Source organism: Echiichthys vipera (genome assembly GCF_963691815.1).
Source record: "Echiichthys vipera genome assembly, chromosome: 13".
Taxonomy (NCBI): Eukaryota; Metazoa; Chordata; class Actinopteri; order Perciformes; family Trachinidae; genus Echiichthys; species Echiichthys vipera.
This window is the reverse complement of record NC_139838.1, coordinates 10,611,560-10,755,738: the sequence shown is the minus strand read 5'-3', so window position 1 is coordinate 10,755,738 and position 144,179 is coordinate 10,611,560. Positions and strand designations below refer to the sequence as shown.

Here is a 144,179-nt window from a genome sequence, read left to right as displayed (position 1 = left end):
GGTATCAGAATGTTTTAAATGCGCAGTAGCTATGAGCAACATACTTGAGGTATTCAGGAGTTGAGATATACGAGAAAGGAGCTAAAGCGATTGTTGAGGTAAATCCTGGACATGTGCAGACGAGCCCTCTCCTCAGAGGTGAGAGCCGGTCGGTGAATCCTTTTATAGGTCCCAATATGTGTTGCTAGGCTAAGGAAGTGGCTAACAGAACCATAATTGTCTAGTGCTTCCAGCGGGACACAGATTGAACAAAGGACAGGGGGCATCAAAAACCCACAATGCTTTCACCACAAAGAGGTTAGTATCCATTCGTTTCTATGGTAATTAGATTGGGATGCGAAGGCTAATTTGAGATGCGACTGTGGGCCTATGGGCCGTCTAATGATGACTGAACTGGGGCATCGTTTGATAGGCTGAGGCGATAAATGTGAGGGGGAGAAAGGGGGTTCTCTTTGGTGCGTGTATCTTCCGTTTTCTACACAAACATCTCTGACTAAAAGGATCTTCTTTCAAAACCTGCCTCACGCAGCAACAGGCCGTAGCACGGAGTGAAAGAACTTGCGCACAATAAATCCAAGCAAACTTTATCATTTAAGCAGAACATGGACAGTGCTATGAACTCAACTCCACGCATTTTATGAACTTCCCAGTAAGAGTTCCCAGCAACAATGATTAATTGTAAAATGATTTTTTTTAATTGTCTTTTCCTCACCATATCTACAGTTGGCCATTGTGCAGATATTCTAACTTTGGTTGACTCAAGGAATTGGTCTATAGACCTCCATCTTTAGAGGAATCGGTCTACTAGCGCTTAATCTGGAGATGTCTTCTCAACTCCCAAGCATCAATAAATAGGGCGGGGCTTTGTGATCTTGCCCTCTCATTGGACTAAATCCCTGGCTCCAGGAGCCAAGGGGGTTGGCTGTTTGGCCTTTAATTTGATGTCCTTAACGTCCTCTGGACAGCCAAATTAGATGTATACTTGTGAGGCTTTTGTCTCACAGCATGCCTCATCAAAAAGGTGTCTTTCAATTTCATGATTATATCTCTTTTAAGATCGCGAATAGATCCAGATCTGAAAAATTCATCACCAAAATCCTTTGGTGGGTTCTCCCTTTTAGAGGAGACGCATGAGGCTCTCCTTGCATACTTATCTTTGCATCTTAGTTGTTCATGCAACTGGATAATCAACGACGCAGGTGGTCTTATTTTATCAAAAACACTAGTTCATCCAGTCTTATAAGACCTGATTGGGGGCAGGGGTGTATGGGTGTTCAAACACTTTGGATTATTTTTCTACTAGGGTTACTTAATCAAGGGATCTTTTGTATTTTTATTTGTCAATAAGTTCATTAACTCAGCATTAGCCAGTAAAGCTAGAGGGAGAGGCTGAAAAGTACTGATCATTTTAATCAGTCCTACCGTAACCTGAGCTAATTTTGATTCTATCTAGTTTGGCATCGCTTCGCACACTCTGACACCATGACACTACAAACTCCACAGAGCCTAAGGAGAGAAGCGAAAAACTAACTTGCCTAAAAACATGAATAGGAAACTACTACTGTACCCTAGTTTCCTCTCCGAGCGAAGCACATTAATGAGAATAAATCATGCAGCCTCTACAGCGGACTGAGTATTGTCTCAGCAACAACATTCAGGAGGTTCACTTTAACTCATAGTTCAAATGCACAGCAAGAATTCATTTAATCCTGTGCAAATATCTACTGAACAGTCTATTCTTTTTTTTTTGTCTCTCTTAAATAACAAAGTATAGAGGTAGGCTTTTCTTCTATGTAAAACTTCACGGACTAAAACCTCTGCTCAGTGACTATGAGTACATTCATAAAGAGCTAAATGAGGTAGGTATGGAGCAGAGGGTACAAGATTTCAAGAAGAGTGAAAAAATCCCTGAGATGGATACTTAAGGAGAGCTTACAGAGAGAAGTGAGAGCAGCTGAGACAGAGAAAGGGAAATATGGCTTTTTCTACTGATTATCAATTTGTAGAGGTCCCCTTTGTCATACATACCACAGATATCTTATTGGTTATATAGCAATGTAAATGAAAAAAAAGAGTCTATTGTTTAATTTCCCTTCACTTCAGCTTGCTCTCAATCCTCTCTGAGCTTGCCTCCTCTGTTGTGTCTGTTGATTCATTCTCTCACCTCCATTTCCTTTATCAAGAAAACTGCAAAAGGGCAAACAGAGGGAGAGAATGCAAAAATAAACTCTTTTTTAGAACTTGAGGATGCGATTATTTCCAAAGTCAATGACCACAATGACTCCCTCGGGCGTCACAGCCACACCGGAGGGGCGATCCATTTGTCCGAAACCGCTCCCCTGTGTGCCAAATTTGCATAAGAAGTTTCCATTGGGCTCGAACACTTGGACTCGGTGGTTGCGGGAGTCTGCCACGACGATGCGGTTCTCCTGGTCCACCGCGACGCCCTGGGGCCGCAGAAACTGCCCGTTCCCGGTTCCCTCAGATCCCAGAAAGCGAGCCGACTGGCAGTCTGGCCGGATGACTAGGAGCCTGTGGTTGTTGAAGTCGGTCACCACCAGGTGGTCTTCGTGGTTAAAGGCCACTCCTCTGGGAGAGTCAAAGTGTTTCCACAGGGCCCCCTCAAAGCCGTACTTGTTGAGGAAAGAGCCGTCGGGGGCGAAGAGCTGCACACGATGGTTCCTGGTGTCTGAGACCAGGATCTTACCCTCAGAGTTGACAGCCACATCCCAGGGATAGTTGAACTGCCCATTCTTGGTACCCTTTTCCCCAAACTTCAGCAGGAACTGGCCCTCAAAAGTAAACACCTGTCAAACAAAGCAAATGTCTTAGGGCCCAACATGTTTACATCTGCAGTAGAGAGAGCAAGCGAGAGGACCTGTGTTTAAGTATGTTTATGGGTTTACAGGTTTTCAGAAGTGAACATGCTTTTGTAACAAAATATTCTACATCTACATATTTGAGGGGGACTTTTCAATTGGTTTTCATACCTGCACACGGTGATTGTCCTTATCAGCCACAATAATTCGTCTTTGACTGTCACATGCAACCCCCGCTGGACGATCAAACTGACCAGGCCGAGAGCCCAGAGAGCCAAACTTATGGTGGAAGGCACCGCAAGGCTTGAATATCTGGAGAGGGAAGGAGCAAAAACACTGCTTATTTATTCCATTTCAAATGTTCTAATAGTGGAGCTCTCACTATGTACCTACTCTTCTGTAAATATCTTAACATTAACCTGCATGTTAAATGAAATAGTCAAACTTAGTGTAGCTTTTACAGAATGAATACTCTCCGCTTGGTTTTCTGCAGGCATTCTAATGTACATGCAGCTGATGTCTTCACCACGCAAAGCAATACATATGTGAAAACCACTCAAGCACATGAGTGTGTGTGAGAGTGTGTGTGTGTGGTAAGTTTAAGGCCAATTGTTCAATACAGTGCCATTTTTAGCTGTTGTATTGTCAGTGTACTTTTCAACATTTGAACACAGTTTGGCGAGCAGACTCGCGGCTATGTAAACATTCTGGCACAAAAATTAACAGTGTGATGTTAGCATCAACTGGTGAGTGAATGATGAGAATGATAAATGACATAAGACCACTCTAAACACAATTTAAGTTCAGATATCTGTGGTGTTTAGCAGAGACGGATTGAAACTGAGGGTAGAATACAGATGAGGTTCCATGTGCTGTGAAAGCCCTTTATGGAGAAAATAAAGATTCTTTCCATTTGTTTTACACACATTTAATGGCTTATTTATTGTATAATTCTCTTGAACGCTGTATATAAAACTGATGTATGAAAATAGCCAGGTATAGAATAAGTTTAATGTTCTTTATTTGTCATGCGCACAACAATAACAGAAGTATTCGTTGGCAATGAAAAGCACCCTACAACAATGCTCATTAAATTACTATGAAAAGAAAATAACAAAAGTAAAAGTAAAATCTAAATATAAGACAAAAAAGCAAGTAAAGACATAGAGGTTAAATATATATAAAAGTGATGTTTATAACATCCAAGCTGACCATACTTGTGACAGTGTGACTGCAGAAAAGAGATTGAAGATTGTGCTCTACCTGTATGCGGTTGTTGCTGCGATCGGCCACCACCACATATCCCTCCTTGTCCACGCTGATGCCCCAGGGACGACACAGCTGACCATCTCCCTCCCCCTCGCACCCGAAGGACGACACTTGGGAGCCCAGGGAGCCGTAGCTTCGCCCTGACTTCACGATCACCTTGAAGGGGCTGCCGTGGATGTGCTGGTTACACACCAACACTGACACCAGGTGCTCCCCCTCACATTTAGGCAAGTAGCTGACAGTGTACGAGCCATTCTGGTGGTCTGTTACCTCCGCCGCAGACAGGTTACCATCTGTGACCGACATGACTATTGCAGACACTGTGTCCCCACCGGAAAGACGTGGCTCGCCATCATGGTCATATCCAATCACAGTGAAGGAGGCGGGCTTGCCACGAAGCGCACTTTTTAGACCCTCCCCATGGGCTTTGGTGACTGGGGCAAAGGCTCCGCTGCTGATGAGGCCCATGGACTGGATGGCTATGTACAGCGCCTGTGGGAAACATGATGGAACATATTTAAATGTGTTTTAAAGGTTTACTTGTAAACTCAGAATACATTAAAATGATCTCCAAGGTTTTTATATCAGGCTCCGTAACATAACAATGTATGGAAGCCCATAGGAGACTTTATAAAATGATATATGATAAATCTTGAAAATATAAATGTTCTATCACAATAGCATTATAATTTCCCCACTATATATATGTTATTTGAGCAAAAATAAAAATGTTCACATACTCTTATGGGCCACTTCTATGACCATATTGGAACAACGTTGACTAAGAACTTTTCCATTTTAATTCTAAGTTCGACTTTTCAAAGATTTCCATAGTAATGCTGTTATAATGTTAAAAGTCATCCAAACTTTAGGTGCTGATCACTTGTGTAGGATCCTTGATCTACTGGGTCCCGTTGCCTACCTGGTCTGGAGGAGTGAACATGAAGCGGTCATCCTCTTGCGCCTGCAGCAGGCCCCTCAAAGCCTTGAGTTCATGGATCTGGGTGAGCATTCGCTCCCTGGCCAGCAGCACATCAAGGTGGCGGCCCTCATCCAGCACCTGGCTGACGGCAGCGATGGTGCTGTCCAACTTGGTCAGGCTCTGGTGCAGTTTCTCCACCTGCAGGTATAGAGACTTGGCCTTCACCTGACGGATCTTCTCCACCTGAAAGGAGACAGAATCAGAATAGCGAATGTTTACCATCACCAAAGGGCATTTTATTCTTCAAACAGCCTAAAAAGCACATGACAGGGGCACTTGATCCATTGTTGATCCATAAAATGATTATTTTTTCATGTTGTAAAATATGTTGTGAATCAGAAACGCTAATGTTGGCAGCCAGAACACAGACATATTTGTATTTTATGAGATTTTCCTGTTCCTCCCTCACTCTGGTATGGATTTTTAAGGGCTCAGCAATAATGGTTATCCAGATTTAGATCACTACCTCTGTAACCAAATTACTTCATTTAATATAATTGCATGTGCTATTTAATTGAATTAAATTAAACAAAGTCTCCCGGTACCTCCATACCACAGACTGTTACCAGCAAAGTCTGCCCACAGGATGGCAGCAATGTGCTGAGTATGCCAAGTCTGTCAGATATTCAGGAAGAAGATGACGTCGAAATCATGTAGATAGTTGCTTGCATACCATTTTGATTGGTGTGATAACTATTAAGGACTAAATATGGATATTATTGGGGAGTTTTACAACTGAAAAACACACTAATGAAATTTTTGCTCTTGCTCCAGGTTATTTATGTGTCTTTCTTTGAGCTGACATTCAACCTTACAACATTAACCACTATTACTATAGATAAAGACATCTTACATATTTTAATTGTAATACGATATCATCACTCCAGTAAGAGTGATTTGTGTGAAAAAGAGAACATGACACATTTCTGTTACACTGAGAAGCCAGATAACGTTGCAGTACAGTCAGTGAGAATAAAGCATTAAAGAGGGTGGTAGAACCTGAGAAGCATGGATGTGGCTCTTCACCTAACAAAAAAAGTATAACACAATAGCCTGACTGCCTGATAGTAGGGAGGGACTCTGAAAGAAACAAAGAGCCCAAAAGAGAGGGGTCTTTTGTTAATCCTATGCAAAAGTGGAACTCCAATTTGCATCTGTTAGACTCAAATTACACTTTATAGTCAGTGAGGACAAAGACTCAAGTTAGGCTTTCTAACGGACAAACATCTAGTTTTAGCTTCTCAGTTGAACACTCATTGGCAGAGTTGGTATATATTTCACAGAGTGCAAAAACCTGAGTGACAGAGAGAGGGAGACCTTGGAAATAACAACTACGTATAAGTTACAACTTCACATGCTAGCACAACTTCTGTGCTACACACTCACAACATATACAATATTTAAGGCGCATTTACATTTAGGTAAAATGTGGCCGGAAAGTTGCAGGGCATGCCCTCTCACCCCATTTTTCTCCAAAGGACCCCGTAGGGATTTACAAGACTCCGGAGCTGACGTATCAAACTGAATGGGTTTCAATTGTCGGGTAATCATTGATACACTGGAGCGGTGCTGCAGCACTTCCTTCTCCAAGTGAGAAATACAGAATAGTTACAGTTTGAATAATGTAGATGACATTCAAACCATTTTATGAGCACATTTCGAGATCTGACCATTATTAAAATGTATGTTGTTAAAGAAAGACGATGAAAACAAAGAGTTTGTTATCACTTTGATATTTAAGGTGGCTTGTTTGATTCATGCCATCATCTCATGCACCAAAGTAACATGAGAGAAAACACTAAAATTATTGATAGTTGTCAAAAAGTGTGTGTAAGTGACAGACAGACTGGCCCTGGTGCAGAGGCAAAGGACCGCAGGTCGGAATCGAACCCAGGATGCTACAGCACTCATTTTTTCAAGCCTGTGCAAAGATGCGTGTGCACAGATCATTTTCTGGTAGCAAAAAAAATAAATAATAAATAGCACTGTACCACTGGATAAAAGTGTCTACTCTCTACTTCGCCGGCTTTTAAAAATGTTGTGTTGTGGCGTCCAGTACTACCTTCGTCACATCCCGCTTAGAATTAGATCTAAACAGCAGCCAGGCTTTTGTCAGGGGAGAAAAGGGCCCTGCACTTTGTCAGGGCCAACAAAAGCCCGGTGAAACGACTGCTAGGGGCAGCTCATATTTAAATTGGGGGCTATTCAGCGAGGGAGACCCGCTTTATACTGGGTATTCGACTGTAATGGAAAACGCTGCTCAAGACCCACACACTGAGCTTTCAAGTCAAATGTTTCACCTCTGAGTCACATTATAGAGCATTTGCTGTCATCTTAAAGCCATGGATCTCTGAGTCACTGAACAGCACTTTCCTGGATTCAGTTTCCTGACACAAGAGCGCAGGAGGCAACCACACCAGCTTGCGGTACAGGAAATACAAGCTGAGTAATTTCCTATATCTGGTATGATTCAAGCTCATAAGCCTCCTGCACCTGAGGACGGCAGAGGAGCAGTGCGGCATGCAAAAGGTGGCAGGTAAAGAGAGCACAGCATACTGTTGTAGCATGACACCAGTTGTCACTTGGACTGGGCTGAAGGGACCATTTATAATGGAGAAGGGGCCTGACAGATTACACTAGTCTCTACAGAATGTCCAATATTTTAATGCTAAGTTGAGGGGTATAGGGTGGGATAGCAATTCATTTTCCATTACTTGTTATTATATTGATTGATTATATTTTTCTTTTTTGATGATTCATCACTTCAGGCAACTACAAGCTCGAAACACACAATTCCTCAGAGCCAAAGGTGCCATTTTCAAATCACTTTTTCAAATGATTAGAGATGATTTCATTTATGACTTCAGCCCCATGTATACAACCTTACACCATACAAATAAACGATACAGAAATTATAAAATAAGTAGCTAGCCAGCAGCAAGACAGCCTCCTAGCAGCTCTACAAGCACCAAACGACATTTATTTACAATATAGCAGCACCTTCCTACTTTACATGGAGCCTTCATTTGCCCCAAGGTATTCCTGAAATTCTCAACATTTCTCAAACAATAGTAAGCTTACTAGACCAAAACTGAACATTGCAAAACTGTCTCACAATGCTCCACTTAGTCATCCACTTACACAGAACAGGCAAAGCATTGGCATTCATAAAACATGTGCGACAGTCGGCCAGTAATGGCTTTATCAGGTCAGGGATAAAGGGCGAGTCCTGTGGTGGTGTAAAAAGGATTAAAGAGAGAACACGGGTAAGGAAAAACCTTCTTTGTGACACTTTGACCCGCACACACACAACAGCTGTAAGATCTGAAGGAGTAAGACATGGGTCAGTTTTTACAGTGTCACTGAGCCTGCTCTCAGGAGAAGAGGAGAAGTAAGAGTTTGGTAGACCGGTGGGTGTTACTGTAAATCATCGGTTATGTTCTGTCAGACCCAAAGAAACACATCTGCACGTGTACAGAACTGCACAAATGCACATTTTACTATCTGGTTTCAATTGTAATTGGTTTAATGCAGATTGTGTGTGTTTCTATGTGTATGTGTTAGAGATTTGATTGGTAAAATGGCATGTTGTAGTGACGTTTCCTTTTTATGCAATTATCCATTTATTACTAAAGTTTTAGGGATTTTGTGCGGGTTCTCAGGGATCGGGGTTCTTTCTTTCACCCTAAACCCCATTCGTTCACTGGGTAACCTTCAACCTGGGAAGGCCTTGCAGAGGGTTCTTGCAGCACTGTGTTAGTGTTAAACTGCCAGGTTAACAGCTGGATTCCTGGTTTGGTTGAGCTTAAACAAGTTTAAATTAACCAAACTGACAGACACTATATGCTTCTTTTAAAGCACACATGATTATTCTCCCTGCCAACAATAGTTTTGCTCTGTGCCAATTAAATAGCTAAAAGCTAAAAAATTTATGCCATATGGATGTGAATGTGGGGATAAGGATGTAAAGTCGTTTGTATGGACTAGAAAAACAAAAAAACAGATAAAAATACATTTCTTCTCATTGGAGAGGGAGTTATAAGTTTGCATTAAAGCCTGTCCACTTCTTAGATTGTGTATATATAATATCAAAATACAGAAGCTCTCTAAATAAAGCAACAAAATCGGTTTGCTCTTTTAATGTGTCCGTCACAAGCATTTAGCGAAGTAACCATCATTGTAATAGTCACAGCACATGTGAAAAGTGGAGAAAACGCTGTGTCTCATTTTTATTGGTCACTTGTGCCAAATTAGCCTGAATGCAAGAGGCCTCAAACTAAAACATAACTGTCCGGGTTAGGACTTCACACTAATGAACATGAAGGTAGCAGCTCACCTTCCACAGTAGTTCACACTCCCTCTCCTCCAGAGCTTTCTTGTGTTTGAGCACAAGGGCCTTCACTTCAGTCTGCACCACCTTGGCTTTGATCTCCACCTGCTCTGCCATGGCCTGGACCTTCTCCATGCTTAGCTGGGGAAATAAAACACAATCATGTGAATCAAGCAAAGACACACGATTGCCTCCCACTAGGCAGCGTGACAAAAGGGCTGAACAGGAATGTCTAAATGCCCAAACACACCACCACCCTGTCCGTTTTATTACTCAGATGGGATACAGATGACCCCCAGCAACAGGATGCATAGGACCAGGAAACATTAAAAGAGAGGACACTGTATGTGACATCTTCCTGGCAAGCGAATGCACAAACACCTGCTCAGTTTTTGTGATCTATTCCTTTCCCACGTTTGGGGGCTCCATTAAAGAGGAAAGGAAACAGGGTCAGGAATAGGAAGTCACCTCACACTGCACAAACGATGGAACTTCCTGAACCCCTACAACATCCTGATATTCAAAGTTGGCATCATACAAAATATAAGGACTACATTTGAAAAATGTTCCCCCTCATAGTGCAGAATTCAACCTCCTGAAAAGTAGCCATAGAAATGAAAAGTTTCAAGTATTGAGAGTTGGCATTGCACACTTAGATTCTTAGGCTTGGTTACTTTTACTTACTCTTTGATTAGATATTTTATTATTTATATCTTTATTGGAATCATCTCTCCCATTATTTCACAGGGCAAAAACATAAATAACTTTGTAATTTGTCGTAAACATGACACAACATAGGGCCTTTGGCTTGAGGAAGGTTAAATTTAATTCTAACTTTAAGCTATATTTTTTTGGGGGGAAGTTCTTTATTCAACACAGCACAGTTCTGCATGTTTATTATGTGAAAAAAAGGTTAAACATGTTAATATTGCTTATACTAAGTTTTCTTTTTAAATATATTGTTTCATTATCAAACCTCAGGCATAGTGATCAAAGAAATTCAAACGATAACCCAGCCCTATAGAGTAACATTCAAAGATGTTACTTTCTGTAAGCTGAGTAAAACTGTACGTACTGAACAAGAAGCTCTGCATCTGGTGCTTCTCACTACACAGGATGGAATTAAATAATCAGGTCTTCTTTACAAAAAAATGAGGACACTACCTTAAACAGAAAAAATACAGGCACTGAAAAGCAACTGTATCGCTTAAACCAATGGTTTTAGCTTTTACAACCCACAATTTGGGCTAAATGCGCATTTCCCTCTTTGTCTCCTTCCCTTCCCCCGCAGTGTTTTATCTGTCTTTTCCTCTGGCGTTTTCTGGGAGGTCACAGGTTGAACTGGACCTCACAGAGACGAAGGGGAGGTGGGATAAGGCCTCCTTTGTGATTTCGGCCACAAGGATCAAAGGTCACCTAAACCTCTACAGGCCATGATCTGCAACCCCTGTCTTGAGACACATACCACCCACCCCCACTGCACTCCTACAAGAACAAAGCCTGGCAGCAGGGCCCTTTTCTCTTTTGCCTTGCCATTTGAGGTGGGCAGCTAAAGGGTCACATAAATCAGGCCGCCAGAGAGGGAACAGCAGGGAGGGAATCCTGGAAGAATCGGGGGTGGGTGATCAATGCGTAATGAGGAAGGCAGGGTGAAATATAAAGCTACCACCTTTCTGCACTTCTGTGTATTCCTGTATTTTCCTTATCTAATTGTCAATCTATTAATCTATTTTTCTCTGTTGTTTGTTGTTGACTTTTAAAATCTTTCTCTCTTTGTCACGCATTATTTTCCTCTGCTTGTTCTCTGCTTCTTGGTCTCATAATCGCCCTCTACGTCTCTGTCTTCATCTTCTCTATTTACGGCTTTCCCTCAACATTCCCAGAAGAGCACAGCTTGGAACACAAAGACAGTCAACATGACCAATCAAGCCGCAGCGCAAAGGAGCTCTGGCCAACCAGGAGGTCACAAGCCCAGGGTCGGAGGTCAGGGAAGATAATGTGTGTGGAGTGGGCGGAAATTTCCTACCTCATGGGACAGGGGCGCGTGTGGCATGTGTGTGTTTACATATTATCTGGCGTCAGCATTTACTCCCATGGTGACCTGGGACAAAAAGGACAAACACACACCAAACACTCCAATGTATTGCCAGATGGTAGGCATGTTACTTATGACTCAGCTGCAAAGAGCCAGGTGCTTTTCATTAAATTAATTCTTGGAGTTAGTCATTTGACTCTTATTGGTCAAGAATAAGTATGTGCTGTTGTACCTGGTTAACCTGACACGTCAGATGATTTGTTTCACAGAATCATCTGAGAAGACGTCATTGGAAGACGGCTAGCCCTTTCAAAAAATACCAGGTGATTGGATGAACCATCTTTCTATCACCGTGTATCAAGGGCTGCTTAGATCCTTCGGGAGAAGAGCGAAAACATCTTTTCAATGAGAAAAGCCTCCAGTGACGTTCTTTACACTACTTTCAAAAATGAAATAATCTCCAGTTCTGATATAAGTGATGCTATTGCAGCATCTACGCTAACCTCTTTAGGTTAACCATCGTTGTTTTGAAAAAACAGTTGCCTCTCTTCGTCGTCACACACCTATGCCCACAGCTGCCAGTAGCTCCTCACAGGGCACTGATTGGCTCGATCACAACACATAAATTGAAGCCTGACAAAATCGATTTGTGTGAACTCTGGATCTTGTGATTCTTGCGTGATCTTGTGGTAATCTAGATGTCATGCAAGATAAGTACCTGATATTAGTTTTAAACTTTACTACAGGTGGCATTTTATTGAGCAGATCTCTGCTGTGATATATTGGAACACCCAGAATGACATAAGTACCCATCCATTAAGGTACAGGTTTGACCTAGTCGCTCAAAGATCAAGCTCTGCTTAGGAGATGGTACATGTCAGTGTGTCAAAGGACCTTAGTGGAACAGTTTTTCATGTTTAGTGAGAGGTTTCAACCATTTTACCATAATGAATTATGGAAAATGTCAAGAAATCCAGGTCCAGATATTGTTTGAACTGGCACTTCCCCACTTGTATCACAAAACAGAAGATTGTCTGTGTCAGACGCGTTCTCACTTGCTTGAAATACACCGATTTAGATGACGGGTGGCGCCTGGGTAGAGCGGCAGGAGGCAGGACATGACGTCGACTGATGAAGCCAGTTCACATTTTGGTCAAATGAATAATTAATTATTTCAGTATAATTTAAAACAATTTCCTTCAGCAGATGCAAGTAAGCAACCCATATGGTGCTTTTGAACACAACTGGCCTGTTTGGGCAGTTATCAAACTGTGAAATGGCTCATCTTTTCTTTGCTTGAGCATGTGTCACTGTAGAAACTGGATTCTAAGGGGGATTAAGGAAGCTGACAATCTATAATTATGTAATTGAAGACAGGCAGTGTGTTTGTTTGTGTGGGGGTGAGAGTAAGAGGGGGTGAGTGAGTGAATAGGGGGAGGGAAAAGTGTTCCACATCTTTAAAAGAGCAGGCGAGGTTTCCTTTCTGTGAAATCCTTTAAATACCTCATCTACCCTCCCCCATCTTCCTCTCCACTCCTCCTCCCCTTTGACCTTCAGCCCTGCCCCCGCTAGACCCCACCCCATGTAACCCATCCCCTTTCAGGGCCAGCTGGACACCTCTAACCTCAGGCTTCCCAGCAGCCCAGGACTGGTCACTCTCAAACATATTAAAGCTGATCATCTCTCGGCTGCCCTGTGCTGAGGGGTGCTGCAAAGACACAGCTGCTCTCCTCTAGGAGATAAATGAGCGTGGTCTTGTGTGGTATGACCTCCATAAGGATTGTCTTTTTGTCAGAGCATGAAGAATCATGCAGAAGAGCTCTTGGCATTGTTCAGTTAAGACTTAAATCAGGATGACCTATTAGAATCCTGTGGAGTGACACAAGACCATTTTCTTTTGATGCAGTTCTAAGAAAAGCTTTCCATGCTCTCTTAAATTGATTATATTCTGATTTATCACATTTTACAACAAAATACAAGAATAAGAATAATTTTATGCAGTTTATGCAGCTTGCCTCAGTACTGCTGCCTTACGGCAAACTCACACTGTCCATTCATACCGTGCCCAAGTACACTTCACAGCTAAAGTTTAGTTCACCTGACCAGTGTGAGTGCAACCATACCACGCCCAGGCACGGCATGCTTACCCGCCACGGCCTGGTTGAGAGAGGTGGACTTAAGTAAAGTACGGATGCACATGTATGTGCATGAGCGGGCATACGTGAACGAGCATGAATGCCAGCACGTGTACGAGCACGATCATTGTCGGCGGTCCCGATGTCTGTTTATATGCGTCTGTTCCTCACGACGGACATTTAAAAAGATGCTGCCGAACGGTTCGCTGCGGTTTGATGCAGAGGTGAAGTGTTTGCTGCAGATTTGGACAGATGAAACGCTCAAAAACAGTCAGTGAGTACAAAAGGGCCTGGGTCGCAGGGGAAGAGGGAGGGGGGGACAAACAAGAAGCTTTTCACCTTGCATTACTCATGCAAGTTTGAGAATCATTTGTGTACCAAGAATAGATACCGATAACCTTTATTTTCATCATTAACCAGCTAGCTACAATTTCTCGCTTAAGTAATTCGCATTGCCTGCATTCGGGATGACCACCACACTTTGCTTTTCATCTCCTGACCATATGTTTGTCTGAGTTCCTGTCTCACCTGCACAGCCTGACGTCCCTGCTGTGCATCTGACAGCAGCTGGATGGTGATAGCCCTGCAGTCCTGTACAGCGTCTTGTAGATAAACGAAGGTGTGACCCAGATGGCGGCCAACACTGCACTCCCTACAGATAGGCACCGAGCAGGATTCACAGAAGAACAGAAATACCTGGAAAAACAGGGAGATAGATGGACAAATCAGTTTTGTGTTCACTGAAACAGTACCTGCTGTCATGGCAGTACAACCAACAGGTGCAGAGCACAAATCTGATTGGACTTCATATAGGACTAAGCTGTATTCACAAATTGATAAACTTATTAATTTGAGATGTTGGGATGTCCATTCATTTTAGGCCACTCTCAATGGTCCTTTGAGTATGCACAATCACTCACTCACTGACTCACACACAGCTGAGAAAAGACCATGAATGATAAACAAGTCATCCATATGCATGTGTTTGCAGGGAGGCTCACATAAGCCTCAACACCCCAGAGACTTTCTCTTTTCCAAAACCACAGGAAGCACAGAGGGACTAAAGGCCACCAAAACAAGATCAATACTCATTCTGAGCCATCTTTTGACATCCGTGGATGAGGGCTATAAAGGGGCCTCATGTTTTTCAAAACATTTATTATTATAACTACGTTGGCAGGCACCAGTCTCATGCATGAAGTTTTATAGTTTTGCCTTGGAAATTAACCATTTTCTTTATAAATAATAAGAAAATGTCTGCTTTCCTAAATATAAAAACACCTATATATGTCACATTACACTATCATTTTAGCAGAGATGCTTGGTATACACTTTACAAAGTGTAGGACATTCTTAAAATATTCTGTGGCCCACATTTCGCCTCAACTGTTTAAAAAAAAAATCAGGGCATATAAAAACTTCGGGGGGCACTGTGAGTGTATGTTTGAGATGGAAATGGAAATGAAATGAATTTCATCTCATGAAAATAATATGATGGCTTAATGTAGCATTAGGATATTGGCCAAAACTATAAAAAAAAACACAGTACATGACAGATGGAGTTAAAGCAACACTGATTATGGTTGACAAACAAGTAATTTGGTATAAGAAGGGAAATGTAATTTAACATTTGTTGCTAAAACCTAATGCCCTTGTCTAAATGCTGATTGTTTGTAATGGAAGGCTAATTAAATATGCACTAGCCATCATATCCCAAAGAGACACCAGATTAATGGCCTCCAATAGTAGGAGACCTGAGTGGATGGGGAGGGGCCTGCAATCAATCCATCAATAATAGCTGTTCCCCCAGGGAGCGGCATAATCTAATGAGACACAAACACCTCCCCTTTTATCTGACTTCCTCCTCCTTTCTGACTTCTCCTTGAGCTCCTCTTGGATCCTTTTCTTCTTGTCCTTTTCTTGCGGTCTCTTTCTGCTGAGCCCTGTCCTCTACTACAGTCTCTGCACCGCTCTGTCTCTCAATGCTCTTCCCTCCTGTCCCACCCCCATCATCTCCTAAATTCCAAGGGGACAGGACACACAAAAGCAAGGAATGCAGTGGGGGGGAGAACAGTGGGGATAGACAATGATGGACGCAGGGCTCGGGCTGTTGGGGGTGAGGGACAGGCAGATTGATGGCACAGGGACAGGATGGATCCTGGAGAGTGATTGACCCATAGTACATATAAATGGCAATAAGAAAGCAGATCTAGACATGAAAATGCTTACTTGCCTCCTTGCCCTTTGTGATGTTTATAGGCCTAGCACCTACTGTTCAGGATAGGAGGCAGATAAAGAAAGTCTTACAAAACTACATCCACACTACTACAGTCTAATTCTATAATGGTGTTTCAAATATATACATTTATACATGAGTATAAGTTAAAATACAGAAAATACTTTGGAGGAAGAAGAGCAATGGCTAAAGTAAGACCAGAGAATTATTTGTTTGGACAGACGATGAGGTGCCACTGTTACTGAAAATAAAACACAAGTCAAATAAGGCGGTAACGTCATTGGAAAACGAATAATTTGTTGCAAATCACAGCGACATATAATAGTGTTGCCGGGAGCTTTATCCATAGGAAAAAGCCATGGCAATGGTACAGGAGTACCAATACAAGAAGCATGAAATTACAAAAGGTGTGACTGACAGATGTGATGTCTCCGTTTCTGCCCCTCCAGACCAAAATGGAACGCTGGACCCAATCTTCAAACATCTCCATTTAAGGGGCTCAGAAACACCAGAGGAATGTGGACGCTAGCCGTAAACATAGCAAAAGATATGCATTTTTAAACAAAAACATAGTAGTGTGGATGTAGCTTAATTATCTAAGGTAATTACAATTATATTCCCGCACTGTTGCGTGCACAGTCCACCAAAATGTTCTACTGATCATTAAAAGGTATCGTTTCCCAATTAATACGTCATCTAGGAGGCCTACAGATTGGCATTTTACTCCAAGCTGCAGCCTCTACACAACCTACAAAGGTGGTTTTATAACTTACCGATAAATTATGTTATTCTTCAACAAAGTCTGGATATAACTGGTCTATGTGAAACACAGCTTAAACCATATGTGTTGATACAATTAAATTAAGACTCCCCACCGGATTTCACCAATGAACACAAGGTGGGCTCTTAAAACCATCTCCATCACAAAATCTATTGCATTTCTGTCCATTCTGGAGGAGGGACCCAATTCATTCAATCAATGTTTTTCTCTACATTAATTTGTTTTTGTGGGTGCGTTTTCCCCTTATCCAATCCAAGGATCTGAGGACACAGGGTGCCGCATGCTGTACTGATTGTAAAGCCCCTTTAGGCAAATTTGTGATATCGGGTGATAAAAATGAAATTGACATGACCCTCAGCCAATGCTAATGATAAATGCTAATCAGTTTTATTACACATACCTGACACACAACATGGGGGCTGGTTGCGTGTAATAAAACTGCTAATTTACTTAGAACTCTGCAGTAACAGTTGCAACCACTTTGGATAGCAGTCAACCATTCCATCCAATCTGGTTGACCCTATTGACATATACTTTTTTGGATATTGAAAAGTCTACTATATCTGCCTTATAGGGTACATCTCCCACCCTCGCAAATGATTATTCTTTGAAATAGTTCCTGGAAAAAAAATTTTTTACATTCTCAAAAACCAATAACCCTGATCCCCGTTTCCCGGTGTGTGAACTAGATAATACTACAATTAATGGTTTCCCAAAGGTGAATCGAATGGTGATCTATCTAAGAAGCAACAAAGTGCTTTGATCATCTAGTGTTGGTCCATCTATTTCTGACGGGTGATCACATGCAAGCCTCTTGCTAGCCTACTATTTACTTGGTCCTCCTGACTACACACTAAACCACAAAACCATACATATGACATATTAAACATTAAAGCTGCAGTCGGCAAGTCTGGCAGATCGAGTTGACTCAAAAAAATAGTCAAATTCTGAATGGATTCCTGTGAACGCATACCAGATTTTGTGAACATGCCTGTCTCTTCTCTCATCAATAAACGGCATGGAGTACATATTAGACAGAGGTAGGCTGGCTAACTTACTCATAGATAGCAACTATTAACGTCATTTAGCATATGCCAAGCTTGAGGCGTGTGCCTGTGATATTGCAGCATGCGCAAGGGGGGAGGGGGGATCTGTGGCATGTGCACAAACTGTGAACTGGGCTGAGTGGACAGGATGATACAGGCACGGTAGAGGCATGTTTTTTCTAAAACCAGATCATTTATGTTTTTCTGTCGGAGCATAGTGTCAGCTTCAGTGAATATGATCAAAACAATGTATCTGACATAAATAAACCAACTGACCAGTAAAGAACATCTCAATTAGTTTGAACATCCTAATAAACAATTACGTTCTAGATGGACCGTTCAGAAATCAGTGATTTTCTGATTGTATCCTAAGACAAATAGCTGCAATAGGCTTTGGGTATCTTAAATGCTATCTGATGCTTATGTGCCATCAACAGCTCAACAGTCCTCGATGAGTAACACTCACTCGTACACACAAGGTTGTAGATTACATAACACATCAGCCTCTTGGAACGCCAGTCAATATTATTGACTCACACAGGATACTGGCTCTTCCCAGAGGTCTTCCTGGAAGGATGCTGTTCCCTCTCCGCTTGCCTCTGTCTTTAGCTGTCTCTCTCTAAAACCCATTATTCACAAGCTTTTAGTAATTTGACGCAAATTTGTATATAATCATAATAGACAAAAATGTACAACACACAGGCCAAATTCTTTGCAAGCAAAGGAATACAGCTGCACCGTTACACATGTGGCACTAGAGCAGACCAGGAATTTCACAGCCATACCATGCACTGGACACGCCGGATACCCTCACACATGCAAGAACTCACCAGCAACTTCCAGTGTGCATGGGACACAGAAATGTGAAAAACAACTTAAAAAGGCGTGGTGTCATGCTACCAAAGTTGTAAATTCTGAAAAAGGGAACACCCTGGAGGGGGGGCATTCAGGAGGAGGTGACTCACCCACAGAATTACATATTGGCATGTCGCATGTGCTAACAAAGTATACAAACAGGAGTTGAATAAAACACATACACAGTCACACAACGTGAAAAGTAACCTTAATGTGTGCTGTGTGTTTTTGCTGTTAGGGAGGGCCTGGAACAAACATGCCATCACCAGCTATAAAGCGCTAAGCAGCAGGGCTCAGCTACCTTGAGAGGAAGTGAGTTATTGAATTTCATAAGTGTACCGGATGCTTCCCATTCCCTCTCTGCCCATTACGCACCTCCATGAATTTGCACTCAAACACACACACACACGCATATGTTGGGGTGTTTATGTTTGAAAATGTTTTGTCATAAACCAAAGAGATATCTCCAAAAGACTTTAAGGACTGTTTTGTTTTTGTCATGTATGTTTTTGCTGTCACCTTATTACCATTGAAAACCATTCAAACAAAAAGGTGCAACAATTAGTTAATCAAGATCGAAAACAATTTTTCGATTAAAATTGCTAATATCCGTTTTTTTCATATCTTTGGGTTTTAAGAGTGTTAATTCAAAGCAACTTAAAGGCATCACTGTTCGCAGTGGTAAATAATGATGGGCATTTACAACATTTTCAGACATTTTATAGACTAAACATATAACAGATATATCCTAAAATATTGAAAAATGAGTGGCTGGTCCTACAGTCGACCTTAACTTCACCAATCGAGGGACTAAGAACAGTGCTTAACATGTGCTTCTGCTTGTCACGACATTGAGGATTGCTGGTCCACAGTGACACCCAACACAAGATGTTGTTGACATTGGGGCTAACATCCTTCACTTTAATCAGTAGGTAGCAAGCTAAGACACAAGGACTGGGCCTGGGTCTTGAGGAGTTGAAGCAAACTGTACACACACTGCCATGCTACATTCACAACATTACCACAAAGTAAATTTCTACTCTCCTGTCACACACGCACTCGGTCTCACCTTCGCTGACACAAATACACTGCAAATCTGAAATTTTCTAGACAAAAATGTCAGACAAATTCGAGGGATGGCGAGCGTTAAAGACCAAAAAACAAAAAACACCAGGTTTGACGTGGTGTAATCTGTGTTATGTCCTGCCACCTGCACCCAGGCGCCACCCCTCGCCTAAACCAGAGGATATACAGTAAGTTAGAGCGCATCAGGGCAATCTCCTGTTGTATGCTGCATGTAAGAAAAGGACACTTCGGACAATGTCCAGACCTGATTCTTGGACACAGCCAGAGTTGATATGAGAAAATGACTGAATACTGCTAGTGCATCAGCGAACCAAGAAGTGAGAAATACAAGTAATGACTCATGGAATAGTAATTCTGGAAATGCAAGTAATTTATCTCTGCTTAACGCCGCGGTAAAATTACTAATGAATGAAGGAAATTGCCCTTAAGTATAATAATTGGAAATGATAAACTACAACTTGGCAGACACACACAGGAACATTAGAAATGTGTTCTATAGTATTCGTAACATACTAATACACATTCACTTTCTTAACTGCCAGTTATATCTATAACAGTAATGACAGCATTACACCCCTCTCCAGCTTCACAAGAGCAAAACATTGAAATTGTGTGGAAAACAACCTTAGAATAATGCATGGTGGCTGCGACTCTGGCCTTCTGCTCACACTGTGTGCAGGCAGCAGTAGGACCAGCCCCCCCCCCCCCCCCCCCCCCTTATAGCCACTGGGAACTGGGGGAGAGGGCACGAGCTCCACTAGCCAGTAAAATCTCTCCATGCAGCACTCGTTGCCTGCATGCAGAGCCGAGAGGGGGGAAGGGACAAGAGCCATGTAATGTCACACTGTAGTGCCAGAAAAACCAGGTCTGCTCTTGAACTGTGAAAGCACGTTCGCTTAAAGAAGTTCCCCACTTTTCACTGACAGTGAGATGCTCAGATCATCTGCAGTGGTCATGTTCAAATGCCATTCCTAAACAGTTTCCATCGTCTCTATGCCTGCTCTGTTGCACGCATGAAAAATGCATTCCACATGTACTTCCGAATATGTTTTGGAGTGCTTTTCAAAGTAACGGCTTGCATGACTAGAAACCTGATATACAACTGGAAATTAATGGATTTTCTTTTTGCAGGAAGTACAATGATAGCTATTGGGGTTACAAGAGGCGTCCACCATGTTATGATGAATTTCACACTAATTATAATGTCACACACATGCGCAAGCAACTGATATTAACTGTGCCATTTTAGAAAGATATATCTGTTAGTGACCCCTTCTGAAGTAAGTAGGAAATACGTGGGCTTATTTTTAGAGATGAGATCAGAGTCCGTGTTCCCTCAGGGGTTTTATTTTTCCAGCAGCAGTGTGCAGGGCCTCAGGTTAGCGGGATCTGATCTGTAAAGAAAATACTAAACTATTATTTTAACCCAGAGAAGCTAAATACATTTCTGTTCAAAGGGGCTAACTGATAAGCAATTCCCTCAGAAAAGATAGAAGATTTTATTTATGGAGATTAGTATAGGCCTTTTAAGTATGTTTTTGTTCTGTTTCTTCTTTTTTGTAAGTTATGGTGATTAACTGTGTGGACATAAAACGGTTTGTTCATAATCCTTAGTGTTTCAGGCCTTTGTGTTCTGTCTGTTACCACTGAAAGGTGTGGACACAAACAAACACACCCTAAACCGACATTTCTAGAAGCTGATGACAGATGTCAGTGTGTTCAGCAGCTTAAGACAAACGCATGAAGGTGTCTTCCTATTGAGAAAGACAAATACTGCACTAACACTAAAATGACTTACTAAGGGTAAGCTTTATTTTAAACATTTATCCATCTGTATGTTCAAGGAGCCTAACTGCACTTGTTACAAACGCCCTTTTTTGCACTCCATTTTCCTTCTGTGCATCCGTAACTAAGATTTGATTGCATTTAGATGATAACTACGCACACAAAATATTGAGTAAAAAAACATATTCACATGCAGCCAAAAAAGGATAAAAATGTGGTCTATAATTGTATAATTCATCATTCAATTTTCAGACCTGTAAATGCTGTTTTTAAATAATTTTATTATCGTTTAAGCCCTCTACAAGACAACTCGTCAAAGATTTATGTCATATATTGTGCATTCATTTTGGGGATTCTTAACATTATGAGTTATGGCCATGTCAGTTAAAACTGCCAAGAATATGAGAGATTGGACGATGAACGCATAACTCGTCACACCTCATTCCAACACATTAGGCAGAAGCGGGATGGCTTAAACACCAACACAACATTTCTTTCTGTGTAAAGAAAATATTACAGTGATCATATTGTGGAGCGTTTCCTGCACAGGCAGATTGAGCGTGTTACACAACATACTTTTCTCTCTGAATCATCTGATCTGTGAGGAAACCTGCTTCAGCATTCTGCATCTGTTATAGTTTGGGATGAAAACTAGGGAAAGAGAAAGATTAGCTAAATGACTTCAGTTATGAAGGACCAGACAGAACCTAAGACAGTCTGGTATGTCCAGGCTGGATAATCTGGGGAATACCCAATCCCAGCATTCCCAGCCATCCCAGAACGCCATCTGCCATACAAAGCTCCTTTTACGGGACTCACAGACACCTACTCTAATCTTTTCCAAACAGCCTCCATATATTGCTCACATATAGTTTTTCCCTTCCCTCTCTGTTCCCTCTTTCAGCCTTCTCTCATTGCTATTTTCTTTCCTCCTCCACCGCTGCCACGCCCTCTCGTGGCAACCCCTGTTGGCTTGTTGCCACGGACACAACACCCACACAGACACGCCTGCCGATGTTTTGAAACTCTGCCAGATACGACAGGGGGGCGGTGGCCGTAAGCCGGCAATCTGATTGGACGGCTCAGAAGGAAAACAAACCACAGTCAGCTGGCCTCCTTAGCCAGCGAACATGTGACTGTCCTGTGCTTACTACTTAAGCAGTAAAAGAAGGAAGCAAAGGAAGAGAACGGGTGGGAGAGATGGAGCTAGATAAAAATCAAGGGAAAGAGAAACAGGAGTTGAACAACAACAATAAGAAAGCTAAGAAGAGAAAGGGGGATAAACATGGGGTGGTGGTGGGGGGGGGGGGGGGTCATAGCTTTGAGGAAACAAGGGGTGAAAGGGAGAAGCAAATGTGGAGCAGCAGAGATGTAACAAATGTGGACTGTATACAATCACAAACCAGCTGTTCTTGGTTCCTGTGACATTAGAGAACCCACATGCTTAACGACCATGCATTTGCAAGAGAGATAAACGGTCAGTGTTCTGTGCGCCACTCTGTCCCATCATATACAGCCTTGAGCTAAAAAGCATGACCTTTACAGGAAATGGCCTGGTTACACAAAACAGCTGATATGTCAACATGAGCAAATGCCTGTCACAGGTAGCATTAAAATTAAAAATTCCAAAAACGCTAATTCCTTAAGTGAACACTTTAATAGATCATCATCCTGAGGTAATCCAGTGTACATCGTTTAATAATCTGCTGTTAAATTGCCTTGCAATTTAATTCAGAAATGATTAGAGTTGTCACAATTCTCCATATCCACATTTTGATTTGACATTCGATTTTAAGGTCACAATTTGATTTGATTTAAATAATAATAATAACACATTGTCACCTAAGTTTTAGGCTATCAAGCTTTGATTTGTAGAGATCAGTAGACCATTAGTTATATGCCATGACAACTGTCCTTGACGTTTTCAAATTCTTCTTTAAAAAGAAAGGTTAAATGCTATCAAGTGTGATATAAATGCCAGAAGAAAGAGAATCATTGTTCTGGCTTTTGATTGAGATGATCGAAAATTGAAAGCTCACTTTGATCCATCTGTGATTCAGAATCATGACACCCTTAGAAGTGATTTTTTTTTCGGGGCTAGCAGAAACAACATTTATAGGGGACGTTTTGGGTACCAGTGGGACAATGAAATATGATCCAGGCCGGCCCATTTGAGTGATAGATTCATGAGTCTGAAGGCTTATGAACACCAAAACACAGTGGTTTCTAAGACAATTAGGAAAGAAGGCCGCAATCTTTTTATCCTACATCCATGTGATTAAGAGGTAAAAAGCAGAAATATGACGCAACCCAATACAGAACTTGGACTGACGGCATTGTGTTGCATTGAAGTCATGTTCAACCGTTTTGCTGGACGGCGTTGGGATGTTTTGTTTTGTTTTTTTTGGTTGACAGTTTTGCATAAGCACCCACATTGTCAATACTGGTTCCAATCAAATCAATGAAGGTGGCTGCATGTTTTCATACAGTGCTGTTGACTGTCAAGGTGACGCCTTACTGCAATGTTTCACACAAATCAACTAAGCTTTAAGCGATAGTAGATTTTCATCCTAATGGCAACCGATGGCTGCCTAGAACTATAATACAATACAATTACAGAGTAAAATGTTCAAAAACACACTGTCTCCTTTACCTACAGTGACTGTGCTAACAGTTTATTGCAACTGCTAAAAAACAAGCAGAGTCTTCTTGGCCTAATATTTAAAAAAAAAACGTAATGTGGATAAAACATGGCTGGAAGCTGTGCAATGTCCCCCAAACAGGGTTGAACGTCAAATGTGTTAACAGCGCAATCCCGTCGAGTGAGGTCAAATAATGACCAATTAAAATCCCATTTGTGCCCAACCACTGAGTAGGAAGTGGCAGGTTCCAGCTTTTGAGCGGGGCTTAAATCCTGTTGTCAAAGAGAATGTGATAAATGCCTAGCTTTCTATCTATTAAATTTATACGGCCCAAAGTCCTCAAATGGACATCAAAGCTAGGACACACACACGTACACGCTCCCCCTAAGCCTACATGAAACACATTCACAACACACAGGAAACAGGGAATGCTCTCTAATTACTGGGCACATGTTGTGCATTAAAACCCTGGAAGTACGACTTCATATAATCTAACTCTGCTGGCTGTATGGAAACACACACACACTAAAATCCTCTTCTGAGGATAACTACCTACAGATGGGAGATGCTCTTAGAAAGGAAAACGCTGCTGCCGCACACTCACACGGATATTTCCAGGAGTGATGAAATGTAATCACTTGCCCCTCAACAGCAACAGCTGCTAAATCATGTTGAGGAGACTTTCTGCATCCATAATGTCCATCGTCTCTGACATAGAGCAGACAGAGAGTGCTGATGAGAAAGGCAGGAGTTGTCAGAGGAAATACCCAGTGTGTGTGCGAGAGAAAGAAAGAGAGAGAGAAGAGGAAAAGAGAACCCAGGAGGTATAAACTCAAGTTACAGGAATTCCTCTGGCCTTGTATCAGCGGCAGTGTTGGGTTAGGTTTCCTTACAAACATTCTCTGCTAGTAGTGAGCTCCAGAATGGGGGAGTAAAACTGGGGATCACAAAGCAGACCCAACATATGTTTAAGTGACTGTCCTCCTCTACAGAACTAGATAATAGAGCAGAAAAGTAGAATGTGGAAATGTGTGACAAACAACAGTAACATCCCTAGACCTCCCACTGTCTTCCTTACTTTAACGCTGGACAAAAATGGTCCTTGAGGAGATACAACAGCATTGGTAGGCTGTCAAACTGATTAGTTCAACTTCTTATAAACACTTTGTATTGTAGGCGCTCATTGCTGAGCAACCACTTTCTGCTCTCAATCTGCTTCAGTAGCCCACCCAAGCCTACTTTATAAAGACCATTTGTGGGTGTGCGTCTTGCCGAGAAGCCACGCATGTGCACAGCGAGGCGCGTGGTCATAGTGACAACAATTTAATCTAAAGCACATAGTGACATTTTGTAGGATTATCATATCATTAGCCGTCTCTCAGATGGAGCTGTGTATGTTTTTGTATGTTGGAGGGCTGACATCGCAGCAAGCAGAGGGCACCCTTTTGATGTAATCCAATTTTCCATTTCCACTTCACACTCACAACGTGGGACCCTCTCTAACTGCCAGTGCTTCAGATGACAACCGACATTTATGCCGTTTAAGTAGGCCAACATATTCGCTCATGTGTGCACAAACCCTATATATTCTTATCAGTGTGTCGCCGACTCCCTTTGCTGCCTAAGGAGTCTTATCTTCCAACTGAATTCAATTTACAGACAATCTTTCTGTTTCGATCATTAGAGAATCTATTTCTGATTAACAATGGGTTAACTCAATATTACTGATGCATCCCTGTGCACAGAATTGGGCGAAGACTCAAGTCAAACCTCTCTCTACATTGGTGAAGTAAAAAATGAAGCAATAGGCTAGATTGTGCATGTCCCTCCCAGTTTCCAAATTCAGTGCCTTACCAGATATCCTTCCATGTACATGGAACTGAATCAAGGACTGTGTATGTACTTACAGAGGCCTACTTTTACTCAGTAACTGCCAATGTTGCCAGTTGAAATTAAAACTGTTGTTGGTCAATTGTATAAGCTGTAGCTTGTTAATTAATGCTGAACATTCTTTCGTTATTCAGACCTAGGGTCTAAAGCTGGAGAGTTGTACATCTAGAGAAATGTAATGAAACATGTTCCTCCAAACCAGACCATCCAAATAAAACAATGATATACACACAAAATAAAACAAAACCTATATATATATATATTAAGTAGGCCAACATATTCACACATGTGTGCAAAAACCCTATATATTCTTATCAGTATGTGTGTATATATATATATATATATATATATATATATATATATATATATATAAACACCATGTAAACACCGTACCCTGGGTAAATTCTGAGTTTTCATACCCCGGTTTACAGACCTAGAGAACTCCTTTAGTAAACGGGGTATTCATGCATGTAAACAGCTTAAATGTTATGGGGTTATGGAGTAGTGTGGGGTTTTGCGACTGAACATGCTCCGTATTATAATTCCCCCTCACTACTACACGGCAGTGGCTTTTGGCCCCGACATAGAATAAACCAGGAAGCAACGGCACCGAAAACAACACAAGCTTTACCTTTAAACCAAGTGAGGACTTTGCCATGGCAAGTAACAGCATTACCAAGAAGACTCGTTTCTGTCATAGTTCTGACCAGCTTTATGTTGGCGGAGTGCCACCTACTGTACAGGAGGTCAAGCTACTCCCGTAATTTTTCCATTCACCCCCGCTCATGTATACAGGGTAAACCTCAATAATCTGATTACTCCCTTAACCAGAGTAAGACCATTTTAGGGTTACTGCTGCGGAATGACAAACTGGCGCTTGCTCTCAATTATAGTATGAATGGGACCACGTGCAAGTCCGGTGCAAGTCTGCAGCATATTGGTATGAGGGCCCTGACACCACTGCAACTTCAAAGAAGTAGCCCAACAAAGGTATGCCTTGTGTCTTTGGTTAGGAGTTGCACTTTAATAAACAAAGGCCACAGCTGATGGCCAGCTGACTGCAGATATGCATATCTGTTTTGGGCTTGCGTGAGAGGAAATGACCGGTCAGTATTTTGTATTCCAAAGGCCAAAAAAAACAGAACAAACTGATGTCTACTGGAAATCTGATTAAAAGGATGACAGGATAGCAAAAACAGTAATTACTATTAGAAATGACATACTGCACTGCAACAACTGATTAGATCCCTTGCAGCAAAGGTTTCTGTTGTCCTCTTGAGTAACCAGCTCCCACCACCCATAAAGCTAGATGATATAAATATCTGGTTAGAGCTTTTATGGACAACGGCATTCAAACATTGTATCTAAATCTCCCCCTTTCAACACACACACCTTTAGGACATGACAATTTTCTGAATGACCCAGCAGGCTCTAAGGATTGGGGAATCCTCCATTAGAACTAAGTGGTAGGAGGTGTTGTCCAACCACATCAGAAATCGATGACAGTGACAAGCCATTGGTCATAGAGAAAGGGAACACACAATTTTGTTTAACGCAATTATTGTACCTTGTTACATGACGCACAGCACGTAGTAAAAATTTGAACATTAACAACTGTGCCTCCCTCCAAAGTCCCACCCTCTTCCCCCTGCCTGACCTCTGACGCTCGCTCCTACTCCCCACTGCGACGATGACAGGCAGGAAGCTCAGCAAATTATTTAATCCCAGCGAATAAAATTATTAGTCAGACTTTCATCAGAAACATACGAGAATTTAATACTGATGAGTTTTAATGCTGATTTATTTTACATTTTAGTGCCATACGCTTAGGAGAAGCATTTTAAGACTACAAAAGTGTAAAAATGCCAGAAAGGTAAGAATTGCGTTAAATATGGGGATAATGGTGCACATTTTCTCTCCTGAATTCAATAAACTGAGATTGGGAGATGTTCCGCTTGACACGTTATCACACAAAATATGAACATCCTAAAACGTGCAAACGTGCCAGAATCGATCTTTCCAACAGAATGACTGGGTATATGGGGAACCTTCTTAACATATGATGGATGTGGAGCAGGGGGACAATGACTGCATGCTCAGTGCTCAAAGGTAAGGAAAGACTAGCCTTCTCCTGTGTCATTCCCTCCCCCAGGGCTGAATGAGTGAGTGAGGCACTACTGGGAAATGAAGCTCTTACTGGAAAATCCTGGTCGTCTGTTTACTGGCAATGTGGGGTAGGGGGGGGGCGCAAAAACTGTAATTGGAAATGTGAACTGGGCTTTTGTGACTGGGCGCTGAAAGTTTTTAAAACTACACACACAATTACTCATTTATTGCTGTCGATTCATTTACATTCAGCACATTTTAATAGGCACTACTAAAAGTTGAACCCTACATTGCACGTATTCCTTTTCTTATTCAAAATTATATTTAAAATATAATATAGAGAGTTATATAGTTGAGCCATAAAACAGAATAGTAGAAAAAAAAAATTGCTTCAGTTTTCTACAGGGAATCAAAATTTGTATGTACGACAGGTTTTCACCAGGTCGTGCAACAGATATTTTCTTTTAAAAGCCGAACAACTCAACTTTGCTTCGTTACACCACTGTCTGGGTGTATTTCAAGTCTTTACGTTGCAGCACCAGCATATATTTCAAGGTTCAGTTAACAATGAATGGCATCCTGCCGTGTCTCAAGTGTCTGGCCGTAAGGCAGTATAGTGTACACATGCTACTGTTAATTGAAAGATTGATGTGTAACCCAAGTCTGCTAATTGGTTATGTGAGAAAGTTAACATGGCTTTAAATCTCGCAGTAGTACTGCCTGAATTTCCCCGCTGGTGATCATTAAAGGCCTATCTGATACGACTTGATTAATAGAGTTATAAGGGAGCTCATAAATATACTGAGTGATTTCTGCACTCAATTTGCTGACCTACCTGACCAAACTTACAGACCTTTTGATCATCTACTTGACAAAAGGACTGCCTCCTCGTAGTTTGCTTGCTTACATGCTTTTTTTATGAGCACATCTCTGGTAAACAGAAGATTTGAAGTGGTGGTTTTGAATGATTCTTTGTGAAGGAACTCAGTTTTACAGATCTGTTGGATATATGCACTAATTGACGGGTCTAAGAATGTCTTCAATCGAGGACAGCCCTACTTTCTCATTCATGCTATCGTGGGTGAGAAGTGTATTCTCCAGCAGCAGAGCAAACTTCCTCGAGCTCCTCAACAGAAACCAGAAGTAGTACAAAAATGACATTCCGAGACCCCCTATCAATGCCATTTGTTTTTCTTCCTGACCATATGACTAAACCAAGAAGAGGCTAGGTTCCTGTTTGACAGGCCTTTGTAGTTTACTTTGCCTAGATCACATGGTCCAAAAAAGGCCTTTGGGGCCTGAGTTGCTACTTGTCTTTCCCATTATCTGAGAAAACCATCAACCATAGTATGTCCATGGGTAGGACTTCTAACAGTCATAGAAACATGTGTGCAGTTACTACAGGGGCCTCTCTCTGCCCCGAATGGATGGTGTGGTACAGATTAACCAGACTCTGCATGTGTCTATGTATATAAGTGTGTGTGTGCACGCAGGGTTAGTGTGTGCATGTAAATCCAGCTCAGTACACGTGCCTGTTCGTCTCCAGGGAACTAGGTGAAGAGCCACTCAGCTCCCTTTGAACCTAAGGCCATATGGCCCCAAGTATGGTTCTGTACTACACACACAACACTATTACATTATAGGGGTGGGGATGTGTGTGTGTGTGTGTGTGTGTGTGCAATGATTACACTTTCAACACCACAGTGCCAAGACATCCCAAAATGTGTCACGAATGGAGTATAAGATAAAACAAATATATGTATTTTTGCATGTCATGAAAATATATCCCATCCATTTCTAAAATGTGTCTGTCTTCTGTCTTCCCAGGTGCAGTAGATTTTTTCTTGTTCTCTACTAACCTCATTGTCATGGTGTTGACAGAAGCTCATGTGGTCCTGGAAGAGGGACAGCAGGGCAAAGTTGTTCTGCAGGGACTGGGCGAGGGACACAGACACCCCTGGCTGGCCCGGGTTGCTGTTGACATTGATCCGGCCCAGGTGGAGGTTCTCTCCCAGGCGCTCGATGAAGTGGTCCTTGGTCAGTCGCACCCTCTGGTGTGCCCGCACACAGTTGTCACACAGATACTCCTGGCAGTCAAGGCAGTGGGAGGTGGCTGGGTTCTCCTCATCGCAGGAACTGCACTGAGGCTCTCCCAGGTGGTTAGGGTGCAGGAGGCCTCCATGAGGGTGATGGAAACCAGAGGAACCTCCACCTAAGCCCCGATGGAGGTGGTGGCCATTCTTGTTATGAATCTGCTCCTCAGAGCTCACCACCACGTCCAGTAGGTTGCTGAAGAGGAAGTTAGAAGAAGGCAGAGAGTCCACTCCAGCCTCAGAGATACACACCTTCTGGTCGCAGGTGGGACACCGCAGCTTCAGCGGGTCCCCGGGACTGCGCTGGCCCTCTAGGCACTGCCTGCAGAAGGCATGGAGGCAGGGCAGGACATGGAGCCGCCTTGTGGTCTGGCTGGAGGAAGACGAGGTATGTGAGGAAGATGAAGAGGTAGAAGAGCTGGAGGAAATAGGAGCAGAGGAGCCGCACAGCTCTTTGCAGAGCGGACAGGTCTGCAAGTCCGTGTCTGGAAACGAAGCCATCTGCAGCGTTACCGAAACACAAGCTCAGTTTACAACATACGCAGCAATGAAGTTGAGGTATTTTTTTGCGGACACATCGGCCCGTTGTGTAGAAAATAAAGTTGAATTTGAGGTAGATTCATGAGGTATTAATGTCAGTTCAACAGTGAAAACGGTGATCATAGACGTACAGATTCTTCTCTGTATTATATAACTCTGACCTGATGCAAAACAAGGAGGTAGGTTCTTCAAAGATTGTTTCTGAGGTAACAAAATAAAAAGACTTATGAGGTCATATCAATTCAGTTTTGTAAGGCGTGGGTGAAGCATCCGCGTCACTCTTTCGAATAAGACCAGATTACAGTGGGCGAGAATGGTGCTTCGTTGAGGCTCATAAAATAAACCCGAAACTGGAGGGACACTGGATCGGCGTCGAAGTACTGGGGGCTCCGTCTCTCCTCCCCCACCGACTCGGCAACATGACTAGGGGGCTCTGCGCTACGGAACAGCACCCAGGCGACGGTCAAATAATTTCTGCTTTTATTCTATGTTCTGCTCTCCAGTGTAGGTCCGTGTCGACGCTGTGGCTTCTCTCTCTTCAGTCCACCATCGGGGCCCATTCGGGCGGCGCTGGGAGTCGCAGCGCGAGCCTCGGACCGTGAGACGGTAAATTATTCATCAAAGCAACCGTCTCATAGTGTGCTTCGGGGTCGTCAAACACAAACACAGTTAGTCTCCGAGATAGCCAAAACACCAGAAAGGACGTTTTTCACGAGCTCCCGTGGGTGAATTCACGGGTCCACCTTGTGAAGAAGAGGCCGCTTCCAGCTCCCCTCGCCCGTTCAGTCCGTCGGCTGCTCGCCCTCCCTGGTTCTGCGTGGAGGAATGCGCAGGCTCTTCCTCTGGCAGCGCAGACCACGGTGCCCGACAACCGGGGAAATGTCGGTCCAACGACCGTATGCGCCTGAATTACGTCCCTTACTTCGTTGTTGTTGCCGTCGTTCACTCCCGGGTGAATTAACATAAACATACGGCGTGCGCTCTCATATGTGCGTGCTGCTCGTGCTGCAGCTCTTCCAGCCGCTCTTATTCTATTGAGAAAAAATGGACCCACTTCCGCCCTCGGGAGAGAGGGGTGTGCGTCAAATGCTCGTTCCCGATAGGGAGGGGAGTGTAGGTGTGTGCGTGCGCATGCACGCGTGCTGTCCGGCTCCGTGGCGTCAGTGAGGTCTGGCGGACAGTTTCGCCTCCAGCTAAAATCTGACCCAACACTTTCAACAGTCCAATAAGAATTCACTTCAGTAACCAGCCTCCGGATATTCAGGATGTATCATTTGGAAGCCGCGGTCTGAAATGAAGGATATAAATATTATTTTCTACATACATGTGTACATCAGAAACAAGATTTTTCAACATTTAAACGCTTGTTCGATAATAGTAATACACTGCATTTGCATAGCACCTTTCATACAAGAAACAAAGCATGAAGTGCTATACTATAAGGAACATGACAGAATGAACATAAAACAAGGATAATAAAACACACTTGATAATAATCAAAAATAACGTCAAAAATAGGAAAATAGAATATACAAAATGCATGAAACCCACTGAATAATAATTATGAAATAAAGTTTACACTCTCTACCAATCAGTTGAACAGATTTGGCTAATTCATTAATACATCACCTTGTCTTCTGTGTATTCATCTGATTTCCTGAACTCTAAATGAAGAGACAGCTCATTTTTGGCTGTTGGAAACACATATACTGTAGTCTAATGGGAATATATCATTCCTCCGATGCACTACTCAGACAACGTGCAGTGTGGTGGAGTAGACAGTGGTTTGTGAAGCACAGAGTGGGCTAGTTAGAGTCCTGGGATATGCAAGGGCACTGATGGGCTGTCTTTCCTGTCTCTCCCCCTCCTTCTGAAATAGTTGGGAGCAGAAACACCAGAGTGGACTGTAAAACTGGTAGAAGTCATCTCAAATCCTATTAATGAAGTTATTATTCAGCAGAAGTCATGAGAACTTGAGTGAAAACATTATCAAAACACCATTCCACCATGTCACTATACAGGTTGCCTCCTCCATATTTATCGTCCACACTTTAGAAGCATTTGATTTGGCTGCACCATTTGTACATCCTGGAGAGGAAAATACTGACAAATGTAGTGCACAAAGTCTAAACTTAGGTTCAAGATTCAAGATTCAAGATTCAAGATTAAAGAAGCTTTATTTATCCCGAGGGAAATTATTGTGCAACAGTTTCAATACAAAGATGGGAAAGGGTCAGAGTAAAAATAAGCTTGACATAAATCAAATCAAAATAAAGCTAACATCAAATAAATCAAACAATAACTAATGTGACAGAGTGCAAAGGACATTGTGGTTAAGCGTAGGTATATACAATATACAACAATACGCACCGTGCAGTGTAGCAGCATACTGAAATAAGGTAAGTACAAACTAAATAAGTGATAAGGAGCGATAAGTGTCAAAGTGTAGCAGCATTTCTTACTGAACTAATTTACAGTACAACTAAATAAAGTGATGCAGTGATGATATAAAGTGATATAAAGTGACATTTGCTCAGGACACAGTGTCTCCATGGTTCCTTACCTGACCTGACCTGAACCTGAGGTTGTTATCTAACTGGGGCCCTTAACTAACTTAATGTGACATAGGTCACAAATGTTACTCCATTTATGTCGGGGTTAAAAAGAAAAAGAAAAAACAGTGAAAATGAAAGGTGGTGAGTTGATTTACAGCAACTTCGCAAGGTGATCAAAGTAAGCAAGGGCAGATAAAAGGATGAATCATTTGAAAACGTGCCAGAGGTTATGATGATACATCAAAGTGAGAAAACATTCCTCCCCAAGGAATAATCCATAATACGGTGTTACACACAGGCCCCTCATAAAGCCACTGCAGGCAACCGATGAGTCTGAAAGAAAACACACACACACAAACAACAAAAAGGTGTAAGGATTATTTCTATCTCTGGATGACACACACACCTGAACACAGTTCTATTACAGCATCTCATCTGACTGAATGGTGTTGGGATAGCACTTTCCTTATTCAGAATTTACAAGCTCTATATATACATTTGCAGGGCCGTGTAGCGTCACTTTCTACCTATATATCCTTGTGACATCCCAACATAGAGAAGTCTTGACGGCTCGTTTCTCTGTGGATTGAGCGTTTTGATACTTTCACCGTATTTATGCAGCACCTCAAGGTGCTTTATAATACAAAAAGTCATGTAAATGTCTCTTTTTACAATATGGGACCTTTAACGTATGTGAAGAAACAGGGGCCTACAGTGTCTTGCTGAACACTGCATATTGGTCCAACTTGCTGCGTGGTCCAGGGTTAATCTCTATAAAGAGATCAACGTCAGACCGATAGCCGATGGGTTCCCAGATTTGTAAAAAGCTGCCATGGTTGAAATAATACAATGTCAGTGTTACTCGTGTTATCTTCCCCTTCTCATAATCTTTAGCAAAAGTGGTTGCCTGTGAGACCTCTCACTCGCCAGTGATCTTCTAAGCCATGTAGTTGTTGCTGTAGAATTTAATATTCAGCACCTGGGCAATTGTTTTTTCAATCCTCTTTTTGGAGTTTTAAGGTGGAAAGTGATTTTTACCCTCAGTTAAAAAACATCTTCAGTGAAAAGAATCTAGTCTGATCACATGTCACCAGCCACCTCTTTTTAAACTTAACATGTCTTTATCGGCTGCACATCTTTAGACGATCATGTTACTGTTCACCTAACAACGCAGTACTTCCCCCTGGTGGTTCAGTTGCACGGTAACACCGTTGCACTAGGCTTTAATGATCTCTAAATAAATGCATACACAGAGATCAGAGGTGCAAGAAGTGGCAGCTGATGCCAGCCACGTGGTTCTTTGAATTCAATAACCCACCGTTTGAAATGACAAAATGCATTTGATTTGCATTCCAAATAAGGCATTTGGATTTTTTTTCCTTAATGTGAAAATAAAAAATGTAATATAGACCATGATCCTGATTAAGCTGCTGGTAGATCAAACCGACATCTGCTTCTATCCTCATTGACATCGCAGTCATGCACCTGAGGTGTAACCTGTGCCTTGAATCTAATCAGAAACCGTAGACAATAGACATGCAAAAATATTTAGGTGATAGTGCCATTTGGTTATTTTATGGTGCAGAAAAAAGCTATATGTAAATTCAGCCCCCATCATTTGTTATAAAGGCGTGGTGAGGCTACTTATGCGTCATCTGGACATTGAGCAAATGGTTTTGTTCTTCAATTACAGCATCATTGGTCCAAGCACCAAAGTGTCGGCAGATATGTGCAAATGTCAAATCACAATCAACTGTTAGCCCTTTGGAATTTTGCATCATCAGACCATCAGAAGAAAGAAAGACTAGAGTCATACTTTTGGAGCAGAACTATTTTTTATATATATATAAAAACGCCATACAAAGAAAATGTAAATCACAGCTCTTGAACAAGCAACAATTGAGGTTTTGGCAATCAGTAAGAGAATACAGCAACATAATACTGTCAAAGACTAAACACCATTATAAAAATATACACATATGTACGTATATACACACACTCAGATGGTATTTACATTGTTGTTTTAAACTAAATCTAATACTTGTAACAACAACATGCTGCTGGACTGTTTCCCAAGAGACTATGTTTTTTCTAATAGTTAATCACACAAACACTGAGTGACATAAATCAAAGACAAATGAGCTAAAAGAACTCCTCCAGTAACAATAAACAAAAAATATCCTTTAACATATTTAAAACATATTTGAACAAAAATAAAGTTATTTTCTTTGTAAAAAAAACAAAAACAAACAAACATTACAAAGTTCTGGTGTTAAGTCTTTGGTTGTGATTTTCTGCTTCTTAGTCAAAGGCTTAATTGAAATTTGACCATTAGTTTTACAAACATACAGCCAACAGGAATGTATACGCATTCGTTTTCCTGATTTCATTGGTTGTTTTCCCCAGAGTCAACAGATTTCTCTGGAACATATGCAGTTTGCCGGGAAAGGAAAGTTAAGTACCTCCAGGTACTGCAGGGGAATAACCGCTTGGTTCAGTGCGTCCACACCTCATTGGCCCACAGATGATTGTGACGGAGCCAGCATCGAGCAGAGGAAATGTCAAGTGTGAACACTTGATCCTGTGACGAGTTCACTGCTGTGTAGTGAACAATTAGTTTGGGCTGAGGGATGCAAGCTGCAGAGAGGATGCGGCTACCCGCGGAGAGATACTCACTCTCACAGCTTTGAGTCCTGGAAGAGGAGGAAGCAGGACCATCATGTACATCATCATGTACATACAGATCACAAAATACGTCCAGTGTTCTCACACAAACACAAGTTACCTTTTGAGAGTGATAGTGAGGCAGGATGTGTTGGTCTCTGAAAGGTGACAAATGCCCGTTGCGTTGACAGTGATAAACATCTCCAAGCTGAGAGCAAGCTCCACCTCCCCCAATCGACAGGGGACGGTCAGCGCCATGAAACCAGGAGGAGCTGACACACCAGGGTAGTAACCCATACTCAGAGAGTCTGATGAATATACACATTGCCGCAAACAGTGAATTCAAAGACATTTATTTGTCTCATCTTTTTTGCTTTTCCTAAATTTGGTTTATGATACAAGTGGAGCAGCCAATAAACCAGAGGGCTATACTTACGTTTGAAGACTTCCCGTGCCCGGAGCCAGAGGTTTTGCTTGCCCAGTTTGTGCAAAAGCGTCTGTAGCAAAGCATCGTTTACTGCCAGGTTTTTAAAGAGCATGAAGTCCATTGTGTCTGAAGCTACAGGAAGTATCTGTCTGTCCACACACACTTGCAGGTGTGTGTTAAAGAGAGGACCATACTTGGAGATGTCAATCAAGTCTGAGACAAACAAAACACATAAAGAATTACATTTGATCATATTGAGGACTGGAGCCAGAAACACATAGCTTTGCCTATCTAAAGAACAACTACTGCACTAAATCAAGTCAGTGATCTATAGAATCTATATCTATCCACTTAGCTAAGAAACTGTGTACTAAAAAAGGTCAGCACAACATTTAAAATGCTGTAAAGATTTTTCATACATATCATTGGGCTTTACTTAACAAATAACTACATCTAACTGTCCTGGTTTTCCCAATGTAGGAAAAAACAGGACCAATTGATGTAGTTATTTTAGGGTTAAAGAAAAGACTGTCTCTTCGCTCTGAGGACATTTCTGCTCAGATGATGATTTGTTTTGCTTTTCTAACAATGTTGAATTGCTAGGTTGAACATTTGTTCGAAGGTAGTTAATATTGAAACTGCAATGGCCTGTTAAAATTCACAATAACGATCTGTATGCGCAACAGACCGTTTGAAGTAGTTTGCCATGTGATCCTGCAGAGGGTGCTCTAAATATTCATTATCAGTTTGACCTATTCATGCCCTGTGACCTACCAGTAACACTGTATGCTGCAAAAATGACAGACATTAAAAAAAAAGGCTGATGACTTTGTATAAAGCTGCTGTCTCACTTCACAATGATGACAAATCTGCAGTTTATGTCCTGATCGGAGTGGAATAACGGTAACATTACTCATTTGCTTTTGGGAAGGGGCAAAAATACTGGTTGCTGATTGGATAAATCTAGACTAGACTAATAAGATCTAGACTAATAAGATCAACAAAGTGTATAACATACCAACAGCGTCGAGGCAACGCTCAGAAAGTAAACATATCGGTAAAGGATATTTGCCGTTAGTGTGGTTTTAATCTGTAGATTTGCATTACACAATCAGTGTGCCCGGTCCATATTCAACAGCAGGATCAAAGAGAAAAAAAGAGTGAGCGAGCGGCTAACAGAACTAGGGCTACCGCTGTCTGAAAATGTGTCTAGATCAGGTCGGATTTGTATGCGTTGCATCACACATAAACCCACCTCAAAACGTACGCTGATTGGACGTTCGCTTGGCAAACGGCCCCACCTTTTCTCCGTTGCACGTTGCCAGACTTATCTGTGAGTAAAATACCATGCAGTTCGCGAGATCAGGATGGTCTCACGGGGCTAGTCAATCAGTGCGACGGGTATAATTTAAATGCATTAAGTGAGCGGCAAGTGACGCTATGCCAATAACTACCCAGGATTAAAGTAAAATGCTGGTTTATTTTGCTGAACGGCGGGTCATTCAGATGCTTATGAAATGTTTGGAAAGTGTGGTGGGCTCATAGGTTTGACTTCTGTCATTCACAACTGAGTGGTGGCAGGTTCGGACCCAACCCATTGAAGTTCCAGCTTATCTGGGTCTTGGTACTGTCTCTACATGTTTCACTGAACCTCAACAAAGAGGTCTATAACAAAATATTTGATTGAAAGCCTATTTGACTAAAAATGATCAAATTTGGATTCTTAACATTAAAAAGGCATGCGGTTTGTCTCTCACCGTTTGGCTCTTTGAGTCCAGGGAGATTACAGAGGACCTCCAGCGTGTCTCTGTGGGAGGTTTTCTCAGCCAGACGGATCAACACACGAGTCCTGCTCTCCAGATCAGCAGGCTCACACGGCCACGAGCACGAACTCAAGAACCATTTGTTTTCTGAATGAACAGACACATAAACAAAAGGCAAACACAATTTGCCAAGGCACCATGTTTTATAACAGATTTCCAAAGTATAATCTACAACACACCCTTGTATACAGTACTGTAAGTATACAGCAGCGGTATAGTACAGGGCTATTGTATGTCATTAAATGGTATTCAAGCCAGTAAGATCTTGAGGTTTCTAATGTTTGTGATGGATTAAGCTACATCAGTGTCCAGCTCCATTTCAGAATCTGATTCCTGTTCAGTGAGAACAAAGTAGTGCTTTTCTGCCCCTGGTAAAACTGGGTGCAGACCTTCAGTAGAAACACAGGTTGCATTGCGAGGTGTCAGAGCAGTTACCTCGGAGTGTGTTTAGAGCCCCCTCCAAGCTGCCGCTCAGGAGGAAGAGCTCAGTAGCCACAGTGACCAGGTAGCAGCGTGAGGCTCCATCTTCATTCCCAAACAAACCCTTCAGTGTTGAGTAGTTGACCTTTGACATGGACAGTACTTCTACCACCCTCCGACCCTACATGCGCGCGCACACACACACAAATTACAAGGCAATACTCACTTAAATGATCTTTTTCACTCAAAAATGTGATCTTTGATTACAAAGATAACCAAATCTTTTTGAACCTGTTGTATTTATGTTACTGTCGTACCAAAAATTTCCCACATGATGTCAAAACATAACAAGAACATCGGGCTGATTTGATTATTTCAAATGTTAGTGTAATATTATACGAAAATCAAATCATGTTAAAAACAGCGGGGTGGGGGGGTGGGGGATGCATATATACCTCTGGGGCGAAGTGAGGGCCAGCGGTTAGCTGTCATTTAAGAGGCTGAGCCCCTAATTATTAATAAACTTTAACCTCCAACAAAATAAAAACTAGCCGGGTACAAATTCCCCCCCTCATGGTGATATGACCTAAACATACAGACTAGAATGTTTTTTGTACCAGGCCTTAAATAGGTATCATTATACTGTAAAAAAACAGCCTATTTAACTTGGGGGTCGATAAGAAACTGCTCTACAATGAAACCTGCCTCTAGTGGCCACTTGGAAAACAGCATTTTTTTGCACTTCCGTATTGGATCAACCAGGAAGTCGATGTGTTGGGGCTTGGTCTAAAAATTGTTTTTTCTACTCGTGTATTTAAAATGCAACATGACATTGCCATGCCATTTTCATTTAAACACAGATTATAGCTGGTTACACAGCCCCTGCAACATGAATGTTGCACACCATTTCCAGGACTGCGCCGACTGAAGACGGCTGGCAGATCACGACAGAGATCAGATGTAAATGAGAGACATCAAGACGGATTATTTACCTTGGCCCATTGATGCGTTTTGTGGTATCTTAACATGAGAGAGACTCCAATTCTGCCTAAAAAACTCCTGCTCAGGCTCTCCTCAACTTCATTCTGACACACTGAAAAGCAGAATAATCGAATGATCAGGATTGGTTATGTATTATTGTGGGGGATTAGTGATGAAACATAAGCATGGATTGCAAACAAATGCATTTAAAAAACAACAGCTTTTACCTGTCTCAGCAAAGGCAGCAAAGGGCAGTGACAGCTTGTCTTTGCTCTCAGACAGGAGCGCTATCGCAATGCGCCCGCTGATTCGGCCTACTTGGTTGGGGTGTTTCCTGGATTGGCAGATGGACCTGAAAACCTCCCCCATCCGCCTCCAGTCCTCTTGCTTTGTACAAAGCTGACAGACAGAAAACATAAAGGCAGGCCTGAATACAATGACAGAAAACACAAAAACCATTTCAACCCTGGATAAGTTGACTAACGTAATCTTCTGAATAGAAGCACAAACCTCTATTTCCACAATGGAATGGGCCAGATTCAGGTACTCTGGAGAGGGGGCACCGGCGGAGAACCTTTTATAATAAATATAAAAGAAAGATGGAGTTATTAAGTTACTTTCACTAATTGTCAAAAATAAATCACACATCATTTCAGAAATAAGAGTCCTGAATACAGTAAGTATGGATGATATTAAACTACTTGAGAAACAATGATGTGAGTTGAAGTTCCACTCACTTGTAGTTACCAGCCACTGAAGCAATTGGGTTTGGAGAATGCACCGCTTGCCTGAACTCAGGAGTGTTTTTGACACTGTCTAGGCAGTCCAAACTCAGCACTAGGCCTGCATTGGCCATCTGTCAGCATATATGCACAATCAATTCTTCACAGTACACACACACAAAAACAAAATATAGATCCTACTGCCTTAGGGTAAGTGAAAAGTGTGTAGGAGTCGAGATACCTTGAATGTGAGCTGCATTAATTCAGGTACAACACCCATGAGACCCTTTTCTCTCACAATGTTGAAGAGGGCCAACAGGAACTCATGGCCAGGCTAGCAAGAGACGAAGAGGAAAGAATAAGTGTATTTTACATACTTATAAGTCTATTTGTATGCCCATTAATGGTACTTTGATTCTCTCCCCATGCCAAATTCAACCTGTCGCCTACTGGACTCCACGGTGGACAGCAGCGTGACTTAAAAAATGGATGGAAACAGAACTGACCACAATCTTGTGGATCAAGCTGACGCGGAGGACTGAGAAGATATCGGACACCATGCCGGCTTTGAGCAGAGCCCAGAGGAGTGACAGAAGCACGTGCATGGAGAAGAACACGCCTGGTGGGTTGTTCCGGTAGTAGCCTGTAAAAACAGCTCCTGGAGACAAAAGGAGAAGACACAGAGGGAGAGAGACGGGGGAGATGACGCAAAATGTTAAACTAGAATTTCTGGCTTGGTTGTGTGCCTCCACCAACCAATCAAGTTGCAGTTTACATCCATGCCTGTCCAGATTTACAATATATGTAGTGAAGACTTTGAAGAAAACTAATAAGAGGTATTAAGGGTATACAATTAGAATAGATAGAACTGAAAGTAGCGAAGCTATAAAAAAAAGCAGATCTACAATCAGATTAGGGACAGACGGATTGACAGAGACCACAAAAAAAATCAATTGATACATTGAAAACTTACCTGCTTTTTGAAGACACATCGGATTTTTGGAGAACCGCGTCACTGTTTCAACGCACAACTGAAAGAGGAAAAAAGTGAAGTGACTCCCCAATTCTGAAATTAAGTGTGGGATGACAGCTACGGCACAGCAGAGGGGGATGTTGCCTCTGTGATCAACACCTGTATGAGAGCTTTAGCGTGACGAATCGATCGGTGGCTTTACACAACTATGACTTATAGCTTTATACCTAGAAATCAAATGTTCATTGTCTATTTAATCTACTTTCCTAATGAAGGCAAAAGTGCATTACAGATATGCACAGTGCTCCAGTGTGTTCAGGGTTCGGCAAGATAAGAAAATATTATTTTCACTTGGAGCGTACCTTCTCGTCCCCCTCCACAGGTACATGGTGGAAGCGACACGTCTTGAACCCACAGGAGAGCGACTCACTGAAGTACTGCCTGCAGTACTGAGGGTTTAAAGGAGGAGAAGTTGTTACATTACTCAAATTAAAAAATTGAAAACATCACATCTGTGGAAGGAGAATATAAATCTGGATTAAATATCATTAACAGGAGGAGCATCTTTGTAACACACAGCTCCAGGCACTCATTTTCTGCCTCCATCTATGCACATTACTTAGATGAAACTACCCGACTGTTGAAAAAAAGCTCATCCATTTTATTCCTATGCTACATCATTTATTCTAAAGCACACTTGAATGCCATCCTGTCCGATAGTTATGTTAAATATGGAGTTACACTTGAAAATCAGCAGCCAGCGTTAACGCATCATCGCATACAACCTACAATAAGAAAATACTTTTCGGTTAATTATGTCTAGCTCTGATTCATTTTGGCAGCGTTATAAAATAAAACAACTGATGCCTTTTTGTGACTGTTCTTTTTTTTTTTTTCACGGAACACTTACAGCCTTAAATTTCCAGCACTTTGTCGCTGTCGTGTTTCCTGGGTTTGTGATCTGTGGCACTGTGGGGCGAGCAGAGGAGCAAAAAGCAAAGTCACACACAGCAGCTCAAGTTTCACCCTGCACTGAACATTTGCGTTGGCAATTAAATGACAAAACGAGGAGGTATCCAAGCAAACAATATGCAAGTGACAGCAGTTACAACTTCAGTCTATTGTCATGGGCTGTTTCCATTTCCCCTCACCGTTTCTTGCAGTCATAAGTGGAGGGGTGTGATTGAGCATGGAGTTCGAAGTGTGGATGGACCGGCTCCTATTATAGGGTATGAACACAGTGATCGGCAAAACAATGACAGATTAAGTGGGCCGAATGTGACGTGTGCAAAGAGCTACCTGTCCAGGAGCCCATTTACTCGGTTGTTGTTGGCATCAGGCTGACCCTGTTCAAAAACACAAAACAGACTTGTCATGAAGTTTACTTCTTATTGAAGTAACTCAACCTCTTTTGCCAACATTCTAGCGCCCATTACTTCATTCAGACAGCAAACAAAATGTTTTTGTAGTTGTTATAGCTGGATATCAGAATGGCAAGCTCTCTTGGTATTTTTTCAAAAGATCATTTTATACCTATCTTCTTAATTTGGCTTTAGTTTTTGAAGTTTTAATCATAGTTAACATTGACATTAATTAGATCCCTGTTTTTTGTTATCGATTTATAAGATTTTATAGTTTTATTGTTGTTGTAATTTTTAGTCTTGCGAAACCTGCTTTATTGCTGTTAATTTTTCATTTGTGTTTGGCATGTGCAGCTCTTTGGGCTGCATGTTTGTATAGAATATAGGTTAAATTGTAGTAGTACAGGATATTATAACTTCCTCTAAAATCCTATGAGACTATTCCTTTGAAAAGGTACCCAACACTCTGGGTTATTTATTTATTTTTAGTGAGAATTGTATCAATCTTTTTTGTAATGTCAGTAAGCATTGTGCTCTCTTTCTGTCTTTCCACTCTGGGTTTTTTCTTTGGGGAGGGCAGAGCACTTATGCAGGAGGACAGACCCTGTTAATGTTTTGCTTGCTGCCGCGTTGTCTGGTGCCTTCCGGTAACGTGTTGAAAGACAGTCCCGGGAAATGTGATACGTGTCCAATGCAAGACACAATAATAAACCCGCTACATTACCATGTTTTGGGTGTGCTTTTCTGTGGCAGGCCACGTGTTGCATCGGGGGTTGCTGCTACGCTGAGGTCTCCATGACCTGTTGTCGTACTCCTCTGTAAAATACACATAAAACCATATTAAACACTGGACGATCTTCGAACAAAATTGATCACATTACACTTAACAAAAATCCCCATTTTTAAAAAGAGATGGATGTTTTTGTACTTTTTTTTGACATAAAGGTTACACATCAGCTGTGAATGTGATGCATGGACATTAGCAGAGTCTGCCATCAGAATTTAGCATCATAAATAACCACAAAATATGCCGCCTTCTCTCTCATAATCACCACTCTGTGTTTTCTGACCGGTTCGACTGGTCATACCTGTGATATCAGGACTGTCGCAGTGAAAATCGACCTTAACTGGGCTCAAGCTGAAACACAAATGAGATAGTCATTTAATTTCTAATGGATTACACTACTAGGTTGTTACTATAAGGAGACGCTGTCAAATATTAGAGCTTACTTTTGTTCCAACTCCAGTGACGCTCCATCGATCCTTGGTAACAGAGTTTTCACCACTCTGATGGGTCTGGTTTTAGGGGCCTCAGTTACCCTGACAGGACCCAGTTTCAGTAAACTTTCCTGTGGCATGTTTTCAAACAGCTCTGGGTCATCCTGGATCACATCTACCAGCAGGATATCCTGTTCATAAGCTGTGAACTCATCCAGACGGCTGTACTGAGCATCACCAGCCGCCTCTGCAATAGTTTTATCCCTTTTACTGCGTGATATGTCAGGTGGACTTAATCCCTCTTCTCCAGTAGAATGCGGCTGTCCCTCGTCACGGAAAGCCCCGCCATCATCTTCATGGCTGCTGCGAGAAGAGCAGGGTTCTGTCAGAGCACCTAAGGGAAGGTCTGCCTTTAATTTAGGGTGGGGTGAAACTGATTTGTTGCTCCTCTCCATGTCATCTTCGTCGTTGCTTGGCGGAGACTTATAGTCCCTTAAAATAGTTTTTAAATTTGATGAGACTCCTTCCACTGCATCACTACTTTGTTTTAGATAATCCTTTGAGTTTTCATTATTACTAATAACATTCTGCGGCTTGTGACACCCAGGTGAGATTGTGTGTTCTCTGGTGTCTTCATCTGAACAGCTTTGGGTCAGGAAGCTTGTTTGTGAGCACGCCCATGGTGAAGTGACAGGAGAGAGCACTGGCGGAAGCATGAACCCATTTGAGTCCGTTTCTACATCTGCAAGGACGCTGTGCAATGAGCTCGCTTTTACAACCGCTCGATCGTGTTTAACGGGGCTTGTGTTATAATACGGCTCCAGTTTTGGCAGGCTCCTGTCTGTGAGACGTCCTTCATCACTAGCTTGCTCATCTTGGGGGAGGAGAAGGGAGGATTCACACGAACCAAAGGAGTCAGAGCTGTGAGGAGGGGCAGAGGATGAAGCCCATGGAGTCATCTGGGTGTCTTCACAGTAAAAAATGTGTTTTTCCACAGATGTTACAGCACTTGCAGAATGACCGCCAGCCAACTCAACACCTACAACTTTCTCAAGTAGGATTAGTGAGGGTGGGAGAGGGGATGGTGTGGCGGAGAGGCAGCTCAAACCACCAGGTGTGAACGGAGATGACATGGCAGACGAAGTAGTAGCAGTTTCACAGTCACTCGGGCCAAGTGCTGAGAGGGAAGCGGTAGACATGGAGCTGTCAGTTGCACGTCCATTAACTGGCAAGGATGAGGCGGAGATCGTGTCAGTGCCAGACTTTCTTCCACGCTGGCTTGCGTTGGAAAGCGTAGCAGTGTCTGAGGAAAGACCAGCTAACGATTCTTCTGCCTCCATAAAGCGTGGCACAAACTCCATAGAGTATGAAGACTTATTACCATGCGTTTGCCCATTTCTCCCTGCTATAATGCTTTCTTCATCCTCATCTCGCTTTTCTTCATTTTGATGAGAAAACTGCTGGGCTGTGCTTGAAGATGCGTCTATAGGTGCATCTGGGAGCCTGTCATTGGTCCCGTTGCTAGATGAACCTGGCTGGTTTTGATCTGATTGAGAGTCACGGTTGTCTCTTGCTGATGGATAAATAGGCTCTGATTGACAGCCTGTGGCACCAGAATGTGCTGTAAGTGTGCATCCGCTGTTAGAGAAGGGCCAAGACATGTATGTGCGTGCACAAGAGAATTTTATTTTTCTGAAATAGACCCTCACTCTCTGGCACGTGAATGACTCATCCGTGTCCACCTCATTCCTCTGAGAGCACAGTTTCGACGACATTTGTGCTACATCACTTTCTGTGGGGTTGTCCATCTCACCACAGGGTTTCTGGTGGACAATGTTTTCTGTCATAGTTGAGCTAAAAGGGCTGCAGCCCCTGTCTGCATGCTCTAAACATGACTGACCAGACATCCAAAGGCATGTTTTCTTGTTGTCTCTAGAGTCAGGTTTTGCTTGGTCTTTGCAACTGATGCTTTCTAAATTTGAAGTGGACGGCAACATCCTGTCTTTCACATTATCCGCAAGCTTGATTCTTTTGTCTCTGTGAATATCCGCTCCAATCGGGCGAGATCCTGGCCCAGGATTGTCCTCAGCATCTTTGTCCAACATGCCAGTCCTGTACACTCCCTTTTTTGTACGTTCACCTAGCAAGAAAGAAGCAGAACAGGTTGCAGAGCCTTCACTTGTCCAACTGTTGAGGAAACTACATTCGGAATGACTGGATAGCATCTGCACATCTGTGCGTTCTTTCAGGGGTCTTTGGTGTTCAGTCAGACTCTGAGGCCGACAGCCGTTCTTCTTATACTGAACTCTGGGACAAACTCTATTTTTAGCCAGAGCATTTTCCTCACTTTCGTGTGGGTTACGCCCTAAACGACCAGGCCCAAACTGAAATCCAGTTCTCATGTCCTGTTTGAAGCAATGCACAACCTTGGTTTTGAGAAACTCTGGTAACACGTAGCCACAGTTGTGACTAAAAGCCTCACATTTCTGAGCTATGTCACAAAGCGTCACCTTTGGGTACTGGTTTATCCATATGACAATCTTCTTGGAGGTCTCAGCGTTTTGTTTCGCATTCTTAACATCAACCTTAGGGAGCTCTGGCCCTGGGCCACTGCCCATCTGCCTCTGCTCACACACTGTCTTCTTTTGGAGGGAAATGCATGTACAGTCACCAATGAGACCGCAGCCGGAGGCTCTCACAGCTCTTCTCAAAGACCCTTCTGAACCACCAAGTCCAGTGGGGCTCGGGTGAGTATTTCTATCAATGTCTGCAAGTGGAAACAGAAACTTGTCACATAGTGCATAAGTGAATGTATCAGTCACAGTGGTTTTGTAAAGACCCCTAAGGGTTCAAGCTAGTAGCGTGCAGGGGATGTTCTAAGCAGAACATGGTAGTTGATGTGAGTTGACCTGAATGGCCACCGATATTAGCTGCAAGTTCTTAAATGATACTTCAGTTTAGTTCAACTAAGTTTGGCGCAAACCTGATATGCCATAATAAAACGGAGAAAATCACACAATATAGAAACACTGTGTTCACAAATATCTACAGTAAATATCAAAAAATATAAAAAGTGCATGCATAGGAGAGCATGTGTTCAAGGGAAAGAGTGCACCGAGGGATGCATTGCACCATCACTGTATTATGTAATGTAAGTTCAGTATAAACACACTCTGAGTCTTCAGTTGTCATTTAATGGTGTAAGTTCAGTTTACTTCGCAGAAATTATCCCACTGACAGGGAGGGTCGGTGAGGTTAGCCGCGCCATTAGCTTAGCATCGGACACGTTTCAATACACTTCGCAAAACAAACAAAAACACAATTAGCCAAAAGTTAGCTAAAAGCTTTAATCTACCAAAACATCCTGAATTTAAAACTTCAGCGGGGGTTCAATGCCAGTACCTTTACTTACAGGCTTACTGGCTAACCAAATGTCACGTTAAGCAAACAACACAGCTAGGAACTGTAGCCTAAGTGCACCTTACTTGACAGCCTGGTGGGTACGGGCCGTGTGTCCGTGTGCACTTGTCGTGTCTTTGCAGCAGCAGCAGTGGACCTGGCCTTCCCCTTTCTCTGACCCTCTCCACCTCTGTCCCCGCCACCTGCAGCAACGCGGGTCACACGAGTTTTACCAATAATATTGTCCCCTCGGCTGGATTTACATCTACCAGAAGACTTGCCCACAGCGCACTTGAGCTCGAGCGTGGTCTCGCTCTCTGCAGCCTCGCTACTCAACTCCACTGGACGAGACAGCCTGGAGGTCGTGCCCCTCGGTTTAACCCGGCGGCGGCGGGCCTCCATCGGTTTAAACAATGCACCGTCGCAAAACCAGCAAGTAACCCTGAGCGGCCCGCCTCTGCTCCTGAAGTTCGGCTGACTCTTTTGATACCGGCCTCTAGTGCACGGCCCCGCTTGTCTGTCACTCACACCGTGGTCCCCTTTGCCGGACTCATAACCACGTCTCCTCTTAGCTTTCTGCGTACCTACGCGCTTCTCCTCCGGCTCTCCCTCAGCGACAGCATCGGTCACATTTTCTGGGCCCATTGTGTCTGCCATAGGAGTCTGAACGCGTTCATTGGCACTAGGGACGGGGGTCGTGTCTTTCACCGACACTAGTTGGTTTTCTTCTTGTTTTTTGAAGTCAGCTGTGACATTATTCTGCAACTTGGCGAGGCGTCTCCGCCGCGGCCCGACGACGTCTTTAAACGCGCCTCGGTTTAGTTTTATCCTGCTAGAAGATGGAAACATGATGGGGATTGAAAACAATGGCTGCCGAACGTTTGAAACAACTCTTTCAGCCTGGTTACTATATAAGAGTACTTTCCGTGTAAAGTGTAAACCTGCGCCCCGACGCTAGCGCCATATTTGTGTGCTACTCACGTCCATTAGCTTCAAGGTGACATGGGGACGTGGGCTGGACACTGAGCATGCGCAGGTTGTAATATTTTACCAGTATTTTGTGTAGAAACATGGATGCAGATTGCAAGAGTGGTGGAAGTGACTGGAGGTGGTTAGTTATGGCTACAGAGCATTCATTTGGTCTGAGCATTAGAGATACACTATTATGCTATTGTCTTACCACTGCCACACTGAGCACAAAGGCACTAGCACAGCTGTTCATGCAGGGGGCTAGAAACGGTACAAGTGTTTGATGTAACATATGGAGCATTGCCTTTACATACAAATACTCAAATATAGTAGATAAAGCAAGCTATGTTATATTGTGCCCTGTGTTCATAGACAACACTTATACAATCGTGTATGTTTTAAGGAGGTATAGTCTGCACCGCTGTAGCCTGTAAGACCAGGCTCTAAGGAACTTGAACATTATACTGTATGCTCTGGTAATTCAATATAAAGTTGGCACAGGCTCCATCAGAGGCCTGGCTTTATTCAGGTTATTTTCTGAGACATTAAGAACAAAGCCACAAACAGATTTTTTTAAATGTATTTTAATATATTCTCTGGAGAAAAAGACCTAGAATCGTAAATGCCCTTGTTTTATGTGTTATATGTGGTGTGGTGTCGTTTTAAATCTTTATTTGGGATATTTTTGTCCTTTCTTTCTGATTCATAATATGAGAGGATATGATGCAAAGGACATATACTCAACACAGATTGGGAAAAAAAGTCCACACATCACATATTCACCACCATAACATCAGACATAAAAAAGCATAAAGCACAAACACAAACTGAGTAGTCCTGTGAAGATGTGAGGGGTGAGGGGTGAGGGTGGGACCCTGGTGTTGGGAAGTAGCCGGTCCCTGGATTTCGGCGGCCTGATTCACAACACCAGCTGTCCCGCCCCACCGAGCCAGCAGATGGCGCTCTGATGGTGGAGGAGGTTTTCCATTGGAAAGCAGAGAAGTGGTTCCATCTCATTGCCTCCTCCCCGGGGGGGTTACAGTCAGCTCTCCCTCTTCTTCCCTCTCCTAATCTCCGCTACATCTGTGACAACTGCGAAAAGAGAACATGCAAATTAGATTGGGAGGAAACCACTGGAGGTGAGGAGTGTGACGCTGAGACATGAGGGAACTTTCACTGGGTTCCTCTCCTCTTGTTGAGTTCTTATCATACATTTCAGACATGAGGGATTCTGGGAGTCTGTGCCCCACCTCTCTACACCTGACAGGCATTAGACCACCCACAGCCCCCTGCTTCAGCTCTGGTGTTTCTGCACTCCGACAACATCCTCTATGCAAATTTTATAATCACACCATAGCAATGAGGGATGTGTGTGTGTGTGTGTGTGTACAGTGAAGAGGGATATACACTTTTACTTAGCATATGAAATGAGTTGGGATTAGAATGAGATAAAGAGCAGAGTGAAGAGCAGAGGGAGTGTTACGAGAGAGGTCACTCATCATTTTTGCTCCTATGAAGCACTTTAAATCTTTCTGACTGCTCTCACAGGCGCTGGAATAGCACGCTGGGCTCAACTGAGTGATAAGAGAACAGCGGCAGTTTCACTAGTAATTGTGCACTTCAAATTAAAATGTTGTAGAATATCAGTGTGATAAAATGACATGAAATTCAGGAGCATTTATTTATAGGACGGGAAGAAACCCCTATCAGCCATGTGAGCCCAGACCAGTCAGGTCTAGTCCTAGAATCATTAGGTCTTTTCATATCAGGCACTTAGCTGATGCTCATTTCTAGAACATGTAAGGTTGTTAATGTCTGCAACTAACGCCTATTATCATTCTCTGTTATTCTAATTATTTTCTCAATGAATCCACTAAATATATAGTCCATACAGTGTCAGAGAATGGAGAAAATATCACAAAAGACAAAGAAAAGCATCAAATTTGAGCTACAATTGTGTCATGTGTGGCTTTTGTTTGAACAGTTACTCAAACGATGAGTCAGTTACTAACAGAATAGAAAGGAAGCACTGTGTCATCGTTAACAGAGGGTTAAGTTCAAATACAGAAATTCTCTCACTAGGTGATGGGAAATAAATGTCAATGTCGTGCAGGTGTAAATCTGACAGAGAATTATGAGTATTAAAGATGTATTTAAGAAACTACGTTTTCCTTTGTTTGCTCTGCCTCCATCTCTCCGTTTGGCATGAAACGCACTGTAGGTGCACAGTAGTTATTGTTTGGCTGTCCACTGAGAAATACCTCCCTAAGTTTTTTTTACTATGAATAGTTGGAGACATTAAATTACAGTGGCCCCTTCTGCAGATAATCCAAGCATATGCACATCACTGTAAAAGAAAATCCACTATTGTGCCAGCAAGCTTTGGCTACATTGTACAATTCACATTAGCATATATGTGTGTGTGTGTGTGTGTGTGTGTGTATATATAGCAGGGAAAAAATGTGCATCCATTTTGGCAGTAAATGTGTGTGAATGCATGTCCCTTTCATGAGAGTGTTTTTAAAATGTGTGCAGCAACTTGTCACAAAAATGACAGGATGGTGTATGTTCATGTTTATCTGTGCTGTTCAATGGAAATGCTGCATTTTAATCTGATTTGGTTATGTCCCTGGCACAAAGAATGAACACTGAGGGGTGGTGGACAAAATGCCATACATGAATTCCATGGGGAGGAGATTGTAAATGAGGAGGCAATTAAATAAATGTTCACGTGACTCCTAACAGAGCATACAGCATGAACCGTGTGAGCAGTCTTAATACCAGGCATTAAAATGTAGGAGTGGAACTATACGGATCTGTATTTTCTCTACATCTACTTCTTTGTCTTTCCCTGGACCGGTGTGAAGCTGATGGGAACGCGAGCAGCAGCTGAATTCCTTTAAATAGCCCTGCCTGCCTCATCATATGGTTGCTATGGCAGCCAGCCCCTCGTTTCAAGATCCACGTCCACATGCTTCGAGAGACCTCCTCCTCCTCCACCTCAACGCTATAGATCCAGCGGCGGCGTAAAAAAAGAGATTCGACAAAGCGATGCAGCCACTGAACGGCACATATGAATAATGTTTTGTGTGTCTCCATGTCCACGGTGTGGGAAATAATCAATCATTTGAGCTATGTGTTCAGATGTGCTGTCGTCGCAGCTTCCCTTAGTGGGTGATTGACAAAAGAAAAAAATATATATCGTATGAATGGTATGAAGGAGGAAGAAGAAAATGTTAAGCATGTAGAGATGATGGGAAAAAAAATGAAACAAGATCAAAAGTGAAACAGATGAGTGAACAGCTGGTCCAAGAAATGGAGTTGTACAGAGAGAAATGAGGGGTGAAAAAGAGGATGAATGGTCCATGACATGTTTGAGGGAATGAAGGCATGAAAGATACATAGGAGGCGCGTAATAATAAATGCCATCTTTTCAAAAAACCTCTTTCTTTTCATAGTAACTCCATCATCTCCCTGACTTCCTGTTTTTACCTTTCCTTTCCATCTCCTCTTCTTATTTCTGCCATTCCCAGCCCCCCCATCCTTTGTCCTGCTGCTTCTCTTTCGTCAGTTTTTACCCAAGCTCTCAATTAGTCATATGTTAAGCTGAGGGTCAAACAGGACATTAACAGTGCAGGATTGTAGGCAGCTGGTGTGTGTGTGTGTGTGTGTGTGTGTGTGTGTGCGAGGAGATGTACATGGATGTACCTCTCGGGCTGACTTTGTCCTGAATCTCTCCCCTAAGTGCACTCAGGAAACTATTGTGAGGCTCAAAGGTGTGAAATCAATTACAGGGAGCGAAAGGGAGAGGCGGACTCTGTGGTTATCAGCAGGTTCCACAAAGCCACATTTAAAGAGCTTTTAAAAGCTACCCAGAACTGAATTGAAGATCAGTTTAACAACCAAAATATAGAACAAAACCCTGTCAAACATGGGTTATTTCGGACTGAAAAAATAATAATATCTAAATGCAAGTTATTAAATGTAAAAAGAAAGTAATGTGTCAATCCTGTTGCATAAAGCCCGCATTAAAATCACTGTGATCATTTGGAAACACATATTCAACAGAAGAAAATATCACATACACTCCTGCCATCTGGTAACAATGTGTGAAAATGAACAAATAGTGGCATTATCATTATTTCATATTTTCATTTGTGTCAAATAATGTCATTTATTCATTTCAAAACCTATAACTTTGATAGATAAAGCAGGAATCATCCGTAAATGTAGGTGCTTTAAAATAAAACGTCACAAATAAATACATTGTGGGTTGAAAATATAAGACATGAGGCCTAACATTTAAATAATCAAAACATCTCAAGACATTGGAGAACATGCCAATTTTGCAATATAGTGCAGGGCGTTTAACCAGGTGGGCATAGAGCATAAAATTGGTAACATTGTATATTTTGAACTCACCTTGGGAAATCTGAATCTATCTAAATCTTTATGACTTTACAGCCCTCACAAGCATCCACTGTCTCTTTTTCACGTTAGCCTAAAAGGGAGACAAATCAGTACAGGGTTGTCATGAAAGAAAAAAAAGCCCATGTTGGTTTTTTTTTGTAATTATTTTAGTGAGAAGACGAGTGTAAAAAAGAAAGAAAGAGAGAAGTCAAAAAGAAGTCGATAAAGACGACACCCTCCATTTCCTCCTTAGAACACACAGGCAGGCTGATTGCATTTGAGAGAGTTGGGCGCGCCTCAGCATCTACTAATGCGTCTGTAAATTGAGTTGCAAAATGACGACGTCGGTTGTCTGCACTTGGGATGGAAGCCAGGGAGGCAAAAAGCATCTGTGTTTTAGACCTCCACTTGTGTCGAACACTATTCTCTTTTATTCCATATCACATCACGCTGAGAAAGATAAAAACGTACGACACTTTTTCCTTTGGTTTAACCTTTTCCTTATTAATGTGTGATGAAATGAATGGAATGAACAGTCTCCTGGATTAGGATACATTATTCCGTGCATTAGTATGATCTGTTGTAACACACTGGGAGGCTGACAGGTGTTAGTGAGTGCATTAATAGAAATGACTCTGTGTTTTGTGTCCATTATTAAGGAGCCATGGTGGTCAGCTCTGAGAGCAGCGATGATAAGGAGGCTGGCTGAGCGTTTGCCAAGCATCCATTTCCTCTTTGCTCGGGTCTAAAAGGCCATTTGCCAAACACACACACACACATACACGGACTGCTGTTCTTATGAGCTCTTTACTCAAAGGTAGACATCGATATCATTCCAATTAAATAGGTTAACAAAACAAGATTGTTTCTTTACCCTGGTTTTTCTAACCACATCTCTTTTATGGTGTTATCCTGAAATTGTCTTAAGCCTATCGGTGAATACCAGCAGCTTTTTTAAAATGGGTCCCAATAACTAAATGGGCCTCTGGTTGCTCTGCTTATTGTAGCTTTCTAATAATTAGCAGATAATATAACTAATATAATATGTTTAAATGTGCTTTGTGTTGATTGTTGTCTAGTAGTATATGAAATAGTTTTATAAAATAACCCCAACAATGAATGCAATTGAATCAAATCACATGCTGTAGTTTCTTTATTTCTGGAGCTAGTAAATTGTTCTTTTTCTAATTTATTACAGAAAAAAAGTCTATTGTATTTATAGACATCAAACTAATGGCTCCATTAAGTATTAGTTGAAAAAGAGAGAAGAAAAGAAAAAGGGAGAGATAATTAGCATATAGAGCCTTGTTTTCTCCAAACAATAGCAAATAGCTGACATTCACATACGTGCCCTCTCTCTCTCACACGGTGTGACCACACTACTATTGGCGAATGCATTAGAAACAGCGGCGTAGAATTTAATGTGTAAGACACACACACACACGCACACACGCACACACGCACGCACGCAGTTGAGATAAAGCCGGGTAGTCATTTAGTTCAGCTTTGTCTTTTTACAGCGTCTCCCTGATGAACTGCAGAAAATGCTAGCGCTTGCAGTATTTGAATTATTAGCAAAATGACACAGCTTTAACTTAATCCAGTGATGCTTATAATCTGTACTCTTTACATGTGTGTGTGTGTGTGTGTGTGTGTGTGTGTGTGCGTGGGGTCTAATAAGAATGGGAGAAAAAGTGGGTATGAAAATGAGAGAATGCTGCTTATCTTGGTACAAAAGTGTGTGGCTGCATTTGTGTTTGCGTGTTTCAGAAGGTACTTACCTCTGAAAGCTGCAGAGCTATTATACTGGACTAGTGACCTTAGAGGAGTCATTGCTCTTTTTGTGTCAAAGCATAAAGAAATACTAAATCAAACTAACTAAATTGCCATCCCCTGATATCTCTTCTAATGAAACACTGCTTTTGCGCTATAATAAAACCTCCACATGTCTCTTGACTTTACCTATTGACTGTTATAAATCAGGAGGAGTAGCAGTGTTTTATCGAGTCAGGACCCCCCCCAACCCCTTTTCTCTCTCTTTCTCTAATGTAAGTATATTATTTGATTGTCTGGCCTTTGCTTTAAGTGCAGATCTATAAATTTACAAGTTCCTGCCTGAGGCTTGCAGAAGATTTTGGCAAAGAGGCATGCCAAAGGCGCACTAACCCTGATGACTCCTGCAGGTTGCCAGTTCTGGGCAGGGTAGGGCCGGCCTGTCTGGTTAGCTGGCTGGATGGATGGATGGATGGATGGGTACATAGCTTGCTGGCCGGACGGCTGGGTGCTGGGCTGGCGAGGCAGAGAGCTGTAAAGAAACAACAAGGTCAGCTCTTTGGTAAAACACATGCAGCACCTTAATGCTGGTCTGTGAGAATGCCGATGTTCTGAAGATGGTGGACACGAAGGTGTAAGGACGACTCCCAGTGCCGTCAATTTTTCTTTTCAAAGCTAAATGTAGGATCTTTTAACGGGTTTAAGGAAACGCAATCGTCAACTGTTACAGTCAGGCAGTTTGACATAATGGCTCCTACAGTCTAGGTATACCGAGGTTGGTAATTATGGATTAGTAGAGATCTCCAGTGAGCGGAGACTTCCCCTGACACAAAGCAGTCGGTAAAAAGCAAAAACAGGATTACTCTCATATAGAGTTAGCACAAACACACAGGCAGAACACACACATAGACAAACAGGCGTACAAACAGACACATAGACAAGCGCAGCTATACACGCACACACCTAAGACCTACACTCTTGTCGGCCATCACAGACAGCGTGCCAGCTCGGCAGCCATTTTGCAGGGCTGCTCTGGAATGTTCAATTAGGGTAATTGTTGCTTACGCCATCATTTCTCAGACATCATATACGCAAAAAGTACCAATTCTGTCCCCCTGCGACTATACTCACCTCATAGTATCCGAATTATGGAAAAATAATCCTGATTCTGCGTCTCTGATGTCTTTTCTCAGCGCAGAGGCCCCATAGCATGATGATATGATGGCCAGCATGTCAGTTTTTGTGCAGCCATGTGTGAACTCCACATGGTCGTGAATGGTTATGTATACTGCACGGCTCGTTGTAACGTATGTGTGTGTGTGTGTGGGGGGGGGGGGGCACGCCCTACAGCTTGTCAGTGCTCACATATGGAGGAGGGGATGAGTGTGTGCATTTGAGCACAGAGAAAAGAGAGAGGAAATGGGATGGGTGAGAAATGGAATAAAATGAAAGAGGAGGGAGACCGAGAGGGAGAGGAGAGAAGGGCACTGGAAGAGAAATGTACAGCTTGTTCTCGTCGCCACCATTTTTACACACAGACTATGCAGTTTGGTCACTGCTAATTTGGTTTCAGAGATGCCATAGGCTAAGGAAAAAGATTACTACTCTCTCATGATATTTGCAATACTCAGACAATAAAAGGAGAACGACAGCCCACACCTGTCACGCACCATCTCCTTCATAATGTAAAACATTTCTGTTTAAGACCAAGGGACACTGTCTCCGCCAAATATTGAATTCTGCCTTTCCAGGTTATTGCACACTGAATGGCTCAGTGTCACTGTATGTGAATGTGTGAACCGTGCGCCTGCATGCCCAGAGTTCAAGCCCAGCTGCCCACCCATGTAGACTGTCTCTAACCTAACTATCCCGTCTCACCCACACGGTACTCACCAATAAATGCCACAAAAAGGATCCGAAAAAAGATGGAATCTGCACTTCTTACATACCTATTTTAGTCTAAAGAAAATAGCTCTTTTTGAATGCAGAATATTGTCTTCTTTGAATACAGAATAATGCCATTCAAGAGTTTACCTATCTGGGACGGCATTTGTTAAGTCAAAGAAGCTTTCACTAGTGCTAAAATGCAAATGTACATACATAGACTGCACCCACGCTACAAAGATCTGCAATCACATGGGCAGGACTCAACAAAGGCCACATAAGGATAAGAGCACATCTATCACAGTAGTTGACACAAAGAGGGGACTGGTCATTTACTGTCATATGGACAGGGTTGAACCGGTCTACAGCCTTGTGAGATGAAGAACGAACAAGACTCCGTTAGTGCTGAACGATGGTGGAGAATCGAGGTGGGATGACGGCTGGCTGTCAAAACGGGACGGGTTGAATAAGGGCGTCAGGGAGTGAGAGAAGACAGAGAACACAGCAGCGCAATGCGCCCGTGATCTTATGGATACCACTTGTCACTTTACAGACATGATGATCAGACATACTGTACGCACATGCTTACGGAGTTGCCCTGCGTATACGTGACCGTTAAACATATGAACCCTCCCCCCTACTTCCCCACCCACCCACATACACACTTGCTCAGAGCATGACACCAGACTGCACATATGATCCGCCGCCCTTTGTCTGGGTTTATCGGTCAGCAATGGCCGGCAGTTCGGCACATTATGCTCCTGCTCCCGTTCTATCGCTCTTCACCAACACACACACACACACACACACACACACACACACACACACACACACACACACACACACACACACACACACACACACACACACACACACACACACACACACACACACACACACACACACACACACACACACACACACACACACACACACACAGGCAGTCATGTGAATGGCAGATGACCCCTCTTAAGACGCATGTGTTTTAACCTCATTCTTTATGGTATGTCTATCACACATTACAGTAATGTCATGACCACCCCCCCCCCCCAACCTCCCCCTCCTCTCAGCCTCCGTGTCCTCAGAACACACAACACCCCCTGCCCCCCGCACCCCCACCACAACCACCACCCACCGGGTGATCATCTGCTGTGACTGTGTCCTCCTATCACCGTGAGTCAGGAGGGTTCGACAGCGATGGATGGGGTGGGGGGCAACCTATTTGACTTCATATCTTTTTCCGATCAGACATGATTGCTGACGGAGAGAACTTTCCCACCCACCAGCGGCGGTGTGAGTGGTGCTACAGCGCCAGACAGAGGGGACCCTTTGTCTCCCACCATCACACTGGGAGGGACGGCGTATGTACACACACATATACTGTACACTCTGTGGCATAGCTACAAAACATACATGTGCGTGCACACACATGCACGCGCGCTGACAGCAGCTACACACACGGTCAACCACTACTATCAGTGTTGAAAAATGAAACGCAGTGACAATGCCCACATCCTGGAGCACATTAGCAGCTGCACACCTGTGTAAGTAATGCAACACATCCCTATTTGAAATCACTCTGAATCCCCTCATTCTGCACATGTATATGTATGCTATCAAAGTGTGAGAGTATGTGCGTGTCCTCAGACTCACCTGGCAGCACCCCTGGAGCTGGTTGTCGTGGTAATGCAGCCTCAACTGGGGTTGCAGAGCTTTGACACCTGATGTCCCCCCTCCCTCTCACTCTCAATCTCTCTGCTGTAGTATAGGATCAGTAGCTACACCCTAGCACTGACAGAAGAAGGGGAGACAGAGAGGAGGGGTTCTTATCGAGCCTGGCAGATCGTACCACCAGCCGCCCGCAGACAAGGGGACGCCGGGGGCCAGAGCTGGTAGGGACGACCCTGATAACACTCTGTCGTACTGCCTCTGAACCACCCTGCTGTCTGCGGCGAGATGGTCTCTCCCTGCTCCCGCTGCTCTGATTGGGTGAAGTGCTTCCTCCTTCATCAAAATGTAAAATTCCAAGACAGAGAGTAGTGCAGTGTTCGTGTGTGTGTGTGTGTGTGTGTGTGTGTGTGTGTGAGACAGACAATGCAAAAGAAAAAAATGTGCGTACCTTCTGTGTGTATTTGAGAAATATTTGTCATGCAGACTAGTATGACTATATGCATGAATGGGAGTGTATGTATGCGAGTTAGTGTGTGTGTGTGTGTGTGTGTGTGTGTGTGTGTGTGTATGTGTGTATTCGCCTGACTGTTCATCTAAATGTGTGTGTTTGTGCCTTTGTGTCAGGGAGACGATATACAGGATGCCATTGTCTGTGTGGGCGTGTGATAGAGGAAGAGGTAGCCGAGGGAGAGACACAAGACAAAGAAAGCGAGAGATAGGAAGACATGGTGAGTGTGAGTCAGTGTGTGTGTGTGTGTGTGTGTGTGTGTGTGTGTGTGTGTGTGTGTGTGTGTGTGTGTGTGTGAGATAAAGAAAAAAGGAGAGCAGTGTGTACGGCCTGAAAGCTGTCATCATTAGTCTCTCTGCAGTGGCTGGTGTTGGGCTGCGAAGGGGCTTGTCAGTCAGTTTCTGTCACAACATGTCACACTGAACGGAGACACACACACACACACACACACACACACACACACACACACACACACACACACACACACACACACACACACACACACACACACACACACACACACACACACACACACACACACACACACACACACACACACACACACACACTCTCTTTCCCCGAGGAGATCATGTCAAGATTGGAGCCTGTGCTCTGACAAGCTGATCCAACCCCACACAACCTTTCACCCCACTCACTCCTGACTCTGCGACGGTGTCACACGCAGGATCAATCCCTGATTCGTCGGCTACTCTATGTACTGAAAACATCTGATAAAAAGGTAGAATAAGACGAAGTGAGGGAGGAGCACGACACGCGGGAAGGCAGTAAAAAGGGCGAGAGAATGGCAAGAGGCAGATGGTAGCGAGAGCTCGCACGCGGCCGAGTCTCCTGAGAACTAACCACTGAAATACTGCTGACTCACTGCACTCTGGCAGGCCCTTAAACACACACAGATCGACCTCAATATCCCGTATATTCACTAAAAAACTATTACAAACAAGCAAAATAGATTACTGATATCAATGTAGGGGTGTGGGAAAAAAGGCCGTACAACAAACTGCGTTTCATTCCAATCCAATGGATCCCCTGTAGTTTGCTGCGGAGGGGAGTTTTATCCTCACACATAAAACAGACCGTCCCTTTTTTCCTGGCTTTTCTCTGTCTCTCTCCTGCTGCCGATTTAATTACCTTCTATATTTATCGGAGCTCAAGATGCTATTTTGGTTTCGAGACTCTTGTCACTGATATCGGGAGGCTACATTATTCAGAGTGAGAGCACCGGGGGCCGTCAGACAGAGAAGAAGAGTATGGTGTTAACCGTATGGAGAAGATACGTGAGAATACGGCTGATCGTGTGTATTGTCTAACATCCTTATTTCATGCACTGTGAAGCTGTACAGGCAGGCTGGTCTAAGGTGTGGTCTGTCTTTCTCGTGTCTCCATTTTCTGACGGCTCCATCTCAAATCTCAGCTCAGCGCATTAGGAGAAAGAAATATTTCACAGACACAAACAGATACCCACATATCCGAACCGAAAAAACGTTGAGGTGCAGCATGCCCGCGTGCACACACACACACACACAAAGCACACACAGCTTGTATAGATCGGTGTCCTCCATATTTGGTTGTGATTTATGATTGCTCTTCAGTAGAGGCCACAGTCATCTGGGACATGATGGCCATATCGATCTGATAAACAGTTTCATTTACTGCCAAAGCCAGCCATTCATACTCATACGTGTGCACATTCGCACACACAAACGCACGCACAGCAAAGACACATAGATTCACAGCAGGAATAACCCAGCTTTCTGCTCCATCAATTCCCCACCTCCTCCACGTCTGCTTTTCTGTTTCTCTGCTCTTTCTCTTCTCCTCCCCCCAGGCCACCTCACCCTCTCCTCCGCTCTCAACGCTTTAACCCGTTCCTCTTTTGCCCTCGTTCTTTCTCCCAGCACCCTCTGCCAGTCACCTGGTTTTCCACCAATATTACCCCCCACGCACCCTGGCCTCTTTTGTTTCTCCGTTTGGCTCCACAAGGTTATATCTCAGCTGTGCCAATTTTTCCCAGCATGCGTTTGAAAGCAACATGCAGGAGGCTGAGTATAACATGTACAATATCTCACAAAACATCCCGTCTGGTTCAAAAGATTGTTATATTCCTGAAGCAATACTCACATGCTATATGTACGTTAAAAAGGAGTTGCTTTGATCTTTAATCCTGCAGCATCGGAACTTTTATCGATGTAAAATATTCAAGTTTCAATTTCATTTGTCCTCAAAGGGCTATTGGTTTTGCAGCATTGAGTGGAACATAAAACAAACAAGCAGCACTGTGAGAATAAACAAACATAATCATCCAAACAGTAATAAGAATAGTAAATGATGACTATCCTCCTGACAACACTGGTGATACATAAAAGAATCACCAGTGTTGCATTATAATATAAAGTAAGGCAGAAAAACAACACAATCGTCTAGCGGCAATAACATAATCCAAGATCAACAGAACTATAAAGTATGAACAGTATAACATTACAATCAAAATGCATCAACAAAATAATCAAAAGATCAACATGAACATCATCCTACCTAATCTCTACAAACAGATATCTTCATATAAATGCAGAATCTCTAGGCAACGGGACAATATTTTGGTACCGTAAGAGTTATACTAGGATCAGAAATGCCTCCAATACTGCCTATAATGCTGGTAAGTCTGTGATCGTAAACCACAAAATTACGTCAATCTACTTCAAAATATTTTATTATTGTTCTTTTTCTGTCATAAAAGACTGATAATAAAAAAGCACATTCTGTGGCATTCATATGTATTTTCTAATGATTATGAAGGGTTTTAACTTTAGCCAGGCCATCTTATCACATCAATACAGGGTGAGTGGTATACAGATATCAAACAAATATCAAATAACAAATATATATATATAACATATCTACAAAGCTGATCTGTAGATATCCATCCATGGATTTACAAATAGTTCTTTCACCATGGGAAAAAGTATTTTTTGGGCCAGAGGGCACCATGTGACGGACCTGCTAGGTGCAATGCCACCATTTGGCAACTATGTCAAATGGACTTCAAAGTCTGCCGCACTTCCTGGAGGCCTGAGTTATGCGCTTTTCAGATCAGATGTGGTTTGAGCTGGGTTCAGCCCAAGTCTACAAGGAAGATCATGAAGCTGCAATGGACAGAGCAATAATTTCCAAATCTTCTAGAGGGACTATCCTTGCTAGTCTGGGTCTGAGGTCACTATACGACTGTAAACTTGTGTTGTACAGTTCAGGGAACGCAGATACGCACATTATTAGCTTTTCCTCAATGTTCGCGGACTTCATCTGGGCCTTGGATGTAAACAAATGGTCTTGGCTAGCTGCCCTGATTCTATCAGCTGGCTAACCTAGTTGAAATTTGGGCGCAGTAGCAGAGCGAGCTCGACGAAGGGCATGCAGCATTGTGCTCATTCTGTGTTTGGAGCTGCTAATAGCCATTGTGGCACGGCGCAAGCCATTGGAAAAAAATTGTTTCAGAGTGCAGCAATTTGATGAGTTTAGTCTAAAAGGCCCATTAGGCACAGACCTGGGGGTGAAGTTACACTTGAAATATTACACACTGTCAGTCAGTGTCATCCAGTGCAGCATTGATTGACCACAGTCACATTAAAACAGCCTTTATTTCATTAGTCTTAGTCTTTAATCTTTTATTAATGATGTCAAGAATAAAGCCGGCATTAGAAAGACAAATGTTTTCCAGAGTTTCACAACTGTTTAATTGGTGTGATGGGTCAAACTGCCTTAATTAGCCCTGCTGTTAAAATCAGTGTTCATTTAAAAGCTTTTCTGGTCTGAAAGGAATAACATTTTGCAATGAGACCCTGCGCTGTTTTGGAATAAAAAATGTCCACATGCAAAGATATATTCAGTATCAATTGTCAAAATTGGTTGACCCTCCTTCATATGTGTGTGTGTGTGTGTGTGTGCCTCATTTGTGAGTAAACAGATAATGTTAGAGTGGAAAAACACACCAGTGAGTGCACAACATATTCAGACACACACACACACACACGTACACACACGCACACAGGAATGCGTACGCACTTTGACTAATAGGCCTAATGCTTCCTGAAGAGGGCCCAGCACTGCATTAGCTACGGATGTGGGATTGATTTAGAAACTGAAAGCCTTCTAGTGTGTGTGTGTGTGTGTGTTCCAGTGTGTGTAGAAGCCGCACACTCAGCAGTAGCCGATCTCAGTGGATCCTATGGGGTCAGCAGGTGCAACAGGGAATGAGGGACGATCTTATTGTATATGTGTGTGTGCGTGTGTGCGTGTGTGTGTGTGTGTGTGTGTGTGTGAGTGAGTGTGTGTGCATGTGTGTGTGTGTTCCCTTCCCTCGATATCCTCTGGGCTTTTTATCGCTCTAAAATTATCCTCCATTTACTGGAAGACACTGGACGGACTGAGAGGGAAAGAGAAATGTGGACACTCTAGTTTGAATGCCTTCCTGGATCACTTATGGATGCAGAACTAAGAGACAAACAGACTTCTTACTTCGCCAAATAATCCAATTTAATAAGTGCGGCTAAGTTAAGAAGTCTGAGAGATAGTAAGTCTGATAGTGCGTCAGCTAACCAGAGGAGACATTTTAGCTATGTAGAACAACACAAAACATCTGGGATGCTCATTTAGGATTGATTTTTAAGTCCTCTTACTTATTTACAAAGCTTTACATAACCAAGCCTCTTCTTATGTTCTGTAGAACAGCGACTGGCTTTCATCTTCAGTCCCAACAAGAGCTCTCAGGTGTCAGGTCAGAAATGAGGTGATGCTGATTTCTCTTTTTATGACGGTAAACCCCTTGGATCTTAGAATAGCAACTTTGATGAATTTCTAAAAAAGAAAATAAGACCTATCTTTTTAGTCTGGCTTTAATTTTGTGTCACTCGCCACAATGTCACTTTACTGACATTAACTGAATTTACTGTTATTGTCTTGTATTGTTCTCTTGCAATTACGGCCATTTCTTTTTTTGAACTTTATTTTTATTGTTCATTTTCATTTAATCTTGTTTTGTTAAAGCTGAAGTTGGCAACTTTCTGTGAAAAATACAGTTTGTTTTTCATATTTGCTGAAATTGTCGCTATATCCTGACAGCTTAATGAGACAATCTTTGAAAAGCTCCCCGTCGGCTCCTAATGGAATCTACCCACCACTGAGAGCAGAGCAGTCTCTGACGCAGTGTCAATGACTGCTTGTGAACTCCAAACTGTGAAACTGGCAGTACTGACTCAATATGCATCAAGATTCTGCTACTGTATTGCATATTTCTGAAATAAGCTGTTTTCTGAAACATATTTTAATGTACCGTTTAGCTGTAAAATGAGAACGTTTTGATTCATACTTAATCAGCGCTGCATAGTTTGACTGGAGTTTATGAGCAGCTTGTGACACTGCGTCAGGGAATCCTCGGCTCCGATTGGTTGTTGGTCAGACACGGTGGAATCTTGCAGGTGCCATCAGGAGCAGACAGGGATCAGCAGCTCCATGCAGAGGTACATGGCTTTACACAGATTGTCTGTCTCATTGTGAAGTCTGCACGTGGTGACAATTTTAACAAATATGAAAAACATATTTTGCATAGAAAGTTACTGACTTCAGCTTAAAGCACTTTGAGCTGCATCTTTGCATGAAATGTGCAATACAAATTAAGTTTTTATTATTTATTACTATTATAACACCCCCACTGCAACTCAGTAAGTTGTCTGTCACTGTCTGGCCTGTGGTTTTCGTCCCCCATCTCTTATATTGGAATTGCTTTATAAAATGGACAGGAAGAATGATTACATTGGCCTGTTGGCATGTGAGTTTTGTTTAAAGATAAGACTTGTGAATGTGAACCTGTCCTTTAAAGAAGTCGAAGAAAGACTCAGCAGTCTTTTCAGTAGCACTAACAAAGCCATCTCTACTGCAAACATACTGCTCACTGTGGTCTGTCACAGTGAATGACATAAAGTAAATAGGGTCATTGCACAGCAGTATTTTATATTCAGTAATGAGACATGTTGAAATAGAAGGTACTAGGGTGTAACTTCAGTTATGTAAGTACATGAAATCCACCGTTGACCTATAAATCAAAACCTACGCTGTAGGTGTCTAGAGCGGGACTCCCATTAACCCCTTGTGTCAACTATAAATCCAGTTTAGGTGCTCCAACATAAACCATTATTGACTTGCAGATACAGAGGACTCTCTCTGCCCTTGTATGATTAAGGGGTCAGTTCGACCAAATTCACACAGAACATATTTTCTCTCTGTCCTTTAGTGGCATCTTGCTGTGCAAATAGTTTTGCTAGACTATGAGATATTTGCGGATAATCCACAGAGGGACTGTATATTACCTCAGTAGAAAGTAGTTCTGTTGAAAACGGTTCTCAGTGAGAATATTTGATTAACCGGGGCGCTGTTTCCAGGAAAGCATGTTGCGGGTGAATGTTAGAAAAAGAAATGTAATGGCAGAATCTCAATCTTCTCAATCTTCGCAGATAAATCCAAAACTATCTGCATGGAAATCACATAGCAGTCAGTCAGTGTCATCTGCGTCTCATAAAAAAATAAACAGTCACTATAACAAACGCAATTGTATCAGTCTGTCTTGAAGTGGAAAGTTTCATGTTCTCATGATTGTGAACTTTTGGCACAAAAAATTGTTTTAAGAGCTGGCATCAGCCTTCAACTAGAATTATCGCTTTATGGTTGTATTCTTCTGCAGGGTTGTTCAGTTAGCATAATAATATTATTTTTCCCAGTAAAAAGTAGTGTAATGACTTACTGATAATAAAATCAGTAATGTTATTACAGTTACCACTCCAAAAAACATCCTGTTACGTTACTTTTCCTCAGTGATTTAAATTGACCAATGTAAGAACATTGTGGTCAATTGTAAATTGTGTGTGGGTGACAAGACTCTTTCCACTGCGGAAAACACAACCTCAAACCTCCTGAAACACCTGCTGCGACAGCACAGTAATGTGAAGCTGGTGTAAAAACTCTCCTCGAAAATGAGCCCTTTGCGGCCGCGGAGGATGGCTGTAGCCAAATTTGGATTTTAATGGATGTGAATTGTGGGTGTGAGCATCAGGCTATGAGGAACGAAAAACCAATAAAGTAACGGAAAAGTAATATAACGAGTAGTGTAACTCATTACTTTTCTCACTGAGTAATAATTAAAGTAATGATATTACCTTTGAAATGAGTAACAAGTGATGAGTAATGTATTACATTTCTTGAGTAACGAGCCCAACACTGTTCCTCTGCCACCTAGTCAAGTTACAGTTTACATCCTTGTTTATCCAGACTTACATTATGTACGTAGTGAAGACTCATTTTTATTAAACAAAATTTAATAAGTGTATTTTCTGACCAAAGGTGGATGCTTCACACACATCTTCAACCCAGTAGCATTAAGGATCTAAACAATCACCACAATTTCAAGATTAGTGTCACCAATTCTAGTACTCGACTAAATGTCTCCCCTTCTGTTTCTGAGTTATGCTGTTGAATAATGGCCAGAAAAGTGTTTTTGCAGACAATAATTATGTCACAGTGTGACAGTTGACCTTTGACGATGGATGCACTGGTTTGCCTCACTGACTGTGAGTTCACTGATGGCAGCGGCCGATGTTTATTGTTTTCAACAGTCCGCTAGCATTCGCTGCTGCTGCAGCTGCAGAGAAGAAGCAACTGACAGACACGCTCAGTTTCGAAGCCTGCACTCTGCCTACCTTAAATCTACAGCATTGTGACCATACACATTTATGAGCTAACATTTCTGGATATATGTGTATGGAGTCTGGATGCTAGCCCTGTGAGTATGCTTAGCCTCATGGTCACAGTGACCTTTGACCACGAAAATTGAATCAGTTCATCCTTAAGTTCAAATTTGAAGACATTCCCTCGAGGCATTTCTGAGATATCGCATTCACAAAAATGGGGCGGACGTGAGGTCACAGTGACCTTGATCTTTGACCCCAAAAATCTAACCAGTTCCTCCTTAAGTGCAATTTGATGTTTGATTGGAAGAAGGGGTTCCCGATATATCGTACGGACAACACGAAAACATAATACCTCTGGTCACAGCTGTCACTGGAGCGGAGGCATAAAAACCCATCTTTGATCAAAAACTACATTGTGTATCACTTCCTTGTATGATACCCTTTCATCATAATACATACTGTATGGTCCTCCATCTGCTCTTTTATCTCCTTCCCTCACATGGCCTTGGCTTCCCTCACACTGTATTTGTTCCTGAGGATGTTTAAATCCCGAGGTGGATCAAGTCTCTGCAAATGAATATTCTCCATTCATGTGCGTGCAGCCAATGCAAGATCATGTGAACATGAACACTATACATACACGCATGGAAGTCACTGCACTGATTAAACGCTGTACGTATGTACGACCAACAACACTGAAATGAGTCCTTATTGCTAAATATTTTGAAGTTGCTGAGAATATGCAGCAGAGAATATGAGGAACACCCATATAAATGATAGCCTTTACTAATGCCAGCAGTAAGTACTCGGCCCAATCAGACAGGGCCCGTTAATAGACCCGTAGAGATGCTGAAGATAGAAATGAGGGTAGAGGATGGAGAGAGTCAGTGGAAAAGTGAGAGGGAGGAGAGAAAGGAGGAAACTCGCGGAGAAAGGGAGACAGTGAGACTGGCCATTATAAATCATATCCGCTGTTGGCGCCGGGCACGTATCCTAGCAACCAGGCAGACCCTCCGCCTCTCCTCCATCCCCTTCCCATCTTCCGCTAACAGCTCGGTCACTCTTATTACCCATACTGCACTGGGCCATGCCCCTAAAACTCATGGCAGAGTACAGTTTGTGCTTACAGCTAACTGACTAATCTACAGTCGGTCTGTAAGGACCTTGCGCTTATCCGACTTAATAGCAGCTGACCCCAGAGCAGTGCACTGTGAGCAGAAAATGGACATACTGCAGACCAGACACACATGCACACACACGTGCACACACAAAACAATAGAAAATACAACAGTATTCTGTTTTAATTTAATTCTGTCCTATTCGTAGATTCCCTCATTGACCGACTCACATACTAGTCCAAATCCAAAATTCCCTCTGCTATGGTGGGCTTATTAAGACAAATTACAACCACTACATGAAGCAAACCTCAGTGTCACTCACATGCCAGAGGAGAACATCCGTGTTGTCCTGAGCTCCAGAACAACAATACAAGTACTGTACCATATATTACTAACTTGATTCCTGTTCAGGTCTAATAAGCCTGGTTGAAATTGGGTGTATCTAAGCTGGAAACCAAGTGAGGTCACCAAACATGTACCACTAAGAACGATGAAGGTTTAAATTGCCCCACCTTAAAAAGTGCAACTTAACAAATAGGAGTCTGTTAATGCACACAGACTTTGGTGCCATTTCTATTGAAATTAATGGGGCAGGCATGGCAAGTCCCGCTATGACCGATGATATCTGTTTGACCCCTGACTGAAAAATGCTTCCGCAAAATAAAATCAATGACATTACGTGATGTTGACTGATGTTTTTTTATTTAAATCTAAATGTCTGCGTTTGTACACAGGTCGTGGCTCATCTGGAGCAGGTCCAACCCAGAGCTGTCTAACGTTAGCCCTCCTGAATAATAGTTAATAGCATTAACAGTTTGATGCTTGGTTAGTTATTGATAACAAAGATGTGCAATACAAATAAAATGCATTATTATTATTATTATTATGGCATTGTGGTACAGTAGTGTACATCAACAGCACACACAGAGGCTGAATTTAAATGTCCTGACTTGCGAACTGAGTCCTATATACTGTGACGTGTTCAGTGTAATGAAGTCAGGTCTACTGTATGAGGGTCGGAGACTGCAAATCCGCTGACAAACTGGCCTCAAGTCTGTTTCACTTGTTGCTGTGGAAACATTTGAGCAACAACTACAATCATGTACACGTGATTGCTGCAGAACTTGTCTGTTATTTTTCAGCGATATATATTTGGCATTACACTAAACAGATTTCATAGGGCGGGCTGCAATAATAAAATGCATTTTGATGACCTCAATAGCCATTCTTCTACACCATGGGTGTCAAACTGATCCAGTAAAGGGCCGTGTGGCTGCAGGTTTTCATTCCAACCAATCAAAAACACACCTGGTCCAACAAATCAACTGTGTGAAGACAGCTCAGGTGATTGAGTAAGTCGAGTCAGGTGTGTTCTTGCTTGGTTGGAATGAAAACCTGCAGCCACACGGCCCTTTACTGGATCAGTTTGACACCCATGTTCTACACTGTTCCATGACGTAGCTGGATATCATTTTTGGTCCACATGATTCAAGAAACGTTTTAATGCAGTGATTGTTTTTACACATTCATAATAATAATTGTCTGGAGTTTTTTTCAGTCGGCAATTTGAAAAACCACAACGTCACGTCTGTATTGCAGTGAAATTTGGGTAATTAAATCAGTGAAGTCTGGTGAAGTGTGCAGCCCGAGCGGACTCTTTGGAGGTCTGCAGAAAGTCAGGCCCCTTGTGGAGTGGATGAATTGTGGATTTGGACAGCCCTCAGCACTTGAGGTTTCCCGTAAGCGCCCCCAATGCAGAATATGCGAGTCTGCAAGAGTGTCAGTCCAGACCAATGGATTCAGTCCAACCTGAACCTTTTTAGTATGCATACTGCCTTTTGAGAGTACACTTAATTGTGTCACATTTCTACTCAAAGGCTGCTTAAAGCTAGTCCGTCATATGGAATTGAGACACGCTTTTAAAATTATGCCAGTAATCACTTGAAATACAAGTTTTTTCCCACCCACCTATGTTTTGTTCATTTTAATATCATTTATCATTTCTAAAGACTTCTCTGCGAGACCTTCGCAGGATGTCTGCCCCCAATAAAGTAAAATACTTCCTTTGCTGACACTATACACACTTCCAAGAACAATCAGTTAGATAACAAAATCAGACAATTTAGACCAAATAGTAATGGCTTTGCCTGTTTTTTTGAAATGTCCTCCTGATTGTCCCAGGACTGATGAGACTGAACAGGCTCTTTGTTAAGTCAATTTACTGCCAGACCATGGGTTACTGATTTTGAGCCTCTGATAAAACAAGAGGAAGGGGAAAAACAGTCAGTGTAACCTCTAGCTAGCATGACTAGCATTTAGTTGTGAGACTCACGGAGCAGGCCGGCTCCATGCTGCAGCTTTATGCTGTCGCCTCACCCAGTGACTGGTCTCCAGACAGCTACAGCCTTATACTACCGCTGCTCCTACATCTATGGGCTTGACTACAGCCTCATTGTCGACTGGCTTATGAAATTTTGAGTGCTCAGCAGAGTGAACGGACGGTAACTTACAGGGAGGAAGAGAGTGTGCATCTATGAGAGTGAAGGAAATTAACCACTCAGGAACCACTCAGTCAACCCATAGTCCGAGAGCCACCAGAAGTGGGCGGTATGAGAGGAAAATTGTGTTTGAGGAATCAAGGACAAAGTAGCCAGAGAGAGAGAGAGAGAGAGAGAGAGAGAGAGAGTGTGTGTGTATGTGTGTGTGTGTGTGTGTGTGTGTGTGTGTGTGTGTGTGTGTGTGTGTGTGTGTGTACTAACAGAACACAAGTACGCCACCTTGTGGACCAGGATTGGTTGGGCTCTCTTCAAATTGTCCTTGACCTGAGAGAGATAGAGAGAGAGAGAGAGAGAGAGAGAGAGAGAGAAAGAAAGAGAGAATCACAAATGAGTAAGAGTGGTTGTTCTGCAACTCATCAAAAGTGATTATATAAACAGTAGCTGTGATTACAAGGACAAAAGTACAATAATTGATCCAAAAACATTTAATTAGAACAAAACTTTTTGGACTTTCGCAGAGTGGCCAATCTGACTGACATAACAGAAGAATGCGTGTGTCCCCCCCCCCCCAACTTTATTGAGATTGGATCTGTGTATTCTGGCTTTGTTCATCTTGTCAGTCAATTGTTGTAAGAACTGACTGTTTCATGCCTTTTCACCACTGAGGCGTTCAACAATCCTTAAACCTTTTAAAGTCTTCAACACAACAGTTGTATGAGCCACGGACCATTTGTTTTTGCTACCACCATGTTTCTGTCCATCTCTCAGAAGCAACGTCTCCAAGTGTTACCCCCACATATGGCAAACGTCATTTCTTTTCTGATCGGGTTATTATTCTGATCATTGGAGGAATATAAGCGTCCATCTTACCATAGTTTACAGAATTGAATACCTGTGTAAACATTGTCCAGTGTTGACTTTTTTTCTTTCTAATATCAATCATGGATATAAGATATGTTGTTTGTAGACTAATTACATCTTCATTAGATTTGACTAAACACACAAAGTTATTTCTTTAAGTGTGCTTCTGGCATTTCAAAGGGTAATGGATCAACCTATTTCTAAGATTTAACGAGATTCAAAGTGTAAAAATTGAGATAGAAAAAGTGCTATTCCTGCAGCAGCAGGACCATACTGTACCACTCAAATCCTTGAGGATAATAATTTTAAATTACCTTTGACACTAATCTCTAACCTTATCTTAAGTAACAGTATGAAATGTATGCAGATAAGCAAAGGTTTAACCTCTATGCCAGCCATTGTGTTTCCTATCTATTATTAGCCTAGATATTAGTTTGAGGCGAGCCTAAGACGTCTCCCTTGGTTTGTCGTTGCAAAAACCCCCTAGACCAGGGGTGTCAAACTCCAATGCACAGTGGGCCAAAGTTAAAAAACTGGGACAAAGTTGCGGGCCAAACTCATCTACAATAAAAAGAAAAAAAGAGTGCAAATGTGCATGTTTTTCCCTTCTCTCCAGATGTGTAACGTTGAACCTTTTCAGTGCAGGTCCTTGTTCTTGTCATGGTGTTTCTTCTGTTTGATTCTTTGGTTACAGCCACGGTGGCTCTGCAGACGAGACAAACAGCTCTTTACCTTCACACACAGATCATCTGCCTCCCACCGCTGCTGAAAGCTCCTGTTTTCCATCTTTCTTTTGACATTTTATGGGAGGGATGGATTAAGTTTGTCCGAAGAGACTGTTAGCACGGATGCTCATGTTTGTCAACAGAAAAGTAGACGTGGATGTGCTTTGGCCCACGGGCCTGAGTTTGACAGCCCTGCCCTAGACCATGAGTGTCAAAGTCAAGGCCCGGGGGCCGGATCTGGCCCTCGAATGAATGATCTTGGCCCCCGGGATGATATTTGATTAGTATTAGAACCGGCCTGCACGCCACAGCCACCTGCTGGCCCCGAATAATGGCTAAACGGAATGTGGACGATGAGCACAGGGTGTTTGAAGCTTGGTGGGAGGCAGAGCACATGTTCACAAAGCTGTGTGTCTTTATCTTGATATTAAGGAACATGTTTTATTTTTGAAGGACATTTTCTTTTTTGCTGTTTGCCTGTTGATAATGTTTTCACCTGAAATTACTGACAGACCCAAAATTATTGGATTATTCATTTAATTATTAAATAAAATACGGCACACTGTGTTAGGTCTTGGTTCAAGAGGTTATATGCAATCATTTTAATATGTTTTAATAAACATTGGACCAGTCCGGCCCTCAGCTTGTAGCAAATTTGTTTTTTTGGCCCTCTGATGTATTTGACTTTGACATCCCTGCCCTAGACCCACCTTCCAGGCAGTGTTAGGAATATGTCTGTTGGTGTGTTTTCATTCTAATTTACTTTTTCACAGCAGCCTGACAACAAGCAAAAGCTTTAGTGAAAAAGGAATATTGTAAAAAGTAAAATACAGTATTTCACTATATAACATGCGTCAAGATAAATAAATAACAAAGAAAAAAAAAAAAAAAAAAAGCAGCCAAACTTAGCTGGTGTGTAAAAATGGCATTTATTTCATTCATGCCAAAGATATTTGAAAATGTGACCTTACAGCATAAACAGCTCATGCTAACTAACGCTACCATTAAAGGTATATTCCGTTTAATTTGACAGGGGGAGTGACTGAAACATGCTAATATGCTAACCCCCCTTCTGCTTGTGTTTTACACTCGTGTTTTAAATGTAAAATTGTTGAATTGGTGTTTTTTAGTCTTAGGGGGTCGACTATTTGTGTAATTGTAGTTATGAACGTTACCTGTGGAGAGACGAGAGACACCAACGGCTCTGCCTCGGTTGTATCACGGAGCCCTTGGAGCTCACATGTGTAACTGACGCTTTTTGTATCAGACACAAACTCAAGAAGTTAGCGGTTCAGACCACGCTGCTGCCTTCAAGTGCAGTTGGACATACAAACACTAAGACCTCTGAAAACCCCCCAACTCCACAAAGAATAAACTAAATGCTAACCTGTCGGGAGAAGTTGAGCTTTTTTATTAACATACAAGTCATATTCATCCTCAAAGCAATTTCAGTCAAAAACAACTGGACTGGTTGTTTGTCTAGCATCTGATCAGTCCCAGTCTGGTCAGATGCGTACATGAACTGATGAAGCCTCTTGGATGAGAGGTGAAACGTCTTCCTAGACAAATAACCAGTCCAGTTGCTTTTGACTGAAATTGCTTTGAGGATAACGATGACCTGGACGAATGAGAACATTCACAGGGCTTAAGTCATATTCACATTACTATAGATATTATTATAGTTACTGTTACGCTTTGGCTGCTTGCATCTCTGGAAGTGTGTCTGTCTCTCTGTCTTTTGTCTGTCTTTGTCTTTCTATCTCTTTCTCTCTCCTTTTCTTCCTCCCCAACCGGTGCAGACAGATGTCCGTCCTCCACAGAGCTGGGTCTGTCTGACGTTCCTGCCTGTTATAGTGAAGGTTTTCGTTGCCACCGTACTCTACGGGGGAATTGTTGGGTCTATGTTTATCATAAATAAGTCATAAAGTGTGGTCTCTACCTACTATGTAAAGTGTCCTGATATAACTTTTGTTATGATTTGGCACTATAAATAAAATTGAATTGAATTGAATTGAATGAATCACATGCTGCACAGACTGATCGACAAAATGGTATTTTGTTATGAGTTGGCTTTTGTTTTTGCAAAATGTCATTACATTTCAGAAATAATAATTTACGGAATGTACGTGAACACATCGCAATAAATTCTGACAGCGCCTCCTCCTCACTTGGTCTCCAGACCATCACGAACACCATGCGCAGGATGGCGGAGGAGATAGAGCCGACCAAAGAGCACAGGTGAGCTTTCCTCCTTCAAACGCTTTGATTTTCGGTTGTCTTCATGTCGTGGAAAGTTGTGTAAGTTCGCCTGTTGTTTCCGCTTATCAATGCCCTCCGTTTTTGCGATGACCCAGCTGCATTGTTCTTGAACTCGTAGCCTGCCGTAGCTTTCTTTAAAACACAACCGAACACAATACATACATAACTTCTGTTAAAGTGGTGTTTTCACATTTCTGCCAAATATCAAAATGACGTTGCATGCCATCTAAAATGTATCAGTATCTTCTGGTGTGCACAGTGTCCAAGGCTAAACTGTACTTAACTCATCCATTCAATCTGAATTTGATTGGTGTAATTGCATGTTGATGCATTTGATGTACACTGTAAGTCTGTGAATTTCCGAAATCACCTTTTTAACAAGTCAACACGTCTATTGAGAAACAATTCAACTTTAAATGTACATGTTTTTTAATGACATTTGGCATAAAGTCTAAATGCAAAGTGCAAACAGAGTAAGTATCAGAGATTCACTCTAAATATTGTTTGTGTGATATCACGTTTTTCTTGAAGGGGGTTTCGGGGAGGCACTTTATACCAGTGCATACCAGCAGCATTGATGACATAAACATGTGGTCAAAGTTCAGTTTATAGTTTGCCTTTGTCTGTGTTTGCATGCACTTCACATGTTCTGTCTGCCTGCTTGTGCATGTCTGAATCTTAGCTCCTGGATATTAAGTTGGCTTCCCTCTTGGTGCCCCACCTCTCCCTCTCAGCTGAAAGATGCAGAGGAGAAAATGCTCAAGAGTAAGTGTTGCCTTCAAGAGCTGAGTGGATTTTTCACACATGTTTTGGTGTTGCGTCGTCTAAATGTTTAGTGGATTTTGTGTCTGCAATTTCTTCAGTATTTTTTTCTTTATGGACGGCTCAAAAATATCAAAACTGGTTATTAAACTAACACAAATCAACCGAATGAATCTGAGTCCCATTCCCCTACCTTCCCTCCCTCTACCCTTGCCCCATAATTCTCCCCTGTGCTGCAGGTGTGAAGCGGCCTTTCTCCAGGCAGCACGTTCGGCTATCCAACAGCAACTTTCTGTGGACCTTAGCTTTTTCCACTCAGCCGCAGCCATGCTCTCTCCCCCAGCCCCCTGCCCAGCCTGGGTCTCCTCTGGTTCTGCTGCATGGCTTTGGAGGTGGAGTTGCCCTTTGGGCCCAAAACCTGGACTCTCTCTCTGGCAGCGGCCCGGTCTACACTCTAGATCTGCTGGGCTTCGGCAGGAGCAGCCGTCCCCAGTTCAGCACCGACCCAGAGGGGGCTGAGGAGCAGTTTGTGGCTGCCCTGGAGGAGTGGAGGGAGAATGTGGCACTGGAGGATATGGTGCTGCTGGGACACAACCTCGGAGGATACCTGTCTGCTGCCTACACACTCAAATACCCACACAGGTGCTTTGGTGTGTTTTTATTTCATGAGGAACTAGTCACACAGTATCTTCAGAACTACTTTCTATTATGTTCAGAATACCTTTTTTTTTAACGGTCATGCTAGTGTGAACTTCCTCAAAAGTCTGTGAAATCATTGTGTGCTGTCTTTTAATGTATTTTGTTGTGTGTGTGTGTGCGTGCGTGTGTGTGTGTGCGTGCGTGCGTGTGTGCACGTGTGTGCACGTGTGTGTGTGTGTGTGCGCGCGTGTGTGTGCGCGCGTGTGTGTGTGTGTGTGTGTGTGTGTGCGTGTGTGTAGGGTTAAACATCTGCTGCTCTTTTAATGTATTTTGTTGTGTGCGTGTGTGTGTGCGCGTAGGGTTAAACATCTGCTGCTAGTGGAGCCATGGGGTTTCCCAGCACGTCCAGAGAACCCCAACCACAACTCCATCCCAGTGTGGATCAGAGCCATGGGGGCCTTTATGAGCCCCTTCAACCCTCTGGCTGGACTCAGACTGGCTGGGCCTCTAGGTACACACACACACACACGCACACACACACACAAATACCTGCACTTTAACACACTCTTCCTTCTATGTAATATTCAGTATACTTAATTTGAGGCTTGGCTCGCTAAACATGGTTATCTGTATTAACTACAAACATCAAATACTGTATAATTAACTACAACCATAACCCTAATTTGATCATTGAAAATGGAGCATGTTTATGTCAACTATACCGCCTCATGCCGGTGGTATTGTGACATTGTTTTGAAATGCTTTTCCACATTGAAAAACCATTCCCGTCAGCCCTTTCGCTTCCTAACAGATGAAAGGATGTTGTTGCTTGTTTGCCTAGCTATGTGTCTGCCTGACCCTGAAAAGAAAAATAAGCCATTCTATCTTCCTCTGTCATCTGCTTCTGAAAGAGTTTCTGAAAACCTCTCTGTTTGGCATCTGTGTGGAACAAATCATAAAAAGCAATATAGAGGTCAGAAGATGCTGCCAGTTTTCTTGTCAGTGGTCTGGTTTGTTTGCAGTGTTTGATCATATCTGATATCTCTCAGGTCCAATGCTGGTCCAGACAATCAGGTCAGATTTCAAGCAGAAATACTCTTCCGTGTTTGACGACAACACAGTATCTGACTACATCTACCACCTGAATGCCCAGACTCCAAGGTGAGGAACTTTTTTTTGTTTGTTTGATGTACGCGGGTACTTAATTTCTCTCCAACATTATTTCTCTCTGTTTCAGTGGAGAAACAGCCTTTAAAAACATGACCATTCCCTACGGCTGGGCTAAGAGGCCAATGTTGGGGAGGATTGTACAAGTCCAGGCTGACATTCCCATTTCCTTCATCTATGGATCACGCTCCAGCATTGACAGTGACTCTGGATATGCGTTCAAGAAAACCAGACCGGATGTGGAAATCACGGTAGGCGCTCCCGCGAAGTATACCCCCCGCAGCCCCGCCGTCACCATACCGTCACAGGCGACACAGACACCATGTTTGCATGGTTGTGACGGTTGCCACTCACTCATCTCACAGAACAGACACATTTCCATGTTATTAAATATATAATTTTGGACATCTGTCTACATGCATGGTTTACGGTGCTGACGGTAGGTCATGCAGTATTAGTAAATTAGTTTTTAGCAACTTCAGTTTCATGTCACATCTCTTCAGTATGTGTTTAAAGGTCCCATATAATGCTCATTTTCAGGTTCGTACTTGTTTATCTGCTCTAATGGTCAAAAAACACATTATTTTTTTCTCATACTGTCTTACTGATATATATATATACTGATTTTACCTTTATTCACTATCTGTCTGTTTTAGCGTTGTCTCTTTAAACCCTCCTCCCTAAAAAGCCCATTCTGCTCTGATTGGTCAGCATTTCTGGGTCTTCAGCATCCGTGCTCTCTGCACCATCATATATATAAATATATATATATATATATATATATATATACCGAAATAATAAAAAAAAGACATGGAAATCCTTTTACAGAATTGGACCTTTAAAAGAAATAGCGATGTTAGAGTTGTCTGCCTCTACGAACCACGGCTGCTTTATCTCTAATCAGCTGACTTACTGTTCAACAATGTGTTTGTGATTGTCAGGTGATCCGAGGAGCAGGCCATTACGTTTTTGCCGACCAGCCTGAGGACTTCAACCAGACGGTTCTGCGGATCCTCGCTAGGACGAACAGTAAAAGCCAAAATGAGTGAATGAAGCAGTGAGGCTCATATCAGATAACACAGTAGGGCACAGGGTTAAAGGAACCTAAACCCATCACACAGCCTTGGCTGTTTAACTGTGAGACTCTTTATCATGCACTTTACTCTTCAGAGCGAACCATCACTGACTGAGGACACTTCACTCATCATTCCTAGGTCTTAGGGTCAACCTCATGTAAAGTTTTGTAAATAAATGTAAGATGCAGTCTGTGTTGCTCACTCGTTTTTTTTCTCTCCTCGTGTGGTTGGGGCAGTCGGTGCAAACTGGCGTCCATTTTGAAATTCTGAGAAACTGTTGGGTAACTTCTGTGAAAGAGAAATCTCTCAAGGGGATATCTTGTTTTGGGTTGAGATCTTGACAAGTACACAGGGCAGGATGTTGTTTTTGTGACCCTTCACCCGCTCTGTGAGAGATATGAGGGAGAAGTGTATAGGGCAAAGGGCTGCTGTGTTTTCCAGGGAACTTCCTCACCTTTCTGGAGACACTGTGACTGAGAGTGGCCAGCAGGTGGCAGCACAGTAACAGCGTGCTGCACATTAGCGCACTACCTCCCCTCTTTTTTGCAGAGGGGTCGCAGTGAATCCCATACAAAGCACCCTCACATGCATATTGAGTTGAGTGACCTACTCAGGAGACCTGGACAGTGATGGTTTAAGAGCAGCACGGATCTCAGCTCTCTGCTAAGTCACAACTGCAGTGACAGAATAGGGTCAGAGATGTGTGTTGGACTAAAAATAGGCCTTCTATTTCAAGCCGGTCAACATGAGTTAAACAACTCGGTCCTTTACTAGAAGACATACATTTCTTCAATATGTCAATCCGCAAAATAGCTGGAGCAAACACGCAATTGTTTTAAATGGACCATTGTCTGTTCATATGACATTTTGTGGAATTATTATTTGCAGAAAAATACTCCATACACTAAATTTATAGTTGATTCAACCATTTATACTCTGTAACACACTAATTCTCCCCTGGGGAAATATGTTACTACAAGGGAAAAAAGAGATCGCCATATAGCCCTATTAAAATAGTTACAAGGACTGTTAAGTGGCTTTTTTGCAATGGACAACATAGTTTCTCCCATGAATGTCAGTTTTGCATCAACTCTAAGAGTACCCGTTTAGCATTGCACTCCTATGACATGGTCAGACTCACGATAAGCCGTTTAAAAAGTATCAATCAATGCAGTAGAACCAGATGTGTAGTCTTGTTTTTATTCCATGCATTTATCTTCCTTGTCCATAGACTGTATAAAATAAATTGACGTAGCTGCCGGGCCTCAAAAGTGAAGCCAATGCGGAAGTGCTTTAAACTCGCTTTCTTTCTAATGTGCAGCAGGGGGCGACTCCCCTGCTTGCAAAAAGAAGTCCATTTGTGTAGAAGTCAATGGGACAATGAAACATTTTCTCAAGTCGTTTATTGTCTCAATCTTTAGTTTGAAGTTTTCTTTAATACAGCACGATGTTCAGTTTGTAAATGATGGTCCCATTTACAGTAACAGAAGATAAAGCAGGGTAGGCCTTTGGGTGTCTACCTTGTGACTGACAGGTCACCGTGGTAGCCAGTCTGTCAGGGCAGAGGTTCAGTAATGTGTATCTAATGCACAGTACATGCAAGTGACCGTGAACTTGCTTTTGGGTGTTGGCTGTGTTATAGTCTTAGGACTCGGGACTGAAAGTTAATTGTTACATTTTTGTCGCTTAAGGGAAAACTTTTACTTTTGATCACTTCTTTTATACAGTCTATGGTTAAAACCTGACACCTACACTACCCATAATGCAAGTTGAGCACCGACAGTTCTGTGAGAGATTCAGGTGTTATATGCTAGTAGCGGCTAATGTAGCCTCAAGTCGCTATTCTAATGCAGAGATGAGGAGCAGGGTGCAGAGGTCCAGTAAGCGAACCTCTTTCTAACTCCACACCCCCAGATCGTTTTCATTTTCAAGCTTGTACTCTAAGTGACATCACATGAGGAAGACTTTGTGGAGCTCATGCTATTTCACTGTGGCAACAAAGGAAAGGAAAGGAAGGAGAAGGCTGCAAACTAGCAAACATGGATGTAAACAGTGTTTGATTTAACATAAGTGTTTCCAACAATTCAGTAAATTGTCACCTGGTGCCAGATTAACACCATCACTTCTAATTTTGCCCACTACTTTTTTCACAAAATAAAGTTTTTTTTTGTTGAAGTGCCTTGGTTGTTTAAAAAAAAATGTTAGTATAGCAGTGGTAAAGCCACAGTGGATCTTCGATAAAATTCTGAACAATAACGAATAACAGTATTTCAGAATGAATCAAGAATTAATACTTCGTTCCCTAGTTTTGATCTCCACTGTATATGGAAGGAAGTGCAAACATAACTTGAGTTTGTTGACAAGAATCCTCAACAGGGCACTTGTAATACTGCACTGTCTCCAACATCTTGACGTAGCAGGTGAAAGAGGCTTGAAAGGCTGCAGTTAAGTAATGGAGGAAGGACTAGACAGCCTGTTATTTTTGAGCAGCCTGGTTTTTACCCTCTGCTACCTCTGCCCGTCGCTGTCACTTCTAAGACAGCAACCCGGCTCACCCGAACTGTCTCCTGGCAACTGGGTAGCCACGGAGACCGAGTCTTATGGATCTCCAACCTGCAGGAAGTGATGCTGTGGTTGAATGTGGTAATTATGGGTTGCTTGTTTTCTCAAAGACGCTGACTGGCTGCATGTCAAGGCAGCAAGCAACGTTCGGCAGGAGCTCCATGTGCACAGCCTCTCGGGGATGGAGATGTGCAAACACCATGTGTCCAGGCTTCTGTCCATAATACCTACTTAATACGCCTACAGGCTTATTCATCCTCTCTCTCTCTCTGTCAGCCACTCTGTCACATGGGCACAAAATCATTTTAGTAGAAAAAATTGAAACAAGTGAGAAAAGTGACTGGAGCTTTCATACTGAGTTTGGATATAATTGAAAGCTTGAAGGCCTTAAATAACTGCACATAAAAGGTGTACACACACACACACACACACACGCACACGCACACGCACACGCACACGCACACACACACACAAACACACACCATTGCAACAGTGATATCTCTCTCTGATCTGCAATGATACAAATGATATTTCACTGATTTAGCATCATCCTAACCCACAGTGCTGGAGTCCAAGTGTAACTAAAATACACAAATGATGACACAGTCTTTCAGAAGGCTGACTCTAGTGCAGAAGCCCAATACAATTGTGTTCATTTTTCATGTGACAGTCCACGAGTGTAATGAGATGCATACATCACACACACACACACACACACACACAATTCCCAAACCCCTCTCTAAACCAAACCATTATAGTCTGCTTCTGAGTGACTGATGATATTTACAGTCCAGAGATTTATTTATACCACGGAGTTGGCGGCCAGACTGACATTTGCACAATAAAAAATGGCAATATCTTAATGAAGTCTGTGCAGCAGGTGTTGTTAAATGTCTGTGTTGTTAAATGAAAGGAATCTAACTATTCAGAAAGTAAGTTCCCCTAACAGAGTCCTTTTGCCAGAACTCCCTGAATGATCAGCCTTTATGCAGTGAGAGCACTTCACAGCACCTCACTTTACACCAAATGTGTCAAGGGTCGAACGATCACACATTTCAATTCTGCATCAGGAAAACGAACAGAACCAGAGCTGGAGCTTGACAGCTGGTCGGTTGCTCTCTTCAGACACAGCCTAGGAAAAGCATGTTGATGTGATGACATCTCTTCACGTCGCAGTGTGAAATGGATCCAAAGAGGCATTGAGACTTTCAACTTGAGATCCAAACTAAGACATCCCGTCAGTCATATGATACTGAAGTGCTGCTGATTAATAAAATCCTGTAAAGCGGGTAATTTCTCTCTCTTCGCCGGAACTATTGATTCCTCAGAACTAAATCTGGAGCAATAGCCTGTCACCAAGCAAATTTCCATGCTTCACTACTCAATTTAAAAGTACCGCTGGGGCTTCCTCCCCCACCCACCCACTCATACATATTATTCCATTATCATTTCTCTTTATTCAGATGGCAAATTATATATACTGAAGCTGTAAACATGGTAAGCAGAACTTTAGAAAGAGTACTCCGAGGATCTTCGGTGGCACCTGGAAGTTGTTTGACGTAAATTTACTTTATTGTAAAAAGTGAGATTTCCATGTTTTCCTTAATTATTATAAGGTCAAGGTGCTTTATAAATACAGTGAAAGTATCAAAAAAAACTCACACAGAGAAATTCACACAGCCCATATTAAGCAACTGTGGCTTTAAACGAGCCGTCAGGACTTTTGCACAGATGGAACAGAACAGAATAGACTATATATCTTGAATTTTCATTGCAAAGGTATAAAGAAATTGGTGCTTTCAAAGTACAAAAAAACTAAAGACGAAGAGACAATAGGCACAGCATGAATAAAAAAATAAAAACTGTATAAAAAAACAATATAGCTTTTAAAGATAATTTTTAAAATAGACAATATTGCACATTTTAGGTATTTCAAAGGAATCCAGTTTTAGCTATAGGCTAGCAGATGGTCTTAAAGAGATAGGCGCGACAGTATGAGCAAAATCATTTCTAATGTTTTTTTGAAAATGAAAGTAACCCCGTAACGTCACCATGTTTTAGTAGAATGACAAGTATGAACCTGATCATGGCCATAATAGAAAGGCGCCTATAAATAAAATGTATTATTATTATTATCTATAATATGAGACCTTTAAAAAGAATGCTCAAAATGACTGCAGCAAAGATCCAAATATCTGTACTTTAAAGCGAATCGATATTTTTATATAACAGTGATGACATGATACGCACATAATTAGCCCCCTCAGCCCTAAGTAGCATTTCAGCATCTTTCAGCTAACTTAACAGAAGTTAACAGAGTTAGCATTTAGCGTAGAGGCTGAAGAGTCAGATATTCCCCCCAGGAGATGTTAGCAGAACCAAAAAGACCAAATGATATTTTCATATCTCCCCTTTAAAACCAAACAGTGACTGTTCACTGTCACCCCCCAGCATACGTACGTTACCTTGTTTGGCAAAAGGCCACAGGCTATAACTGTTAATTACTTCAGAAACAACTTGCACCACAATTTCTGCCTCTCACGGTTGAGGAGCTGATGGGCTCCTGTTAAACCACAGAACCTAAAGGATGTGGCTTGGCAGGAAGCGTGTCATCCCCGCTGATGTCCTTGAAACCAAAAATACCTCTCTATTGTTAAGTAGATTCTTGTAGTTCTAAAGCTGCAACTTTAAAGCGAACCCGCAGTCGTCTTTGCCCCTGTGCCGTGCTGCTTAAGGATTTCCTGTTTAGCAGCAATACTGCGTTGCCTTTTATAGCTCTGATGCCCAGTGTTCTCCAGCTGTGTCCTGCCCTCTTCACAGTGCATATTGTTTATTTTTCACATCCTTTTCCTTGTTTGCCCTGCTGCCGTTCGCTCCTTCTACAGGTCATATCATTAAAGTTTGTTAAATGGACATGGCTTCTGTTGTCTTCCATGTAATGTCTGTAATAATTGTTTTTTTCTTGCTCTCCCTATCCTGTTTGCCTTTTCCCAGGCTGTCACAGTTAATGAATATTTTAATTGAATTGACCCACTGTCCCTTTACCCTCTTCTCTTTCCTCCTCTCTCTCTCTCTTGCAGTTTTTGGTTTCACATTGTGTTATATGGGCAAGCATACATACACACACACACACACACACACACACACACATACACACACACACACACACACACACACACACATTAAGAAAGCATCAAAAAAGCTCAAGGGGAGTGGGGGCTGTTCCTTGAAGCAGTTTTTTTTTATCAGCAGCTCCACTGAGCCTGGCGACAGGAGTTCAGCCTTAACATTCAGCTCCATTGACGGTCAGATTAAATACTCTGCTGACAGACACACTAGAGTCCAAGTAGAGACCATACAATGTGACCAACTGCATTCACGGCTGATATTACTGCTGCCGTTGGAAAAACCCGCACTGGATGAAAACGAGGAAAGCTACTCTAAAAGAGGGCTTTTTAAATGAAAAAGCCGCTTTAAGTACAATTTAGAGGTACTTATGCTTCCACTATTTCAGAGGATAATCTTGTAGTTGTTTTTTTTTGTTGTTTTTTACCAATTTAAGGAGAAGAAAATACTGTTTTGTTTGTATCAGCACCAATGTCAGTGAAGGATTAACTTTAATAGTCCACTACTGTTAATGCGCACTGACATGCCAGGACCAGATAATCTGTCTGCTGCCGTGAGCGTAGTGTCTGGTGTTTCCCCGCCAGTCTGCCAGAATGATCCCCTGCATACCACACAGCATCGACTGTACTGTCGAAAAACACAGAAACTAACTTGGACTCACAGGGTTACCTACACATTGCCTTTTACATTGTTTTTTTGTGTATATCTTGAAACGAAGTAAACCATTAATCAGACCCATAGAGAGACCATGAGCGGTAGAGAGAGCTCAGGTGACAGTGATGTCTTTTGCTGAGGATTGTGGGTAGATGATCTGATTCCGGCAAGTGTCTTGTCTCACACATGACATCCTCTCTCTGACACACTATCCTCACTGGTCTATACACTTTTTTGATAGGAACATGATAACATTGTCACCTGCTCATTTGTGTGTGTTTTATCCTGCATGGTTTAATGCCGCAGCTTGTTTGTGTGTAGCTGTCAGTGCACACTCCCATCTTTTGAGTGTGTGTGCGTGTGTGTGTGTGTGTGTGTGTGTGTGTGTGTGTGTGTGTGCGTGCGTGCGTGTGAGTAAGCCTGTGGGTCACACGGACTTATGCATCAACCCTAGAGCTCGTCTGATCTGGTCTGATTTCCTCCCAGCTGGCTGTTGTGGAACAGTAGCCCAGATGTTACAGAGATTACAACTCCCCGCAGTGTTTGGGGGGAAGCTTTGAGACCATTGAGGAAAATAAAACACAATGGGAGAATATGTCCTGCACATAGGCCCATTCTGCTCTATACAGCCTCCTCCAGAGACATAATCTCTGTTTTTTCCGATTACAGATATCACAGATGACAAACAAAAAATCATGTGTTCGGCAGGATTGGATATCACCACTGTTAATTTAACAAGGAGATGAGGTAATTGAGAGCTAGCAATTATGTGTGAGACTAAATTGAATGTTTAAATGATGCTCAACTAGGCAGTTTTGGGGCCAAAATGTACCAAAATGAAGCATAGCATGACACAAAATATACTGTACAGTACAGGTACAGGGGATGGGCAGCAAACAACACATGCTAAGGAGGGGAATAAATGGTTGTCCCTGTACAGTAAGTGTTTTAAAGAGTTACTGCAGCCTTTTTTAGTTGAAAATTCAGTTAAACTTAGGAACTCACAAGAGGTTGATTTGAGAAAAAAGAAAAGAAAAAAGCAACAGACGCAAAAACACTTTTAACCCCAGGTATGGGTCAAGCTCCAAAAACGCTGGATCCTACATTTCCCACAAGTCAATAGTGTCTCTTCATTAGGCCCTCCTGGCCTGGTCAATACATGCCCACTTCTTTCAAATTTGATGCCACCAATCTACAACTCAGGCGTTCTTTAACAACAAAATGACGTCAGACTGATTTGCTGTGTGTGATTCAGGGCCGTAGGATTGTAGTAATACTGAGGTCAACAGTATAAATTCCCCTCAGCACTGCCCCCAGCCTCCCAACAACCAAGCGTTTTCAGGGTATGTTTTTTTTTTTAAATCACAAAACTCATTTAACTGATCCCATTATTTGAAATAAGTTATCTCCACACTCTTTAGTATAGTATCAACTCCATACGATTCAACCCCCAAAATTCCCAGCCAATGCAGTAAGTATTAGAGCCTGATTGTGTTTATATACTTTGTAACTGTGATTGGCTCATATGTAGTCAGGCATAGCCAGACCTTTCTCCATTGTGCTCTGGCTACACCGGCTCATCTTTCTGGGATAGGAAAAACACACTAGCGACACACTCAGGATGTCACCGTACATCCGATAAGCCAGACGAGCTCATATTCGATTCTGGCCATACGGCTGCACAACAGATGTCATCTTAAATACCTCACACTACTACTCTAAACCTAAAAGAAAATGCTGTTGGTAAAATAAAAATACACTTTCACCCAACAAAGGTCGACACACAGACTTCATTCACATTTTTTATTTTAATAGATCTCTATCATATACATACATACATACAGTACAATATGCTCAAGACAGATTTTATGGCACATCCATTTTTTGAAGTACATTTTGCAGTCGCTGGTATTGCTGTGAGGCTACAGTAAAGTGACCATTTCAATCTGTTACTTAGGTAGATACAGCAGGTGGATTGACCTCGTGGGTAAGAACAAAGTTGCTACAGCAAAACACATGCACTGTCAAGTTATATATTCCACTAGGGGTGGGTCACACATCCAGTTACACAGACCGATACTAGAAGGGGCGCTGTTGTTAATGTTCTTTTGAAACCCCTTTGTTGTTTTTGTCTTGGAATACGCTACAACAGTGGCTATCGCGATCCTGGAAAGCTACGGGATGTACGTGGTTTCGGATGCACACAGAAGTCATTCGCTTTGAATTGAAAGAGCTGCCATTACTTAGTATAATCGTTTTGTTTCATTTCAATGTCGTTTCCCTGCCAACAAACACATTTCTACCTCTGGGTTCAACTGAAACCTTGCACATCCAGTAGGAGTGACGAATAATGGTGTATAAGGATCTAGTATTAAGGTTTCTACTGCGATACAACTTTACCGTCAATACTACGGGTACAGAGTACTGCTAGGTTATTCACATATGTACAAACTCTGCCGTGTAACTGCGCAGAGATTTGACAAGTGAGTGTGCCTTTTCTGTTTCCGGGGGTCTACGGAGCACGTTTGAGATAGAAAAATAAAACAGTGATAGACTACAAAATACTGTGTGCCACCATCATACTTAAGTGCTGCTGTCCATTTTCACTCTATTGTTTGTCCTCGTTGAATGAAAACACAGGCATAACTTAATTCTTTCAGTCAGAATAAAAAAAACCCAATAAAATCCTTTAATTTAAAAAAATAATGGTATTAAAAAAACGCATCAAGTACAACAAAAGATGATATGTAACATGATACTAAAACTCCTCAGCTTATCCCTTTTGTCAGCTTATCATAGAGTGATATAGGTGTGCGTGTGGATGTGCACAAAATGTGTACATACAGTATATACAAGGGTGCAAGAGCAGGTATGTTAGCACCTCCTGTGTCCATACTTAATGTCTCTTATGACACACCAGTGGGTTGAAATATCCCTTTAGTGTCCCGTTTAATCTGCTGAAAGTGCTTCACATACTTGGCATGGCACCCAGTCCCCTCCATGGAGACTTTTTGCGTCTCTAAATGTGCAAAGTAGGCATTTGGACTGTCTCCCGTTTATCCACCGTATGTGTTAAATAACGATGCAGATGATTATAAAATGCAAAAATAACATGAACTCATGAAATAAAAGCAAGATGATACGGGATGTATTAGATGAGCGTGGAGGAGTGTGGAAGTGCAGCAGCTGATGGAGCGACTGTCTGTGCTCTAGATGACCTGGCAGCAGCTGTGTGGGGTTGGAGTACAGAGCAGACCCTCCTTGGGGCTCCGGTGGATGTTGACGGACAGAGTCTTGTCGCTCAGAGGCATCTGCAGCACGCGGTTCTTCATGTTCCTGTGGTTCTCCCTGGCCAGGTCCAGCTCTCCCAGCCTAAGCCTGCCCGTGCAGGGGCCCTCCAGCAGCGGGTCTGCCAGCACGTCTCCTAGCTGGGGTTGGTGGTGGTACAGGTTCCCCCTGGGAGAGGGGCCACCCAAAAGTGAAACCTTATCCAGGCTACCCGTGGAGCCGCCCATGCACATCCTCCACATGGGACGGTCCTGGGCGTCCCCTGCGACAACGCCACCGCTGACTCCACCACCTCCCCCTCCTCCCCCTGTCAGGTTGTGGAACTGAGAGCTCAGACACAGACTCATCAGCTTTAGACTTTCCACAAGGCCGCTGGCAGCTTTGGCTGTGCCCTTGCCTTGGCCCGAACCGGATTCAGGACTGGCACAGTTGGAGGGACTGCCTTGCCCTGACCCTCTTTTCACTCTATCTTCTTTCCTCCCTTCTCTCTCATCCCCTTCCCCACCTACAGTTGCCGTATCTGGTTTATGATGACTTTCTGTCTCATCGTCACTCGTCTCTGAGCTGGGCGTGAAAGCGACAACCGGTGCTGTTACGTAAGGCGATGATATGAGTATTGGCGGAGATGGTATTCTAGAGTTCAGATTGAGGCTGAGGCTGGGTTTGGGTGGGCCGAATCCATGCAGCTCCCGCCTCTCCTCCTCTTCTTCTTCCTCCTTATCCTCCTCATGGATCTGGTTAAGAACTGGAGCACTCATACGGGATGTCAGCCGATTACCAGAAGAAGACATAGAAGATGAAGACGAGGCTTTGCAACGAAGCACCACCTGAGCAGGTAGTGCTAAACATTTGTCTTCCTCTCCTTCTTCCTCGTCCTCCTCCACGCTGAAAAGACTGGGACTACGAGGCTTGCAAGGGCCAACTGAGGTCAGAGAGCCCAGCCTGAGGGGGTTAGAGTGGGGCTTTACCAAAGGCCTGAGCCCCCTCTCCTGGTTCTGTCGTGCAGACTGATGCTGGCTGGATGCTAGGTTGTGGTTCTCCTGCCGCTGGCTGAGGTCCAGCAGAGCTGTTTTGGGCCTGGGGCCTTTGTGGAGGCTCTCAGCACTGCGGGCAGGTGACTGTGGCCCCCCGGGGTGGGAGATAGTCGGACCCCCCAAGCCATCACTGACATCCTGATGAACATCCACTCTGGTGGGCCAGGACTGCCTGTAAAGAGTGAAACACACACAGAACATAAGGTTTAGTGTGTTAAACAGAATTAGCAATACTGTGTTTACACTTCCAAAAATGTTCTTAAGTCATTTAGTTGAATGCTGACAAAAAACACTTAAAGGTCCCATGATAACTCCCAAAAGTGAGTATTTTTTTATTATAAAGCAGGTGGGGTGCTATATAAATACTGTGAAAGCATGAAAACAATCCAAAGTAAAATGCACACAGCATGGACAAAGTGTGTCTTTGTAAACAAGCCATCAGGACTTATGTGCGGTTGTGATGACACAACTATACTATCTATAAAGTGCCGCTAAAATCCTTCCCCGGCTGCAGCATTAAAGCATGTCAACACGTTCTAGTAGGAACCCAAAATATAAACTATGAACCTGAAAATGTCAGCATTCTGGGAAGCTACAGTACACCACTACAGCTCACTGCATTGTCAAAAATAAATTGTCAGTCTTACATTTAAATATATGCAACATTTGAAGCATGTTATTTGAAGACCACGTTTAATTCATTTTGAGTTGTTTGACTTAAGATGCATCTGAAAAGCAACTTCAGACTGATGGGATGGTCATAATGCACTTTTGTACTCCAATCATTTTACATCAAATACATTCAAAGGATGGTTATCTGCATCAGTCATTTAGAAGCTGGAGTCAATGAATTTGCATGTTGTAAACACACTTAACCAGTTGAGATAGTCAACATTAAAGCAACTTCTTGGCTTATTATAGATTACAGACAAGTCTTGCTCGGTGTAGCATTAGTTCCTTAGCTATCTGGTATCTTCCGCTACTTAGCGTCTATGAATATGCACTAAACACTAACCAGATATTTAACTGCTAATGTGCCAACCCAACCAACCAAACAAACCTGTTATATAAATATTCTTGAATTTCCTTTAATTACCCTTTCTAAATAAAGAAAACACCAGCTCCTAATTTTGTCGGTATATCCCTGATAATGCTGCGGATTTGCAGCCTCTCTTCTATTCTCAGTCTGTCCTTTATTGTCCTGTATTGCTCCATCTGTCCATCTGCTGTCAAACTTGCCTTTGGAAACTGACAGTACACAGCACTGCAGAGGCAGCACTCTGTCCATCTCAAAATGAGAGAGAGAGTGTGTATGTGTGTGTGTGTGTGTGTGTGTGTGTGTGTGTGTGTGTGTGTGTGTGTGTGTGTGTACCTGAACTGGGCCTTGCTGGGGCTGGGTGATCGTGTCTGGCTGTGTTGCTCCTTCTCTTGCTTCTCCCTCAGCATCCTCTCAGCCAGCAAGAAGTATGTTGCTGTGATGTGGTTGTACTGATTCGACTCCAGAGCCCTGAGAAGATAGACAGACAAATCAATTTGATTTCCAAAACACACCAGTACGTGCGCTTACACGCTCACATACGCCCACATATGAACACACAGATCAGCACCAAACCTTTACTGTGAGTCAAAAGGCAGTGACGGGCGGGATTTAATTTGACATGGCAACAGCTCAGGATTGACTGCCAGCTGGTTGTTAATGGCAATTACATCTGTCATTGACACTCAATTAAGCTTCAGTTGGACTAGTGAACCGTGGCAAACGTTTTGGAGATTACACTGGAAAGAAAAGCAGTATGTTCATTTATGCATGCCTGTGTGAGACAGAGGGACACATACTCAGTTATGGTGTCTCGGTCTGCAATGCCCCCCAGCACCATGCGCTGGATGATGGAGCCGTGCTCCTCCTCCGACAGGCTGCGATAAGACACCAGAGGGGTGGACAGCTTGGTGGCCGGGGATGGGTCGACACCTTGAAGCCATTCGTGAGCTCCGATCTCCTCCAAGGTCGCCCGTTTCATGGGGTCCCTCTGCAGCATGTGGGCTATAAGGCTGGAGGGAGTCACAAAGGCGATCAGTATTATGGAGGAACTACAGAAACACCTGTCAATAATCTTGCTGTGTTTGGAAAAACATTAATATACCCGTAATATTTGGGGAAATAATGTTGACCAGCTGACATTTAGACCATTTTAGCCAAACTTTTCTGTAAGAGGAAGAGGGGAAATGATAAAATTATGGCCCAAACTGTCAGCTGTAAACAACCTTCACAGTTTACAGACCCACTTCTGGTTGAACATTGACCCACTGTCACTTACTTACTCAATACTTGCCGTAGTAAATGCACGCATATGGGTCTCCTGTGAAATGTACATTTAAATGTTTTCACTTTCAGTTTTACCTCCACATGAAGTGGTTTACATAAACTGGCTAAACTGCTGGTGTCCCCCATTAGTGAAGAAAATGCCAATATTACTGAAAGATTAGTTGCAACTAATTGGAGTACAATGCATTTATATGGATGGACGTTAGAAGGTAGCTGGTAGCCACACAGCTGATTATTGAGCTAGTGCTTGTCAAGCATGGATGAAGCAGCTGTTAACAGTTAACAGCTGACACACCTTCAGTGCTCTGCCTGCAGTTACTCTATGCTTCATGAATGTGGCCAAAAGGTGTGGCTCAGGTTAGAACCAGAATTACCGCCTTGTGGTTGTATGCCCCGCCAAGTTGCAGTTCAGTTCCGTCCAGACTAACATAATATATGTAGTGAAGACGGGAAGAAAGGAGAAGGAATAAAAGGTACTTTTGGCGAAGCTTGGATGCTTCAATCACCTCTTGGATATAAAATGTAATCACTTCAGCATTTTATCCTACGAGACATTTGTGTGAAATGTTGTGATAAACTGCGTAGGACTTCTTCAGTTATGGCCAAAAAGGGGTTTTGTGAGGTCAAGTTGACCTTTGACCTCTAAAGTCTAATTAGTTTAATCACTTTATCTAAAGTGGACATTGTTGCCACATTTGAAGAAAATCCTTTCCTTTCCTTCATAAAGATATTGCACTCACAAGAATGCGACAGACAACCGAAAACATTAAGCCTCCAACCAGGGCTATGGCCGGCACAGAGTCCTAATAGAACAGAATTAGCCTTTAAAGGGTCCCATATTGTAAAAAGTGAGATTCATTTTTTCATTATAAAGCAGGTGGAAGTGCATAAATACTGTGAAAGTATAAAAACGCTTTAAACGAGTCAGGACTTCTGTACAGTTGTGATGTCACAACTGTAGGTACTATATAGAGGAAGAAAGTGCTGCTACAGTGCTGTTACAGTCATTCCCTTGCTGCAGTGATGGTGCAGAAATGCAGTGAGTGCAGATACTAAAGACCCAGAAATGTAGACCAATCAGAGCAGAGTAGGCTGTTTTTGGAGAGGGTCTTAAAGAGACAGGCGCTAAAACAGAGTGTTTCAGACAGAGAGTGAACAGAGGTATAGACATTATGAGAGAAATAATGTGTTTTTTGAACATTAAAGAAGGTAAACATGTTCTAATAGAAACACAAAATACATAAGCATAATTTGGTACCTTTAAAGAATAGTGAACACACTGTAAGTGGCACAAATTGCCATGCACAGGACATGTGCCAATATTTAATTACCGTCGATACTTAAATAATTAATAAACAAATGAGTCATGTCCAAAAACAATGTGTGTTTTCCAAGATTCAGACTCTCACAATGTATGCAGTGCCAATTTTGCACTGCTCTGACGCACGCTAAACCCTCACAATGTTAAAAATAGAGGGCCGATTTTAAAGGGTGCATTAGACACAGTTAACGCAGCGTTGCATCTCTGTTGGAGCAGCTGACTGCAGCACTGAGTGAAAGCAGGACAACGAGGAGCAGCAGGAGAAGAAGAAGAAGAAGAGAGGCCGCTCCTCTCTCCTCGCCTCTCTTTCCTTCACACATCTATAACCATGAAATATGCAGCACCTGCAGAGTACTCTGTCCATCTGTGTGTGGTATGTGCGTGTTACTCACTCTCTGCATGCATGGGAGATATGCGGAGGCACTGTGTATTTACAGTCCATTATCATAGTGAGCGTCTCGCTGTCGTTAGCCTCCTGGAAGGGGGGCTGACCGCAGACCAGCATGAAGAGGATCACCCCCAGACTCCAGATATCTGCAGAGACACAGAGAGAATGCTGTCTGTTCATACCAAATATCCTGCTGCCCACATAATATGAGAACTGAATGAGAATTCTTTAAAGGAAAATGGCCTCAGAAAAACAAAAAAAATAAGGCTGAGAGACCAACAAACTAAAGCACATATGTCCTTTCTGCTTAGTGACCTAGATATAAAAAAAAAAAAACAAGTGCCGTCTCCCCAGAGTTCAAATGAAGCATGCATCATATTTAATCAGAGCCATTTCCATAAATATGCACTGGCGTAGGACACATCTGTCTATCCAAGGATGAGGCTCTGCGCTGCCGCCAGCGTCATGCTCACACACATGCATGCACTCTCATACAAACACACGGTCCTAGGAAAGTGGGTTAACATGTTCATCCCTCAAAGCTTCGCACAAATGCTAATTTCATGGAACAGTCCTCTTGGTCGAATTATCTGTTTTAAAAGAGCGACTTTATGCTCCGGGCATTTGCTGGCGCGCTCTGGTCAGCAGCATGGTCCACTGACATACATTCTGCAGTCAGACACTGACTACGAGCAGAGAGACAGTGACATGAATGCATACGGTGTGTTGACCCCTTTTTCATAACGATTTTGGTTGAAGGGCAATATGAAGTAGTGCAGCGGGTAAACAAAACGGCAGTTAAAGCATTTTTTCTTTCTGAACATCAAAAGTAACAGCAAAAAGCCAGTTCACTTACAGCATCTTTCTTCATTGCATTAATTGTTTGTTTGTTTGTTACTTTGTCCACTTGGGTGCAGCAGAACAAACACAGCACCTCGTAAAACCAAAAAACCATCAAAGAGCTAAAAAGCTCAAAGGTAATCTGCAGAGTTGACTTGAGTGATAGTTCTCTGTGGGTTTGTCACCATTAATAAACACTTTACCAATACACTTAATAGTTTGAGAAGTTTTTAATGTAAAAGTATTGATTTGTGCAGCTTTAAAGTGTTAGTTTCTGCAAAAATCATAATCCCGATAATTTGTGTCACAATTGAGATCACGCGGTTATTTAACAGGATTACACACTTGTACAAGAGTTTAAAATCAGTGTGTAATCCTTTTAAATAACCGCGTGATCTCAATTGTGACACAAATTAACGTCTGATGTGTCCTAATTAACGTTAGCGAATATTGTAAAAGTAATAAATAAAATGAAATTAAATAAATGTATTTTTGTAGTGCACTGCCACAACCTACTAAAAACTACTAGACACATATTCAACATTTTTGTAAACTATATTCGACATATTCCAGTCAGTAACTGAATTAAAACGGGCAAAAGTGCACCGCTGTAAAGGAAAAGGGTGCACTGGACTTATAACACAGGACAAAACAAGATCATCACTGTGAAAGGGAATGAGTTACAGTAATCATTTAATCTTGGTTATCTTGTTTTCATAATTGCTGGAAGCCAAAACTGTAATTGAAAATAAAAATCAAATTAATCAACCAGCCCTAGCTGCGGCTACTTGGCAGAGATTACTATTGGATCAAACCCAGTAACTGTGTGACGTTTTCTCCTGAAATTGAAATTTTCTGTCGATGAAGCTTTTCCTGCCATGGCCTCCAAGGCTGCAAAGGCCAAAAGCCAGCTTATCTCTTAATGTTAAAACCAATCCGATATTCAAGATACTCTACTTCCTATTTCTCCAAAATCCTAACAGACATATCAACCTTGAACAGACCCTTTGCTCATGTTACTTGAATCAGTTTGATATATTAAAGACTTATTCTGCGACAACAAAAAATGGTGGTAAACTGAGCAACCTAAGTGGGTTCATCCTCCCCAACACCCCTTGTGATAAGACTTCATATCACTGCGGTTTGCCAGGATTTACTGGAGAATTCAATCTGGTAAAGTAAACGTGCCAGTGTACTGTGGGTGGTGAGTATTTATTGCTCATGCTGCTGATAGAGGGAGCAAACGCTGCTGCAGTCCCCACCACCATCTTACCCCTAGCCAACGTATCCTAGCAACCGTGACCCTGCTCCCTCGTTACTTGCGTCAGCAGTCCGCCGAACTTCCTTCCTCGATAACTTTATTTATAAACCAGATGGCTGACACATCTCTGGATAACACCTTTTGTGTCACTGCACATTAGCAGCACTTGAGCTAACGACGCCGGCTACTTTTTGCTGACGGCTGGGAGTGTAAACATCCCTTTATGCTGCTCCGCGTGGCATTTTAACACAAATTGCTTCCCTGAGATAACCAACAAGCTTTCTTGTGTCTTGACACTGTTAACCCCGAGGCTGAGTGTTGGGCCAAGTTCAGCATCCTGTCCTTCTCGTCATTATGCAACACCTTTTTCTACAAAATCCTCCCTCTAGTGCATGTTCATTAGGCACCGATATTAATTATGCATGTGCCCAGGATATGTTCTTTGTAATTGCTATTACAAAGACAGGTTATCTCAATGCCCCTGAAGTTACTTTTTTTCCAAGTGCTGCTTGTGCTTCTTGAAGAGGAAGCAGAAATCTATATTTAACTCCATTTACTGGAGACAAAAAGGAGAGAGCCCACACACTGCATAACATCAGAAGGTATAAGGCATCTTTTCATAGCACTTATTAGTCCATCATCTGCTCACAAAAGAACACAAACATGCTCGCACTATGTTTACCCTGTGATTTCCTTCTAATTTACTGCATAAGAATGACATTTCGCATATTATGCCGTCTTCAAAATTCCTATTATTCACTCACTGCTTCACACCTTGGGAGCTGGGAGAATGTGATGGGTGTCTTTCATAGTTTTTGCAGTCCTAGTCCTGATATCCAAGCATGTGCGAGGAGGATTTTCTGCAAGTAAAAGCACTTGACACCTTGGATGAATAAATAAATGTAGCTTTTTTTTGCTCCTGCTAATTGGCTCCTTTCTGTAGGACGGACTACTGGTGAAGCCCCCCTCTTGATTTTGGATCACTTTTCATCTCAAAGCATTTTCAGCACTTCCTCAAAAGAGCAACAAACTCAACACATGTCCCGCATCTGAGAGGGCAGAGCGGGGACAGCTTCTTTATCTCTGCAACGAACCAGGCTCGTCGCCACCTGGCACGTCACCAGCAAAACTCAGCACCCCACCAACTGTCAGCAGGTAGCCTGGCAGCGATGTAATCCCAGGACAGGTTACCTCAATGCCCCTGAAAGCCCAGTCCATTCGGCCTGTTCCGCATAAAACTGCACTGCTGATGGAATCACACAATATATAACATCCCGGCCGGGTGGATAATCCCCGCAATCAAAACATCATCAACTCAGCTGAATAAAAAATAACGCCCGGGCTGTATGAACACTGACAGAACTCACACACACACACACACACACAGTCAAGTGCTCAGACGGGCTTTTGCAGGATAGCTGACCTCACACATCCAGCTACTCACATGATCATCCAAAAAACAAACATGCAGTTAAAAACTTTAATTACTCTACTTTCAATATTTGGGGCGGTGGCAGACAGAAGAAAATAGCCACCGTGAATCCACTCAGTCAGAAAAAATGAGAAGTGCTTCTCTTTGCTCTGACGCAGTGGCCTCTGGGTAAACAGAGGAACGACTGATGCTTTTCCTCCCTCTGTCTCTTTTCCTCTTGTTTCTCTCTGTGCTTTTTTCCCCTTGGCACTCCTTTTCCCTCTGAATCTGCACGCCTCTGTTTCATTCCTTTTTCATTACATTTTGATTGAATATCTAAGCTGTGGCTCAGCAAGGATTGGTACTGCTATCGATGGGAGAGACTAAGGGGTGGTGGTGAGGGTGTTGGGGCTGCTGAGGAAACCAATTTCAGCCCGATCTGATATCAGATTTTATTATACACAGAAAGGCCATGACTGTCAATAAACGTAAACCACAGGCAAACATAAACTGCAGGTGTAGGGCTGGAATTCTGTGGGTAAAGTTATAGTCTAATTTCCAAGCTGCCAGGTGCTCTAACACCATCTGAACTTTGAGCAGTTCTCCTCCTTCTATCAGCTGGCTGATAAAGCTGCCAGTGTGCCAAGCTGTCTGCAGGGTCCATCCAGGGTACTGTACGTCAGCTATCAGTAGGCCATATCTGCACAGAGAGTGTGCGAATGTGAAAGCATCATTTAACTGGTCTGATATACAGTAGAGGACAGCGTGTACCATGCCCTACTGCTGGGAACACACACTGGGCTATGGACAGTAAAAGCTGTAATAATTATGTAACTTGGATAAATCAAAGATAACTCCCTGCCACGTAACCCCAGAACCCATTCTCTGCCAGCTCTTTAGACTTACCCACAGCAGGAGCATCGTACTCGTCCCCCAGCAGTATTTCAGGAGCAGAGTAGGCCAGTGAGCCGCAGGAGGTGTTGAGATTTTTCCCGGGCTGAAACCGGTTGCTGAAGCCGAAGTCGGTGAGCTTGACGACGCCCTGCTTCTCGAAAAACACCACATTCTCCGGCTTCAGGTCTCTGTGCACCACATGCAGCCGGTGACAGTAGGAGATGGCGTGGACAATCTGGGCGAAGTAACACTTGGCCACCTTGGAGAGAAGAGACAGAAAGGGTAGTGCGCAATAAATATGTATCTCGGTATAATCCTTTTTGAGAACACAACAGTCACATCTATTAGTGAATCCAATCCATCTAAATTACATGCGTTTGGCTTGCGGGATGATCAACAAGAGAACATAGTGCTAACAGACAGCCGGCAACCCCTTTAATGCTGCATTTGTAGAGACTTTGAAGCAGTAGTTCAACGTGTTGAGGAATATACGCACATTTGCTTTCCTGCTGAGAGATCTGATGATTGAAACCGGGTTAGCTGTGTCTCTAGATTTCATGCTAAGCCATGCTAACCATCTTCTGGCTCTATCTCCATACTTAATTGGCGGAAATGAGAGTGTCATCAATGTTTTATCTCTTTACTGTACACAAAAGATGAATAAGCGCACTCAACTAATTCTCCCCAATATAACATGTGCCTATCTAACAAAACATGCCAACTTTTATTTCAAAGGTGCTTACTGGCTACCTCACTGTGTACCAGTCAGGGTACATAAAAAGTTAATAAAAATCCGCTGTTACCACTGCAGAGTTTGAGAAAATCTCATCCCCTTTCCCTGCTTAACTTGTGATGTTACAGCTTTCAAAGTCACACAGTTCTCTCCCGGTGTCTAGTATTGATTCACTTTAAAGAATCGGTATGCGCACTGCATTGGTGAGCTTGGAACTACCTTTGAAGTGTCCTTCACTGCATTCCCACAAAAAAGTCTCAACTGATATCCAAAATTTGTTCCCTAGAGAGACTTTAAACTTAAGTTATGCCCATCCATTTGCAGGAGAATTATTATCAATACGACACTTTATTGATCTCTTTTCTCTTGTTTTATAAAGAGAGTCTCTACCACAACACTTCTGCGGGTAAAGTCAACCTTCTCCTGCCAGACTGAAAGATGCAATCCCGCTTACCTCTTCGGTGAGGCCTCCGTCGTGCTTCATGATGCAATCGTACATGTCTCCTCCATCTCCCAGCTCAAGGATGAGGTAGAGCTTGGTGGCCGTGTCGATGACCTCGTAGAGGCGCACCACGTTGGGATGCTGCACCATCTTCATGCAACGCACCTCCTGGAAAAGGTGCCCCCGCGCCACCGGGTCCAGCTTAGTCTTATCTATCACTTTCACAGCGACCTAAAAGAGTAACACAATGAGAAAAACAGAAGTGATGATGGACATCTGTCACAATCTACAACTACACTTTCCATACTGTAGAGGTTATTGACACTTTTGGACTGAAGCAGCTAACTGCTGATGTGTATGATTACCAAACAGAAACATTACAAGTTTAGCATTCAGTCTTGTTAGGTGCGAAAAGCCTCTAGAGACAACATTAAGACCACTATGTGTTTTTAAAACCTTCATAAAAGCCAAGATCAACACAATATGTTGGGAAATCAACCAGACCATCGAGAGACATTACTCAAATCTCTGTGTTACTCAACACTCTTTGGAATGTCTGTCTCTAAGGGTGAGGCTGCAATCATTTTAAATATGAGGAACTTCAATCACTGGCATCATAGCAATGCACTTGCATGTACAGACATGAGTGAGTGTACCTTTTCCCCAGTGAACACGTGTCGGGCCAGTTTGACTACAGCAAAATGTCCACGGCCCAGTGTCTTGTCCAGGTCATAAAGCCCGGCGACCTTGCCATCATGATGACGTTTGAGCCCCGCCATGGCTCTTGGTAGATGGGGAGGGAGGAGCTACGTTCCGTTGCCTGCTGGTCTCCGGTCAGTTCTCCATCTCCTCCTGAGTAGGTTGAAGTTAGGTGAGGTTCGTGGAGGTGATGGTGGTGGTTGGGCTGATTCTAGACCAGCTGGGGTCTCTTGAGGTAAGACGATAAGATCCCCTGCTGGATGGTAACGGCAGATATTCGCAGAGCTTTTTCCTGTTGCCGTGCCAATGCTCTACTTAATGCAATACCATCTTGTGATCTGAGGGGGAAAACGATACAGACAGAGGGAATCAAACTTCACCCATTCATATTGACACTATACCACCTCAATGAATCTCTACAATAAACTGAGATGCCACTTTGGAAGAAATCCGGCTGAACCCTGGATCATGAACCGGTCTGATCAACTGCTATCCTCGAGGCCGCATTCTCTGCATGTTAGTGTGTCATTCAACAAATCAACGAGTCACTATAGCTTATTTGCAAGCAAAAGTAAAAAGTAAAACGAAACTTACAGTCTATAGCAATAATAGCAGCTCTGTGAGGCCGTGCGCTATGAGCAATATGCTAACGTACCATATGCAATGACATTGTTAACATGCTGTCATAGTTTAACGTGTTAGCATGCTAACATTTGGTCATCAGCACTTAACAAAAAAAACTGCTAGCGTGACTATAACTGACATCTGGGTGAATATCATAACATATAATAACATATTACATTGTATCATAATCATATAATAACATATTATATGTTATTTAACAGTATTATCTGTTATTAATTGTAAAACAAAATACATGAAAAAGTTTCAGATTTTCATTTACCACTAAAACTAAGAAGCTAAATTAAAACTAAAGCTAGTAGTCCCAAACCAACCCACAAAACCCAACGCATGGCCTACATTATCACATATACTGACGACTCAATATTCTATTTATATTTTGGGACGATCACTGGCATTACATACAAGTCAAGTTTGATTCCTCTCGCATATACCATTAACTAATTTAAGTGTTGATGAAACATATCTTACTTTATTTTATACACTACCCCTTACCATTACCAATCAATTACACAACTTTGATGAAGGGAATATAAAAACGTGTCTATTTACTCCTGGTTGAAAAAAAAAAAAGAGACTCTGTTCACTGCAATCTGGTTATTTACACCTGACCCCTCATCCACAGCCTCAAAGAGCGGCAAAGTGTGATATTGTGGTCGCTAACTATGTGTGAGTGGGTTAAGCATGGGACTTTCATCCAGCAGACCACGGTTTAAATCCAGTGTGAGATGTCACTTTAAAATTTGTTGACTTATTATTTTCGCAGTTTGGTTAGATATAGGCAACAAAACTACTTGGCCCAACAGTCCAACACCAAAAGATACTAAGTAAAAATGATTAGCATTTGTTTTGATTACATAACTTCAATGACTCATTTATTACTTTTCAACGATAGTTAATATATTGCACATATTGCCCTTTGGTTCTCTGCTATATTTAGAATTCTTTCTTAATTAATGTTGTGTCTTTTTTATATGTATTGCCCCCTGAGGATGCCAAAACTCTACCATTCTAAACTAATTCCTCTCACATTTCTGACCCTCCGCTCTGTTCACCGGAAGCTACTGTCGTCACGCGGTGTGTTGCTTCACAGTCCTGATTATGAAACAACGCCTCGGGGGGAGGCATGGCATTCCTCTTCAAGGAGTCTACCTGCGTGCCAAGCACACAGATATGGCAAAAAACACACAATGAAGAGGCAAAGAGGAACATTCCTGGGAGGTGATCCTCGCATATAGGTGTGTCCCACTCACCTGAATTCACAGAGACACTGTAAACCAAATAACTGTTGCCAGGGAACACACCTATCAACAGAACTCTGTACAGAAAGATGAAAACGTCTCTCACCCAGGGGCAGTCTGTGGTTGTTCAAATGAAACTCTGAAAGCCAAAAAAGCTCTTTGGGGTTTTGATGTGATCCTCAGTTGGAGGATTTGTACCTGTGAGAGTGAGTCATTTTTCTTATAATAGGAGGCTGACATCTCTATCTGTCTCTGCTCTGTCTCTCACACACAGACACAGAAGTAATCTCAGCTCTGCTCAACTCTTTGCCGGACACTGACAACATGTAGGTGTTGATGTTCAAAAAAAGTGAAGCCATGAAAGGAGACACACACTCGTGCCTGCGTTCATGTGCGCGCATACACACACCAGCCAGGCTGACAGGGCAGGTTAGGTGAGATCAACGTGGGCTGTCGTGTGGTGGTGAGCTGGCTAGCTGGCTTGGGTCAAACCAGGATCTGCAAGCCTAAATATATACCTTGTATTTACCATGTGTGTGTGTGTGTGTGTGTGATAACTTGATCGGTTTAGAGCAGGTGATGGAATTTACAAGTTGAGAAAACGCACTTGATGTGTCTTTCTGACATGTCAGCATACCGCACAGAAGTGTTCCTGTCATGCCCGCTTTTAGGTCGGTTGTTTAACTGTTCAAGGTGCTGGTGCTGGCGGTGTATTGATTTACAAGGTAATGGTGTGTATTTGTGCACACAAACACACAAGATCAAAGACCTGTTATAAAAAGCTGCTCTGTTCTCATAGTACACATTGAAGATATAAATTACGGGGTTATCAAGTCGCTTCTTAACCCACTTTCCTGATAGGTTTGATCCCGATATCAATGTGTTGAAGATAATCAATGTGGTTTGCAAGTGTCAAATATTTTTGACACACTGCATAGGGTAAGCAATTAAACATGTAACACCTCAGGTACAAAGATTTGGTAGCCAATTGACATTTGTTACTAGTTCAACCAAATACTTTGCGGATATTATTACATATGCCTGACATGACGGGATAAAAAGCAAAGATTAGCCTATTGGGTAAATAACATAATTTTAAAGAGCAAAAATATGTTTTTCTTCTGTCCTATCCTAATAATTGTGTGACCCCCTCAGAATATACCAGCAACCATTGCCAGGGATCCCCATACCCACGTTGTGAACCAATATACAAATGAAAACTACCTGGAAGAATATCATAATGACACCACAGGCTTGTAACATAGGGTGCTTTATAGATATGACAAGTCCCTATTGTAGAAATAATACTGGAACAACACAATTACTTTCCTGTTGGATTCAGTATTTTTTTTATTTTCACACACTGAATATGTGCAGCATTCAAGAGTGTCATGTGTATAAAAAGAAAACGTCTTCAGTTCTATAACACGATATGTTGGTTATTGTAGGACTATAATATATAATATAAAGAGGTCACTGTAAACACAGCACCACAGGGACGCTTTAAGTCCCTATTAAATATAATAGGAATAACAGTAGCATCCTATTTAGAAATGTATATTAAATCTTATATTAAACTCTATACTGGAATATCAAATGGTTATTATGTTTAAGCTGTGCTGGGCGTCCTATGCTGGATATCACTGCATAGGTGCTACTGTCCATATGGGACCCGTCCAACCCCCCTCTACTGCCAACATGCCTGCTGGCTGCAGCCACAACAACACGAGAGCACAGCCCAGCCTGCACCACCACCACCACCACCACCACCACCACACATATATTTAACGCTATGAGGACACAGGCAGCGTGCTAACATGCGCATTAAAGACAAGTCCCCTTCTGAAATCCACCGGAGCCCAGCGAACTTGACACATTACTACACGGGGCCCACACCGCCAGCCTGCATGCGCTCCACCAGTCCGACTTACCCCCGAGGATTCTGAGGCAGCGCCAGCCGTCCTGTGTGTTCCCTTTAAAGCTGCGGGAGTGCGCGGGGCTCCGGGCGGTGAGCTGCGCGGTTTCCCGGGCTGAAGACCACCGGCGTTCAGTTTAACTCTCGGTACCGGCTGACAGAGAAGCGAGCAACGGTTGTCCCAGTGAGTCCCCGTGTAAGTCTGTCACACTGTCAACTCAACCTCCCTCTTTCGCTCTCTTCGCTTCTCCTCGAGCTGCGTCTAAACACGGGGAGCAGGATGATACAGGAAGTCCCACTTTCAAAGTAAAAGCAGCTTAGTAGTTGGAGCCCCAGTTAAATTGTTCAACTATGAAATACATGTATTTTTTGTGCGTTTTGAGGTGTAAAAATAAACTATTAAGTTGAGGATTTTACAAGATGAATTCATGTCACGGATTAGTCCGATGGACCAGGGGTCTTCCACCTTTTTTAGGCCAAGGACCCCTTAGTTGAAAGAGAGATGAAGCAGGGACCCCCTACTACACATATTGTATTAAAATCAGTTAAAAGTTAAATTGGTCCTAACAGCAAGGGCGTCATAAGGCCTATACACACAGCTGTTTATGTCGCAAACAAGACTAAGATATTACAATGATCCTTATTAACATATTCATATTCATTCACATGTTAACATCCCCTGGGGCGTCCCGGACCCCCTTTTAAAGATGTCTGCATAGGCTATACTGATAGTGACCCTTTGGTTTGGATGTCAGCTTCTATCTTTCTAAGTTATTTTTTATTCCTCACTTATTTATTATACCTTTCGTGGATTTTTTTTTAATTAACTTAATTTACCGAAAATGAACTGTGCGCTTGCATTTGTGCGCATGTGTGCTTAAATAATTATGATCCTTAAATATTACAACTGTGAAAAAGAGGTTGAGGAAGAGTGCAACAAATCACATCTGATTGGATACATCTGCACACACTCCAGAGTTGGATGGGTAATCAAAACTATTTCAACATCTTACAGGAAGGAGGAGATAATAGACAACTTAATGTGTCGTACAGGAAAATGGGCGCTCTTTGTGTTATTTTATTTTGAAAGCCAACTGGCCCTTGTTCCGGTGTCGTTATTACTGATTGACAGCGCTATCGTTACTGCGCATCCGTACCATTCATCTCTGACGTCAGAACTACGCTCAGAGAAAAGCGTGTTTGTCAGGCCTCAAGACAATAACACAAAATGAAGTTTATCTGATGTATCTTGACCTGAGCCGCGGTCACCCGATGGCAGTCATTAAACACAAATTAACCGTAAGGGCGAAATATTGATATTTATCATGTGGCTCAGGATGCAAAATAACAATCAGCAGCAGCAGCTTTTGTGTTTCCTACCAAGTGAATTGGCCCCGGGGCCTCCTTCAGCACTCCCCCATCCTCCGACACATTTCTCAGGCTGCCAGGGAGGAATCCAACGCCTGGTGTGGTGGTGGTGACATTAAATGTGTCCCTGTTCTCTGCACTGAACCAACTGGGCAATGTTCAAGTGTGTTATGTAATATTTACACGCTCCTCTCTGGGATTGGAAGTAGAGCCTGTTTGGCCTGTGACAGGATCTCCTGACTGCTGGTTCATTTCAAACAGGACTGGGCTGCATGTGCTCTGTAAAAAGATTATTTGAATGATCCTATGTTGCAAGGTAAAGCCACTAATGGCATCAGCACGGTTTAAGTGTCAGTCTGTTTAAGTGACACCAGTTCAATAAGACAGTTGTTAATTTCCTTCTATCAAAACAACCTGGTAGCAATCTACAGAGAGCTCAGCTTTGCATCCATGGGTTCAAATCAACCTGCATGTGTCTGAAAAGGTGATTTTCTGCTTCTTTTGAGTAAGTAGGAATAAAGACAAAGGGGTCAGTGTCCACTCTTAGCCGAGACTGCCATCTGGTGGATGTTTGAGGAAAGGGTTCGTACACAATAACCGACGCCACCTGCTCAAAAGCTCTTTCCTATACTTTGGAAGCAACCAAGTCCCGTCAACGACACTCCCTTCAAGATTCAACACGCCTTTTAAAAAGTTATAGTTTAATGCCTACATAGATAAACTTAAAATTATATTTATATTTCATTTTATCACAAATGTGTAAAGATACAGGAAAGTCGCGTGTTAGGGTAATATTATGTAGACTCCTTTTAGCCTTCCTCTTTTTATTACTGGTACCATGTTTCCAATTACATAAATGTCAGGTGGATGGCCTCGGCTTCATGATTGTTGAATCAGGATACTCGATTTAAACACGTGTGAGTCAACCGCTTAAGTTCAGGCTCAAGTCCCACGTCCCCTCAGTGAAACACGACCAGCTGAAGGCTTCATTCAGCACCCTGCCTACAGCTGGGTCCATCAGTTACAAGGCAAAGCTCAAGCAGCAAATCTCTTCACATGTGGCCCGAAAAGGCTTCCACTACTGTTAACTGTCAAGCTCAATAAATCTTTAGTAGAAATTGCATTGTGTTCCAAGAGTACATTCTCCAGCACTGTTCCCATACAGTTATTAAATGTTAATGTTTCCATGAACCGCAACACTTTGATAGATGGCATTTAGTCAGTTTATTCATAATCAATGACACTAGAGGTGAAAAATGGAACCGAGCTATGACCATGTTTTGCCAAGTGGGCAAAGAAGAGAAGACAGATGAACAATTGAACAGGAGATTTATTTCAAAAGCACTGTTCACTTCTTTGCTGCGTCCTTCTGGAGCTTCTTCACCTCATGCTTGATGATCTTGTTCCTCTGCAGAAACAAAAAGAGTAAGCCCATTAATTTCAAAAAGATACTCAATGACTGCTCTAGGGTCGCTACAATTTAAACTCAAGTGGCAATGGTGCTAATTACTTTGTCTACCGACGGGTGAGCAATGATAACCGCACCAACTGTTATCAATAATTGTTAATGGAACAGTTAAATACATCATATGGATCATCTTTCATTTTATTAGCTGCAGCAGTTTACTCAGCCATCTGTGAAAAGGCTCCAACACCGATCACATTCAACTCAGCTGTATCCAACAGTATAACAAGGCCAGCCTCGTAGAGCAAGGTGGACAATCAGGGTAGATTAGTAAAAAAACATTTCAGAAGAATTTTTTGTTACATCGTATGGGTGTTCTTATTAAAATTGAGGACACTGTACTAAATTACATCATATTCCAAGGGGCAAAACTGTGTTGCAATTGCTGAAGATGATTAGGTTTAAAAATGCATAAATATCAAAGGGCAATTGTGTAGAATAAAAACTAAATGGTATGAACATTAATCGGGAAGAGCATTAAGCAAGTGGTTACCCATTTTAACATGGGACATACAGTAAAGAAATGTCCAAATGACATTTACGCACATGCTCATGAATCTGAATAGTTTTATGAGTACAGGATTAAGCAGCATGTGTTATTTTGCTGGCTGACTCGTCATGAATGACACCTGCCTGTATGCAGGTTACAGTGACTTGTGTCTTTGTTCCACTTACCATCCTCTTGGCCTTCATCACCTTGTAGCGGTCAAAGTCAGACATTTTCGCCCTCTGCAAAGTTAACCAAGAAGAAAAAGGTCAGGGATGCAACCGGTGTGGTTTACTTTTCTCACAAGACTCAACTTAGTGCATCGGAATTCATTTTTTTAAAACAACGGATATTTACTGTATGTTCATGGTGGTGTGAACAGTGGCTGTGCCCCATTTGGTTATATTGGAGAGCAGTGTTATTACACAACCTCAGAAGTGGGCAAAGTGCTTTAGTAGAGTCAGCAACACTTAAGTTATCCATTTGAATTTTAACATCAATGTCCTGTAGGGAGAACGTGACGAGTTTAAAAAGTCAACTGGTCTATATGACATAATTCAGGCCAACTTGTATATGTGGGGCCGGAGGTACAATACTGTTCCAGTGTTAGGTTAACCAATCCAGAGTCTCTTACAGCTGTTGGGCTATCTCCACTAAATTATTAAGAAACAGATTTCTGAAATACAACTTTAACCTTCAGGAAGAAGGCAGAGGCTGTGACACAGGAAGGCTCACTGTGTGAATTTATACCATCCTCATGTACCTCAGTTTATCACACAAATGACACCACCAGGGTCTGTCAGGCTCAGCTCGGTAACTGACCTTAATGCATCAGCCTTGCATCTAACATCTGTTTTATATTAAAATCAAGTGGCGTATATACTATTTTTCCCCTACAGTCAGAAATTGTTGGAGTCAATTGGATCATTCGGGCAGAAAGCCGCTGCCAAACACTAAAGTGATGTATACCAACCAGCTGGGTGGATATTATACACCAAGCACTGCAGCCTATCATTTACAGTGTTGGTACTAGAGTTGTTCCGGCAGTATCTGAAAGGCCTCCGGTGCTGCCTAAAACGCTAGTATCGCTATATGCAAGTCTATAAACTGAGCTGATGCCACAGAATTTAGCCCCGAAAAGAAACTTGCTTGATAATCACTTTGTTCTTTTTCTGTTATGAATGACTGTCAAACTAGATAAAATACCTTCGATGGCATTCATTCGCTCTATGAATTTGTTCATGTTATACAAGAGGGTTTAATCAGATATTTGTTTTTGATGCACTGGTATCGGAATGTTAGTCTGCGGTTGCACAAGTTCACATATAGGATGTGGCAAAGGAAAAAGTTATTGGAACATCTCTAGGTGGTACACACAGCAGTTTATCTTGATGCATGAACAGCATGTGCCGCATTGTGTGTGGGTTTGACGCAGCTGTGACATTAAACATCAGGTACAAACCGTTTTGGAGCGTCAAAACCAGCACAACCTTGTCCTAGCTTAAAACCCACCCAGCTGATCAGATTACTCAGGTAACAAGGGAGCCCATGTCTTCACCTACACATCACCAACTTTGTCCCCAATGGCCACTACCGTGGCCATTTCTCCCAAATACATGCAATTTGTTACCTTCAGTTAACAAACCAATAGGGTGCAACTGCAGTTTCAACAAAAAAGTACAACACTATATGGCTAAATTAAAACAATGTAATTATAAAACCCCATTTTAAAAATGTCCAATATTAACTTAACATGTCTTAAATAGTCCTTATATGCTATACAAGCCAAGAAATCCATCAGCAGGACAATGGAACTGTTACAGCTGAGATTACATGACTATAACAAATGCCCATGTTAATCAAACCTTTTCATATCTAACAAGCTGATAATGACCAGAAACTAAAAGCATAGCCTTTACCTTCTGTCTTGCCTCGATCTTCTTGGCCCAGCTGCTTTGTTCCCACTTCTGGTTGACTTCAGCCTTCTCCCAGGCTTTCCTCACAAATTTCTGGCGTGCACTGTGAACCATTACACAAGTAGTGTTTTCAACAGTCAGTATTGATACCAAAGGGATTATTAAGGTTTCATCACATGTAACCTGTTTACAACAATAAAAACACCAGATTCCCGTTAGCCCTGTGTTATATGATGCGAGTCAAAGAGGCCGGTGGTCACACTAGACACTTTGAACGCTGACTACTTGTTTCTCCAATGTTTGGGACTAAATTAAAATTAAGATTTTCCAGAACAACATACTATTTGCAAGATAACTGTTTATTTTAATCAATTTCCAGGTTTTCCAGGATGCGTGCGGATCTCCATTAAAGCTTTGATGGATTTTATTGTATTAAATATCTGACTTGTGTACCCACTCACCTGTGAGGTACTTTGATGACGTAGTCTGTGAGCTGCATGCACTTGAAGGGCATGGATTGCCTCTTCACACCTGTGCAGGGTCCATCAACAAGAGCCTGAAAAGCACAACAAACGGTGAACATCAAAAAGTCAGAAGTGAAGCTAAAAACTAAAAGCGATCCAATGTCCAGAAAACTCACTCTATTTTGGTCGATGACATCTACGATGGCCACCAGCTTGCCAGCATGGGGTCCGAAAGAGAGGTAGGCAACACGGCCGATCTCAACAAAGCGTTTGAACACCTGAGAAAGTCACCAGAGAGTTGCACAACAGAGATGACTGACATGGAAAAAGAGGGCAGTCTGCTTTTTAAACGTAGACAGTTGAGTACAGGGTTCCTACAGCTTTACTTTACCTTTAAGTAAACCGTAAGCACCTTTAAAGCATTTCAAGGTGTATTGTAAGGCTTGTCCATCCCCTTACAGGTGAGGTAAACTTCAGATTTGTATACAGTACAATACTCAGAATTCAGTGTACTTATTGCACATTAAATTGAATTTGTTATTGTCCTTTAAACAAGCATGATGTTTGGAGACTGCCTTCTATAAAAGGACACGAGGAAAACTAATAAACAAATATAATCTATTATTTCATATATATATATATATATATATATATATATATATATATATATATATAAATATATATGATAATTTGGTGATTGGTTAATCATCAAAGCAATTTTTCTTGCAACAAAGTCAGAAAAGGCCGTTTCCAGTCTCTCAAATATGCAGATCTTATTTTAAGTGTTGTCTCAAATATGCCATACCATAAAATATGAATTTTCAAGCAGTTTCAAGCACGTTATTCAAAGTTCAAGCAGTTTTCAAACCTTGAAAACACTAAAATCAAGTGTCTAAGGGTTTCCAGCACCTGTGCGAACCCTGTAACGTTGCAGTACATATTGGTCTACTCTACACAAACGATTGCAGAAGCAGTAACCCTGAACTCTCTCAGTTACAGGAGAGTTTGGAAGCAGAGGAATTACACGACTCGTAGCATGAACAGCTAACAGCGCTAACGTTGAGGACTTGAGTGCCGTTCACAAAACGGTGCTACATTGAGCAGTCGATATATGTATTCAAAACATCGTAAGCGCATAACATAAGACGTGTGTTTTTCTGTTTAAAAAGACAACAACGTGTGTAATATGTTCGCTTAACCGAGCACTTCTCGGCCCTCTCGGCCTGTGAGACCACGTTGTGTTACGGGCAGTAGCCGACATCTTAAAAACGCGTACAAACTTAAAATAAACCTATGTGCCCGTGTCAAACACTTTACTAATATGTATATGAGTGTGTAAGTAATACGCAGGACTCTTGTTGTGCCAGCACAATGACATATATAAAAAGAAATTCGACATAGAAAAGCTAAACTCTCATGGCGAACTCACCATGATGGCAGTCCGGGAGCAGAAAGGACGTCACAGCTTCCGCCTGCCGCACATACGGCTTCCGCTTACACAGTACGCATGCGCTGTCTATATTTCATTAATTTTATGATATGAGCATCTAAATAAAGCATATCCGTGTTAATATTATATAATATTTAGAAATATTAGACATATTTAACATAATATGTCATTATTATATTTACAATATGCCCTGGGCCGCGAGATACAAACTACTGCGTCACATTTTCTGTTGCCTTCAAATACATTGTGGAATATCGGAATAAACCGCACTGGTGCATTATCGATTTTTGTTAGCTTATTTCTAAAGGGAAAACCCGAAAGGAATAACTTTCATTACAATACAGTTCCTGTCTTTAATATCTCCCGGTCCTGTCTGAGGGAAAACGAAACCAACGTACCACTAATACCTAGCGTTTTTACGCTGTAACTGCGATTTTATAAGAACTTGAATGCAACACATGATCAGGGCGTGTGGCTTGTGTGGACTCCAGACTCTCTACATGTAACGGCTGTTGTGATATTTCCGTGGAGGAAGCAAAGGCATCAGGCTACTCTTCAACTGCGGTAACTACTCTTTTTAGCTTGTTTCATAAACATTAATGATTGAGGTTTTTTCTCACGCTTCCTTTTTATTTATGTCAGTTTTAAGTCTGTTTCAACAATTCATTAGCGATAATTATGGAACACAGGTTTGTGCCTTTAGCCGAACTGTTTTCAGATTATTAAAAGTTATTTCCGGTTTCAAATTTGAGATGATTAGTAAGTACAAAGCATAAATTCTCGAGAAAATATTTGTCCTGCTGTTTCCTTGTTGTGACACATACGTGACAGCTTTCATGCGCACTGACACTCTAAAAAAGCTAATTTCAGAATCATGTAGTATATTATATAACAGGATTGTTATTATTGATGCAACTTTCATCACTTTATTGTTGTAGATGGTGAAGGTGGAACATATTTCAACGACTTTGTATTTGGCTGGGTAGCTGTATCTAATAATATATCATAATTTATTGGTTTTATTTATGTTTAATTTTCATAAAACAAACTACAGCTGTTAAATAAATGTAGTGGAGCAGCATAAAATGGGAATATTCAAGTACAAGTGTGTTATCAATTTTAACAATAGAACTGTTGTTTTCTAGGTTCATCTGAGTCAGAATGATGGAGGAGCCGATGTGCACCCAGTAAGAACCTGTCTGTTCTGTTCATGGTGTAAATAAGTGATGACATAGGGAAGACATGTGTATTAAGTAGGCTAATAGTAGGCTTACTAGTACAAATGACGTCACTTTGGCAATTCATGTGTTTTGGGCTTTCAATTCTACATAGATATCCAATATACATCCATTAGAGATGTAGAATGAACATTCTGGATAGCTGTTATTTATTTCTTACTAGGGACATTTTTTGTTGTGCATATCTGCAATGACATATTCACTAGTCAGAATGTATTTTGGATAGCCAAAATGACATTATGGATACCTGGACTGGTTTTTCACCTTGGATATCTGAAATTAAAATTATGACTAGTAACAAGTGGATTGTAGATATCTGAAATGGGAGTTTTTTCTTGTAAGAAGGACATTACAGATACCCAGAATGTTCATTCAAATGATCTAAAATGTAATTGTGGATATCTAGGATTGAAAGCCCAATACACAGGAATGGCAAAAGTGACGTCATTCAATGATAAGAATGACGTTGTGGATTTTGAGACAATACACCCCATACATATCCAATCCTAGTGATTAAATGTTAAAATCGCTTGCCATAGGTGAGTGAGAGTTTCTGGGAGGATATAGATCTGCTTAATAAATAACATTTTGTTTAAATGTAGAATCATAACTCAAATGCAGTTCATGCTGGGATACCTACTGGTATCAAGCCGTGCAGATAGTGGTGAGGTTTTGGCATATCTGGCTATGAAGCTTAAGCATGAACCACAATGCAGTAAAAGGTGGATAGGAGTTTTTTTGTGCTGCTTAAGTAACTCAAAACATGACATCTGAGAAATTGAAATCCAGTCCATTTGATATATTTAGCCCCAATTTAGATAGACTACACTTCCACACAGGAGTGAAAACTCATTCAAGGACACAATTTACACAGAGAGAGAAGAGACAAGAAGCAGCAGCATGAAGATGGAAACAATATGTAAGAACAGTGATGAACAAAGACAATGGGTGTGTGTCTCCTGGAAGATGGAGACCTTAATCAGAGATGTGTGGATGAATACAGACAGGAGCATAACCAGGTCCTGGGGAAAGGAAGGAAGGGGAGACAAAGACAGAGATAACCTCCCAGCATCCACACAAACAGGATGTTAGTGGCAAGAAATTAAAGAGCATTCCTCTACCTGTTTATGTTGTTCTGTGCTCAACGTCGCGGCAGCATATTCTTCTTAAAATGGTCCAGTTTCTGTTTTTGTAAACACTATCACTTTTCTACCTTTCAGGTTGGCACTTGATGTGCTGAATGTGCTTAATGTCATGCAAAGAAACGGGGAAAGAGGTAGACTACCCATGTTTGCCTCACATAAAAATGAGCTGTGATAAGCATTTTCTGTATTCCTTAATTCCTCTCATCCGGCATGTGTTGCAGGTTCAAATAACCCGACATGCGTGTCAGACTTGGTGTCCAAGTATAGACACAAGACTTTTGACTTAAAGAGTCCAGCTGGTGCCAGATGGATGATAGGAAACCTGCAGGACACCAAGTACAGTGGGGAAGATTGCGAGGTGAATGGATGGGGCAAATTCTACCTTCCTGAGATAGTAAGGATGCAGGTCTTAGGTGTGGTGGAGGGGACCTCATGTCCGTGTGACCAGCTCGTTCTGATGACCTGTAAGGACAAAAAGGTCTACGGCTACGATGGAGAGGAGCTGCATTTGGTGGCTTCAAGTCTGAATAAGCTAGTGGACGAGGGAATAGAGTACCCAGCATCCACCAGGTATTACAAAGGAGAGGCCTTCAAAGATATGGTAAGCAGTGACAGTTAAGTTGCTTGGAATAAACTCCACGTTCTGGTCGATGATCCATCACCTGGTTGTTCCATGTCTGTTGTGTGTAGACTGAGAAGGACTGGGCAGAAGTGAGGAAGGGTGCCGTGGGGAAGAAGCTCGACGAAGAGCATCATAAACTGGTGATGTCAAAAAAGTCAAACTTCCTGGCGAATCTCAAATCGATCAAACAAAACACAGGTGGGTTTCTTCGGCTTTGCCCCTGCTGTGTCACATTCATATTTATTTTGAGTGATCTGATTTGTTTCCTCTGTCTTTCTCTCTCACACACACTTCCTGTCCCCTCCTAGGAGCCATCAGATGATGCTTTTGGAGGAATCTGGTAAATCCCACTGAGCTGTTATCGCTATACCTCCAGCCTGAGGCTGAAATGTTTGTATATGAACTGACTTTTTATATATTTGTATTGTACTTGTCCCGTGCTGAAATAAAGCTTTCATGTCATATAAACGTCCACTTGGACTCAAGGATTGAAGGTCAAAGGTCGCTGTGACCTCACAAGCATTTTTGTCCATAACTCATAATTATATCGCTAATTATGATAATATTTTACACAAATGTCTAATAGGATAAAATAAAGTTATGAAGTCAGAAAGGCTAAGATAATATTAGAATATTATTCCTCTTGGGCTGCTCAGTGTCACTGAAATGAACAGCTGAGCTGGGAAAAGGTAATAAAATATGCAGATTCAGTTTTGATTCACAAACTCTTTCATGGACTAGCCTCACTTCTGGTAAAGGACATCATAAAATGAAACAAGAGCAGGCTCCAGGGGTGATTGTCTAGTCCTGTTTAGGAAAAGTGTTTTTTGGGCAGTCAGTGTTTTCATATCGCAGACCCGGAACACAATACCATGTGTCATACGGGATCTGCCAACCATTATCCCATTTAACATCTTAAAACATGGTTCCTGCAAAATCTAAATTGCAATCACAACAGATCTTAAAAATAATCCTCCGGCTGTGTATTTTGTATCTTGTATGTGTGGGTTTATTTGTTATCATCAACCTGCCGAATGGACTAAAGAAGGAAATTAGCTACTGGCTATGATCTTGCATATTTACATAAATACGTGTATATATACAGTATATATTATACATCAATGTTTATTAACATGCACTGTCCCTGTTTTAAATAAATAAATCTGAACACAAACACAAAAACACGTACAGTAAAGGAGAAATGATAGTTTCTTTTTTCATACGCTCTCAATGAGTTGGTGCTGCGTGCAGGGTTTCCCCTTTTTGTCTTCAGAGCAGTCGTTGTTTTGCTGCTGTTTCTCAGCAGCACATCTACATACACAGACATCCTGTCTCCTGCATAAGATAATCTGATATGGACATCATGTGTATGCGCTCTTGTGTTTTCACTGGCACACAGTTACATAATGACACAGACTTCCTTATTACACTCATACTATCTCTGTTTGGTTTTATCGCATCATGGAAACTTTTAAGGAGTGGTATTTTTCATCGGGGGGCCGGACTTCATTTCTTTCTTTCTCTTTCGTTTACTCATGACTTAAGATGGTGAGTAGCTGCTTTCAAATGTTTTCCTTTCACAATATTTGATATCATTGTTATCATAAATGTTTATTTGATTTGTGTTTTCAGTGAAATAAGTAATTGTTGTAATTTCTTGTGTATTATTTCTGATTGCATCAGGCTGCTGTACCGCAGAGGTGAGTCAGCTGATTGACTGAAATCCACAAGTTGTTATTGCTGCATTCTGCTGTTTATTCCCTAACAAGTATCGTTGTTTATTATTTTAGAGAAGAAGAAGCTCTGGAAGAGGAAGAGCCTTTCAGAACTAATGCTTTACTGATTATCGATAAAATGGTGGAGCTTATTCAACTTAACCCTTCAGCAGATACCACACAGTTATTGGACGAGGTAACGAGGAGGACTGTTAATGAAAATTTGAAATATTCCCTTTATGCACATTATGGTCCTTTCATAGTTTACTTTATGCATATGATATTTTCCAACACACATACTGATATCTGTTTAAATGTGTTGTTGACCTAACAGATTCTTCACAGCATCTTCTTTTTGGGAAAAATCAACACACCACCATTTCCGCCAGAACAGATTTTCACTGACGCCGACATGCGCGAAATGTTGAAGGACTGCTTCCCTCGGCCTTTTGAACTCTGTTCCTCTCAACTACCCAGGCGGAGTCCATTTTCCTGTGTGTTAGACATGGTAAGATTATGTCAAGTTGTTGCAAGTGCTGCTTCACCTAACGTTCCTCAGATACAGTCTGTGAATAATGTACATCATTGCATTTCACAAACACAACACGTGACTCAGTAAAAACCCCACCGTCTGTGAGAATAACTCATAATTGGGGTTGATTTCAGATCGTCCACCTGACTGGAGAAAACAATGAAAGAGACATAATAGAGAAGCTGCAAGAGATCATCAGTCCCCTGTGTTACATGAAGGGTAAAACCTGGGGTAAGAAGCCTCTGACCTCCTCCACCATCTGTGTCTCTCAGATCCCAGACTCAGTCAGGTACTACGGAGTCTCCATGTCCACTTCTGGCCCTAATGCCGGGAACATCATGATCGCTGCGTCCTGTCTTAGCAACTGGCACAGTTATGTAGCTGATGCAGTGATGACCTACTATCCAGTGAAAAACAAGAAGACATATTTTGATGGAACCATCAAACTTCCAGAGCAGGTCAGGTGCCAGGCGTTTGACCTCAGTAGAGGAAGTAAAATGTCTCCTTGCAAATCATGTAAGAATTTGTTCGGTTTGACAAGTGTTGAAAAGGAGTCTGATTATGGCAACTGTGCCGAAGCTGAAAGTGTGAGCAACTTGTTTAAAAATGATAAAGAAGTAAGAGAGCAAGCACGGCCGACAGCTAGGACGTGGACGGACAAGAGCAGGCAGGCTGCTGAAGAGAGTGTCAAGGACAAACTCAGGAGTGTGCTGTCCACGGTGAGATGGGAGCCCATGCTGAACCAGAAAACCAAGAGGAAATGGGATCCCAAGCTGAGATGGGATGATCATTTCTACACCCCACAATGAGTTTGATCTTAAAATGAGGGAATGGTTGAATATTACTGAATCACAGTTCCTATTGTCTTTTATTAAAAGATGCTTTATGTGCGCGTGGGATTCTGTAAATATCATGCTCCATTATTGCACATTATTGATGCTTCAGCTACTGTAACAATTAAGATGCAAATGCATTTATGGCAAGAATTGTAATCCAAATGTGTGTCAGCATTTGGATCGAGGAGAGTTTATGTATTGATCGTGTTATTCACAATAATACCACACAGACTGATCATTTTTAAAATGAGATTTCTTGCAGCCTCATCTAAAGAAGTGATTCTTTCTTTGTGATTCTTAACATGAAGGTTGGATATGATGGGATCAGATCACTTTTTTAGCGTAAAGTGTAATTCCAGTGCAAAATCATCCCATGGTCTTTTTCAGCACTTACATCAAGTAAGCCATCGAGACAGTTTTTGTTGTGTATAAACTATTAACGGAGAAATATGGGAGAGTCGCAAACAGCCGGACGTGGCTAACACTGATTAGCTCGGGGCGTTACGGTGAAGACCTTAAAACGGCTTTTTTAATCAAGATAACACCAAGCCTCTGCAGTAGCATGATAAGTGTCCCTACACATAAATTGAAGCACCAACAAGTAAATATAAGTTAATAATAGATGTAAAAGGTTTGGAAATGTCCCAGACAGCAAATTTCCCCACCAGCACAGAAATGTAACGCAAGGTGGTGGGGATGTCTGTTGCCGGAAGGAGCTACAAGTAGAGGTAGCATTAGCAGTCTCGGTGTGCGCCATTTTTTTGTGTGCCTGTGGGTACTGTGAGCTCAAGGGCACCGAAGATGAAAGTAACTCAGGGCTCGCTAATTATGTTGTTGGTGCTTTGTTTTCTGTGTAGGGACTCTTCTCATGCTACTGCAGTGGTTTGGGGTTATTTTGAGCAGTACTAGGGGTTAAAAAAGCTGTTTTAATGCCTACTACGGGAGAATGCCTGGTTTGCCCTACTGTCTACAACGGCAAACTGCTCTGGAACGTCGTAGCCGTCCCTTCAACTGTTGCTGCTTAAAATCCCTAATCCCTGTTAGCCACATCGGGCTGTTAGCGACTCTCCAGGGTTTCTTTGTTAATAGTTTAGACACGGAAAAAACTTGATGTCTTATTTGATGTATGTAAGTGCTGAAAAAGACCATGGGATGATTTTATGCCAGAATAACACCTTAAGCAGCACTCTACTGTTCTCCCACTTCATCAGCTTCACAATAACAGCACTGTCAACAGAGGCAGGTTCCTCAGGTGATTGTAACTGTTTTAAAGCTGCTGGTGAAAGTATTTAAACACAACAATGGGTTGAGTGGAGCAGTGGACGGTGTCAGGGGAGGAGGATGAGCAGAGATAACGTGAAGATGAGGTAGAGGTTTCAAAATCGTGTTCTCAGATTAGTTGCAAATGCATGTGGAAGCCAGGACCTCGTGAGGCTGATAGATAGTTGTTCCTTCAGTACAGACAGGCGCTTCATCAGCTCCACCGTCAGCTGTGGTTTCTGTGTTTGCTTACTTCCTCATTAGTCAGCATAGGGATTTCAAAAACGAGAAGCAACAGTATTAAATGTTGTACGGCAGCTTAGCTATCTTGTAAAACCCCCGTAATGGCTGAAGTTATCTAGCGTTAGCATCCTTTTTTTTAAATAGGTATGGGCTTAATTAGTCATTTGTAGGGCCATATGTTCCCCAGGTCATTGTCTTTTGGACACATTAAAGAGACCTTTCAAATTGCCTCATATTCTCAACAAAGTTTTTTCCCTCAGCCAAATGTTCAATGTTTCCCTGGGTCAATATGTTGAAACCACCCACCTACAGCATACAGCCTGATAAGAGACTTAGAGACTGACTCTTGAAACTACTGCATTTTCTTGACTTTTGACATTGATATCTCTACGGTGAATGATGGATTTTTGCTGAGACAGCCCTCCCCACCCTCTTACAATGTAAGTTTAGGCTATATCAAGAACCTACGACTCTAGGAACATAGGGACGACCCAGTTCGGAGCCTCAGTGTGCCAACTTTAGAACCCTAAAGTCTATTTTCATGTTGTGTAATGTATTTTATAAGGTTTTAGGAAATCCCGCAAATAATAAGGGACACCCGTAGCCAGTGCTGCAGTTCTTGTAGACCCAGAACAAGAGGCCTTCTCTCGAACTGGCTTCTCAACACCATCTGTGCTCTAGGAGACGAAACAGCCCTCAGTATAATGCAGTTCGGTGTAACTGACCCCCAACACCTTATCCCAGGTGTACCACCCAAAAGCATCATTCTTGGACAGAAATGTTTGAGAAAGTATCACATTTGGCTTCAGGAACACCCACACTGCCCACCTCCCTCCTCTCATGGTGCACCCGGTTCCATGGTGTGCACATCGTTGATGACTTCTGCGAGTTGCACCAGAATATACTGTATGTTTGTACCTAGGTTTGTATCTTGTTCTGCTTCCGCATTCTTTTGTTTTTGCAGCAGGACAGTGGAAGCAGAATTGTGTTCCTGCTGTACTGCACTGTAAATAGATGGATGACAGTGAAGTCTCTTATATGGCTGATATTTTGTATAGCGTTCAGAGGTCACAAGCAGCACATATGCAAGCTGGCTGCCAGACAAATTTCCCCTTGGGCACAATACAGTTAAGGATGAAGTGTCCTCAAAAGGAACTATTTCTTTGACATCAGACATATTGGGGGGAAATACAGTATGAATCTTAATGTTGGTTTTATTTAGACTGTTGTTACAAATGAATGGTTTTCTTTTAACACTTTGTTTCTGTTCCTTAACTGGTCTAGCTAAAGCTTTGGATGCTGCAGCGAAAGAGGAGTGAATAAGAGGACTTGTGTTAAATATTTCATTCTGTCTATGTCTAATGTCACTCTTTATCCACAGGGTGGCAGCGTTACTCTACTCTACTCAGTACATACATAAATTCTACAGGATTCTGTGACTAAATATTACTGTATTTACTATGTGAGCCAGTGCAGGAGATATCACCGAATATTGTTTTCCTTCCCCCAGCATGCCTTTTTTTAGGGAAGATGTTTTTTTGATATATTAAATGTTTAATTTTCAAATATAGTTCATTAACTTTACTGTTGCCATAATAAGCTTTTGTTATAGGAAGTCTAAATCGATTCCCTGATGTACTCAAAGCGATTATTCCAGTAGTGTTTGTTTTCTACAAGACGCCACAGGGTAGTTATATGTCTACAAAAATGTTGTTATCCTTTATAGCAGGGGTAGGCAATTCCGGTCCTAGAGAGCCACTGTTCTGCATGTTTTAGGTTTCTCCCTACCCTAACTCACCAGAGTCTAACAATAATCAAACTGTGACAAGCTTCAGCTGCTTGATAACGAGCACATCATTAGATTCAGGTGTGTTGGAGCAGAGAGAAACCTAAAACATGCAGGACAGTGGCCCTCCAGGAGCAGGGTTGGGCAGCCCTGCTATATAGGCTACCATTTAATACAACTTGACTGTAAAAAAACATGCAGGTATTGCATCAAATGCTATGCTATATTATTGTGCAGGTACAGGTAAGTAAGCGACCTTTCTCATTAATCAATTGTCATATCAGCAAATTATTGTTATGAACACATTTATTTTATTGTTCCAGATCAAAACCTCAGGCACGTTCTATCTGCTACGGTTTCCAGGTTGAATAATGTTTTCCTCGAAATGGTGTGCAACAGGCTTTTGTGTTTTTCTGTTTTTCCTGTTTGAACGGTGCATCAGAGGTGTTACACAACAGCACGGGCGTGTATGTACACATGTGTTAACAAGAAAGGAAATGCGCTTCCTACTGTACTTGAGTAATTCCATTTTATTCTACTTTGCAATCCTACCCAATAGGCCTACATTTCAGAGGAAATATTGTAGGCTACTACCACATTACAATTAGTTGGTAACTTTAGTTAGGCCTACTAGTTACTTTACAGATTCAGATTATTAATACAAATTATTATCAACTACTGAAATAACATATCGTTATAGATTAAGAAGAAGAATTACTTTATTGATCCCGCAACGGGGAAATTGAATTTTTTCACCCTTATTATTAATCATGTTACACACAGGCCCAAAATACACACATGCACAAACAGGACCTATACATGCAATTAGGAAGAGATGTTGGTGTGAGGGGGCTGCCAGTGACCGGCGCCCCGAGCAGTTGGGTGTTTGGTGTCAACAGCACCTTGGCACTGCCCAGGAGATGAACTGGCACCTCTCCAGCCACCAGTCCACACTCCATACATGGTCGACACCGGGACTCGAGCCAGTGACCCTACGGTTCCCAGCCAAGTGACCTATGGACTGAGCTACTGCCACCCCCTTAAGCTACATAGCAGTATAGGGTATGGCATTATTAAAGTTAACTCCATCTTTATCAGCTGGAACATTGAAGTGATAGTTACATTAATCCATCAATAATTATAATCTACTATTATATCAAACATTCTGCATAATGAGTAGCCTACTTTTACCTTCTGTACTTTAAGTACACGTTAAAACTAATAGGACACTTTTCTTTTTCACCGTTTCATTATTAAATAAATGTTTTGCTACGTTTTGTGGGAGCTGAACCCAGATCCTGAACGCACCCCTGCTTGACTGGGTGAGAAGGCCCTGGCTGCAGCCAAAGAGGTTATAATTATGCTTCGATTAGTATCTTTGATCATTTGCTGTAAATATTATCTATATTTTCTGTTGAATACAAATGGGATTGGGAGACCCCCTGAGTTTAATGTAGCTTAATGTGCAATACAAATTTAGCTTGGCATTATGTTTATAACATGTGTCTATGACCTCATTAGGAAAATGCTGTGGTAAAATGTTTCATAGCATTATCAATCAGGATAACAGACTACCACTTTACTATATAGTAAGAAAGACAACACAATAGTTTCAACATTTGTAACAATTGAACAACTTATTCAAAATGGCTATTAATTACATTAGACAACTCTTCTTATGAAAGTATTAAATACATTTTTTGTCCATTCACTTTATTAACATGCCCTATTTCTATAATAGACCACATTTTATTTTAAGTTTGCTATGATATAATTTGAATAAGCTAATTTCTTACATTTGTATTGAGTCTTTGCATACATGGATGCAATCATATCACAAATGTGCCTGTGTAATATATGCATAGACTGCTGTGTGAATGTGTCTCACTCTATCCACAACCAGGCGGTGCAGTTGAGTAGGCCTCCATCTGGGGAAAATAAAGTGGGAGGACCTCAACGTGTCCTGCTCCTGGCATAAAAGGGTGAGGCAACAGGCTGATTTATTTCCTCTCTTCAGCACTGGTAACTATATCTTACTCACATTTGAATTTTGTTTCATCTCACACTTTTAACCTCTTTAGTGCCATTTAACGTTGGCGACTTCTGTGAAAAGTAGGATAACATTAACTGTGATTATGGAAAACAAGATTTGAACTGTTCTTTGTGCCTCTTACTAAACATTGTTTCCGGGTTCCTGTGAGGATTCATATATTTGAGATGACAGTGTAACAATGGTGGAGGGAGACGCTGCGGTTATATAAATAAATAAAACATCTTTTCGGCAGCTGCCACAGAAGTGAACTTTCAATAATTATCTTAATTTTCAGAAACAATTAGGCTACTTAACAGTTACATTTGAGTCATAGTGAAATCATGCCATTTGAAAACTAGGCTATTTTAATGATTCTGATGAAATCGGAAAGTATTTTTAAGTAGAAAAAGACCCCATTAACTGTGTAAGTTGATAATTATGCCTACTGTAGACTAAAACATGCTTTTAAATTGTACTTTTTGTTGTTTTATTAACAGCTGTTCACAGCCTTTGTTCACGGCTTTTGTTCACTTTTGAAGAAAGGCCACAGTGAAAATGGCACCCAACCTCAGAAAAGTAAGTCATTAATAATAATAATTATAATACCTTTATTTTTATAGCACCTTTAAATCATGGTTACAAAGTTGTTCAGAATAAAACATATGATAAAAGCAACCACACAACAGCTAGATAAAATAGGTTAAAACATTGAAACAATACATCAGTTAGTAAAAGCTAAACAATAAAGGGAGTCTTAAGAAGTGATTAAAAAGAGGATACTGTGTTTGCTTGCCTGAGATCTGCAGGCAAGGAGGTCCACAACTGAGGGGCCCGTATGGAAAAGGTCCAGTCAGCTTTGGGTGACAAGACGGGATTTAGTAGGGCTGCTGAAGGATCTCAGGCAGGCGATCAGGCCTATAGGGTGTGAGCAGGTCACAAATAGGCAGGAACCAGACCATTCAAGGCTTTAAAAACTAGCAGTAAAAGTCACAGGTAACCAGTGAAAGGCAGCAATGACAGGTGTGATGTGGTCACATCTAGAACATGTTAAAAACCTGGAAGCAGCGTCCTGAATCAACTAAAGTTTATGGATATTACATCTGCTCGTACCAGAATAAAGTGCATTGCACTATCAGGGGAAATGTGGTCCCCATTTTAACAACAGATCAACAGCAGGATAGATTTAGGCTGCTCTTATTGATGCAGTATTGACCAGTGTTTTTTAAAAAGCCAAGATTATCTGGACATATTATGTTGTACCACTGTGTAAAGTGAAAGTACTTTTAACAATATTCATTTTGTTTTCCTGGTGACAGAGACCCAGAATGGAGAGCGTTCCAGTGAAAAGCTACCAGTAAGAACCAGTTTTGTATTTTTTTTACAGGAGGGTTTGCAGCAACTTTACACCTGGCTTCTCAGGTATCTTATTAGAGTGCATTTAGTGAGGATATTGAATATTTGTATGAAAATATTTAAATGTAGACAAATAATAGCGACAATAGCCTTGTAAACAAATAGTTTCATACGGATTTGAGAAAAGTGCTGCCACCCCCGATGTGAAACATTGATAAAGAACATTTTCCAAAAATTCAGCATTTCAGTTTATTTTATTAACATCTTGTTGACAGATCACAAGTCAGAGTCAGCAAGTTTTAAAGGTGATATGTCAAACTCCTGCCATGTGCAACAACAAGAAACTGCAGCAATGACACTATTCAAGATTGTGTTGAGTTCCACGTCATACAGTGCCATGTCTTACACATTGCACCTTTAAAATCAGAACAACATACAACACCCTCTATTATTAGACCCTCAGTGCCTATGAGTTTGGAGTGAATATTGTGATTGGAAGAAAATGTTGAGCGATTTCCAGGTACTGCCAATCACTGGACCTGATGGTTCAGTGCAAGAACATCAGAACTGTAAAAGAGAGAGTTTAGGAGAGACAGCAGAGGCATCCAGCTCATGTTCTTATGCTCATGGTGGTTCAACACACAAACAGAAGGTTTCTCAGTTGAAACAAGGTCTTCGCACATCTTCCAGATGCAGCTGAATCCGTTTGAGGACAGCAAACCTTTTAATAAAGTAAAATGTGACTTGAGCACGCTGACTGATTTGGGAATCGTTCTTCTTTTCTACCTTTCATTCAGATTCGCAGATAATCATTCAGTCATAGATGATGTCCTGCAGAGCATCAGAAAAACAGGTTGACTACACATATATTCCTCACATTCATAAAATTGCTATGAGAAGTATTTTCTATATTCCTTAATTCCTCTTGTCCGGCATGTGTTTCAGATTACCCGACATGCGTGTCAGACTTTGTGTCCAGGACTAGACACAAGACTCTTGACTTAAAGAGTCCAGCTGGTGCCAGATGGATGATAGGAAACCTGCAGGACACCAAGTACAGTGGGGAAGATTGCGAGGTGAATGGATGGGGCAAATTCTACCTTCCTGAGATAGTAAGGATGCAGGTCTTAGGTGTGGTGGAGGGGACCTCATGTCCGTGTGACCAGCTCGTTCTGATGACCTGTGAGGACCAAAAGGTCTACTGCTACGATGGAGAGGAGCTGCATTTGGTGGCTTCAAGTCTGAATAAGCTACTGGACGAGGGAGTAGAGTATCCAGCATCCACCAGGTATTACAAAGGAGAGGCCTTCAAAGATATGGTAAGCGGTGGCAGTTAAGTTGCTTGGAATAAACTCCACGTTCTGGTCGATGATCCATCACCTGTTGTTCCATGTCTGTTGTGTGTAGACTGAGAAGGACTGGGCAGAAGTGAGGAAGGGTGCCGTGGGGAAGAAGCTCGACGAAGAGCATCATAAACTGGTGATGTCAAAAAAGTCAAACTTCCTGGCGAATCTCAAATCGATCAAACAAAACACAGGTGGGTTTCTTCGGCTTTGCCCCTGCTGTGTCACATTCATATTTATTTTGAGTGATCTGATTTGTTTCCTCTGTCTTTCTCTCTCACACACACTTCCTGTCCCCTACTAGGAGCCATCAGATGATGCTTTTGGAGGAATCTGGTAAATCCCACTGAGCTGTTATCGCTATACCTCCAGCCTGAGGCTGAAATGTTTGTATATGAACTGACTTTTTATATATTTGTATTGTACTTGTCCCGTGCTGAAATAAAGCTTTCATGTCATATAAACGTCCACTTGGACTCAAGGATTGAAGGTCAAAGGTCGCTGTGACCTCACAAGCATTTTTGTCCATAACTCATAATTATATCGCTAATTATGATAATATTTTACACAAATGTCTAATAGGATAAAATAAAGTTATGAAGTCAGAAAGGCTAAGATAATATTAGAATATTATTCCTCTTGGGCTGCTCAGTGTCACTGAAATGAACAGCTGAGCTGGGAAAAGGTAATAAAATATGCAGATTCAGTTTTGATTCACAAACTCTTTCATGGACTAGCCTCACTTCTGGTAAAGGACATCATAAAATGAAGCAAGAGCAGGCTCCAGGGGTGATTGTCTAGTCCTGTTTAGGAAAAGTGTTTTTGGGCAGTCAGTGTTTTCATATCACAGACCCGGAACACAATACCATGTGTCATACGGGATCTGCCAACCATTATCCCATTTAACATCTTAAAACATGGTTCCTGCAAAATCTAAATTGCAATCACAACAGATCTTAAAAATAATCCTCCGGCTGTGTATTTTGTATCTTGTATGTGTGGGTTTATTTGTTATCATCAACCTGCCGAATGGACTAAAGATGGAAATTAGCTACTGGCTATGATCTTGCATATTTACATAAATACGTGTATATATACAGTATATATTATACATCAATGTTTATTAACATGCACTGTCCCTGTTTTAAATAAATAAATCTGAACACAAACACAAAAACACGTACAGTAAAGGAGAAATGATAGTTTCTTTTTTCATACGCTCTCAATGAGTTGGTGCTGCGTGCAGGGTTTCCCCTTTTTGTCTTCAGAGCAGTCGTTGTTTTGCTGCTGTTTCTCAGCAGCACATCTACATACACAGACATCCTGTCTCCTGCATAAGATAATCTGATATGGACATCATGTGTATGCGCTCTTGTGTTTTCACTGGCACACAGTTACATATTGACACAGACTTCCTTATTACACTCATACTATCTCTGTTTGGTTTTATCGCATCATGGAAACTTTTAAGGAGTGGTATTTTTCATCGGGGGGCCGGACTTCATTTCTTTCTTTCTCTTTCGTTTACTCATGACTTAAGATGGTGAGTAGCTGCTTTCAAATGCTTTCCTTTCACAATATTTGATATCATTTTGATTCAAATGTTTATTTGATTTGTGTTTTCAGTGAAATAAGTAATTGTTGTAATTTCTTGTGTATTATTTCTGATTGCATCAGGCTGCTGTACCGCAGAGGTGAGTCAGCTGATTGACTGAAATCCACAAGTTGTTATTGCTGCATTCTGCTGTTTATTCCCTAACAAGTATCGTTGTTTATTATTTTAGAGAAGAAGAAGCTCTGGAAGAGGAAGAGCCTTTCAGAACTAATGCTTTACTGATTATCGATAAAATGGTGGAGCTTATTCAACTTAATCCTTCAGCAGATACCACACAGTTATTGGACGAGGTAACGAGGAGGACTGTTAATGAAAATTTGAAATGTTCTCTTTATGCACATTATGGTCCTTTCATAGTTTACTTTATGCATATGATATTTCCCAACACACATACTGATATCTGTTTAAATGTGTTTTGTTTTTACAGATCTGTAAGGACAAAAAGGTCTACGGCTACGATGGAGAGGAGCTGCATTTGGTGGCTTCAAGTCTGAAGCAGCTAGTGGACGAGGGAATAGAGTACCCAGCATCCACCAGGTACTACGATGGCGAGGCCTTCAAAGATTTGGTAAGCAGTGACAGTTAAGTTGCTGGGAATAAGCAGCACCTTATGATTGCTGACTGATGATTTAATTGTTTTATAATGTCTGTTATGTGTAGACCAAGAAGGACTGGGCAGAAGTTAATGAGAGGGTGGACCAAAAGCATCATGAACTGGTAGTGTCAATGATGCCTACATTCCTTGAGAATCTCAGAAAGATCAAACACAACAAAGGTGGGTGTCTTTTTCTTTACTGCAGGGTAACGATAAAAGTCCCTTTTAGTTGTGTCTTGTATGGAATAATTAATCATATAGTAATAATTTTTTACAGAGTTGCATGGGGTCTGCACACCATCGGACCATGGGTGGAAGCACGAGAACCATCACACACAACATGCAAAATCCACACAGAAGCACCCCAAGCCGCATTTGCGACAAATGCCCTCTTGCGACAAATGCGCTCTTGCGACAAATAAAATCTTGCAGCGGGTCCCAGGTGCCAACACTGCAACATATGCTGCTGATTCAGGGCACATTCACATGAAGACGCGTTTTCCTGTGTGTTAGACATGGTAAGATTATGTCAAGTTGTTGCAAGTGCCGCTTCACCTAAACTACCTCAGATACAGTTTGTGAGTAATGTACATCATTGCATTTCACAAACACAACACGTGACTCAGTAAAAACCCCACCATCTGTGAGAATAACTCATAATTGGGGTTGATTGCAGAACGTCCACCTGACTGGAGAAAATAATGAAAGAGACATAATAGAGAAGCTGCAAGAGATCATCAGTCCCCCTTGTTACATGAAGGGTAACACCTGGGGTAAGAAGCCTCTGACCTCCTCCACCATCTGTGTCTCTCAGATCCCAGACTCAGTCAGGTACTACGGAGTCTCCATGTCCACTTCTGGCCCTAATGCCAGGAACATCATGATCGCTGCGTCCTGTCTTAGCAACTGGCACAGTTATGTAGCTGATGCAGTGATGACCTACTATCCAGTGAAAAACAAGAAGACATATTTTGATGGAACCATTAAACTTCCAGAGCAGGTCAGGTGCCAGGCGTTTGACCTCAGTAGAGGAAGTAAAATGTCTCCTTGCAAATCATGTAAGAATTTGTTCGGTTTGACAACAAGTGTTGAAAAGGAGTCTGATTATGGCAACTGTGCCGAAGCTGAAAGTATGAGCAACTTGTTTAAAAATGATAAAGAAGTAAGAGAGCAAGCACGCCCGACAGCTAGGACGTGGACGGACAAGAGCAGGCAGGCTGCTGAAGAGAGTGTCAAGGACAAACTCAGGAGTGTGCTGTCCACGGTGAGATGGGAGCCCATGCTGAACCAGAAAACCAAGAGGAAATGGGATCCCAAGCTGAGATGGGATGATCATTTCTACACCCCACAATGAGTTTGATCTTTAAAGAGGGAATGGTTGAATATTACTGAATCACAGTTCTTATTGACTTTTATTAAAAGATGCTTTATGTGCGCGTGGGATTCTGTAAATATCATGCTCCATTATTGCACATTATTGATGCTTCAGCTACTGCAGCAATTAAGATACACATGCATTTATGGCAAGAATTGTAATCCAAATGTGTGTCAGCAGTTGGATCGAGGAGAGTTTATGTATTGATCGTGTTATTCACAATAAAACCACACAGACTGATCATTTTTAAAATGAGATTTCTTGCAGCCTCATCTAAAGAAGTGATTCTTTCTTTGTGATTCTTAACATGAAGGTTGGATATGATGGGATCAGATCACTTTTTTAGCGTAAAGTGTAATTCAGGTGCAAAATCATCCCATGGTCTTTTTCAGCACTTACATACATCAAATAAGCCATCGAGATAGTTTTTGTTGTGTATAAACTATTAACGGAGAAATATGGGAGAGTCGCAAACAGCCGGACGTGGCTAACACTGATTAGCTCGGGGCGTTACGGTGAAGACCTTAAAACGGCTTTTTTAATCAAGATAACACCAAGCCTCTGCAGTAGCATGATAAGTGTCCCTACACATGAATTGAAGCACCAACAAGGAAATATAAGTTAATAATAGATGTAAAAGGTTTGGAAAAGTCCCAGACAGCGAATTTCCCCACCAGCACAGAAATGTAACGCAAGGTGGTGGGGATGTCTGTTGCCGGAAGGAGCTACAGGTAGAGCTAGCATTAGCAGTCTCGGTGTGCGCCATTTTTTTAGTGTGCCTGTGGGTACTGTGAGCTCAAGGGCACCGAAGATGAAAGTAACTCGGGGCTCGCTAATTATGTTGTTGGTGCTTTGTTTTCTGTGTAGGGACTCTTCTCATGCTACTGCAGTGGTTTGGGGTTATTTTGAGCAGTATTAGGGGTTAAAAAAGCTGTTTTAGTGCCTACTACGGGAGAATGCCTGGTTTGCCCTACTGTCTACAACGGCAAACTGCTCTGGAACGCCGTAGCCGTCCCTTCAACTGTTGCTGCTTAAAATCCCTAATCCCTGTTAGCCACATCGGGCTGTTAGCGACTCTCCAGGGTTTCTTTGTTAATAGTTTAGACACGGAAAAAACTTGATGTCTTATTTGATGTATGTAAGTGCCGAAAAAGACCATGGGATGATTTTATGTCAGAATAACACCTTAAGCAGCACTCTACTGTTCTCCCACTTCATCAGCTTCACAATAACAGCACTGTCAACAGAGGCAGGTTCCTCAGGTGATTGTAACTGTTTTAAAGCTGCTGGTGAAAGTATTTAAACACAACAATGGGTTGAGTGGAGCAGTGGACGGTGTCAGGGGAGGAGGTTGAGCAGAGATAATGTGATAGATGAGGTAGAGGTTTCAAAATCGTGTTCTCAGATTAGTTACAAATGCATGTGGAAGCCAGGACCTCGTGAGGCTGATAGTTGTTCCTTCAGTACAGACAGGCGCTTCATCAGCTCCACCGTCAGCTGTGATTTCTGTGTTTGCTTACTTCCTCATTAGTCAGCATAGGGATTTCAAAAACGAGAAGCAACAGTATTAAATGTTGTACGGCAGCTTAGCTATCTTGTAAAACCCCCGTAATGGCTGAAGTTATCTAGCGTTAGCATCCTTTTTTTTAAATAGGTATGGGCTTAATTAGTCATTTGTAGGGCCATATGTTCCCCAGGTCATTGTCTTTTGGACACATTAAAGAGACCTTTCAAATTGCTTCATATTCTCAACAGAGTTTTTTCCCTCAGCCAAATGTTCAATGTTTCCCTGGGTCAATATGTTGAAACCACCCACCTACAGCTTACAGCCTGATAAGAGACTTAGAGACTCTTAAAACTACTGCATTTTCTTGACTTTTGACATTGATATCTCTACGGTGAATAATGGATTTTTGCTTAGACAGCCCTCCCCAACCTCTTACAATGTAAGTTTAGGCTATATCAAGAACCTACGACTCTAGGAACATCGGGACGACCCTGTTGGGAGCCTCAGTGTGCCAACTTTAGAACCCTAAAGTCTATTTTCATGTTGTGTAATGTGTTTTATAAGGTTTTAGGAAATCCCGCAAATAATAAGGGACACCCGTAGCCAGTGCTGCAGTTCTTGTAGACCCAGAACAAGAGGCCTTCTCTCGAACTGGCTTCTCAACACCATCTGTGCTCTAGGAGACGAAACAGCCCTCAGTATAATGCAGTTCGGTGTAACTGACCCCCAACACCTTATCCCAGGTGTACCACCCAAAAGCGTCATTCTGGGGACAGAAATGTTTGAGAAAGTATCAAATTTGGCTTCAGGAACACCCACACTGCCCACCTCCCTCCTCTCATGGTGCACCCGGTTCCATGGTGTGCACATCGTTGATGACTTCTGCGAGTTGCCCCAGAATATACTGTATGTTTGTACCTAGGTTTGTATCTTGTTCTGCTTCCGCATTCTTTTGTTTTTGCAGCAGGACAGTGGAAGCAGAATTGTGTTCCTGCTGTACTGCACTGTAAATAGATGGATGACAGTGAAGTCTCTTATATGGCTGATATTTTGTATAGCGTTCAGAGGTCACAAGCAGCACATATGCAAGCTGGCTGCCAGACAAATTTCCCCTTGGGCACAATACAGTTAAGGATGAAGTGTCAGACAGACCTCAGAAGGAACTATTTCTTTGACATCAGACATATTGGGGGGAAATACAGTATGTATCTTAATGTTGGTTTTATTTAGACTGTTGTTACAATTGAATGGTTTTCTTTTAACACTTTGTTTCTGTTCCTTAACTGGTCTAGCTAAAGCTTTGGATGCTGCAGCGAAAGAGGAGTGAATAAGAGGACTTGTGTTAAATATTTCATTCTGTCTATGTCTAATGTCACTCTTTATCCACAGGGAGGCAGCCTTACTCTACTCTACTCAGTACATACATAAATTCTACAGGATTCTGTGACTAAATATTACTGTATTTACTATGTGAGCCAGTGCAGGAGATATCACCGAATATTGTTGTCCTTCCCCCAGCATGCCTTTTTTTAGGGAAGATGTTTTTTTGATATATTAAATGTTTAATTTTAAAATATAGTTCATTAACTTTACTGTTGCCATAATAAGCTTTTGTTATAGGAAGTCTAAATCGATTCCCTGATGTACTCAAAGCGATTATTCCAGTAGTGTTTGTTTTCGACAAGATGCCACAGGGTAGTTATATGCCTACAAAAATGTTGTTATCCTTTATAGCAGGGGTAGGCAATTCCGGTCCTAGAGAGCCACTGTTCTGCATGTTTTAGGTTTCTCCCTACCCTAACTCACCAGAGTCTAACAATAATCAAACTGTGACAAGCTTCAGCTGCTTGATAACGAGCACATCATTAGATTCAGGTGTGTTGGAGCAGAGAGAAACCTAAAACATGCAGGACAGTGGCCCTCCAGGAGCAGGGTTGGGCAGCCCTGCTATATAGGCTACCATTTAATACAACTTGACTGTAAAAAAACATGCAGGTATTGCATCAAATGCTATGCTATATTATTGTGCAGGTACAGGTAAGTAAGCGACCTTTCTCATTAATCAATTGTCATATCAGCAAATTATTGTTATGAACACATTTATTTTATTGTTCCAGATCAAAACCTCAGGCACGTTCTATCTGCTACGGTTTCCAGGTTGAATAATGTTTTCCTCGAAATGGTGTGCAACAGGCGCTTCCTACTGTACTTGAGTAATTCCATTTTATTCTACTTTGCAATCCTACCCAATAGGCCTACATTTCAGAGGAAATATTGTAGGCTACTACCACATTACAATTAGTTGGTAACTTTAGTTAGGCCTACTAGTTACTTTACAGATTCAGATTATTAATACAAATTATTATCAACTACTGAAATAACATATCGTTATAGATTAAGAAGAAGAATTACTTTATTGATCCCGCAACGGGGAAATTGAATTTTTTCACCCTTATTATTAATCATGTTACACACACAGGCCCAAAATACACACATGCACAAACAGGACCTATACATGCAATTAGGGAGAGATGTTGGTGCGAGGGGGCTGCCAGTGACCGGCGCCCCGAGCAGTTGGGTGTTTGGTGTCAACAGCACCTCGGCAGTGCCCAGGAGATGAACTGGCACCTCTCCAGCCACCAGTCCACGCTCCATACATGGTCGACACCAGGACTCGAGCCAGTGACCCTACGGTTCCCAGCCAAGTGACCTATGGACTGAGCTACTGCCACCCCCTTAAGCTACATAGCAGTATAGGGTATGGCATTATTAAAGTTAACTCCATCTTTATCAGCTGGAACATTGAAGTGATAGTTACATTAATCCATCAATAATTATAATCTACTATTATATCAAACATTCTGCATAATGAGTAGCCTACTTTTACCTTCTGTACTTTAAGTACACGTTAAAACTAATAGGCAACTTTTCTATTTCACCGTTTCATTATTAAATAAATGTTTTGCTACGTTTTGTGGGAGCTGAACCCAGATCCTGAACGCACCCCTGCTTGACTGGGTGAGAAGGCCCTGGCTGCAGCCAAAGAGGTTATAATTATGCTTCGATTAGTATCTTTGATCATTTGCTGTAAATATTATCTATATTTTCTGTTGAATACAAATGGGATTGGGAGACCCCCTGAGTTTAATGTAGCTTAATGTGCAATACAAATTTAGCTTGGCATTATGTTTATAACATGTGTCTATGACCTCATAAGGAAAATGCTGTGGTAAAATGTTTCATAGCATTATCAATCAGGATAGCAGACTACTACTTTACTATATAGTAAGAAAGACAACACAATAGTTTCAACATTTGTAACAATTGAACAACTTATTCAAAATGGCTATTAATTACATTAGACAACTCTTCTTATGAAAATATTAAATACATGTTTTGTCCATTCACTTTATTAACATGCCCTATATCTATAATAGACCACATTTTATTTTAAGTTTGCTATGATATAATTTGAATAAGCTAATTTCTTACATTTGTATTGAGTCTTTGCATACATGGATGCAATCATATCACAAATGTGCCTGTGTAATATGTGCATAGACTGCTGTGTGAATGTGTCTCACTCTATCCACAACCAGGCGGTGCAGTTGAGTAGGCCTCCATCTGGGGAAAATAAAGTGGGAGGACCTCAACGTGTCCTGCTCCTGGCATAAAAGGGTGAGGCAACAGGCTGATTTATTTCCTCTCTTCAGCACTGGTAACTATATCTTACTCACATTTGAATTTTGTTTCATCTCACACTTTTAACCTCTTTAGTGCCATTTAACGTTTGCGTCTTCTGTGAAAAGTAGGATAACATTAACTGTGATTATGGAAAACAAGATTTGAACTGTTCTTTGTGCCTCTTACTAAACATTGTTTCCGGGTTCCTGTGAGGATTCATATATTTGAGATGACAGTGTAACAATGGTGGAGGGAGACGCTGCGGTTATATAAATAAATAAAACATCTTTTCGGCAGCTGCCACAGAAGTGAACTTTCAATAATTATCTTAATTTTCAGAAACAATTAGGCTACTTAACAGTTACATTTGAGTCATAGTGAAATCATGCCATTTGAAAACTAGGCTATTTTAATGATTCTGATGAAATCGGAAAGTATTTTTAAGTAGAAATAGACCCCATTAACTGTGTAAGTTGATAATTATGCCTACTGTAGACTAAAACATGCTTTTAAATTGTACTTTTTGTTGTTTTATTAACAGCTGTTCACAGGCTTTGTTCACGGCTTTTGTTCACTTTTGAAGAAAGGCCACAGTGAAAATGGCACCCAACCTCAGAAAAGTAAGTCATTAATAATAATAATTATAATACCTTTATTTTTATAGCACCTTTAAAACATGGTTACAAAGTTGTTCAGAATAAAACATATGATAAAAGCAACCACACAACAGCTAGATAAAATAGGTTAAAACATTGAAACAATACATCAGTTAGTAAAAGCTAAACAATAAAGGGAGTCTTAAGAAGTGATTAAAAAGAGGATACTGTGTTTGCTTGCCTGAGATCTGCAGGCAAGGAGGTCCACAACTGTGGGGCCCGTATGGAAAAGGTCCAGTCAGCTTTGGGTGAAGAGGCGGGATTTAGTAGGGCTGCTGGAGGATCTCAGGCAGGCGATCAGGCCTATAGGGTGTGAGCAGGTCACAAATAGGCAGGAACCAGACCATTCAAGGCTTTAAAAACTAGCAGTAAAAGTCACAGGTAACCAGTGAAAGGCAGCAATGACAGGTGTGATGTGGTCACATCTAGAACATGTTAAAAACCTGGAAGCAGCGTCCTGAATCAACTAAAGTTTATGGATATTACATCTGCTCGTACCAGAATAAAGTGCATTGCACTATCAGGGGAAATGTGGTCCCCATTTTAACAATAGAGCAACAGCAGGATAGATTTAGGCTGCTCTTATTGATGCAGTATTGACCAGTGTTTTTTTAAAAGCCAAGATTATCTGGACATATTATGTTGTACCACTGTGTCAAGTGAAAGTACTTTTAACAATATTCATTTTGTTTTCCTGGTGACAGAGACCCAGAATGGAGAGCGTTCCAGTGAAAAGCAACCAGTAAGAACCAGTTTTGTATTTTTTTTACAGGAGGGTTTGCAGCAACTTTACACCGGGCTTCTCAGGTATCTTATTAGAGTGCATTTAGTGAGGATATTGAATATTTGTATGAAAATATTTAAATGTAGACAAATAATAGCAACAATAGCATTGTAAACAAATAGTTTCATATGGATTTGAGAAAAGTGCTGCCACCCCCGATGTGAAACATTGATAAAGAACATTTTCCAAAAATTCAGCATTTCAGTTAATTTTATTAACATCTTGTTGACAGATCACAAGTCAGAGTCAGCAAGTTTTAAAGGTGATATGTCAAACTCCTGCCATGTGCAACAACAAGAAACTGCAGCAATGACACTATTCAAGATTGTGTTGAGTTCCACGTCATACAGTGCCATGTCTTACACATTGCACCTTTAAAATCAGAACAACATACAACACCCTCTGTTATTAGACCCTCAGTGCCTATGAGTTTGGAGTGAATATTGTGATTGGAAGAAAATGTTGAGCGATTTCCAGGTACTGCCAATCACTGGACCTGATGGTTCAGTGCAAGAACATCAGAACTGTAAAAGAGAGAGTTTAGGAGAGACAGCAGAGGCATCCAGCTCATGTTCTTATGCTCATGGTGGTTCAACACACAAACAGAAGGTTCTCAGTTGAAACAAGGTCTTTGCACATTTTCCAGATGCAGCTGAATCCGTTTGAGGACAGCAAACCTTTTAATAAAGTAAAATGGAGCACACTGATTGATTTGGGAATTGTTCTTCTTTTCTACCTTTCATTCAGATTCGCAGATAATCATTCAGTCATAGTTGATGTCCTGCAGAGCATCAGAAAAACAGGTTGACTACACATATATTCCTCACATTCATAAAATTGCTATGAGAAGTATTTTCTATATTCCTTAATTCCTCTCATCCGGCATGTGTTTCAGATTACCCGACATACGTGTCAGACTTTGTGTCCAGGACTAGACACAAGACTTTTGACTTAAAGAGTCCAGCTGGTGCCAGATGGATGATAGGAAACCTGCAGGACACCAAGTACAGTGGGGAAGATTGCGAGGTGAATGGATGGGGCAAATTCTACCTTCCTGAGATAGTAAGGATGCAGGTCTTAGGTGTGGTGGAGGGGACCTCATGTCCGTGTGACCAGCTGGTTCTGATGACCTGTAAGGACAAAAAGGTCTACGGCTACGATGGAGAGGAGCTGCATTTGGTGGCTTCAAGTCTGAATAAGCTAGTGGACGAGGGAATAGAGTACCCAGCATCCACCAGGTACTACGATGGCGAGGCCTTCAAAGATTTGGTAAGAAGTGACAGTTAAGTTGCTGGGAATAAGCAGCACCTTATGATTGCTGACTGATGATTTAATTGTTTTATAATGTCTGTTATGTGTAGACCAAGAAGGACTGGGCAGAAGTTAATGAGAGGGTGGACCAAAAGCATCATGAACTGGTAGTGTCAATGATGCCTACATTCCTTGAGAATCTCAGAAAGATCAAACACAACAAAGGTGGGTGTCTTTTTCTTTACTGCAGGGTAACGATTAAAGTCCCTTTTAGTTGTGTCTTGTATGGAATAATTAATCATATAGTAATAATTTTTTACAGAGTTGCATGGGGTCTGCACACCATCGGACCATGGGTGGAAGCCGGAGAACCATCACACACAACATGCAAAATCCACACAGAAGCACCCCAAGCCGCATTTGCGACAAATGCCCTCTTGCGACAAATACGCTCTTGCGACAAATAAAATCTTGCAGCGGGTCCCAGGTGCCAACACTGCAACATATGCTGCTGATTCAGGGCACATTCACATGAAGACGCGTTTTCCTGTGTGTTAGACATGGTAAGATTATGTCAAGTTGTTGCAAGTGGCGCTTCACCTAAACTACCTCAGATAAAGTTTGTGAGTAATGTACATCATTGCATTTCACAAACACAACACGTGACTCAGTAAAAACCCCACCATCTGTGAGAATAACTCATAATTGGGGTTGATTTCCGATCGTCCACCTGACTGGAGAAAACAATGAAAGAGACATAATAGAGAAGCTGCAAGAGATCATCAGTCCCCTGTGTTACATGAAGGGTAACACCTGGGGTAAGAAGCCTCTGACCTCCTCCACCATCTGTGTCTCTCAGATCCCAGACTCAGTCAGGTACTACGGAGTCTCCATGTCCACTTCTGGCCCTAATGCCGGAAACATCATGATCGCTGCGTCCTGTCTTAGCAACTGGCACAGTTATGTAGCTGATGCAGTGATGACCTACTATCCAGTGAAAAACAAGAAGACATATTTTGATGGAACCATTAAACTTCCAGAGCAGGTCAGGTGCCAGGCGTTTAAAATCAGTAGAGGAAGTAAAAAGTTTCCTTGCAAATCATGTAAGAATTTGTTCGGTTTGACAACAAGTGTTGAAAAGGAGTCTGATTATGGCAACTGTGCCGAAGCTGAAAGTGTGAGCAACTTGTTTAAAAATGATGAAAAAGCTAGAGAGCAAGCACGGCCGACAGCTAGAACTTGTACAGACAAGAACTTGCTGTTGGCTGAAGAGAGTGTCAAGGTAAAACTCAGGAGTGTGCTGTCTACGGTGAGATTTAAATGGGACAATCATTTCTACAACCCACAATAGGTTCAATCTTAAAAGAAGTTGATTATTGAATATTGAATCCTGATTAGTGCAATTTATACAGTCCTTTTTTACAAAGTTACCACGCAGATCTTTTTCATATGATGTCAGAAAAAACGTGGAATTTATGTGATCAGAGCCAGCTACTTTGACCTGTAACAATAAAAATACAAATGTAAAAAAATGATGTAAATGATGTAAATTCAAATGTCTGTTAACTGTCACAATAAAATGACAGTGATTTCATTCAAGTTTATAATGAGTTTGGATTTTTTTCCCCCTGCAACCTCATCTAAAGAAGTGATTATTTGCCATATATATATATATATATATATATATATATATATGTACAGAGGAAGAGAATAATTAAAAGCATCGGAGAATCTTAAACAGAAGAAGGCTGAGAACAGTAGACTAAAACCTTTAACAACAAGCTTCAGAAAACCATTAATGGACACAGTTTGGAGTATAAGGAACAAGGCATGAGATGTAAGTGTAGCACCAAATGTAAAGATATGCAAAGATTTATGTGAAGCATCTCAAGACATTCAAATTAGAGATTTGTTTTAAAGAAAGCTATCATCTCATCTACTCTTCTAATGCTGCACTGATTTCTACTCAGGCTGCTGGAGATTTGACCCCATTCACATTAGTAAAAGACGTAAAAACCAAATCTCTTTCTCAAACACATTTGTAGCAGTTTAATATTATGTTTAATAAATGAACATTCTTCCTGTCACTGACATACTTGGGATTTGCAGACATAACCCCAAAACATTCTTTTTTTTTAAATATATGGCTTAGTTGAAGAAGATTTCTGATGTTCAGTGAGAGAAGACGCCATTTTCTTTCTGTTTTCTGTTCCTGGTTTTCCCCACTGCAGGTGTTAGAAGCATAATGTTCAGTAGCCTTCAGGTTGAGTTCTTGCTTAACCACATTATCTCATAACTGTGAGTTGAATCAGACTTTGGTTATCAAAGGAGTGTGAAGTTAGAAGTGATGTATTAGAAAACTAGAGAGTAACGCAAAGGGCGATCACAAGTGTGGTAAATAGAATATTAACAAGTAAGTTTGTCACATCATTATCATGTTTTTCCTAATGATGAATGTGCCATCATTTCCACAGGATAACACTCAATCTACTAAAAGCTCTGATTCAAAGAACCACCCTTGTTGACTCAACGGTTTAGCATCTGCCAGTTGTGTCTAAACTTGTTGGCACACCTTAAATAATTGCAAAACAAAAACTCCTTGTACCTCACGTAAAAACACACCCTGTCAGAAGTTAGCAAACCAGTAATATTACAATCCATTAGAACAAAACAACAAGACACAAAGTTTGCACATATACATCTCTTATGGCTGCTATAAAACATCTGAGAATGATTCAAGTAAAATGCATATAGTAATAATCAGAGGCAGAGTAAACTGTTTTTGTGCCTTGCAGAGACTGATCAGGCTGTAAATCCATTTCCTGGGTCATTCTATGGAAGCATCCATCCTTCTTTCCCTATTTCACAGAAATATTTCACTTTTACCATTTTAGGTTTATAGCAGTATTGCAATGTTGCCTTGTTGTAACATTACTATCAACTATATGAAGCAAATGACAAGAAAACACGAAAAGCCAAGTAAATATCATAGAATATACTGTATAATAAAAGCAGTGGTCTCCTGAAGTGGTATCACGTGTTACCCATAATTACCCATACCTCCACTGTGTCTTTTTATTTATCAGAAATATTCTCATTTATATCAAGCTTTTAGTTGAACTGACTGCAATGACCTGCTTTATTGTTATTAAAAAAAGAAAAAAGAATAGGCTACAAATATATGAGTAATTGAATGAGTATACCATGTGGTGTGATGTCCTCTAGTGGACATTTGGTAACATGCATTTCGGATGAAAGGTGTCACTGGTGTTACCTTCCTTTCTGATGTAACATGCACATTAATAAATGATTGCGTTGTTTATTCATAAAGTCAATGAGTTATGTAATAATGTGTTCTAAGAAACCCTTTTAAGACACATTTACACTCCAGAAGTGGATGTTTCTGTGTTGCAGCGTCGAGAAAACACAAATTAAACATAGTTATTATACTCAACAAATTCAACAGATGCAATCAAGTGTTTATACTGCTTCCAAAAAGTCAGGATAGAAAGTTACAAAAGAAAAGAGAAAACATGTGTCACAACATCATTCATATGCATCTGCTCTAACTTTTCATTTTCAAGACAGTCTTTATAAGTTGGAAAAATCATCGTGTTTGCTTCCTTCACATGTATTATGAAACTGAAAGAGCTGTGGTCTGTATTAGAACTACAGTGAGCTGGACCCAAGTATCTTCATTAGCACAATGTGACCAAATATGACAGTGACACACAACACATAACACAAAAATAGCGTATTAAATACAATCACATCAAACTGTGCACACTGGACTCAAACGATTGAACACTGACACTCTCTTTTGACCCGTGACTTCATGTTGTTTCTTTATCCTCCTGTGGGGTTGTCTCAGTGGCAAAGATACACCACTAGATGGCAGCACAACCATGTTCAATTAAAATCTGCTGCTTTCTCTGAATCAAGATCATCAGCTCGATATCTGTCAAACAATTCAGTCCAGAGACTTAAGAAATAAGCAGAGGAATCATGTTTTCTCTGAGCTGGGATTGACTGGAATTCATAAATGGACAGTAAGTTACAACACTGTGCTGCTGTTGTGTTGTGGCCCTCCTACTCCTACTCCTACACTTCACAGGTGACGTCTTCTACCACCTTCCCCTTTCTCTTCCCCATATCATCTCATCTTCATCCGCTTATCTGGGGCCGAGTTGCGGGGGCAGCAGCTTTCCCGGGCAGCTTTCCCGGGCCACATTAACCAGCTTTAACTGGGGGATCCCGAGGCGTTCCCAGGCCAGTGTGGAGATATAATCTCTCCACCTGGTCCTGGGTCTTCCCCGAGGCCTCCTCCCAGCTGGACGTGCCTGGAACACCTCCCTAGGAAGGCGCCCAGGGGGCATCCTTACTAGATGCCCAAACCAGCTCAACTGGCTCCTTTCAACGCAAAGGAGCAGCGGCTCTACTCCGAGTTCCTCGCGGATGCTGAACTTCTCACCCTCCCCATATCATATCACATCATATTTGATCATATCATATTATATCATATCATATCATATCATATCATATCATATCATATCATATCATATCATATCATATCATATATCATATCATATCATATCATATAATTCTCAATGTTTTAAAGGAAAGACAGGAATCAAAGTATCAGAGGAGGAGCAAATCATTCACATTCATTTGTCAACAAGGTATTAAAGGTTGAATGTAGAGAATGAGCGGAACACCGCCATCTAGTGTCTCAAGATCATAGTGGCAACAACAAAAAAACAATTCCAGCTGCCGGGTTGCCAGGTTCGTTGCCCAGTGTGTCAAGCGATCAACCTGCGCCATGTCGAGTGATGACTCATACAGGGTAACGACTCATTTCTGACCGTTACCGTTACAGCTAAGTAAACATGAAAGTTAGCTTACCAATCAAGGAGAAACGTAGCCATTTTGGCGTGCGTTTTAATGCCGTTGAACTTCTTTATCTCAGTCCATGGACTGAATGCTTGGCCTATATTGACTCTGGTTTTTGCCCGTCTCCGGACACTCAGCCACTGGGACAAATAACCCAGTGCCAGCCTACAGTAGCTGCACTGAATAACAAACAACCCTGGCAACCCGCAATGCCCGCCGCTATTGGCTGGTACGATATAAACAGAACGTGACAGAAAGTCATTGTCAAACTAGTCAAAAAAATTTAAAAATATTAATACAGACTAAACATATTTTTTATGGAAAAGCAATACTTTCTTTTTGTACCCCTCAAAACGCCCCTGGGTGTATATTATATTTCTTTTAAATATAGCTTTTAATAAAGATTCTATACTGTATATTCAACCTTTAACTTAGGCCTACTCAATTAATTAATTATGTAACCCAAAGCACTGATGCTGTGCAAACAAAAGGAAATACCATTGCAGGTTTAGACAGCTTGTTGTCAGTAACTGGATTATATAACCACCTCATACTCATCACTTCATTAAAGCCAAATGTCGTCAAACTGATTTATCATTACTTAGGTCAGTCTGTTGGGAGTTTTTTTGCTGCGTTTCCATTTCTGAATCAGAAGCCTTCCGAAGCTAAATGCCATTCTTTAGGAAACGTCTGGTGAGTTATGGGAAATGCGATTTATTTTCAGCTGCTACGTCACCAATGCTTTGTCCGGCTTTTCCTGTGGCCCTCTCTCCAATAACATGTTTGTTTTCAGGTCTATATTTGTGTAGCCAACTGCTACCGGTGGGGGAAATCCTGTCTGACCTCTCAGCCTGTTCTGATGAAAACATTGGCACTCTGTGACGTCCAGGAGATGGAATGTTAATTTTTCTTTAAACCTTATGTAATTCACAGCTCTAATCTTTGTTTAAACAGGCACTCCTCGGTACCTTGCGGAAATATAAGGACATAGCCTGGAAGTGGATACTTTAGAACTCTCAAATATGCTGTACTTTGAGATCACACATCTTCAGTATACACGCAGATGATGAATGCTGCATCATACTTGCGTGCACACACACATAAACACACACAGATGGTTGCAGTTAGACTGTAATATTTTCATTGAAGTTGCCAGTGTTTCATGTTTGGAAAATCTGAGTCATGCTTGTTTGACAGATCATCTCTGATCCGATGTAGGCTTTGTTAAAGGCACCCTCTAAAGCATTAAAGCACATCTGTAAGTGAAACATGCTCAGGTAATTAACATGTCATCATGAAACTCATAAGGGTGCACTGGCAGTATGATTAACTGTCCAGTACCCATTCTCTAACATGCAATTTTTTTTCTCGAGTTCCATCATTTATTTACCCAGCACATCTGGGTTTGCTATTTAGGCATGGTAATGTTTGACTTTAGCTGGAGAATGCATTTTTGCTTGCCCGCATGTGTTCACACATTGCATATACCATCACAACCTGCAATATCTGATCCATAGAGCTTTGGTGTGTGGCAAGAAAAGGCCCATTTGAAGCAGTAAACACGCAAACGAGATAAACAGAGCTAAGGTAACTTCATTGGCTCATTCACAACTTTCACTGTAGCACAAGAAGAAGAATGACAGAACTTTGTGGACATTTACAAAGAAAGCACAATGTTCATGTGCATAAGGGAAGAATTAGGGAGGGAGAACTTTTGATTTATTTATTTATATCGATATATATAAAGTTGAAATGTCAAGTACGTTCTACTCTAATGTCGATATTTTGACTTTATTCTCCACATTTTGACTTAGTTTCCGATAGTGTGACTGTATTCTCGACTTTTCAACTTTCGTAACATTTACCCAGTAACCAGCTGCTCTTATTTCTATTGGCTGGTTAGTTTTCTGTGAGCAAGTAGTGCAGCCAGCACTAGCCATAGCATTCGAAGTAGGCTACAGTCAGGGTTCACGGACTGACGTTGACTGCCCTAAGCAAAGAAAACCCATAACTGACCTTTTGTAGTGTAATGCTGGGAGTGTCATGGCTAATACTATGTTGCTGTGATGATAGGCTAAGCTAGGCTGACTGGTTGTACGCGAGGGGATGAGGGGTATCAATCTTCTCATCTAACTCTTGACAAAAAAAAACCTATAAGCTTTTTTTCCCACAATGTTTAACTATTTCTTCTAAGTCTACTCGTCATCATTTAAGAGTGGCATTTACAGTATATTAAACAAATCAAACCTGGTCTTGTTTCTGAGATGCTATGAAAATAAAATAAAACCTAACTTTAAAATGTTTTTTGCAAACGTGATGAGGAAGGAAGCCATCACATCAGACCCTGTCTCCCCAGAAATACTGTATGTGGGTCGAGTGCAGTCGGCCACTTTGTGTGCACAGTACCTTTTGTAGCTCTAATGCTAAGCTCTTTCAATCCCTCTGATGACCCAATCAACAGTATGTTTGTTTGTTATGTGTAAACACTGTTGAGGGCAACCTGAGGACTGTGTTTTGTGAGAGTGACAAAAATAGTAGTAAATATTTGTTGTTGGGATGTGCTGAAACAGGCCAGTTGTTGGTACACACATACAGCGTGGTTAACAATAGCCTTTATGAATGAATATCTGCGTGTGTGTTGTTGCGTCTGTCTGCAACCACTGATCCAGACCGCCCGGCATTCCCAGGCCAGGCAGCAGCGCAGCGGGGCTCCACTTCCCATCATGCCGTTCAGTAAGGCCACTTCTGAATGGATGACTCAGCAAGACCCTGATGGACATATTCATGTGGCCTGCTGTGTAACAGAGAAAGCAAAGTAACACAATGCTCCCCATGGTGTGAGTGTGTGTGTGTGTGTGTGTGTAAAAAGTCAGGCCTTCCCCATCAGTGTCCAGCTGTTTCTTTTATGGTCTCTAATGAAGACTGAATGTGTCTTGTGTATTCAACTGTGATTGTGTTTTTGTGCACTCATGTTTTTTTATGCATACCACATGCAAGCAATTCTCACGCTCATTCACTTTGGCCTTCTCCTTTAGGGATAACTCTATATACTGGATAAACACAAATAACAAGAAAGATGTGAGGCATGAGTGTGATTGTAGCACAAAGTATTCCTCTCTAGCCCCTAAAACCTGACGTGAAATAATTTATAAAGTGTTGCTGCTGGAAAATACAGTGAACTAACCAGCGTCACTGCAGGTCTTATATAACAGGCCATATACAGAGCAAGTGGGCCCCAGCCCTTGTGAAGCTGTCATCTGCTGGAGTAGTAAAACAATGGGAGTGAAGGGTGAGAGATAACAGTGCACTACCCCTGCTGTGATAATAACACTGTGCGATGGCTATATTTAGGGACTCACTTTGGCAAAATCGCTTGGTGTGTGTGTGTATACGTGTGTGTGAGTGTATACTGGGCTGCCCAGAGCTCAGAGCTGTGCAGCACCACAAAAGCTCATAATATGCCAGTAAATTCACTTTTGAATGTACTTATGTGTGCAGTTCCTCCTTTCCTCTGCAACAGAGATATATGCTGTCAAATAAAAGGATAGGTGGGTAAATTTATTTTAAAGAAAGGGACACTGTGGCCTTTCCCCTGCATTCTCAGGTCGAAGCACACCCCGTATTAAAACAGCACCAGAGCTTGCTACCACGACCTAACCTCTAATAAAAACAGCTCAGGCCTGAACAGCAGAATAATGACTTCTCACTAGACTTTTACTCAGGTTTTAGGCCAGCTGATGCATTTACAAGAGTGCAATCAGCCTCCCCTCCTTTCCCCTCGCCTCCTGTGCTCTGGGTAACCCATACTACAGTTGGCTACATTTACACACAGTATATGTTTCTTTAATGTCATTGGATATTATTCAAACATACCTGAAGTGCAAGGACAGCCTATAATGAGATAAAAATTTAGGAGACAAGTCAAGCATGTTTTCACAGATTTTAATCCTTGAGGGGGCTTGAGGGCAGCAATAGAAATTGGGGCAAACATTGACATACCTTATCTGGCTCCTTAGCCGCTAAATGCTCCACTATGTTCACCAGCTAGTCACTCAAAGTGTCTGTCAGCTCTTTGGTGCTGGGTTGTTGGAGCTTTTCGTTGAAAACTACGGTCTGTTGCTGCCAAAAATGACACTATGAGTGATCTGTAAATTATTATTGTCTGTAGGTTTAATAATCCACAGGGTATCACATTTTAAGTTAGACCTATAGTATATGACAACGCTTTACTGGTCCGCAGGGGGAAATAAACCTTTCTTGTGTCAGACATTTTAATTTGCTATCGAAGGAAGAGTCAAAGCGTTATTAACAGCATTGACGATGGGTGACATCCATGATGTGCCCTGATATTGTGTGCTAGGGCTAACTGTCATGGCTTAGTCAGACAATTAAAAAGGCATTAATGTTATTAGATACACCTAGGCTTTTCTTGCAGTAACAAGTCAAAATGTCAGCTATAGAAGATTTCTATTGGCATATAACTAGGTAGCAAAAGGAGAGGAGCAAGGACCCGGTATAACCATGGTACACTCCCAGAGGTGTTCACTTG

General features: G+C 41.8%; 8 protein-coding genes across 13 annotated transcripts; 5 read left to right on the top strand and 3 right to left on the bottom strand.

Moving 5' to 3' along the window:
- Positions 1–1,630: 1,630 nt before the first annotated feature.
- On the bottom strand, positions 1,631–31,638 carry trim71 (tripartite motif containing 71, E3 ubiquitin protein ligase). Its single transcript, XM_083925618.1, has 7 exons — positions 29,857–31,638; positions 14,099–14,266; positions 9,407–9,541; positions 5,011–5,253; positions 4,083–4,580; positions 2,991–3,131; positions 1,631–2,807 (listed from the first exon to the last, which is right to left on the bottom strand). Exons 1-7 carry the CDS (start codon positions 30,589–30,591, stop codon positions 2,235–2,237), a joined length of 2,493 nt encoding a protein of 830 aa, XP_083781744.1. The 5' UTR covers positions 30,592–31,638; the 3' UTR covers positions 1,631–2,234.
- A 41,884-nt stretch (positions 31,639–73,522) lies between these two features.
- Positions 73,523–77,246, top strand: LOC310955883 (1-acylglycerol-3-phosphate O-acyltransferase ABHD5-like). Its single transcript, XM_083925960.1, has 7 exons — positions 73,523–73,579; positions 74,283–74,365; positions 74,602–75,004; positions 75,361–75,512; positions 76,051–76,162; positions 76,239–76,419; positions 77,110–77,246. The coding sequence occupies exons 1-7, from the start codon at positions 73,536–73,538 to the stop codon at positions 77,215–77,217; spliced, it is 1,083 nt and encodes a 360-aa protein (XP_083782086.1). The 5' UTR covers positions 73,523–73,535; the 3' UTR covers positions 77,218–77,246.
- An 8,198-nt stretch (positions 77,247–85,444) lies between these two features.
- On the bottom strand, positions 85,445–102,240 carry LOC310956132 (SNF-related serine/threonine-protein kinase-like). The gene is made up of 8 exons (XM_083926270.1): positions 102,035–102,240; positions 98,178–98,558; positions 97,534–97,752; positions 96,359–96,605; positions 91,945–92,086; positions 89,745–89,957; positions 89,281–89,415; positions 85,445–88,080 (listed from the first exon to the last, which is right to left on the bottom strand). Exons 2-8 carry the CDS (start codon positions 98,298–98,300, stop codon positions 86,796–86,798), a joined length of 2,364 nt encoding a protein of 787 aa, XP_083782396.1. The 5' UTR covers positions 98,301–98,558; positions 102,035–102,240; the 3' UTR covers positions 85,445–86,795.
- A 2,458-nt stretch (positions 102,241–104,698) lies between these two features.
- rpl14 (ribosomal protein L14) lies at positions 104,699–109,201 on the bottom strand. Its single transcript, XM_083926178.1, has 6 exons — positions 109,148–109,201; positions 107,895–107,996; positions 107,716–107,810; positions 107,258–107,357; positions 105,527–105,580; positions 104,699–104,794 (listed from the first exon to the last, which is right to left on the bottom strand). Exons 1-6 carry the CDS (start codon positions 109,148–109,150, stop codon positions 104,735–104,737), a joined length of 414 nt encoding a protein of 137 aa, XP_083782304.1. The 5' UTR covers positions 109,151–109,201; the 3' UTR covers positions 104,699–104,734.
- A 427-nt stretch (positions 109,202–109,628) lies between these two features.
- On the top strand, positions 109,629–113,536 carry LOC310955743 (uncharacterized protein). The gene is made up of 6 exons (XM_083925754.1): positions 109,629–109,732; positions 110,314–110,355; positions 111,627–111,682; positions 111,773–112,152; positions 112,242–112,371; positions 112,482–113,536. Exons 2-6 carry the CDS (start codon positions 110,330–110,332, stop codon positions 112,493–112,495), a joined length of 606 nt encoding a protein of 201 aa, XP_083781880.1. The 5' UTR covers positions 109,629–109,732; positions 110,314–110,329; the 3' UTR covers positions 112,496–113,536.
- Positions 113,537–113,691: 155 nt separating this feature from the next.
- On the top strand, positions 113,692–115,365 carry LOC310955742 (uncharacterized protein). Its single transcript, XM_083925753.1, has 4 exons — positions 113,692–113,873; positions 113,964–114,084; positions 114,223–114,396; positions 114,555–115,365. The coding sequence occupies exons 2-4, from the start codon at positions 114,028–114,030 to the stop codon at positions 115,227–115,229; spliced, it is 906 nt and encodes a 301-aa protein (XP_083781879.1). The 5' UTR covers positions 113,692–113,873; positions 113,964–114,027; the 3' UTR covers positions 115,230–115,365.
- Positions 115,366–120,514: 5,149 nt separating this feature from the next.
- LOC310955766 (uncharacterized protein) lies at positions 120,515–127,036 on the top strand. 6 transcript variants are annotated; one of them, XM_083925795.1, is made up of 10 exons: positions 120,515–120,567; positions 121,075–121,153; positions 121,894–121,931; positions 122,728–122,783; positions 122,876–123,249; positions 123,338–123,467; positions 123,578–125,178; positions 125,316–125,456; positions 125,549–125,663; positions 125,761–127,029. In XM_083925795.1, the coding sequence occupies exons 2-7, from the start codon at positions 121,133–121,135 to the stop codon at positions 123,589–123,591; spliced, it is 633 nt and encodes a 210-aa protein (XP_083781921.1). In that variant the 5' UTR covers positions 120,515–120,567; positions 121,075–121,132; the 3' UTR covers positions 123,592–125,178; positions 125,316–125,456; positions 125,549–125,663; positions 125,761–127,029. The 6 variants fall into 6 exon arrangements, with proteins under 6 accessions (XP_083781921.1, XP_083781918.1, XP_083781920.1 ...); XM_083925792.1 differs by lacking the exon at positions 120,515–120,567 and having other exon boundaries at positions 121,071–121,153; positions 121,894–122,783; positions 125,761–127,030; XM_083925794.1 differs by lacking the exons at positions 120,515–120,567; positions 121,075–121,153 and having other exon boundaries at positions 121,171–122,783; positions 125,761–126,001; positions 126,160–127,036.
- Positions 127,037–132,590: 5,554 nt separating this feature from the next.
- Positions 132,591–136,339, top strand: LOC310955717 (uncharacterized protein). Its single transcript, XM_083925705.1, has 6 exons — positions 132,591–132,669; positions 133,410–133,447; positions 134,237–134,292; positions 134,385–134,758; positions 134,851–134,965; positions 135,063–136,339. Exons 1-6 carry the CDS (start codon positions 132,649–132,651, stop codon positions 135,296–135,298), a joined length of 840 nt encoding a protein of 279 aa, XP_083781831.1. The 5' UTR covers positions 132,591–132,648; the 3' UTR covers positions 135,299–136,339.
- Positions 136,340–144,179: the final 7,840 nt, after the last annotated feature.

Coding starts and splice junctions, on each gene's coding strand:
- trim71 (XM_083925618.1), bottom strand. CDS start 30,591: ATGGCTTCGTTTCCAGACACGGACTTGCAGACCTGTCCGCTCTGCAAA. Junction 14,267..29,856: donor GTCAACACCATGACAATGAG/GTTAGTAGAGAA, acceptor CTGTTTTTCCAG/GTATTTCTGTTCTTCTGTGA. Junction 9,542..14,098: donor AGGGACGTCAGGCTGTGCAG/GTGAGACAGGAA, acceptor TTATTTCCCCAG/CTAAGCATGGAGAAGGTCCA.
- LOC310955883 (XM_083925960.1), top strand. CDS start 73,536: ATGCGCAGGATGGCGGAGGAGATAGAGCCGACCAAAGAGCACAG. Junction 73,580..74,282: donor GAGCCGACCAAAGAGCACAG/GTGAGCTTTCCT, acceptor TCTGAATCTTAG/CTCCTGGATATTAAGTTGGC. Junction 75,005..75,360: donor ACACTCAAATACCCACACAG/GTGCTTTGGTGT, acceptor GTGTGCGCGTAG/GGTTAAACATCTGCTGCTAG.
- LOC310956132 (XM_083926270.1), bottom strand. CDS start 98,300: ATGGCGGGGCTCAAACGTCATCATGATGGCAAGGTCGCCGGGCTTTAT. Junction 89,416..89,744: donor GACCGAGACACCATAACTGA/GTATGTGTCCCT, acceptor CTATCTTCTCAG/GGCTCTGGAGTCGAATCAGT. Junction 88,081..89,280: donor CCCAGCAAGGCCCAGTTCAG/GTACACACACAC, acceptor CACTCTTTACAG/GCAGTCCTGGCCCACCAGAG.
- rpl14 (XM_083926178.1), bottom strand. Junction 107,811..107,894: donor ATGTCATCGACCAAAATAGA/GTGAGTTTTCTG, acceptor TGTGCTTTTCAG/GCTCTTGTTGATGGACCCTG. Junction 104,795..105,526: donor TGATGAAGGCCAAGAGGATG/GTAAGTGGAACA, acceptor TTGTTTCTGCAG/AGGAACAAGATCATCAAGCA.
- LOC310955743 (XM_083925754.1), top strand. CDS start 110,330: ATGATGGAGGAGCCGATGTGCACCCA. Junction 110,356..111,626: donor GAGGAGCCGATGTGCACCCA/GTAAGAACCTGT, acceptor TCTACCTTTCAG/GTTGGCACTTGATGTGCTGA. Junction 112,153..112,241: donor GAGAGGCCTTCAAAGATATG/GTAAGCAGTGAC, acceptor TGTTGTGTGTAG/ACTGAGAAGGACTGGGCAGA.
- LOC310955742 (XM_083925753.1), top strand. CDS start 114,028: ATGGTGGAGCTTATTCAACTTAACCCTTCAGCAGATACCACACAGTTA. Junction 114,085..114,222: donor CCACACAGTTATTGGACGAG/GTAACGAGGAGG, acceptor TTGACCTAACAG/ATTCTTCACAGCATCTTCTT. Junction 114,397..114,554: donor TTTCCTGTGTGTTAGACATG/GTAAGATTATGT, acceptor GGTTGATTTCAG/ATCGTCCACCTGACTGGAGA.
- LOC310955766 (XM_083925794.1), top strand. CDS start 122,543: ATGTTCTTATGCTCATGGTGGTTCAACACACAAACAGAAGGTTTCTCA. Junction 122,784..122,875: donor GCAGAGCATCAGAAAAACAG/GTTGACTACACA, acceptor CATGTGTTTCAG/ATTACCCGACATGCGTGTCA. Junction 123,250..123,337: donor GAGAGGCCTTCAAAGATATG/GTAAGCGGTGGC, acceptor TGTTGTGTGTAG/ACTGAGAAGGACTGGGCAGA.
- LOC310955717 (XM_083925705.1), top strand. CDS start 132,649: ATGGCACCCAACCTCAGAAAA. Junction 134,759..134,850: donor GCGAGGCCTTCAAAGATTTG/GTAAGAAGTGAC, acceptor TGTTATGTGTAG/ACCAAGAAGGACTGGGCAGA. Junction 134,966..135,062: donor AAAGATCAAACACAACAAAG/GTGGGTGTCTTT, acceptor AATTTTTTACAG/AGTTGCATGGGGTCTGCACA.